Source organism: Chaetodon auriga, chromosome 8, assembly GCF_051107435.1.
Source record: "Chaetodon auriga isolate fChaAug3 chromosome 8, fChaAug3.hap1, whole genome shotgun sequence".
In the NCBI taxonomy this organism is placed as follows: domain Eukaryota; kingdom Metazoa; phylum Chordata; class Actinopteri; order Chaetodontiformes; family Chaetodontidae; genus Chaetodon; species Chaetodon auriga.
Genome location: NC_135081.1, coordinates 3,297,689 through 3,441,867, shown reverse-complemented (window position 1 = coordinate 3,441,867; position 144,179 = coordinate 3,297,689). Strand labels below are relative to the sequence as shown.

The following is a 144,179-nucleotide window of genomic DNA, read 5'->3' as shown; positions in this document are numbered from 1 at the left end:
TACACCAAATCTAAACAAATCACCTGTACATCACCTCACTGCAGCCTGGTCAATCCAGTCATCTATCACTCTACACTTTTCAAAATATGCAAAATCAATAAACATGCATGTCTCCATAGATCTTGCTGTAGTCTGAATTATATGGACAACATTTTCTGTCTCATCTCATTTTCAGACTAATTTCAAAGCCATGTGTTCCCGGTGGTAGCGATAAAGCGTTAAAATTAAAATCAAAATCTCTGCTTTTCCTGGCCCAGGATCTGTACGATGGCCTTGGAAAGGGCCTCAGGAAGCCACCTGCACCGGGGTAGATGTGCATAAGGTGTGTGCATCCTCCTGTGTCTGTCCATCTGTTGTGAACACTTGTGGTTTAAAAGTTGACATGTTACATCCTGTGCTACTTTGTCAGATTTCATACTCAGATTCCCAATCCCCAGTGACAAACCTCAAATATAGAACATGGGTAAAATAATAGAAAAAGTACATAATCAACTCAAAAAAACTCATTAGTGTAGAAATTACTGGACATGGGGTGCCTTCTAGATGTTGAGTGAAAATGAAAATATGAAATGAAATAAAAATTTGTTATAAATGTAGTACACGTTTTCATTGAAGGTCAGAATAAAAAAGAAACAAATGCTCATAATCGTCTTGGACCCTGGTCACTGCAGCTATACTGTATTGCTGTTTTCTTTCATGTTTCTCGGTCTTCAGGACCAGAATTTGTAGTTATCCTGTAATTTGCAATTATCCTATTGATGTAAATGACACTTAGCAACTTTCAGCTGTGCATTTAACCATTCCTGAACAGAGCTCCCCAACTTCTCCACTTACTTCATGCTGCTGATGAGGCTGTTTTATCGTCTGATATGGGCTTATTGCGAATGTGCTGGTGTATATGCTGGCTGTTAAGTGGTAAAGATGCCAAACATAATGTTGTGCTTGAAATAATTTTAGAGCCAATCTAAAAAAGTGTCACCATTGCATAGTTTGCTCACCAGAGAGCACAGATAAGTGCCATTTTCCACCAGGTGGAACATTTTGAGCTGTGTTAGTTTGAAGGAGACGTTCTTACAAACACAGTGTGCTTTCCAGCAGACTGAGATTCTTCTATCATCTGCGATAGCGCAAATTGTTTTTGTATCTATTTTATAGATATCTCTTCAGCATTCCTCCCAGTGAGAGGTTTTGGGTGATTCTTCAGCTTCCACCACTGTACTCCTTAATAGGAGGTAAGTCTACTCTCATAGATGAACTGAGCAGATTTCCAAATTAATTTATGTGGATAATCTATTGTTAAGTTGATCAGCAAGTTTCTCTTCCCACTGTAAGTCTCCTGCCATCTAGTACTGTATAGTTAATCCAGATTTACAACCTCATAAGCAAGAGCGTAACATTCCTCTGAAAAATCCAAAGACTTCATGAGTTCTTTCAGCGTTCTAATAAAAGTTTATTTCAACCTGCAACCGGGCCAGTTTCCATCTTACTGTGTTGTGTTCCGTGTTTGTCTTAAGGGATAAATCCATCAGATCCAGTTGAGCATCAACAGCTCATATGTTGCTGGGATAATGGCATATTCAATTCTGGTGTGTGTCAGTGGATAGTATGCTGCAGGCACACCCCACACTGAATGCTGCAGCACAATAAAAACATGGCAGGATGCATTCCCTCCTGACCTACTCAGAGGGGGAGGGCCTAATAAAAGAGATATAAGTAGCCTGTCATCAAACCCATGTGGAGATGACTGCAGTGGCTGTTATTTTTATTCTATCTGCAGCCGAGAAATGAAAGCTAGTGTTTGACTGTACAGAGGGTGAGGCTAGAGATTCCTCATTCTGTGGAAATTAAAGTCCACGCCGGTGGGTTCTGCTGGGTATAGTAGACTGTGGTTCTGCTGGATGTGGTTTTATTGCTTCTGTCTTTTCATTATCTCAGCTAGGTTGCTGTTGGAGCTGTGAAATTTCTGTTTGCCAATAATTTGACAACGTAAGATCATCCAGAACAGGCTGCTTATAATTCATATTTTCATGTAGCTGCGTTGGTTTAGCATCAATCAACCCACTCAAAAAGACAAAAAAAAAAAAAAAAAAAATCTAAAAAAGCCACAGAAACTACTATTACTATTATATTACTAATATAAACGAAATTTTAAGCCACTGTGTATTGAATTTGTATGTCTTTATGGTATGATCCAAATTATTCTGATGCCTCAAAATGTTTGAATTGTATTTATATGGTGAAATTGACAGTGTGTGTCCTGGCTCAGAAGGATCAGACTTGGTGTGAATTGGCCTTCACATCTTCTAAAGTGTCATCAAACTAACTCACTAATGGCATTTACACAGTTAAACAGTTGAACTGAGCAAAGTGTTTTATTTCTCATAGATTAAATGTTTCCTTTGGAAGAACAAGAAGTTACATATAAAGCTTTTCAGCGAGGCTGGTTGGGGTTGGTCCTCTGTATCAAGCTGTGATGACATGCGTTTCCTTTACAGCTGCCCTGCTGTGGTCCTGCTGAGCAGCAGGGCCGACCACAGCCAGCCCATGATGCCTCCTCCCTTTAGCTATGTCTGCGGTGGATAAACACATTTGTGTCTGTGCTGGAGACTACAGATGAGGAAGTCTCTCTGTGTTCAGTGCTTCTCTGTGGTTTAAAGCTTCGTTTCACTCCTGTGTTCCTGTGTTTGTACATTCAGACATCAGGCTTATTTCACTGTTCGCTCATCGCTTTCAGCCATATCAGAGCTGTGCTGTTACTGCTGCTGCAAACCAAAACCTTTCCTGCTGTGGCTGCTTCATAATAAAAGCTCACAGGCGAACTGGAGGGATGCTTTTATTGTGAAGCCATATGAAATAAATAATGTGTTTGTCACAGAGTTAGCGGGGCTTCATCAGCGGTGCTATGTAGAGACCATACCTGTCTTAACAGATGACATAATACAGAGTCTTTGGCATTCACCTAACGATCGTATCATAAATGATTTGTGATTGTAACAAAGCTTGTATTACGATTACGATTGTAAAGTTATCCACTCATGCTGTCAATTAAAAAGTCTTTCAGTGCAGTCAGTTAGCACTTTCAGAGCACTTCGCATTATTTACTACAGCTATTGTGTGTGTGTGCCCATTAATGGTCCAGGAGATGTACTTTCCAGTGACAACAGGGGAACAAATGTGCCCGAGCCCTGATCTATGTAAATATAATATAAGAGCAGGAAGCCACTCCCCTCACTCAGCCATTTTATAGCTGTACCAGACACTTTATATCCTATAATAAAGTCTCTCTTAAAGTAGCATGAAAATGACATTTCCATTACTGAGCTTCCACTGCTGCTATCAGGCCAAAGTGCTGGAAAAGCCCAGCCAATTAATCAGAGAGCATTACAAGGTTTGCACATTCAGACAGCTCTCTTTGTGAAAGAAGGCTGCAGAACAGTGAATGAAACAGCCTTTAAAAAGTGACAGAAAGAGCAGAGCGTCTCTATTAGTTCAACAAAGACTCCCGTCTGCTCTCTGTCACTCTCTGCTTTTAGTAAACAGAAAGTGTGTTTAAAGCTAGGAAACAAACAGGAACAGTGAAATGTCTGCAGTGACAGATTGTATTGTTTGCTGTGTGTGATGCAACATGACAACTAAATATGTATAATCATGTTCATCCTTGAAACGATAATCATCAAGTTGGATTGTTTTTCCCTCTCTGTGCTGCTAAGCACTCATTTCAGTGTTGTTTCTTTCTGCACTTTCAGCCAAACATTTCACCTGTGAATCAAACAGAAAGTTTCCTTGCAGCTGCTCTTATGTACAGTTTGAATTAACGCTGACCTGACCGAGCTGCCTCAAGTAAGCCACAGGGGAAAATGACCTGGGATTAATTGATGATAATTGATTCACAAAAGAATCATGATTCTTACTTTGTACAACTTTGAACTGATTCACAAATTCCAAAGAATTGTTTTTGTATGTTGTTAACAGAAGAGCATGGTGCAGCACCTGGATGATCCACAGCAGGCGCCAGAGTTGTCTTATAGTTCATCTTGGGCAAATCATTTGGGTGCATTTTGGATTCAATAATTTGGTAATTAGCTTAGCATGATGAAAGATAAGTATTTTGTGGATACTTTGTACTCCATCACGCAGGGACGAGCTAGCAGGAGTACAGTGGAGCACCAAACTCTAACCACCTAACACTGCAGCTTATTTGTTTATCTCTCCAATTAGCTTGTGATCATTTGATTAAACATAAATGTATTTGGAAAAAAGTGACCATTAAAGCGTGCCAGAACATACTATTTAACAGACGAAAATGTTACAACCTTTTTTTTGCCAACCAAACTCATTGATGGGAGACAGCAGGACACATATGCAAAACACTTAAAAGAACAGTAAGCAAATATAACGTTTGTGTGAAGGTAAGCGTATATTCAAATACTGCCAAGTGTCCCTTGGCTGAAACTGAAAGGAAAGAGAGATAATCACAATGTTTATTTACTCAAACCCTAATTCCAAAAAAAGTTGGAATGCTGCTTAAAATATAAGTAAAGAGGAATGGAATGATTTGCATATGAACTGTGTTCTATGGAGTGTTCCAGAGCTCATGGAGCAATGTCCTTTATATAAACATCACAGTCTGTTTTATTCATGTTTTACGGAACTTCTCATTTTTTTAAATTTGGTTTGTACTTGTACCTGATGAGAATGGAGAGAAGCAAGTTTTGACACAAGGTTCCTCCGTGAGAAACAGCCTCAGCCTGTCATGGGTGATGGTCATGAGAGCACAGACTGTGGCAATCTTGCCTTGTTGAAGCTGCTCACTGTTGACTTGAGATGCATCATTATGAGTCAATGCTGTGACTACATGAATGCGTCGCCAGTGATGATTTAATTGATCAGGGGTGCTATTAAATATCAGTTGGTGATGATAGAGTAGATGAGGACAGGCTCATTTATCTGATAATGATGTTAACATTAACCTTAAGTAGTAACAAATAGTCTTATATAAAGGACTTTATTGAAATGATGAGGGTGGTGTGTCTCTCCTTCATGCTGTGTCCACCTGGTGCGTGTTGGTGTGTGTGTGTGTGTGTGTGTGTGTGTGTGTGTGTGTGTATGTGTGTGTGTGTGTGTGACTGAGTGCATGCATGTGTGCGTCAGATACTGAATGAGAGTGAGGTCGATGAGTCTGCCGTCCAGTCCAAAAGGCCAATGATCCTCTCAGTAGGTGGATCTCCTGATTGTGGGATGGAGTTGTCATTAGTCATTGTCCTGGCTGCCACCCTCCCCACTAGCCCCTCATTTGTGTCCCATCTCCCCGGCAAATCATATGCCCATTAGTCTTCATTTCTCCTTTTATGGCCAGGACCCGCTCAGTCCAATCAGCCCCTGCTCTCATTTTCTTCACATTGGTTTTATCTATAGAATCGACAGAGCTGGCAGCCCTCCAGCCAGATACTTCCCCATCACTTACTGAATAGCACACACACACACACACACACACACACACACACACACACACACACACACACGCATTTGTATTTCTATACTTGTAAGGGCCCTCACTGACCACTGACGCATGCGTTCACCAGCCCCTCACCCTAAACTTCACCATCACTGCTAAACATCTAACCACAACCCATAAACATAAACCTCTAAACATAAACTACATAGAAACATGAAAAATGTGTCTTCTTTAATAATAGACCTTCGTTAGGGTCAAAATTCTCTCACTGACCAAGAAAGCAAAACTGTTTAGGAATAATCTCATGGTATGACAGGTTGGAGGTTTAGTTTCACATTTGACTGGTTGATTAAGGAGAACTTCCTTAGACAAAAATAACTCATTTAGTCACTTGTCTAGTTTACTGTCTGAAAACATCTTCCAATAACACAAGGGCCTACTTCTTGTTTTAGGTGTATGATAAGATCATTCTAATTCTTATCTATGACATATTTATGTGGTGGAACAGTAGAACGAATAGAGAAGTGTCACAATGTTAGTAACTAAGTGATGTCATCACAAAGTATTCCAGAGTTTACTAACATTAGCCAACATTTTCATAAAAATGGCGACACTTTTTATAATCTGTGCATAATGTACATATATATATATAGTTGATATATTTTTTTTTTATCCTGTATCCTTTTTATCTTGATCCTTCTATGACACAGCGTTTTTGCTTCTTTTAATACTCTGCTGGCTGGAACAACTTAATCTCCCCGGCCTGGGATCAATAAAGGTTTTTTGTTGTTGTTATATCATCATATCTTATTAGCAGCATAAGTTGTTGGTCATATCAGTCCAAACCCACAGTGTATTGAATTGACCAAGTATGTGTTTTATTGCTTATGATTGGACTTGTTGTGTGTGAGACAGATGGTGTTACTTCTCCTTTAAAGTGACTTAGTCTTAGTCTCGCTTTGAGCCATTTTACATATAAGGCTCAGAAGATTGTCAGCATTAAAGGGTGACAAAGGCCTGGAAATTTCAAAACCTTTACAAAATTTTGAACAGATATGCCACAGCTGTTTCTACATAATGGATTGTAATCCATCGTGGTGCCTGGTGGCCCAGCGGTAAAGGTGTTGATCATTAACCACAACAATCCCGGTTCATGCCCCCACCGCCTTTGATGTATGTCATTCCCCATCTCTCTGTCCTCATTCCTGCCACCTCTCCATCTACATCTCTCTAATAAAGGCATAAAATGACCCAAAAAGCTGTATACGAAAAACGAGGAGTAAGAAAATTAGGACATTTTCTGCTAAACCTCTGTTGCTTCAATATTTGTTATTCATTCATTTCATTCTTGAAGTAGTTAAAATTGTATGAGATCAATTTTAGCCACATAGAGGTAAAACTCTACAATGAGCTTAAAAACCAGAGGTTGGACATATTTTGACCTTGTAAAGGTGATATCGTTAATATGTTAGCAAACCTTTTCCTGTTCACACATCCAGCAGACACAGAGAACTAACTATTCATCTTTAGCCCTGTTTCTGGAATTCTGGTGAATGTTAAGTCAAACATTCATTCTCCTTGGGTTTGGTCTCGTTTGGTCTCCACCAACTCTTGAAAAATGTCTTTAGCTGCTGAATGCTCCACTGTGTTCACCAGCTCGTCTCTGACTGTGTCTGTCTGCTGTTTGGTGCTGAGCAGGCGGTGTTCAAGCCATCTGTCCGAGCTTTTTGACTGAAACAGAAATGAAGTTGATGGAAACCGTCCTGAACCACACAGTAAAGTTGTGGCCTTAAAAGATGCTAAAATGCTCTTTGGGGCTGAGGGGTGACAAGTCTCTGTGTTTTTTTCTACAAGTGACTCATTTTACATTACAAATACTGCCCGTTTGGTGCTTGGGTCACTCACATTCCCATCAATTTTAGTGCTGCATCACAAGGCGACTGTCTAGACTCAGAAAGCACACAGTTCTCTTACATATGGACCACCTGACTGGTCCCAACAGAAAAAATCCCCACTGACTGGGGCCCAGAACAAGTCAAAACTGAGTGAAAGTGCTCGTGAGAGGGAGAGGATGCAGAGTCCATCAAGGTTTTGTCCACAGAGACCAGGTACCCTTTCAGATTCATGATTGCCATGGTCATGGATGAATGAAGGAAGAAGTCATTGCTGTGTGTTATTGCTCTTCATATCTGACATTAAAGTTTGCCTCTTGATTTGACTTGATTCTTGTGTTTCTTTATATCTACAACCTCTGTGACAATTTTTTACTCTTGCTTTTATGTCCCCTTCAGAACAACTCTGAGATATATTTGCATAACTAAAAGCCTCTGTCCAACACAATGTTTTTGTTTCCCTAACTTAATTTCTCACGTCCGACACAACAACCATGGTGAAATGAGAAATGGATCCTAAATTGAAATTGTATTTTTCATTATGCCTTCATATACTCGGCGCAGATGAAGAGAGGTTACAGAAGCAAATGTCACTTATTGTTTCCACCGCATTCTTTTTTTTCCCTCTAACACTCTTCATTATGGTTTTATTTGTTTGAGAGATGCAATTGTTGCGTATGAGCTCTGTTTTCTCGGCCTATGGAATGGTTGCTCTGAGGGGACTCCGCCAGCCGCTCACAATAAATGAGATCTGGCATGGCAATCTGTGGTAAAAGGCTCAGGTCATAATAAGTGCCCTCATACATAAATTACCTTGTTAATGCACAGCTAATCATCCGTCCAAACCTGCTGGCAATGTGTATACGCAGTTACAATGCATGAAACAGGACTGACATCAGCAATCAGACTATAATGATAGAGGTCTGTATGTGCCTTTGCGGGCAACTCTGTGAACTACTGGCAGGGTGCATGCATTCACACAGGAAAACCATAATTGTGCTCAAAGTTTAGACTGTGCTGTTGCTGATTAAGTGATCACAGTTGACACCCCTTGAAGGAAACTACAATGTATGTAACTAACAAAAAATATACCCCCACAAAAAATAAAAATTAGATGTCCAAGCAATAAACATAATGCACCACATCTGGACCACTGAGCACTACAAGTAAGATCAGCAGAGGATCAGCAGGCTGAGGGAAAAGTGACAAATGGAGGAATACAAGAACAACCTGGTCCAACAATTAGATGATGGAGTTTTTCACACTGATCATTTTGCTTTCTCTTCTTCTCAGCGATCATTAGGTTAACAGTAGAATAACAGTGTTCTCATTACAAACTAATCTGTGAGGAGTGTGCATGTGGATGATGAGCTCTGCATTTGGACCACTATGGTGTGAGACATGGATGCTCTCAGCACAGAACTCCACCAAAACTGCCTCTACACAGGATCCATAATCATCACAGGCTTATTTAAATTCCTTTGGCATGCACTCAAATGGAAAATTAATTTAAACCACAGCTCCAAAAAAAGCCCAGCAAACTCAAAAAATGAAAAGTGACACAATAACTCTTCCCACACATGCAGTATCCAGTATATCACCATCTGACATTATCCATAACGGCCTGGGACTGCAGCCCTGACACTCGTACACACACAGCAGGCACGCCACATTGTGCTATCTGTCACGGGACAGGACATGGATATGCCAAACTGCAAGGTAAATGTGATAAAATTGTTTATCATACTGTATGGCATGTGTGTCCTCAAAGGATATGGTTCAACATATTCTTCATTCTTCCCATGTAACTGCTCAAAATCTGAATAGATTTACACATGACAGTGACATATTACTTTTTCCTGGTAACAAACTAATAACACGTTAACAGCAAGTTCTCAAAACAAAATCTTTAAAATATATACATAAAATACAGCTTTGTTCAAAAAAAAAAGAAAAGAAGAAAGCCACCTCACTAATGGTTTAAACTAGACACCAGTACAAAAATTACCAACATAAACCACCATTACCTGAACACACGACAAACACTAGTGTACAAACACTAACTTGGTCCATCTGGTGTGTGTGTGTTTACGTCTATCTCTGTCCAGCAGCAGTGCACTCTGCTCCACCTAGGTTGCAAAATGTAGATAAATGTATTTATTCAGTGACTTTTTATAGTGCAAAAGCCTTGTGCTTACGCGGGGAGAACACATCTGTTGCATGAGATGTGCAAGTGAACTAAAGGTCAGATAAAGCTTGGTTCTCTCCGGTCATAATGTCTGATGAAAATAATTCCCAAGTTAGATGTGAAAACACACTGTTTTCAATGCTTCCTCCATCACTCCTCTCAACCAATCCAGTCAGTGATGATAGTTGGAACAGTGAAAGACAAACCAAGAAGGTTTTGGTGAGTTTTATTTTGTTTTTGTGGAGTTTGAATTGTGTTTTATGATGATAAAATCACTGTGTCTGTGAAGGGAGTCTGGTGGCTTTGGTGAGAACGCTTTACCAGCTGTTTCTATTTAATCAAAAAGGATCTTATTCTTTAAGATCCTAAAAGGTCTCTCTCTGTAGGGATCCTTTCTTTAATGTTGTCAGACACTTAGAACAGCAATCTAAACCTGTCAAAGACAAAAACAAACTCTTTTAGTGGATGCACGGTACACAAACGTCCACAGGGATTACATTGCAGCCCATTTTTGCGGCTGCTGACTCGTGCTCTTGAAAAAATTTCAAAAAATCTTGTCTCCATTAGTCACAACATGAGAAAATAGGATCTATAATCAGGCAATATGTGATCAGAATACCTTCCATTTGTCTGGGCCATTGAAATCTTCCAGGACACATGAACTGACACCGACTGGAAACTCTGCACACAGCGTCACTTTCAGTGATTGAAAATGAAATGTAGCTCGAGCTGAAATGAGCACATAATTTAACAACATGGTATAGGACATTATTTTCTTTGTTTATTTTGTAATGTGTAGGTTTGTAGATGAGATTTTAACAGGCATGTTCGTGTTGAAATAATGTATGAGCAGTCTGCCTCTCGTATTAGTTGCCTATCTAGATGTTAAAACAGTTTGAACCTACATAGGAATAATCAAATTTGACAGTCCTGCTGCTGCATGTGTGACAACAGTTGTATAAAGCCTTTTGTGTCTCCAGGGGGAGCTGTGGGAAATCTGACAAATGACCTCAAGTGACATCACTTGAGTCAGTATTGGGGCTGAAGAGTAAAAATTAAACAAATCTGGGGGTTTACAGTTAGAGAGAAGTGAGTTTACCAGACCTCGGTAGCCTGCTCCTCATTTCTGCTTGAGCTACTAGATTAACAAATTTCCAACTGAACTGTCAGCAGTGAAATTGCATTGTGGGTGCTGTAGGCAAAGGCTTTGACAAGAGAGAAGAATGTGTGGAATAAAGACGGTTCTAAATCTGGTTCTGCTGCATCTGTCACATATTCCCATCTTTTTTTTAAAAGGTCCATCATAAGTCTGACAGTGTCATAGAAGTCCAATGCTAAATGTACTAAGCACTTGTTTCATTACCATACTGTACAAAACCAATTCCAAAAAGTCATTAAATTGAAGTGATGCAGATGACAGCTGGCCACAGCATCTAATTTAGCAACATTTTAGGAAAATCCAGTGGCAACCAGTGAAAAATGATTAACACTGATAATATATACTCAAAACTGTGTTATCACTGAAGTATTGTATTTTTTGGCCAACATGTGATAAGCTTGTACTGTGAGAATCTGTTAAGAAAAAAACTTGCTCAGTGACCTTTGACCTCTTCCCAGTTATTGGTTTTGGTCTTGTCTTCACAGATGATGTTGACTGTTTCTCGTGTTCATTCAGTCACTGGTCCAGGGTTTTTGCTGTTTTACTGAAATAGTGTTCCACACAGCTGTCACCTCTTGCTAGTGACTGAAATTGCATACTTGGGTTACATAAGTGTCTGAAGGTTTTAGAAAACTCCCAGTAAATGAGCCCTGTGCTGAGATTGCTTTGTATGGTATTGCTGATATCTCCAAGGTTAACAATGAACATTCTCATGTATGTACATGTTGTGCATGAATATGAGTGTTGTCATTTACAGACATATATGTGTGCATAAGGAAATTCCAGTCAGGTTCAATAAATGTGCAGTTCCCCAAGAGTATCTTAAAAAGTATACTGTAGATCACACATACTGTCTTATAATACAGTTCAGCCCTAAAGGTTTAACTTTTAGTATCTTCGCTCTCTCATCTTCCTTTCTTTCTGCCTCTGTGTTCATGTTCCTTGATAAATGCTTTTTTTCATCCTCAGCTTAGAGAAACAAATGGGCTGTCAAGCACTAAATCTTCAGCTCTAATACATATGATCAAAGCAGTGTGCTTCAAGGAGCTGAGCTCAGTCAGTCAGGGCTTTAAGCAGACAGACAGGTACGTCTCACACACACAGACAGGTGAGCAGTGTCATCTCGCAGGAGAGCAGAGCGTGTCAAATTTATTTCCAATTGTGAAAACCCCCCCCAAAAAATAGACATTCAATTGTGAAAAAAAAAAAAAAGCAGAGCCACTGTGGTATAACACGGGCACCACCAACTGAAACTCAGTCACTGCACAGAATCACGTCAGAGTCACGTTTCATTGATTGAAAATATAATGTAGGTCAAATTGAAACCAGCGAATAATTCAACACCACAGGAGAGACATCATATTTCATTTCTTTATCATTAAAATCTTTAGATCGTTAAAAAGGCATGTTTTTGTTGAAATAATGGGCATGTCTCTTGTATGGGTTTGACCTCTTAGGGATACTATGCACATACGTAGGTACTCGAATGGTTTGAACCTACCTGTTTTTACAAGGAATAATCAAATGTCTGCCCTACTGCGTACACACGGGAACACAAAAGTATTCCAACTGCTCAAACAGGTACATCAGGCCAGTAGGTGGCGACAAAGTCTACATCAACAATATGTCCAATACCAGAGAAGAACATTCTGAGCATGCGTAGTAAGCTTATAGTGGTTTATTTAGTGGTAATGAGTTAACAAAATCAATGGCAGCTAGTTATTTATTTAATTGGAGTTATTTAATACCTTTCGGGCACATGGTATCGCAGTGCTAATCAAATGTATGATAACCAGCAGTCTGCCATTGTCCTTTCAGATGCATGCTCGTGACACAAATCCATGATGGGCGTGTGCAAGTTGAGATGATGACATCACTGTTTCCCAAACTCTGTCTTACATGAACACATACATACACAGAAACTGGAGGTTTGAAATATTTGCAGGTTAGAAGCTGTTTTAAAAAATGTCATTTTATTTACCTAAAATGCTGTTTGTGTGTTAAGGAGAGGTCCAAACGCAGATGAAAATTGTCAGGAATGCTAAATATCCTTATACGTGTGGCTAAAGCCTTAGATTTGTTTTCAAACAGTTTTGTCTAGATCACTTAGTCATTCAGACCAAGCCAATAGTTTAACCTGCTACTGCAACAACAGAATTTCCCAAAGTCGTATCAATAAAGTCACGTCTCAGTCTAAGTCTAATAGCATGTTAAAGTTACAGTGCAGGTATGGCCAGAATGTTAGTTTAAAATGTTCAAAAAAAAAAAAAAAGAACATTGTCAGAACGTGAAGAAGTAACAGTTCTGATGATTTGTCAAAGGTGTCTATGTATTGCGTTGCAGAGATATCTACTGACGTTAGCATGCTAACCAGCTAGCCCGGTCCTGTCCTGTTGTAATACCACTTTCCTGAAGAGGTAATAGTTTGATATACCCCCCTGTAGTTTCAGCTGGGAGATGTATGCGAGTTTGCTACGTTTCACAACCGCTCTTAGCTTTTTTAGTCAAATAAATAAGCAAACCTGCAAATGCCCTGCACGCACGCACACACACACACACACACACACACACACACACACACACACACCCATTAACTGACACTGTCTCACACACTCAATTCTAAAGATGGAGTACCGTAGGAACACATTCACGTGGCAGTCTCATCATGTGCTGTGACATTAAACACTTTGGCTTCATTATTGGGGCTGACATGAGCTGCAGATTTAATGGGAGTCCATTTTGTGGGGGGAAAACACGGTGTAAATCGAGAGTGTGCGGGGTAATTTCAGAAGTGGCTATGGGAGCAGGCTGACACTGCAGTAAAGGGATGAGGTATAGAGTGAGCCCCGGGGTGCCTGGCAGCTTCTCAATAGAAGTGTCAGACTGACTTACAAGGGAGGTTTTACTGCCAGTCTGACTCAGTCAATGTCGACGCTCCATCGAGGAAGCACAAAAAGCACAGATGTACTTACGCCTGCCAAGTGTGACAATGAAATTCCTTCTTTCTCTCATACACACACAAACACACATACATACATCAACAAAATTCTACTGGTGTGAGGGCTTTTTATTGGCTATATCCATAACCACGACCCTGAAACTTAAACCCTAAATACACCTACTCATAAAGGACCATTTCACAGATTTTTTTTCTTATCTCTATGTATTGATCACTAACATGCATATCCACAAATCATTATGCTCGACAGTAGTCTCTGTATGTTGTTGGTGGTTCTCTTTACAGCCTACCTCAACACCATGCATAAGGACTTACCCTGACCTGTAAGTTTAAATCACTCTGGGAAAAATGCATATTTGAAGATAGCCCACAAAGCCTTCTCTACCTTAATAGCAGCAGTGGGTGTACATCTTGGCTGCACACAGATGGTGGGTGCGGGTGTGTACTGATGCCAGGTTACCCTCCACCTGCAGCCTTGTTATGTTAAAAACTGCGCTCACACAAGTTCAGCGGATGTAAAGGGGAGTAATACTATTGTGGCCCTGATAGAGAGGGATGGGAACTCTGTCCCTACAGACAGCCAAAAGTTTGCAAGCAAGACAGCACATTTTCTGTTGCATCTCTATATTTAGGATCAAATAGGGCCTCCTCCTCTTAGAGATTCAGTCCATCATAGGGCTCTGCTGGGAAGCTGAATGGATTTCAAACCCACTGATTCACCATGGTTTCCTCTCCAAAATAATTGCCAAACTGCTTGCGCAACCCCTTCAAATGCACAGTGGCCACCTGTTGGACAATGGCAACTGCCAGTTCTGCTTTCTACAAAACATTCTCCAAGGTTGGAAATATTTCCACCAAGCCCTGTTCGACATGAGCTCACCACGGGTCCAGCTTTTCCCAGACCACAAAGACTTTATTGTGTACCGGAAAGACATGGCACTCCTTTCACTGCAGAGAATCCTTTAATTAATTTTAATCATTTCAAAAATATCAGACTAATTGGCCAACCTTACCACCCAGGTCATGTCCAGCATGTGTTTCACCAACAGAGTGCTGATTCCAATGAGAAATAGGAGGACTTCTTCACACAGGTGGGTCAGACCTTGCCTGGGAGCAGACGTCACAATCCAGGACGATTTTAGATTTTGTTGCTTAATTTGATGTATTACATTTGTATTGGGTGGCACTTTTGATTTTTTTCTTTGTCTGTGCGCAATATTTGGAATTGAAGTGTGGGGCTCTTAACACATTTGTGGAGATCTGTAGTCTCCATCTTCTCTTTCCCCTTTTGTGCTCCTGTGTTTTCCCCACCTTTAGTCTCCTGTCTGTTTCTCCCCATCTGTTGAGTTTGAGGCTGTGTCACTGCAGGGCTTGGCCCAGCCTCCTCTCCCCCTGAGCATGGCTGCACTCAATTGAGCAATCAAGACTCACCTGCCTGACAGTACATAACCACCAGGGTTACAACCAGTATCCAATTACAATTAGTCATTTGGCAGACGCTTTTATCCAAAGCTACGCACATATGAATTCACACACCAAAGGCACAGCATTGGGGGCAGTTCTGGGGTTCAGTATCTTGCCCAAGGATACTTCTACATGTGGACTGCCAAGGCCAGGGATCAAACCATGGACCTCCTGATGGGAGACGACTGCTCTACCGCTTTTGTCGAATCGTCGTCTCCCTTGCTGCATGGTAATGACCATAAGGATGTTTTGGGTCCTAGAAACTCTGCTAAAACATAACAGAATGATTTGACCATCATGGACCCAGGCTGCTCAGACAGTGAGATTAAGGGCATACAGCAAGCCCTGCAACACCAAGGGTGGCTATTGGGACAACATGGACAGATGTTGGAAGCAATTCATGCCCAGCAACAGGCCATGTGAAACCACATTAATGCTCAATCCAATGTCTCTTCCCAGCCTGTTGTCAAAGAGTCCCACGCTACAGTCCCTGAGCCATTTTCAATGTTGTGGTTTTCTTCTCCAATGCAACATCACGTTCAGTCAGAAACCATTAACCTTTCGCTCTCATATCTCTAAGATTTGTTATGCAACTGGGTTAGTAAGGGGGTCAGCATTAGAATGAGCAGAGGTACGACATGCTAGAGAGCAACCAGGGAATTTGTCTTTTGAGGGTTTTTATCTCTGATGACAGAGACATGTTTGATCTCCTAGACTGTGTGAGAGATGTGGCTGGAAGACTATTGAGTCTAAAACAGGGGAATCTTCAGTCAGTTTAATTTCACCCTCACTTAGTGACTTGGGTCCAGAAACACTGAACCTGACAGTCTCTCCCAGCAACAAAGCGCCGATGAGAACACTCCTGAGTCCAAGCCGATCCAGCCCTCTTCTTGTGTGGTGGTGGCCATTACGTGGCAGATCGAGTCCATTGTCAAGAGGGCTCAACGCCACCAACCTGACCCAGATAATGGTCCTCCTAACTGTCTGTCTGTGCCTGATTATGTCTGTCCACAGGTATTGCAGTGGACTCACATCCCAGTTCACCTGCCACCCTGGGGTCAATAGAACCATGACAGTCCTGAAGAGACACTTCTGGTGGCTGAGGGTGTGGGACACCCTCAGCCTCTGCTGCCAGCTACCCGATGTGACACTTAGGGAAAGGCATCACATGAGACACCTGCTGGTCTCCTCAGACCGCTACCCATTCCAGTCTCATATTTCATTGGATTTCATCACTGGTTTACCCCTTTCCCAAGGTAACACAGTTACCATTGTTGATCAGTTTTCTAAGACTGCTCACTTCATTGCCCTGTCCACGCCCCCCTCCACCAGAGAAACTGCAGAGATGCTGGTCCAGCATGTGTTCCACCTGCATGGCATTCCGGCGGATATTTTCTCAGACAGAAGTCCACATTTCCAAATGACAAATCCCTCTCAGGTCTGGAGAGAGTTCTGCCGGGCACTAGAGGCATTAGTCACCCTGTCCTCTGGGTTCCATCCACAGTCCAATGGCCAGTCAGATAGGACCAATCAGGACTTGGAAGCAGCCTTAAGGTGCATGTCATCCTCAAATCCCACCTCCTGGTCTACCAATCTTCCTTGGGTAGAATACGTTCATAAATTTCTTGCTAGCTCTACCACAGGTTTAACTCCATTATCAATCCTATGACCATAAAATTGAGGCTGCTTCCCTCCTTGAAAGTTCATCCTGTCACTCCTAGCCATTTGTGAACCTGCCTCAACTCAGACTCACAAACTTTACTCTGTCTGGACACATCTCTTGCATATTCCCTTGATACGCATTAAAGTCTTAAACTTTCATTTGCCTCCTGTCTCCTCTGTTGAGCCTGGTATTATGGGTTCCTGAAAATCTGCTAAAAAATAACAACATTATTATTGATTTGATAACAGATTTGTGTGACTACGTCATTTCTACTTGTTTTTATTTGTGCAATACTTCTGAGCGCTGGATGTATTTCTCAGTTGCTTTAGTTTTTGTGCACAATAGTATTTTGTTTCGGTTATTTAAGAAATATAATGTTGATAAAATAATAAAGTAATAAAGGATAACATGTTTTCTAAAGCTTGGTGTTGTAGTTTCGTTTTTAGGAGGCAAATGAGGCATGGCTAAGGAATTAGGGGTGAAAACACAGATTGAATAAAAAGTATCACACACTAAGTATAGCATGCACCGAAAAGAGCACAGAAATGTGCTGAAATATCACAGGTTTTGTACTTGCTTAGGCATGCTTAGTACTGATTGCTCCTAGTGATCATTACAGATCCATGTGTTTAATTGTTGATTCAGTTATTTGTACGTTTGAAAATGGATTGTGCTAAGAGGGGAAGGGACCCATTGAGACTGCTCAATAAAGAGCAACACCCCAGTGCATTACATTTGCTGATGTGAAAATAATTGAGGTTAATAGCATACATTCTATTCCTCTATGTTGTTTGTCCTGTCAGGAGAAATTGGATGCAGCATTCAGACAACAATTAAACAATTAAAATTGTTCAGATCCAGGTGAAATGTTTCCCAGAGTCTCCAGGCAAAGAGCTTCACACATTGTAGAGGTACTGCAGCTTCTTTTTTTTCTTCATCTATATTCCTATTGTCCCCTTCCCTGTGCCACATCCATTACATTTCTGTGGAAATGTGATAATCGTGTGAAAAGGCTTGATATTTTATTCATAAAGTAAACAATATAAATACTAAAACCTGAACTGCTGTACATGCACAAAAAGATAGAGGTCACCTTAGTCTGGTGACATATTGCACCAGACTGGAGGATTATCAGTATTCACATGAAATCACATGAGCTGCTGTCAGACTACAGGTGCAGTGCAGTTACATTACAGGATGTGAATAGCCCCTGAATGGCTAATTGTATAATATGAAATTTACAACTGATAAACATTAAAAAATAGTAATCAGTGAAATCTATCATTATATACCGCCTGACCAAAAAAAAAAGTCGCCAAATAGGTATGAGCCTCCTATTGAATAATTACTGCATGGGTGATTATCTTAGTAGAGTAGCTTCTCATTTCTTCAACAACCATGTCGAAAGACACGTCCTGTGGTTGTGGAAAAGATGTCATCATTGGCATGCATCAAGCAGGGAAAACATCTAAGGAGATTGCAGAAACTACTAAAATTGAGTTAAGAACTGTCCAACGCATTATTAAAAACAGGAAGGACAGTGGGGAATCATCGTCTTCAAGGAAGTAATGTGGTCGTCATCGGCGATCACTTAAACATTTGGAGAGATCAAATCGTAGAACTCAGACTGGAAAATTGACAAAACTCATGGGATCCGTCCTCTAGAAACCACTAAAATGTGTGTCATTCTGACACTGACAGTGGTGTAATAAATAACTGCTCAGTCAGCAAGTCTAATGCAACCCGGACTCCACAAAAGCTACGACACTATGTAAAACATCCTTTATGACATGTATATTCAATTGAAAACAGTACAAAGATAACATAGTTAATTTTGGGTTCATCAACTTAATTGATTTTCGTAAATATATGTTTATTCTGAATTTGATGCAGCAAAACATTTCAAATGAGTTGGGACAGGAGCAATAAAAGACAGGGAAAGCTGTAGAATGCTCCAAAAACACCTGTTTGGAACATTCCACAGGTAAACAGGTTCATTGGTAACAAGTGTATCATGATTGGGTATGAAAGAGGCAGATAATAAGTGTGGTATAATACATAACAAAACTACATCAACATATAAACCAAAACATATAATTAGTCCAAAAGAGAGACAATGGTGAGGGAGAGTAGTGTGAGTGTGCCAGACACAGTTGTATTTTCTGATGGCGGCAGGCAAATGAGTGCCTGAAGCGTTCTGTTTTGCATGGAATAATCCAGTGGCCGAATGAGCTGCCTACAACCCAAAGCTCATCATAGAGAGGGTGAGAGGGGCTTTGAGTTTGTCCTTAACAGCTGGTTAAGTCTACTGGCCTCTCCAGCCCTGATGCCACCACCCAGCATTCCTAAGCAAAGACCAGAGAACTGACCACAGGACAAACAACCTGGTCTGTCCCTTCAAGAAGAGGCCATCACTGTTGTGAGACCAGTCCAATTTTTTTATCGACTTGAACCTCAAATTCCTTGTATGAGTCTACCCTCTCCACTTCTGCTCCCTGGATGAAAACTGTGACGGGGACCTCTTGTTCGAGTTTCAAGTGATTGAAGCTGATGAAGCTCTTGATCAGTCCTCTGTAGTCATCCTCATTATCTTTGTTGATACATACAACAATCGAGGAGTTATCAGAAAACATTTGACAGTTGTAGGATATGCCATGGGAGATATGGAGATGTCAGCCAAAGGAACTCCAGCTTGATGCTGCTAATCCAATCACTCATCATGGACATCAGAAATCATAGTCTGCAGGAAACTTGTACTCAACCAGTCATACCAGACATACAAAGTTGCAGTAGTGCAAACAAGTGTACATGAAGGGCTCATGATTCATGAGTGTAAAAGTAAACAAAGTCTGAATAAAAACAAGACGTGCCAAAGAACCCAGTTCCTGACTTGTTTCACTTATATTATGCTATCTTTCACTAATTAAAAAAAAAAAAGTATTACAGTTCAGCCGGGCTTTCCCAATGCAAATGCTTCCTATAAATGTGGCCTGTAAATGCAGCCATATTTTCTATTCATTTGGAATAACAGCATGTCCACCGCAGATTTCAGTGTTCCACAATCTATTGCATACTGTAAAAAAGGGAAAGTGTGCTACTCTAATAATGGTTGTGAGCAAAGACGGCTCCCTTGAGATGGATGCATTGCTCTCTCGTATTTCATGGGAGAATGCTTTTGGTAGCCACTCGTGATTTAGCTCTTTAGGTTTTTTTAATCCTTTCAGCTGTGTTTTTTGCAGTCATAGTCAATAATGGTGTTCAATGGTTTCTTATAAAATGTACAATCAAAGCTGAACATGTAAGACAAACAACCTAAGACAAAAAAAAAAAAAAACAGACTATAACATAATATTTGACAGCAATGCAACACAACCAGTTTCTATTGTCCAGGAATGACCTGTTTTGTTTTGTTTTGTTTTGTTTTAAGCAGTAAAATCTGTTGAAGTCTGCCATATTTAAATATTTCCTATCATAATATCCTGTGAAAAGAATTCCTGAGTTAGATATAGAATATTAAATATGCTCCATGCGCTGTTTCACCCTGTCTCTCGCTCTTCTCCTGAATGTGTGAATTAGGAGTTTATTTCAACCAAACCACAGTTGGAGATGATTGTTGGAATAGTGACAGACAAACCAAGAGGGTTTTGGTGAATATCGCGGTTGTTTCAGGTTAAACAAAAAGGATCTTACTCTTAAAAAAAAAAAAAAAAAAAAAAAAAAAAGAATCTCTGCAGGGATCCTTTCCATAATGACGATCTAAGCCTGTCAGTGGCAAAAATAAAGACTTTCAGTGGATGTATAATGATTGTACACAAATACCCAGAGGGATTAAATTGCAGCACATTTTATGGCTGCCGGCTGCTGCACTCTCAATCAATACTGAAAAAATGTCAAAAATTGTTGTAATATATACATATGTACAAGAGCAAAGGTGAAGGGTAGAGAGGCAGCTACCACTGAGAGCAGCTACCATTGAGAGCTTCGATGCCAATTATTCCTCAGATGTACAGTTCAAAACTGTCTCAATCCAATGAGAGGGGGTTCTGGGTCAGGGGCAATGTTCTTACCATAGACCCTAGAGAACCACTGAAATATTTCAAAACAATTGTGCAAATGAGGACAAAGCCAGAAAATTTGTTGGTCTGGTTTGGTCTAGTGGTACAATGTATGGATGCCTTTGTATTGAATCAGTTTGAACTAAAAGAGCAAGTTTGAATTCTAGACAAGCCTTCATTCCAAATGTCATTAGGCACCTCAAGATTCAGCTCAGTGATCAGGCTTCTTTCAGATGGTTAGTGGGCATGGAAGTTATGAATAGAAAACACAAAGCAAGATATCAGGTATTGGAGTCTGGAGGATGCTGCAGGTGTTCAAAGAATGGGCAAATCTTTGACATGGTTTCAAAATTTGGAATTTTATCTTTGACATAGTGCCTAATTTGGTGTCTAATTGGAGGTAGTGGAAAAAAAAAGTATGGATTGAGGATATTAAATTTAATTTTCAACTGATTAAATGATGCAATCTGTTTGTCTATAGAAAATTCACCAAACATCAAAAGTTCCCTGTCCCACCAGACAGAAATGCTGCATCCATCTGAAAAGGAACGGTTATGATATATTTTATATGGAAACATCTTGCAACATCAGTTTTTCTTGACAGTCAAATTATTTGGGCATTCTGTCTCTGAAAAAGCAAAGTTCTTACCTGGAAATCCCCATGGCCAATACATTAAAGCCCAAACATTAAAGCACAACATGTCCAATAATAGTTCCTATGTTTAGGAATGCCTAATCCCCCCTTATTTCTAAGCTTTTACGGATGTGCATTTACAGATGTGCTTTTGATTTGTGATAAGATTTATATTCCCAAACAAATGGAAGAACAATGGAGTCTTCAGTTTCTTACAGAAGGATGAAGTGAGGAAGATTTTGAAAGAAATTAAAAAAAAGAAAAGCTAGGAATGGTTGTCACCATCTTGAGAGCATTGCTATGTCCCATCATGTTCAGTTTCATCTTTGTGACCATATCAGCATAATATTTTAGTTTAAATAACAGTTTGGGACTGTTGGTATCTTGAAGCCTAAATATGTAAAATGATTCTTTACTAGTTTAAATGGTAGTGCAAAAAGGAAATCTGAGTCCATATTATCTGACAGAGGCTTCAACTCACTCTTACCTCTGTGATTATGTAGCCAGAGAGCTTTCTGAATTATTCACTAAGATCTAACACAGGAGGAAGAGAGGTTTCTGGATCAGAGAGGTACAATAATACAATAATACCATAATATCATCAGCATAAAGGCATACAGACTTTCTATGTGTCCTGTCACAATACCTCTGATATTGGGTGACTCCTGATTCCTTTTGCGAGGGTCTCCATAGTGCCCCCCTCCCCACAGGTCTGCTAACTAACCAGCCAATGAAAAAATATAACAAAGTATACCAGGCTAATCACTCCCTCTGGCATTTCAAATAATATATAGAAAATGTGAAATACTGTCTGAAAGTATTTGAAAGTTTGCTTCATCATCTCAGCTGTGTAATACCGGATTCCGACTGTTGGGTTTGTTTGGAAGTGAGACTCGCCAAGCAGTTTTGGGATAAGGGAGCTTATAAACTCTGTTGGTGTCTCCTATTCTTGTCTTTTTGGGTCACCCACAATGTTTTTTTTTCTGTTGTTGCAGTAAGACCAGCCCTAGTTCATTAACTTTGAATTGCAGGTGATTGTTTTCCACTTTTGGCTTGTTTATGGTTTTCTCCACTATTGTTAGACAGAATTCATGAAGGCCATGTCATCCATAAAATCCATGGAAGCGATTTGTCAAACCGGTCGAAGACGGTTTTCATCTGACAACTTTTGCTACATTACACCTGTGGGTTAGTCATTAGAGTCTGATTATCTACTGCAACGCAAGCTCAGCTGGTTTTGTTGGTACAGGAAAGTCCCCTGTACTGCATGCCACGTCAGTATGTGAGTCTGTTACTGCTGTATGTAAATATACATGATAGACATGCCTTGTGGTTTTAACGGGTATTACCAGGATCTATCAGTGCTAGCTGAACCCGGAAGTTCGGGAGTCTCTGTTCAGAGCAAGCACAGGCTTCAGGGGTGGTTTGGTTTGCAAACCAACAAACTGTTTCGCAGATGATCAGGTTTAGAGAGGGCAAGATTAAAGAGGTGGTCAGAGTCACAAAACAGAGTTATTTACCATGGGGTAGGAGAGCAGGTGAGGTCAAAGGCAGGCTGGGTCGATACCGAGAAATCCATCCGAGAATAATTGCATCAGAGCTAAGAACAATCTGGCAATGAGTGAGTGGATGAGAGCTGCTTAAGTATTGTGCTGATTAGCAATGAGTCCCAGGTGTGTGTCAGGTGATTGAGCAGATGGGCGTGGTGAACAGGTGAAGAGGTGCTGGCAGGGCAGGTGAGCAGATGAGGGACAGTGGCAGCAGGTAAGGAGTAGACGGGTGTGACAGTGGTACACTGACTGTTGTACTTACATAATTGGGTTTTCTGTCAAAGTATATTATGCCAGTATGTGTGTCTGTTAGTGTTGGTCACCAGCAGTGCTAAAAGCAGCATCATTGGTAGTTTAACTACATTTCTCTGTAGCGTGGTGGTAGTTGGTGTCTTCTGAATCAAATAGCTTTACAGTAGTTCAACTCTTTTATGTATCAAGTAGTGCGGTAGTGTGCATGCAAGCTCAAATGCAGCAGAGCTTTCTGCTGCAGTATGAAATAAAACTGCAAGGATGCCACTGCCATGCACAGATGTGTAATGAAATTTTGAGTTAATAGTTTGTCCAGCAGAGTCTAAATTCAGCATACCCACGCAAGCACAAGCACGTCCACACACACATAGATGAAAATACATGCACTCCAGACAGCTGATTTTGCTTAAGTGTGCAGCATAATAAAGCAGCCTTCTCAACATTGGTGTCTGTTGCTGCTGCGTGTGTGTGTGTGTGTGTGTGTGTGTGTGTGTGTGTGTGTATATATATATATATACACACACACACACACTTTGGTTTTTATCTCCAAATACATTATGTTGAGTTGCCTAATCTTAATTCTTGTCTAACTTTGAAAATTTATAACATCACATTTAATAATTAACATACATTATGGGGCAGGTAACTCCTTCAAAAGCATATGTAGGACTACACGCTTTGAGTAAAGTGTCCCTTTTATTTTTATGATACCGTGTTATAAATTTTAGGTCATATAGCCTACCCTTACTTTCTACCAATGATAGTGTGACACCTTAAAACAAATATCTTCACCTACATGAGCTCTGATCTTTGTGATAGATATTGCCCTGACATGAGGGGGTAGCTGCAGAGACCTAATAGGCAGCTGAGAGGAGAGACAAGACTGAAAAACATGGAACAAAAGATAGAGATTAGGAGCACAAGGGAAAGCAAGAGAGAAACACGGAGACAATAGATGACAGAGAGAACAGTAGCATGATAGAGATGGAGGATGGGAACCAGGACCCGACAACATACACATGTGAGAGAGCAGTAGAGAATGGAAATACCAGCCAGCTAGCAGAGAGAGAGAAAAACGTGAGAGTTATGACGTGGCAGAGGCAGGAGCTCTGGCTGGCCACATACGTAGCCTTAGAAATTAGTAACACTCTGGCACATGAGATGGGCGCTTATGGCTGCAGAGGTGTCCCTAGCAGTCATATGGATGCGCCCCCAGTGTCAGAGGAGATGCTCCTCATTCATTCTTATATAAGCTTTTATCTATTTTATACCACAGAAAATCCTCACAACTATTGTGTTTTTCTATAATTCTTGTGGGTTTAGTTGAATTGTGACTCTGTAGAAACAACTATATTGCTCTTGTATTCATCTTCTGAGAGCAACTGGAATGCTTCCTCTCTCTTCTATGTCTTATAGCATGGACTCCTGGAGTGCATCAAAGATGAGCTGGCAGCCTAAGATCTTCTTGCCGACTTGGATGCGTTTGTCATTCTGTCTATCTGCATAAACAGCCATTTTATGGGAACAGAAGAGTGAGAAAGCCCTGTCCGCCATACCACCAATGCCACTTCAACCATCTCAGTCTACTGGCTTTTTTTCTGAGCTTTTCTGACCCCATGCAAGAGCCCAAGTCCATATTGTATGTCCAATTATTCTTCACCACAGAAATGAGGGGAAATCTCCTTATATCTTAAAAATATATGTATATTAAAAAAAAATAACACAATTGGCTACAAGAATCAGGCATAATGTTGGTCTACTAGTGTCTCCCATTGTGGCCAACCTCTACGTTGAAGAAGAAGGCAGAGCCCTGAACTCCTTCAGAAAAACAGAAGTGAGCATCGGGTTTAGATATGAGGACAACACATTGGTCAAAAGTCTTTTTGACACAAGAAGAGGACAGCATCCTCCACTCTGTGTAAGACACTAAGTGTACAGGAAATCCACACACAGAGACTTTTACCCGATTAAGGTCTAGCACTGAAACACTGCAAAGCAAATAAATATATTAATGCAAGTTAGACAGTGTGCTGGAGCTTGTTTGCAACTTTTGATCCACTCGTCCTTCTCCTACACTCCTGTCTCATGAAAAAGATATGCAAAGTGTTCAGTTGTTCCAAGAAAACAGGAATTCTACACAGACTAATACTTACTCTTGGCCTGTCATCACCCACTGGAGCATAAGCTAGGAGTTATCAGAACCCTGCAACACAGGAGGGACAAGTGCTCCGGTCAGGTCTCAGCAATTTACCCTCACCTCAAATATAAGGGACACTCTTTTGAAGAAAGCAAATTACATATTTTGGACAGGGACACCAGGTGGTGCAAGAGAGGGGTAAAGGAGGCTATTGACATCAAAGAAGAGAAACCATCCTTCAACAGAGAAGGAAGTCTATGACACCACTTAATCTCCACATACAATGCTGCCCTTTCATCCCTTACCACCAGATTTAACAACCACAGTTGGCCTAATGTCACAACTCCAATGACTGTCGTTCATACTTGGCCTCAAGTCACTCCAGCGACTCTTAAGGACTTCTGTTACAACATGCAAGGGCACCACAAATCAGGTGGCATCAGTGACACAGATGTTAAGTACCTGGGACTTCCCACCAGTCACTTAGAACTGAAGAAGCCCCTTGGATGAAAGGTGAAACATTTTCAAGTATCTACAATGAAGTTCAGTTGTCTTAGTTTTAACCCTCCTTGAATAACCATGACCTGGATGACTTAATGAACACTCTGAGGGTAATGTCATTGTTCATGCTGTTGAGAATAATGGTAATAGTAAATATTGACAATTAGACCTGCAATAAGAAGTTCCAGCAACTACTGTAAGTCTGGGAAACATACTATTCAAACCATGACCTAAACAAACAGGTGTGATTCTGCAGTGTACTGTGGGCCATCACACATTGGCTTCCGTGTAAATGGGTTTTTCTGAAGGAAGTGCCATCTCATGATGACACCCTGCAATTGAATGAATGAGACACACCCCAGGAGGAGGACCAGACTCCCAGTGACTGGAAAATTGCAGGAATTTGGATCCCAGCCGGCTTGCAGCCAAGGAACCTTCGGCTGGGTGCAGCACTTCTGAGTGGCTGACACTGTCATGTTAAAGCTTCACTAATCACTATTTCTATATCAACAATGGATTAAATGAGTATGTGTAATCTGAAAGGTCACTGTGATAAACCCACACAGAGTTATCCCCAGCTCTGCAGGTCCCCTAAGCTCTGAAGCGTGTTTAGCATCCATCATCTCATTGCTTTGGTTTTATAGCCAGCAGCTTTACTTTTTCAATTCAGACTCTCATCGACTTCATTTCCAGCCACAGCAGGCAGCTGTTTTCAGTGAAAAAACTCTGATAAACCCTCTGTACACTACCTGCTCAGCGCCAAACAACAGAAAGACACAGTTAGAAATCTTGTGTTTATAGGTTGTTCTACCACGCACAAGTGGCCAAAATACTGAATAATTGTTGCTTTAATGTATCAAGTCGAGATCCAGTGTCCAGTTTCGACCTAGCTCCCTAATAGGAAATCAGATCAAAAAATCTGCTTGTATGAAATGCAGGGCTGCACCATTTGGAAGGTGTTTGTCACAGTATATTCAGTTCTTACCTGCTGCCATTGTTTCCTCATCTGCTGACCAGTGCCCTCAGTACTTTTCCACACTTAGCCACGCCCACCTGCCTGCTTACCTGATCACACACCTGAGACTCATAGCAATCAGTGCAGTATATAAGCTGCTCAGCCACACTTACTCTTGGCCAGCCTGTCATTGTTCTAAGGCAAGACTCTCATGGACTGATCTCCCATTGCTGACCATGCCTGTTCTCCTGTTCCCTGGTAACTGCCTTAGCCTTTTGTCCCTGACCACAAGTCTTGCTTTTCATTTCCTGGATATTGTTTGCCTGAGTGTTTGGTGTTTGCCACACCAAACTTTTACAGATACTCTAAGACTTTGTATTCTGCACGTCCCAAGTCTTTGCCTGCCTGTGACTGCTGGATGTTTTATTCCCTGCACAATACCAGAGACTGTACTTGTTGGTGCTAATCTGGTCCTGCCAATTTAAGATAAAAAGGTTGATAAGAGTTTTACCCATGTTGTGTTGGTTCTGCACTTGGGCCTGAAACCCACTTTGTGACATGTGTTGACTACTCTGCAAGCCTGTGAACGACAGTGATCCATTACAACCTTCTCTGTACAGATCCACAAATATATTTACATCTTTTTTGTATAAATATAATTCCTGCATTCATCAGATGAGGATTTTGACTACACCCAATGCCATAGATGATGTAGCATTAAAATAACTAGATACAGTTATTGACTGTTACTTTTCTTTTATGCTATTGCAGAACTGTTTTGCTGTTCTTCATCTCAGCAGATGTTATTCACAAGAGGGTGTGAAAGCAGAAGTAAAAATTTCACTATTCATGCTCACGACCACAAAATACTGTGAGCCTTCATTTGCCTTTCCCTCCTGTCACGATGCAAACATGTTGCCACAGTTGAAAACAACAAACAGAATTGACATTGATAAAAGTTTTTACTCATGCAGCTTGAGTTTGATACCTCTACACTGTAACTGTCACCATCACATTGATGTTCTTCCAAGCTGCGGCTTAACTCGTCTAAATTTAAACCAAGCTTTTTGCAGACCCCAGCTGTGCAGCAACCACAGCACTTCCTCTTTCATCGCAAATAGAATGTGAAAATAGCTTTACCTCTGGTCAAAATAACAAGTATGCTGCTTTCATCCTACACACACAAGACAGAGAGAAGTCAACCACAGGGCCCAGAAAGCTCTTTCATCCGCAGCAGAGAGTATAAACTTAAGCTGTAGGCACATTTGCAGACGGCTGCCACAGACAAATTTGCTTCTGTTATTACCAGCTGTGAGGTAAGTTGTGAAAGGATAAATCTTACACCTTCTTTATCTTGACCCTTTTGTGCCACTGTTTTTGCTTTTTGTAAAACATGCTAGCTGTAACAACGGAATTTCCCCAGTGTGGGATCAATAAAGTCCTATCTTATCTTATCTGTTATATATTCACTGCAGTTACACGCATGTAAAGCGGCATGTTTTCATCAAGATATTGCAATGGGTCTTTTTTCATAGATAACCTCGACATGGCATCCGGCAAAGAGATGCAGTTGTTGTTTCATTTTGCGTTGGTGTTGTCAGTCGTGCTGACCTCAGCCCTGACAACCCTAGATTCAGACCAAGAACTGCAGGACAGCGGGTTCGGTCAACCACCACCTCGCCACGGTCTCAAGTTGCTGGTGTGGTACGTCCAGAACTGCCTGGACAACAACATGGTGGCTCTGTGTGATCCCACTCAAGGAGAATACGGATTTCATGAATTTATGAACCGAGGTCCCAAGCACCTGCTTCCAGTGATAAAGGATAAAAAGCAATACGAGTATTACACCATCGGAAACCTCAACGCTCCTCATGCCAAAGACCTGCCCTATGAAGTCAGAAAGTACTACAACCGCAGCAACCCTGAAAGTAACAAGGACAGAGTTTTGGTGAGATACAACTCCAACAATAAACATGTCGACGAGATCTATGCATCTGCACATTATAAAGAAAAAGAGACGTACATAATTGGCCCCAAGCTTTTTGCTTCTCTGCGACATCCAGCAGCCCTCATTAACATAGAAATGTGATGTATTTCTGAGGCAAAATCTCTCTGTGACATCTTTAATAGCTCTGCGACTCTTCAAAAAATCCTGATGGAATTTCAAACTTTTTTTAATCAATCTTGATTGACATATTTGGCTGCTGCTTTTCTTTGTAGTCAGAATGGGAAAAAAAAAAGTGCCAGACTACTTTGCTACTGTTAAATTAAGGCTTGAGTATGAGTCAGGAGGGTTTGTGAAACTTTGCACAGCCCGTCTGCTTGTAGAATACACAGTATAGAATGCTTTGACCAATAAAATCAGTGTTCAAATGTGCAACCTAAGAATATGCTATATATTTTTCCAAAACTAAGACATGCTGTTTCTCAGTGTGTGAGCTGTTGGGTGGGGGGTCTTTAAAGAGAAAAAATCCTATTTGTTACAACTTGGTTGTCTTGTGTTTTAATCAAGATGACGTTGCATTCACTAAGGCTGATCTCATCGAATGGTTGACATCTGGGAACACAGTGACATCACTACAATTGCATCAGCAGTCAGACACGTTGTAAACAAGCCAACAGTTATACAGCTAAGATACCACTTCTCTTTAGGTAAAACTGAAAGTGAGCACATCCGAAATGTTTTTTTCTCATTGAACAGTAAAGCCTAGTACACACAACAACAGTAAGAATAGTAAGTCCAAGATAAACCGTCACTCTATAAACTATCGTACTGTAGATGGATGGTTTGGGTAGTCAGGAAAGGCTCATCATTTTCTAGTCGGCCTTTAAACAGTAGTCAGATGTCAATATGAACGTTGAAACAGGTTTTGCTTGCTGTAATGATTCCTCCTGTCCATACTGGCCATTAAGGAATCCCTTAATGATCCAAAACTGACAGTCCTCGTTCTGTGAAAAAATGGATCCTAATATTTATTTAACGTTGATATGAGGCCTCAACAGTCTGAATGAATTCAAGTGGATGTCTCCCAATTTTTCTCTGAAGTGTTTCCCACATTAGCTTCAGTGGAGGGACAGAAGCAAAAAGAATTTCATACTAAAAAGATTAATTTTGGAAGTGTATTAACGAGAAAACATTTTTGCTGTAGATTTTGCCCCTGAAATCTGTTAAGACAATGTAAGCCTATTAGGACATCTTATAGTTCTAATTCAATCACAATTGTAAATCAGTGATGATTGTGGCGAAAACAGTATTTTTTTCCTTTATCCAGACAACTCATTGTCACTTATTGCTTACTTATTAAAAGCCCCCTGGCCAGTCAGAAGCAAGGATAGCAATAGCAAAAATTGAAATAGGGCTACACCTAAAGTAAAGGAAGTCCCTGGGAGATAAGACAAATTAATTGAGGAGAAATAGAAATGGAAGAAAAATAGGAGTGTATTGTTTAAGTAATTTTTCTCAGGATTTTAGATACTGTTCCACTACTGTCAAGGTCAAAAAGTACCACCAAATTTTGAAAACTCTCAATATGAAAGAGCTTTAGAAATTTGTATGAACTCCAATATCAGCTTGAATAGCAGGCAGTCAATCAAAATGTTGACTCTAATGAGTTGTGAAACAAGGCAGCACACACCTTGAAAGCCAAAAGGCACAAACTCTTGCAAAAGTCCCTTTCAATATTATGATGACAAAGCACCCTCATGCCTGCAGTCCTCAAAACCCACAGAAAGGCCTCATTCATCTTCTGCTCTCCTCTGTTGCCAATGGGAGGACACCATTTGGGCCGCTATACGCTCACAGGTTGAACTCAGATTTGATTTGATACTCCCACTGAAAATATAACAGAACAAGAAGGACCAATCTGAGCAGATAAGAGAGATTTATAGCATCCTCGCTTTGCACAGAAATATGTGGAACATTAAAGATACACTGCTTGATTTTGTTATAGTGCCCACAGGTGCCTACGAACCCAAGATGTCCTCTCAGCTTACTGCTGATATGTTAAAACTCAGCTCTGAGGTGTTTGCACGCACAATTAACATTCAAATCCGCAAGATTTCAGTGCTGGTTAATTTAGCTACACGTGGCTATGGGTTGAAACAGCTGTATGTAACAATATCTGGTCCATTTCTGAGGTCCATACAAAATCACATGCGTGCCACGTGCCACGTGTCAACTGCAACCACAACTGGAGCAGCCTCGGCAATAAACATTCATAAAAAAGATGGTTCACAAATGCTTTTCTTTCAAAAGGGAATTGTATGTAGCCTATCAGGTGTCTGCTTCCATGCAATCACAGATGCAGAGATTTGAAGATATGACTTAATGTGATCACATGGCGTTACCTCTGTCCAGTCTGCAAAAATGAATTGGAACACAAGGAGGAAATGAAGCGCCCAGAGGTCAGCCTCAGTATGTCTGGTAGCTGTTCTTCACATGTAAGTAATCACTCTGTTGTCGTGAATTATTAAATATGTTTAAGGTATGAATGGTTGCTAAGTTAGTGAGTTGGCATTAGCTAAAAATTGCGTTTGAGGACAAATTTAGCAGTTGGTGCAGCACCTCTTATTTTTCTGTTTGACTGGTTTGTGATTTCATTAATGTTAGTTCAAGGTTATGGTCAGGTTTGGGATTAAACATGCATCAATTTTAGTTAAGTTTACAGTGAAATGAACGGAAGCCTATGAAATGTCCCCCAAAATGACATATGCAAATGTTTGTGGGCGTGGGCATGTCAGCTTATGACATGTGCACATGCATGGCTGTTTCCTCTATGACATGCTAGTTTCTTGCTCCATAAAAGCAGCCATATGCAGATAATAGCACAGATTTACACACTGCAGCCTTTTCCCTGTCCCTGTGTTTTGTTCATCTTAAATTGGCTTGAATGGAAATCAAATTGAAGGCGGCTCTTAGCGGAGGCTGACTCTGATGTTTCACTCTGCCTGGCCATGCTTAACGGAGGACAGGTTTTCTGTGAGTGGATGGTTGGGGGTGGGGGGAGTCCGAGCTCTTTGACAGAATTGTAAAGCGGCAGAATGAACAGATGTCTCCCAATGATTAATGTTCCTCCCTGCCTTGCCTCAGATCAGCTGCGTGCCCATGCATCTCTAACCCTACACCTTCTCCCCAGCACTCTATAAAGCTAATTTCTTTAACTCACAGCTTTCTCTGTCTTTTCTCCAAGTTCATCCTGTGTCTTAATCTTTCATATTTCTCCCCTCAGAAATATCATCTTCAATTTCTTGCATATTTTTGGAAAAAATTAGAGAGAAGCAGTACCTTTCCTGAACTTTCCTGATGAATTTCATGGGGACATTTTGGGTTCCAGTCAATGCATTAGACCTTAAGGACATCGCATACAGTCTAATATGTCCCTACTGTAGTGTAGGGGTTTAAATGGAAATCCCCCGTACTTAAATGTGTCAAGACAATAGACATCAAGGCTGTGTGTTGAAGGGATCAATCTTAGAGAGAGACAAATGGAAACAGTCAGGTGTTTTATAGTCTACTGTAATTTAAACACCTGATAAACCTTTGTAGAGCAGTGTGAGTCTGACCCCTGTTGGCTAAAGTTGGGATGAAATTCATTTTTGCTTTAAGATACATAAGATGAATTAACAGGAAAGTGGCTGATTTATGTTGTCAGTCACCTGCTTCTCCCTCAGTGTCTGGAGTTTTTCCCAGCATGCATTAAGTGGATGACATGAAAACAACTGGGCAGTTGCCACTCACATCACTCAGCTGATGCCCCATCTTACAATATCTCTCACTTTGTCACTCTGTAAGTATACAACTACAGAATTACCTCAACTCTGCACATGATGACCTATGGCCTGAAAGAGAATAAAAACATGCAGTAATTCACTGTAAAGAAAAAAGGTTTTGTTTTGTTTTTTATTTTATCGACACGTCTTTCAGTTAGTCTCACCTTTCCTTGAAAATCTATTTATTTTTGGATGAGCTCACCAAAGACATGCAGACCGACAGCGCCCCCTGCTGCAGCTTTGAGGGAAAGAGGGAACCCACACACAGTCTCAGGGGGAATTGGCCATTAAAATCCAGCTCTGCATGGTAATGAATACCAGGCCTATGGTAAAGGGCTGGCATTAAATATTTACACCCTCGGTTAATATTTCATACGGTAATTTTGTATTTAAATTGGATTTAATATTTAATATAAATACAGAGCTAAGTGGGATATGCTATTCTCAAACACCAATCCAGACACCTACCATATGACTGGGGTTGTAAATATGACACGGACAGCATACATATGTAGATTCTTGGAGCCGGAACACACACGAACAAACCAGGACACACAGACAGAATATCCCCCTGTCTGCAGCACTGGGTTTATCGCTCGGCTGTTTTCTCCTCTGGGATGAAATGGGCTGTCAGGGAGAGTGGGGTCAGAGCCAGCCCTGTCTCCTCAGAATTACTTTTACATACAATTCATTTGCATTCGTGATTAAGTTGTGCTGGCAAACGTAATCGCTGCCTGGATTATGGTGCCGTTTGTTTGAGTGAATCAAACAGCAGATTTATGTGCTGTACTGGAGTCGCACGGAGGTGGTTGGGCTGGATGGAGGGTGCGCAATGTGCAGGACTGTGACACCAGACTCCAGGGTTCACGTCCAGACTGTGGTCAGGTTTAAGCAACAGAAGCACTTCGGTTAAGGTTAGGTTCATTTACTGTTGACTTTTTCTGTATTAAAGGTTCCATATAATGAAAAACTCACTTTTTCTGGGATTTGAGGTGTTATTTTGGGTCTCTAGTGCTGTCACACGCATACAAAGTGTGAATTAAGACCATCCGCGCTTTTTTGAGTGAGATGCGGATTTCTGAAAGCACCCTGCCTGCAGCTTCTAATCAAGCCAATCGAAATCGGCCTCCTCCTACGTACTAATAATGCTACGTACTACATACTAATAATGCTAATAAACAACTAAATTTCTTTGTCAAGTAGGTTTGGAGGAAACATTGATGCTGGTTGTATTATGCTACTGAAGGCCTTGGTTAAGATTATGGACACAACATGGATGGTGTGTTTTAAACTTCTTCTGCTGAACCCAGGTGGTCCAAAAAGACCTTTAATATGTCCATTATTGTTCACGTTTAAGAATCCTGACTCCTTAACACAAATAATATACCAATATGAAACAAACTTTATAGTTTTGATGTAAAAGGTTTCATCCCACAGATGTTGTAAGTTTTGAGGCTTCTTCACCTGCAAGACCGTCAGAGACCAGTCAGCCAGACAGCTGATGCAACTGTTGGTTTGCACAACCAAACAATTTCTGTATAGCTACACTTCTGGCATATCAATATGCTGATTGAACAGCATGATTAGTACACAGAACAGCCTTCAGCTGGTCATAATAAAAGGACACTCCAAAATGTGTAGTTTTAGCTTGGAAAAAAGACACTTTGATGCAACTGTTGCATCAGCTGCAGTTGCACACTCTCTCAAAACTTGTGGCATTGTGTTGTTTGATGAAACTGCACAGGCCTCAATGACATGTATATGGATATTCTTTTGAAGATTTTTGGGGGATTATTTTTGCCTTCATTTGATAGTGCAGCTGGAGAAAGGGGAAGAGAGTGGGGATGACATGTGGTAAAGGTTGGAATAGAAGCCTGACTGCTGCAGTAAACAAATATTTCCAAAAAAAATCTGTCCATTTGACCTTCTTTTTGCAATATATCGGCATACACACGGAAATGCAAAACATTAAAATGCTCAAACAAGCACGCTCAGCTTATTTTCCTTTCCTTTCCTAATTAGACAAATCAATTGGGCATGCACAGCTTGAGGTGATGACGTTCATTATTTCCCACATGCTTGGTTTTACATGGAGACATGGATACACAGAAAGCAGAGTTTTGAAAAAAATCTCCATTTTAATGGCCTACAACTCTATTTGCATATTGAGGCCCAAAAACAGAGGAAAATATTTGTTTCGCAAAATATCCGTATATATATTTAGAGTGACCTTTTATCATGGCCAGCCCAAGGGACAATAATCATGCTGTTGAATCTGTATCTTGAAATATCACACCTGTTGCATTTATCATGACCGAATTTGTTTTAAGTTTTCTCGAAACAAGAGGAAAATGGTGCCACTTCTCCACCATCTTAAATCACCGCACCCTCCCATTGGAAAATAAAGCTAATCCCTCACCCATATGGCATTGGCAGGCATCAATATGAATTACAAATGGCAAGAGACAGTGAGAGAGAATTTTATCTACTTTTCAAATTCCAAAGTGTAATTTCTTGGATAATACACAACAGAGTACTTGACATGCAGCACAGACTGGTGAGAGTTACATGTAATAAACAATTGACATTTTTCGCATAGCTTTATCTGTGTGGACTGTGAGTGACAGCATCAGGAAGGTTTCTCAACATGACAACCAGGGCTGAGATAGCACACAGAGATATCTGAGGGTACGTCATCTTCCCTGGCCGTTGGGTAAGCTGTCACATCAAACTTCAGCCCAGAGGAGGAACAGGCAGCACAGGAGAGATGGGTCTCCATGAGAAGTGTTGAGCCTCCCCACAATCATCTTTTTTGCTTGAAGCAGACATTATGTGGTTTGCCAAAGAAGAAAGTGATGGAGAGGATTCACCAGGCTTGAGCTTTTCCAATAAAAGTGAATAGTGCAGACAGAACTAATCAATCACGGGAATGAGCTTGAGGTTGATGGGGTGCAGACAGATTGTTAGTTCTCCAGTGTGACACATTTTTTCCACTCATTTATCTCTTGATTGTTTCATTCATCTTAATTTTATCCTTCACCTCAAAGATCCATTTTTTCAGTATTGGTGTATGAGATGAAACAGCTAAGCCTAAACCTGAAACACAGGGAAGCATCTCGTCACTTCAGAAGTATTTTTTGTTACCTGTTCATTACTCTTTGTCACTGTCTCATGTCAAACTGATATGAGTGTCATTTTAGCTGCATCATCTCCATCAATAATACATCGTTCAGTTCAGTCACACAAAGATTTGTGAGAGCATGAACACTGAAACACAGATTGCAGCTGGACACAGCGGGGAAACAAAGTGTTCCTCCACCATCATCAAATGGTAATGTGTCAATATGAGGAATTTTTCCCCATTCATCATGTTAGAGAAAATCTGAAATCTGAGTCTCTCCATCCTTTCTTTAAAGGAAGACTACAGTATGTAAAGAAGAAATAACCCATTTAATCCTATTACAAATGAAAAGTTGAAATTATAAAAAATAAAACACAAATTTACTTTAAGGATTTGCTGCTACAGTCATATTTGGTCTAGTTTGTGCTTGCTTATTGTGGCTAATGTTAGTTAAACATTGGCAACTTTACTATGCCAATTCACTGACTTAGTGACTCTTCCCACTCGAGCTGCTATCACAATAGGTTTTGACATTTAGTGTTATCACACAAAAGTTAGCCTCACTTTAATCTAAATATTTAAGCATTTTTATAGTTACAGGTCAACAATTCTGATACCAGAGTACATTTTCATGCTTACATGGCCATGAAAAGAAATTTGTTTGCAGGTAGTTGGTCCAACAACAATGTCAGTGTCTGCTGCCGAGACAGTCAGTTCACCCTGATTGCAGCTCCCAGTTAGCTTCACTATAAAGCTTGCAACACTGTGACACTAAAATGACCTAATGCAATATATAAAGGAAATCCACAGTTTACGCCAACATACTCAAGTAATTGCAGACATCAGGGAATGGTGCAATATAAACAAAAACCCAATTTATCAAAACTTATTTGGAAAAGAATGAGAAGGTGAATGGAAAAAAGTTTGCCAGTTACAAACATCCACCGCCGCTTACAGATCCACTGCTTGATTCGACCTATCCTTGTCAGAGATGTGCATCCAGTTTCCTTGGACAATGATGAATTATCAGCAGCATTTCGGGTAAACTCACTTTCAGTGATTAGATTAGTGGAATATAATCTAGTTTAACCGCTGGCTTGATTACAACCTCTCCCATCAAGCAACTGCCTGTTGGGCCTATTTTAAGTGATGTTTGTTGATATCATGTGCATACATGTATAACATAGTCCTGTTTCATCACTTACTACAAGTCGTAGGGCGTCTCCTCTTTGCTAGTTTTGTATTCAGCCAGAGTAGTGTTGTTTAAAATTGGATAATGTGACATTGCCTTGATTGGAGCCTCCTCCCTGCTACATTTTCTCTCAGAGGTCAACATGTCTCAAGCATCACTTGAGTCTGCTGAACAAATTCAATGGGTTTGACTTCCCGACATGCTTCACAGCCACATTTTTGCCCCATTATCCCTTTATTTGTGGTTTTCAACTCCAGCTGTGCCATTTCAGTCTCTCTCTTTTTTTTTTTTTTTGTGTCCATTTAACATTGCATTTCGCACATGAATCACATTACTTGCATTTTGAAACATCATGTTTATTTCAATCTTGGGACACAATGTCCTTAGAGTCATCTTCTTGAAGTTGAAAAGTTCAAAGTTGAACAGATAACTTGTGCAGTGAGGTCCTCTTGCCATTGTTAACAGGGTATCTGGGCTAAAGCAGTATGTATCTACAAAACTGAAAAGGCTGGTCAAACATACAGCGTCCACTGTGCATTTTAACACCCTAAATCAAAAACAGGAAGTTGAAAGCTGCAGAAGGTGCACTTCACTCACGGTCACTCCAATTATCTATGAGGGAACTGCATCCTCATAAGCCACTTTTCTATAAGAAGTGTCTACAGATGAATATTAATCAAAATAAGGAGCTGGTGGGTGGGGGATGAAGGTAGCTGTCCAGTTTTCACAGTCGAGATGGTGATCCCAATGTCATTGTGACAGGAGAGGACGAAGCCTTCATTAGAGCAGGGAATTGGTACATTTACATCGGAGATGCACATGAAAAAGGCAGAGTGCTGACCAGCATTCCCATCTTAATCAGTCAACCAGTTATCATTGAGCAACACAACACTGATGGTCCTAACCTAAAATGCAAAGAAGACACTGCCATTCATTGAGCTGACTGGGGAAACGTTTATCATTACATTATTATTAATGATTGGCTGTAAGTCTATTTCTCCCACGTCTTCATTCATCTGTGTTTAAAGCAACAGAAATGACACAGTGAGTGAAGGAGATATTCACGTCTAACTGCTTCCAGGAAATGAAAGGTCACACATATTTTATCATCTTTGGTACGGTGGTGCTTTGAGCTAAATGCTAAGGTACACTGTGACAATGCTAACATGCAAAAAGGTTTAATGTTTACCATGTTCACCATCTTAGTTAAGCATGTTAGCATGCTAACATTTGCTACCGAAGCACGAACAGGCTGAGGCTGATGGCAATGTCATTAGTTTTGCAGGTGTAAATCAAAGAATAGGACGAATAATCATTTTGACTGGATGATGCTGGTAAATAAAAAAAATCAAAGAACGAGCAAAATTATTAAAATTAATCCTGACTGGAACATAAATGTCTGTGCAGAATTTCAGAGCAGTCCGTCCAGCAGTTTGAGAAACTTCACTCAAAATCATTTCAACCTTAGGGTGGTCACCAAAGTCTACAGGATTCATTGTTCATCAAACTTCATGGCAACCTTCCAAATAGTAGACGAGACATTTCACACTGGTTTCAAAGTGGTGAACCAACCAACCAGCCATCATTGTCATCAGTATAACCACTCCCTCCTCCTGCACTCCCTGAATTTGTTACAGCACCCAGCAGTACCACTAAAACACAAAATGTCATCTTAACTCAATTTTAGGGTGTTAGTGGATGGTAGAACTAAAAGGGAATTTAGTACCTTTACAAATGCAGTAACACCAAAGTATAAGAATACTCCATTAAAAGTCAAATATTGTATTAAAATTTACTGGGGAACTTAATGTGAGAAGCCCTTCTCAGTCTGTTAAAACATTTGTATTATGTCTTCTGTGGCTCTGAAGGAGCTTTGATAGTTCTCAGAAAATAATCTGGAGTTTAAAGACATGGCTTGGGGTATGGAGGGAATAATGAACGTATTCCACAGTTCTGCTTACATTATTAGTAAAGTAGAATCCAATGTTTTGGAGTTTTACTCATACCAAAAGTCAGGATACTGAATATTTGTCTCTGATGCTTTGATTTTGTTCATCCCCCGACTTTATGGAAGTGCAATAATCACAATAGTACTTTCAGTATAAGTATAAGCAGTAAGATGTATTCAAGTATCACTTGTTAAAGTATGCTAATCCTAAACAAATACTATCCTGCAAACTGCCATAGCCATCCATCATATTTTATGACTTTATGAAAATGTTCAAAATATAATGATAAAAAATGCCTGAATGATAACGTCTCCATTTTCAAACACAGAGCAGCAGTGTTTCTATTGGATGAATGAGAAAATCTGCTTAGTCAAAGCCGAACAAAGGTGAACTATGACCTCTGAGTCTGCAGAAGTCATCTGACGATCACACCGAAACATGAAGCACGTGCTCCAATTTATCTGTTGTAAAAGCTTCACTTGAAGTCCATGGAAAACGGAGCAAATATTCACATGATGGAAGTGTAAGGTGACCACACCTGAAGCAATGATGGTGTGTCAGGAAGTCAGTTTAGACAATACAAGGACCCTGAAACCTGAAGCAGCAACATCAAATTCAGCCATGATTCATTTTACTTACACCTGAGCTTTTCCTTGTGACGTGTCACAGTGTTCAAGTGAGAGAGGCCCTTTATCTAATTCCCCCACAAAATATTCAGCTCTTTGTCCTTTAACAAAGTTCAGGTCAGCATATATGTCAAACACACGATTGTGATGCATTTATTGATCTGTATATTTCTTAATGAGCTTCATTTCCAAAACATATAGTATAACCAGATATTGAATATGTGTGGCGGTAGAGCATTAATCCTACGTTTGCTGTGTTGATATCTGGCCATCAGAGGTTTAGGGCACATGAAACTGGAATGAGGCTGAAGGACATGTTAGCAAAAACAGAACAACCTATATGATGCCTTGTTCCTACCTTGTATCCTTGACACACAGTGTGAGTGTTGGTGAAGTGTGTGCAAGGTTACGAGGGACAGAGTCATATAGGGAGGCAGGTGAAAACAGAGTTTATATGGATCCGTTCTGACCTCTGAAAGAAAGAAAAGCAAGCAGGGCAGAGTTTATTAGATTACTACTGATCTCTGGTGACGGACTGTCCTTCCAGGTACACAGACGCAGGGAGGAGACAGGCTGATCTTCAGCTCAAGCTTGCCACCAAGTGGAGAAAATGTGACCTCTACCCATGCTTTTCAAATATTCCACTTCATGTCACTGAGCCTGAGTTACTGCAAAATGACAATGTTTAATACTTACTTACTTCCAGGGGAAGTAATCCATCTTTATTAGAGCTTCGGAGGGCTACAATGGAATGGCACATTCAGGAAACATTCTTTGATCCCTGTATTAATCAGTGTCAGAGTGACAGCAGTGTCCAACCTTATGTTTGGAATTGCAGCAGTGAGTTGGTTATTTGTTTTACATTTGGATTAAATGTGATGTGACATGAGTGTCTTAACCAGTTTAAAGAGAATTATCAAGTCTTTGCTTGCTGGCAACAATCTGCACAAAGGGTTTAAAAAGTACCTGTAAACTGCTGATTAGCTGTTAATTCTTCCTGTATTCTAGGCGGACACGTTGATGATGATGATGATGATGATGATGACCACAAGTGATTTTCTGCAGTAAAGGTGAAGATGTGAGCGCACTCATACATAGAAAATCTGTGATGACATTCCACACGTCACCATCAATACATTAGGCAATTGATAACATACATGTGAGGAACTATGCCTAATCATTCATTTATCACTGATCACACAATGAATGTAGAGCTGCAACTAACAATTATTGTCATTCTTGATTAATCCATCAGTTGTTTTCTTGAATAATCATGTGTTGTGTCAGAAGGTAATTTTAACATGCACATGGCAATTTTCAAAAACTCAAATGAAGTTGTTTTTTGTTTTAGCACTATCAAAAACCCAAATGCATTCACTTTACTGTCACTTAAGACAAGAGAAAAGCAGCAAATCCTCACATATGAAAAGCTGGACCTAGGTAATGTTGGGCATGTTTACTTTATAAATGGCTTAAATGATTCATCAATGATCAAAATTGTTGCTTATCAATTTCCTGTCGCCTAACTTACCAGTTAATCAACTAAACATTTCAGCTCTGTAGTGTCACATCAACTTTACAAGAATAGACACTAAAGATATTACAAAAACAAACAAACATATGTAAGAGCACAAATTTTGTGCACCCATTGCGGCAGTGCTCTGGGGCAGATTATATGCTTTAGTGGGCTTGTTCTATTCATATTTTACTTAGCATTCAAAATTTGGGTTGTAATGGTTAGTTAATCATTAAAATTGTAATAAAACTAAATAATATTTACGTGTTTCACATACTAGTGTCACAGTTTTAATATTACAGGGCTGTCCACATACTTATGACCATGAAGAGTTTATGTGTGCTTTTACCAATACATGCACACACCAAAGCACCGCCCACTCCATGTATCTTTCCGTCCGTTGGTTAACATTTCTGATGATACTTTCCGTCCAGCCAATCAGGTTGAGGTTTGTCACCATGGTGTTGTCGCGAGAACTACCACAGCTATTCAAGACAACAAACCAAGGAGTGGGACGTTTGAACAAGTGTTCAGTTGAGAGCTGCAAAAGTCGAATCTTTTGTGTAAGTTCTGTCAATACAAACCTGACAAATCTATGCTAATCACAGTGTGGTGCTTCAGTCTGTTGTAGCGGGAGAAGTTATCTTACTCTTCGTGCTAACGTTACTAACGCTAGCTAAGGAGATAAACGACTTAGTTTGCTGTGTCAATGTACCTGACAAACACCGGAAGTCAGGGAATATCTTTTTCAAAATAGAATTTTGGCTGGCAACTTGACGCGACTTCTGCGCCACATTAAGTGACATACTGCCATTTTTAAGGAAAACGCGCCATCAGTGTTTCGTATGATGTCGAATTCGTTGTAGTCAGTTATAGGTGATTATATTAGTTTGCAGAAGGAGAACAAAACAAATTTCCCGGTTTTATTGTCAAACGTGCAGTGACATTTGTTGAATTTAGTGAACATTGTGTCCTGTACGGCTTTATTGTGACAGTTGTGACCGGAAGTGGTAGTGTTCTATTTTGGTGACACTTGACTGACAGCATCCCGTTTTCTCTTGAACATATTTCAAATTTTAATCCATGTTTCCAAATTTGGCTATGCTGTGGTGCGCTGACTTTCGTTGTAGACTAATCGTTAGACTGACATAAAAGATTCGGCATAAGTAGCTTTACCTAGCGGCATTTTATTTCAGTTAAATGTCACATTTTAATGGTTGACAAAGCTCGCGGGCATCGTACAGGTGCCAAGCAGGATATGAATTTCATATCAATTTAAAGCCAATTATCAGTAAGCAGTAAAAGTCTTTTTTTCTTAGAACGTGTTTAAGCTTTCATTAAATTCACATCTGACTCAGTGAATCAGTTGACACTAACAAATCAAATGTGCTTGAACTGGCTACCACAAAGTGTTTAAAGAAACAGTGACAGACAGCTACCTTTTTGTTACAAACTAGCTCAACTGGCAGATTTTAACAAATCGAAATCTAATTAATTTCCCCTTTTACTTCTAATATAGCACTGCTTTGGAGTTCCACCTTTTCAGGTTTCATACAATATTTAATCTTAATTTGGGGTTGGTGATCTGAGAAGGAAAGTTAGCATGTGCACCTTGATTTAAGAGAATGTTTTTGCAGACTCATTTTTCCAACATCAATGATGAACTTTATCACATTTTGGAATTTTAATGCTAACCATATAATAGCATTTCTTTCAAAATCCACTCTACACATGAGGTCTGAGTTCTTATTTTTTTTTTGCACCAGTTGCTGGCTTTCCATTGGCTGATGGAGTGGATACTGTCACTATGTCTCACAGACTGACAAAGGAGGAGCTAGATGAGCAGTTTGAGCTGTTCTTGAAGGAGGTAATGTAACATTGTCTTCAGGCTTAAGTTATCCTTTAGGGTTGAGCCGATGGTCGGCGGTGCCAGCCAATGGATGACAGTCATCGACCACTGAGCTCTCTACCTTTGTAACACTGTGATTTAATAGCCCACTATCACACAGACTGTATCTGAAATTAACACTCAGCCAAGCTCGGAATGCTGGTGGATTTTATCTTTGCTGAGTGATCTCTTGTTACTGTGTGACATATATGTGGCACATGCTCTCAATTCCAAGGAATTGGCGGCCATATTGGTTCAGGGAAACTATGCCTCATAATGCATCTCAGTCTATTCAGGCAGGAGGTTTATCCACAATGAAAATCATCATGAATTTTGGACCAATTCTAAAATGATTTGGTTTGTTAGAAATGCAGACATGTTTTAAGGATACAGCATACGTGGTTAAATTCAAGATGTGGGTTTTCATACCAAAATACTAAATGCAGTATGATAAGAAAATGGCTGTAAATCTCAGGAAGTACAAGGAGCCCAATCAAGTATTTGCTATCTATTTCAAGTTGAATTTCAAAGATATTCACACATGCGGTGTAGTCACACATTCTGTACAAAAAACATCCAGTGTATCAGCAAGGCTGTGCGGAGTTAGATTAAGCACTGATAAGTCATTTATTAAAACATTTAGCACCATATAACTGACGAGTTTGTATTTTAATGAGTGTCAGGCAGAGAGTGCTGAAATGAAGAATGGGTTTATTGTAATTATTACAGCAACCTCTTGTGCCAGATTTACTAAAGGAAAAACAACATCAAAGTATTTAAATGAATGAAATGTATTTGGCTAAGGTGTGTGTGAAGTTCAGACTTCAGCTGTCCATCTGAAGGCTGGTCATCAGGAGCAATGCACTTGGTCAATGCGTCTGGGATTTTTCCCGCCCAACAATTCCTCTTGTTTCTCAAACGTTTGCTGCACAGCTGGTTGTTGCTGTTTCCAGCTGCTACCATTAGCACATTCCTTGAACTGTGTGTTGTGTTGGATATGTATGTGTTGCTTGTTAAAGGAGCAACTTTTCACCACTCCTCTTGACAATTTAGCAGAGCATAGCCATTATCACTTAGCCTAAAACATCTCCACACTGCTGACATTGCTTCTCCTCTGCCTACCCTCTAAACTGACAAGAGGTTAATGTCACATTGCAGTGAAGTGGAGTAGTTTTACGATTACAAGTACGTGAGTACAATATCAGACCCAATACCTAATAGTAGTATGGGGACATCAGTGTTTCCTGATATGTTCAGCTGATTTCTGTGTGCATAAGAGATGAGGAAATGTATGACAGTGATTTTAAAAGGCAGCATAAAACGTGAATTTAATCTGTCTGTATGTTTAACCTTGCTGTGCTTTTTGGTTTGATATGTACAGTCTTATCCTGAAGGCTTAAACCTGATTTCCTGTCAGTCCATCTCAGATGACTCTGTGGATTTGGGCGGCACTGACAAGCAGCCCAGTGCTAAAAGCAGTTGGAAGTCAGCACAGAAACCAACAGTGTCTTGGTGGGAAGATGATGACCACAGCGTTCGGGGAACACAGACAGGTAATAATGGGGGGGTTTCTCCATGATACCGTATACATCCGTCACACAGGACTTTGGAGGCTTTGGTAGCTTTGGTAGCTCGTCAGGATGAGAATGTGTAACATCAGTAGCTGCAGTTCTGCCGGTGTTTAAGCTTTGCAGTTTAGGGAGGAACTGAGAGAGGATTTGGGCATATGTTACTGCAGTTAACAGCTGGCAGCAATTAAACAGCCATAAAAGTAGTCTTTTGTGGAAGTAGCAAAGAGAGGTCAGTGGCTTGCTGGGGAATATTTTTAGAGAGAAGCTTTAGAATTCATCCTTTTTAGCTAGAAAGACATTTTGTAAAACTGGTATGCAGACAAGTCAGTGCTTTTGTTTTGTTAAGTACTATAGTGATAATTGAGGTTTAAATGCCCTGAAAATGTATTTTCTCAAACAATTGTTTACTATGAGGGCTGGGTCCTTTATGAGCATACTGTTTTCTGCCAAAATTAGGACACCTTTAGTCATTTCACATGAGCGAACTGAATTTTCAATGAGTGAAAAAGTAAAATGTCCTGTAAAGTCTTGTCTTGTCCTTGAAAAGGATTTCAGCATTCTTTTATTGTTCTTTAGCTGAGAATGAACAACTAGGCTGTCTATCAGAGGGAGAACATCACACGCACAGTCCCGATGAAGCAGGCTGGATACGTTTTGGAGTGTTAAACTCTTAATAACTTAAAATATTTAGAACCTTGACTGTTGCTTAGTCAGTCATGTGTATTCAATATCATGAAGAAATACAAAAAATTCAAGGCCAAATATTCAAGGACTTTAATACTAAAATGAGAAGGCTGTGCAATTTAAGCAGCCTGTTGAAAGTACTGACAGTCACATTGTAACTTCATAGAAACAAGCTGCAACATACAAGTTAGTTACAGCTGAGTTAAGATGGAACTTCAAATGTCTTCGTTCCATCACTAAGTGGAAGTCGTTTCTTATTTCCTGGTTAGACAGATTCTGGAGGGACTGATGGTAGAGCCGGAGGAAAAGCTTCCTTGATATTTAGGCTGTTCTCTAAGTGCGTTGTTAGTGATAAACTGCTGCAGTTTCTAAATGTTTCTAATGCCTGTGACATGCAGGTTTGAGATTGTGCTCTGCCATTATTTGGAATTGATGAGTAACCTCCTGCACCAGATGGTTTGTTACGCAGAACCATCTGGGAAGTCGTTCTTGGAACTGTTTGAAAAAGGGCGTGCACTTTCCAAAAAAACTTGGCAGATGATTGGATGAACCTTCTGTCCATCACCATCTATCACGGCCTAACCTAAACCAATCACTTTAACGAACCATATGTTGTTGCAGGACTCTTGCCAAGTCGGGAGAAAAGCAAAAACATGCTTTCTGTGGAGAAAAGCCTTCATCAGTCTGCTGCTTTGTCTTAGATTGATTTCCCTGAGGGGATCGATAAAGTACTTTATCTATCTAAATTGAATATCTTTGAATTTGGACTGTTGGTTGAACAAAACAAGCTATCAGAAGGAATGACCTTGAGCTAAAGGACTCATTTTTCCTGATTTTCTGATATTTTGTAGAGTAGGTTCAGTGTTGGTGAAGGTAATTCTGGCTGGTTAAACCTCTGCTGAGGCTGAAGTTTCCATAAAAAACCGAAGCGTAATCTTTGGATTTTATGATGGCTTTCTCACCTCTCCATCCTCCTCATCAAATGAAAGTACCTCTCTCCTCCTAACTTGTATTTTTCAGCTTCACGCCTCTGACTGATCTCTCCTTTGCTCATGTTCCTCCTCATCCATTTCCAACAGAAGCAGCACGACGGCTTCAAACTGCTGTTGATCTGTTTCATTCTGCTTTTCTCATTTGTCTGCCTGGCTTGTTGGATGTGAACTTTCTTTCCTTGAACTTTCTTTTTTCACAGCACTGTGAAAACCTGGCCCAGCCTGATTTTCTGAATTTTGCACATCTTTCAGTCACACGCTGTGGCTTAAAGTTCACTGAGCAGTGAAACACACATGCAGTACACAGCACACTTGTGTGTGGAACACGCATTAAAGTGTTTTTTGCCTGAAGTTGGTATTTAGTATGTAATTGGTCTTTAAAACCATCATTAGACTCATTTAGATTCTGAATTAGTCTTTGTGCTGAAAGTGCTGACCTTTGTGAGATATTATAATGTAGTCAATTTGTAATAATATCCAGTCAACAAATCTCTTTCAGTGCTTCTGTGAAGCATTAAATTCACTGCAAAAAATGTGCAAATCCGCAGAAAATTGGGTGTACATTCATAGCTCTCGATTTGACACTTCATTATCTCCTGATTTGAAAGACTGTCCCTTTCTGCTTTTCCACTCTCCTCAGCAGGGATGGCCAAAAGCAGATTTATCAAAACCAAGAAATCTCAGCCTGAGAACAACGATGGTGAGAACGAGTTGATAAAGTCCCACCACAGAGTTCACTTAGAGTTCTTTTCCGCTATGTCTGTGTTGAGCTACTTCATTTTTAAATCACTGTTTATGTGTGAAAATGTCCAGTGTGTCCGGTTAAAGCACTGTTCAGTCCCCTCCTGCTGTGTGATGAGCTGCGCTGTGCTTTACTGAAGCTGAACATACAAACCCCCCAATTAAATACAGGCAATTGACAACAGCTGTGCGAAGTGATTGGCTATATTCACATTTGAATTGAATGATCACACAAAGTCAGAAGAGACAAAAGGTTTAACTTTACCTGGACTCACCCTCTGATCATCAAGGCTTACATTATCGTAAAAGTACAGTTAATTCAGCGAGACAGCCTTTTCACATTAATGTGCTCTGGAGACTGTTTCGTTTCAGGTAAATGGGTTTAAATGGAGAGAAAAAGGTGTGTTTTTGTGTTCAGCTGGCTTAATGTGTACAGACTCTCAGGGCAGCAGTGTCCGTCTGTTTTTCAGCCTGTTCGCCTCGTTGGTCACATGGGGTGTACCTGTAGCTCACAGCATGGTGTTGAAAGAGTACTCCACTGATTTAGTAGTGCACACCTAGAAAATTGTCAGAATCACAACAGTTTAAAAAAAGATCAGAATTGGTTCGCCAGCATTTTTTAACTGTCTTCTTCCTTGTCAAAATGTGGCATCCACATTTGAAGATGTGCCAGAAAGCCCTACCTTACATACATGTTTGCTCTTCCGTTACTTTTCTTGGTGTTGTTCCTGTGCTTGCCAAGGTCATGTGGCACGCACACAATGTCAAGCTGGCAAGTTCACTCATCGTCCACTGAGGCGAGCTGTTGTGATGTGTAGTCGTGTGCACACGAGGGTCAGCTGGCCTTTGCTCTCTATGAGGGGGCAGCAGTCACCTCTTCCTGTTGTGAAGTTGACAGTGAAACTGATTAGTTTTTGACTATGATCTCTGTGAAACTGCTGCATATTTACTGTTCTGAAATGGCAGCACCTCATTGTTAAAGCATGCTTGATTGCTGGAAATTTTAAGACGTGATGGCCAGAAACCTGATGTCACGTTCAAACAGCCGTTCCAGATTTAACCGGACAGTGCCTCATCATCATTTCTTTCGTCTTGTCGTCTGAAGTTGTCAGTGCTGAGCCTTCTCATAAGCCGATCCCCAAACCTCGCAGCAAAGCTCTGGATAAACCACTTCAGTTGGACGAGAACCACAAAGATAGAGCTTCGGAGGTTCCGCAGACTGTGGAGAGACACAGAGCTCCACCTGATGACTCGCGCTCTGACAGCATGAGCAGTTCCACTCATGAAAACCTCCAGTGTGTGTCAGGAGAGACGAGCCATGATGAGACACACTCTAATGATTCTCCACCAGCCAGCACTGATAGTCAAGGCCAGGGGGACAGTGAAGATGGTAACTTCAGCTCAAACCCCCAAACCCTTTGGTAGTGTTAGCCCCTCAGTACAACAGCACCACTAGTTCTCTTCAGTTTTTGTCATGGTCTCTGTCAAAGTGTCAGTCTTCCTGCCACATAGATATTATTATCTGTAACAGCAGATGATTGTTGTGTCATTGTCATTCACTCCCTGATGGAGGTTCTTGCTTTTTGAAGCGACAGTGTTGTGAATATGTTGTTGTGAGTTGTTGAATCAGCTGTGTGATCCTGTTTGTTGTTATGTATTATGTTTGTCCTCGTGTATAACCTGTATTAGTAGTGGGTGCAGACATTCCTCAGTGTCACCTGCGTTGACTAACACAAGCTTCACGTATACTTTTCTATTACTATTCTTTCTTTCTTTTTCCAGGACTGCTGGGATCTGGGAAGACTTTCAGGAAGTCTTTTAGGAAGTCTCAGTCTATTCGGGAGGAGGAGGAGGATCCAGGAGATGCTGGTTTGAAGGAAGAAGAGCAGGAAGCAGCTGCTGTCATCAGAGACAGTGCTGAGATAGAGGGTGAGTCCTGGACAGCAGGAACGAACAGAGTGAGGCGAACATGCGGCGCCAAGATACTTTAACTACACGCGCAGTCGGCTGGATCACATTTTATAGTGCAGTTCATTCAACACTGGTTTTCTATGACAGGGTTTTTCAGAGTCTGACACTTAGACAAAACTATAACAGCTGCAGCCCCCTAACACCCCCCATAATATTTTGTAATAAGATTTTGTCATTATGTGTAACAAGATGCTCACTTCTGTTTGGAAGTTTTGGAACTGCAGTTCCCATAATGTTGGATCTTTAGAGGGTTAGGGAAGTTTAATGTTTTAGTTTGTTGGTGGCCACAACTTGAGCCCCACTGGCATATAGACACCATTGAAAGTATCCCAAATTAGCTATTAGCAGTTCCTGTTTGATATGATACTTTGATATGGAAGAGAACTTAAAAACAACGATGATTCTCAGGCAAGTTCTGGAGTCATAAGGAAGCTGAACTCACACCATATCTAAAAATATATGGATCGTGTCTGTGTGTTTAGGCTCCAAGGAGGAGTATGATTTTTTATTAAGTAAATTGTGTAATAATTGTGAGCTGAGCTGTGTGTCACAGCCACTTCTCCAGCAACTGCTGACAGTGTTGGTGAGTGCATCGAATTTGAATAACTGATTACGGGACATTGTACTCTCTTAATTCCTGTGCACAGACTCAGTGATGGTACCAGCCGCAAACACTACCAACATTGGTTTGGACACTCTGGAGGAAGAAGAGGAAAAAGCCAGATTCTTTGCCCAGCTCGAGGAAGGAGCCTCAGCAACTATAGATTACTCCAAGCTGAACAGGGAGCTGGACTCAACAAGTTCTACCATCGGAACAAGCCTCAGGTATGTAAACAGCCATGCTCAAATATTGCGCCCGCTAAGCACTAAGGCTATGTTCACACTGCTAGCCTTAGTGCTTTGGATTCATTGGCTGTTCACATTAACAGTCCTGCTAGGAACAGTAACACACCACATGAAGTCACATGCAGCGCGCTGTCTTACAGAAGTAAACAAGGACGCCACTGAAGTGTGTTTACAGCTTCACTGATACGGTGAAGTTTGGAGATTCATGAGCAGATAATAATGAGGACAAGGATGAGTGGAAAGAGAGTCAAATTTGTATTTTGGGCTTTTTATGGTACAATGGCTGCTACTTTTGTACAAAGGCTGAGTCGGGCAGTTTTTCCTGCTTTCGTTTCCTCCACAGACTGTGACAGCATGAAGGGAGATTGCTAATATAATGCACTTTTCATCAAAATCTAATTCTCAATGATCACAAAATGGTTTTTTTTTGTTTGCTTTTGGTGCAAACAATAAACATCAGTGAGCCAGTCAAGCGAAAACCACAGCATGTAACCAGCAGGCACTTCATTCGCTGCCTCTCTTTGGAAAGCAGCAGCACTTCTGTGTTTCAGTCTGGATGCTCTTAGTTAACTAGCATAACCTTGTTATTGTAAAGTTGTTCTCTTGGAATCCCACTACTGATGAAGGTCGTATGATTTCATCACAAAATATCTCCAAACCCCTCCTGTAATTTGATGATAACTAAAATGCTGTTACGAATCCTGACTGAAGTTAATGAGGTTCATGGTGAGTGTTTTTCTACCCTCTGTGATGTATTAAAGCTGTCCAGATGGGGCTCAGAGATAACTTTTTAAAAGTCCATCAGCACTTGAGATGTGGACTGGCAGGCTCACACACTCCAGGCTTGCTTATGCGGTCTGGTGCAGTGTATTTGCTGCTGATCTACCTCTGAAGATGAGGGTTATGACTGTGATGTAATGAGGATGGATATCCTCCCTCCAGGAAAGCTGAGGAAGCAGTGGAACAGAGTGATGATGATCAGAGAAAGGCCAGAGTCACAGAGCCTGTCAGAGAGTCTCCAGGTAAGAGTAATGAACACTCTGCAAACTTGTTTTTCTCTGTCTCCGTCTGTCTCAAGCAGCTCTTGTCTCTCTCAGCTTATACAGGCTCTCCACACTACAGTGAAGATTTTGAGGAAGAGGAGAATGGAAAAGAGCCACGGGAGGAGGTTTGTAGTTGGAATTTATAATGATTAAGTCAAACTAAAGCTTAGGACTCAAACTTAGGACCTCAGTCAGGCAAACAATTATCCACATTTAAGTTCATTTGTAACCTTGTGACAAAATGCTTTCAACCCACTTACTAACTTTTTTTAGCCACGTCCTCATTTGACCTAAGTGTGGATTTTCATTTACATGATGGGTTGCCGTGTATTTAGGGGAAGTCTTGACCCCTACTACAATATGTTTATGTTTTGGGTGTTTGACATTAGATATGAAAGCTAATTAGTGGATCTTGATTTGAGATTGTTCTGTCACATTATCAGGTATATTTTAGATACCAAAATAAACCCTCCTTGGTTTTAAAAGAAGAGCTCCCTCAGTGTTGCTGTTACAGAGCACTTATGAAGTCTGTGCAGTTTCACTGATTTGCAAGGTGCATGGAAAAGGGAAAGGAGTCTTACCGTCCAAACTTCAGGAAAATATTTAGCATTGAGAACACAACAGTCAGACCAATCCATTTTCACCTGTGCTCTTCATCAGGGTTGCCATACTTTATTGAGGACATCTGGAAGAAACAAGTATAAAAACATGAAAGTTAAAAAACAATCACATACACACACAGCAGCTAATGTGGTACACAAACATGGCACACAGTGTAAAGGCTACAGAGGAATCCCACAGCCATAAAATGTATGTTTCAAGTGAATGAGCCCCAGTGAGCAGTTGGTGGCCAACGTAGACAGAGTATCTATATGCTACATGGTATGGACTGAGACCCCAACCCGTTGTTTGTGTACATGAGGCGTAGAGAGAAGGGCACATTCATTTAGCAATACCAACAAGCTGTTTGACACGATTCATCTACTCAAAGCTACGACTCTAACAGTGAAATATGTGAAGGAAACAATGTGTCACTGCTAGTTCACAGTCAGGGAAAGGCTCAGCTAACAGAGCTGTTTTATTGCTTTCTGAAGTAAATTCATTACCAGTTCAGTTTGTTTTTTACCCAGTTCTGCTGAACTCTCAGAGCTGCATCAAAGTCAATATATTTTTGATGACATTAGTGAGGCTTCATGCTCTAAGCTTCATCTTTTTTATGCTGAATATCGCAAACTGACATCTTGATACGTGATTCAATAATTCATGCTATTATGTGTTTTTCAGAAGTCTAAAATGTCTCCAGTTCTTGCCAAAGGTAAGAGAAAAAGAGCTGATATTTCAGTGAAGTCATGGGTGGTGGGAGGAATAAAATCTTTCCAGGTGTTAAATGGAGTTTGATCGATGATACAGTTTCAACAGCATTTAAACCACTGAATAACAAAGCACTGCAGTAGAAACCATGTTGTTCATACCAATGATCTCACAACCATCAACATACATGACTGCACAAATGTTTGGGGTCACCAAGAACATTTCATGTTTTCCATGGAAAGAACTCACATTTTTCCCAATCCACAAGCTGGATTGGCTTGATGGACACTTCTTAGGCACCATACAGTCAAGCTCTCCCCATTACAGCTCAATAGCTCAGCTGACCACTCCATTACAGACAGAATTACCAGCTGACTCTTTCTTCCCTAAATAGTGCTTGAATAGTTTGGAGCTCTGCATTGGGAAATTTGAAACAGTTTTCCCCTGTTTATTTATCTTAGAGCTGCGTTTTTGCAGTGCAAATGTTCTTTGTCTGTCCATAACACCTTTTTCCAGTTCTCCTCTGTCTAACATCTGTGCTCTTTTGCTCATCTTAATCTTTTCCATTTATTGGCTGGTCTCAGGTAGATGCCTAGAAGGCCATCGTCCTGGAGTAGCCTCTTCACTGTTGATGCTGACACAGGTGTTTTATGGGTACCATTTAATGAATCTGCCAGTTGAGGACCTGTGAGGCATCCGTTTTTCAAACTAAAGACTCTAATGTACTTGTCCTCTTGTACAGTTGTGCACCAGGGCCTTCCACTTCTCTGTCCTGTTAAAGCCAGTGTATGCCGTTCTGTGAAAGGAGTTGTTCTCTCATACACGCCATATTGTATGAGATTCTTGCATTGATTAGCCTTCATTTCTCAGAACAAGAATAGACTAAGAAGTTTCCAAAGAAAGTTTTTTTTTTCTGGACATTTTGAGACTATCATCAAACCCACAAATGCTGACGCTTAAGATACTCAACTAGCCTAAGGAAGGCCAATTTTATTGCTTCTTTAATCAGCAGACAGTTTTCTGATTTGCTATCATAATTGCACAAGGGTTTCTAAGGATTGATTGGCCATTTAACATGATGGACTTGGATTAGCTAACACAATGTGCCGATGGTATACAGAAGTGATGCTTGCTGAAAATGGGCCTCTAAGCATGAATGCAGATATTCCATTAAAGATGTGTCGTTTCCAGAGTGCCCCGACAGTTCGCCTGGAGAGTGTGTCCCATGTACCAAGACTGTGTCTATACTGCAGTACTCCAGGCTTGATTCCAACCCAGAACCCTTTGCTGCATGTCATCCCCCTCTCTCTTCCCTCTTTCCTGTCTCTCTCAAGCTGTTCAATCAAACAAAGGCAAAACAAAATAGAAAAATCAGCTGCTTGCACCTATAATAGACATTTACCACATTAACAGTGTCTAGACTGCATTAATGTTATTTTAATTGAAAAAAGGTGTTTTCTTTTGAAAATAAGCAAATTTCCAAGTGACCCCAACCTTTTTAGTGGTAGTGTATATTTGTGCGTAAGCTTACTCAAATGTCTCTTTTTTAGTTCATAGAGCCTGCCTACGGTGTTAATGAACATTATATTCATTAGTTTTTACTGCTGTACTTCCATAATGTTATATGCATCCACAGCTAATCATACATTGTTCACCCTAACTTACCTTTTGTGTCAGTTTCCCTCTATGATTCCCTGGATGACAACAGTGGAGACAACAGAAGGAAGGACACAGCAGGATCACTGGACAGAGGTAACACACAGGGTCAAGGAACAGAAGACTGTTAACCAGTAACCCAGTGGAACCAGTGGAACAAAACCAACACCAGATACTACAGTGCAGTCTTTGAGTAAAACAGGTCATTTGTTACGCCCATACAATCAATTATTTCAGGCCAAAGGAAAAGATTGGGTGGCCTACCTGCCTGTCTACCTGTATACCTGCCTACATGCATCAGACAAGAAGTAGTTTTGGCACAGTTGGTGATAACAATGATGTGCTGCATTTGTCAATTTATTATCTTGTCCTCCAGCAGTAGTCAGGCTCTGTACATTCATGTGTTTTTCAGGGAGTGTCATTGGAGGGAGGCATGAAGGGAGAGGATGGGTTTTTTTTCAGTTAGGTACTCACAAAATCAAGCTTACTCTTGGTAGTTTCTTCATTCATATCACAACAGTCCCACACCCAGTCCACAACAAAGCTTCCCAAAATACCAAATCTGAATCAACAACTCACAAACAGTCACATTTTGTATGGCCATCCATCCTTTGGAAGATGCAGCACACTGAGTAGATTCTCAGCAAACTTTTCTTTGGGCAAGATGTGTTTTCTCACAGTAAATCATTGAGCTTCCACTTGTTTCTTATCAGACAAATCCAGTGATTAATGATTCATTACAGTTTCCCCTCAGGATCATTGAAGTGTTACCCTGCTTTGGTACAGAGTGCACTGAACTTGTTTTCTGTACAGGCCAGTCATATGTGCAGAGTGGGGGCTCAGAGATGGATGCTCTTCATGAGGCCTACAGACAGATCCACGCTGTGGAAGATTCAGATGACCATCATCACCATTATTTATCTCTGGAAGGGAGGGGGGCGATCAACAGACCTGTGTCTCCATCATCCCCCCCTCAGCATGCCAGACTGTCTCTTCAACCTGCTTCTACCAATGAGTCAGGTCCGACACTACCATAGTGTAAACAGTGCTGTGGGCTCCCTCTGTCTGTAATAATTCACTGCTCTGACTGGAGGAATGATGCGTTGACTAAAGCTGCATCCCCATTAAGTGTCTGACTCCTCTGAAGTCTGTATTTAAAGACTGAACTGTCATAAGAATTCAACATAACTGTTTTCTCTAGAAACATCCAACAAATGCAGCCAAGTTTTTCTTAGTCTGGCTGTGTCCTTTACGGCTGTCAGCATCCCACAATCCATCATGCTCTTTATTGATTCATGGAGGCAGCAGTCCCCATGGCCTCCTCACTTCATCAGTCATGGTAAACACTGAACACCTCATGAACTGAACCTCTTCAAAAGGCCTTGCATCTACTCTTTGTCCTTGTGGTTGTGATGGTTCAGCAAAACCACCTATTTGAGGTTTTTCTGATCCGTGTTGGTTTCCCTACAACATCAGAATTCATGTTGCTCCAGGACCATCGTTGCAAATGAGCAAAGGGTGACAGAGTCCACATAGGGAGCGGTGGATGGATGGGTCGAGCACAGGACCTTCAGCCTGGAGACTGTCGTTTGTGTCCCGTGTGGAACTCAGCGTTATGTTGTTGACTTTTTATTTTTTAACATATCTCTCTTATTATTTTCAGTTTCTTTCTCTTTTATTTTCAGTTTTCGGTCGCAGTTTAGATTCATATAGGCAAAAGAAAGTTAAGTTTGGTTACCTTCAGGCAAAAGATCATGATATGGGTTAAAATAGACCCTGATGATTTCAGGATTCACTGCTTGTAGCCTTGTGTAAATGTAAGGTGCATGTGGACACTGATGAGGGCGGTAGGACAGCCCAGGGCGGGGTGCTGGAAGATTTTCCTTATTTTGAATTCCCTATGTTGACAGTTATGCAGATTTTTAGAACTGATGATGAATAGTTATTTTGTGTGTGTGTCTAGAGCTCCCCACAGCAGAAGAGTTAATGAGACCCATCCGGCCAGAGGAGGACCATATGAGAGGCTTCACTCTCCAGCCTGTCAGGTCAGGACACCAGAGGCTTGTAGAGATCATCCAAAATGATGATCACAAAACATCAATATACTGCCAGTTGTTCTTTCATTATTTGACCGTTCACTGGTTCATCTGACACGGATTCTGACATGTGTGTAACCACAGAGATCTGACATCATCACGTCATTATTTAAGCTTTGATTTCTACGCTGTCATTCAATTGGTGGTGAGAATTCTTTTACATGGGCACCCTATAAAGCTGACATCAAACAAAACTGAGAATACAAACTCAATTTCAACTACAAAACTGCAGTTGAATTAAAAATATTAAAAGTATAAATGGCAAAAGAATAAATAAGGCACTTAAGTACAATACAATACAACAATATGGAGGACAGGCCTAGTTATGAGCCATATTAGACTCTTATGTAATGACAGAAGTATTGACAGTAGAACATAGAAATATCACCGTAGTCCCCTACAGACAGGATTGTCATGTGAACTAATGTGCCTGCCTGAACAAGAGCTAAGTGCTTTTGTGTGTGTACTGAAAGCCAGAGTTTTCGAGAGTTACTCTGCACTTAACAAGAACCAACACTGCACCATAAGACACAGGTCTACTTTGTCTGTCAGATTTTTTTTGTATTTCATTTGAGTTTAAAACTACTTGGAACCAGTTGTAGGAGGTGAAAACACACGTTCCAGTTAGAATTTTTAAATGACATATGCAGAAATTTGGAGAACATGTTCTGTTGTCTGCAAACCACAGATTGCATATCAGTGCACACATGTTGAATTTTCCCTTTTTTTCCATCAAACCCACAGTCACATCAGCATCATCTTCTTCTCTTCGCTTTCAGGTCAAGGATTAGTTTCAGTTTAATACTTCAAGGAAGCCTAGTCTACCATTGTCAATGGTGAAAACGTCTGCCTCCTTCAAATTCCAAACCTGGATTTTAGTCACAGCAAGACACAAGGGACACATAATGTTTTCAAAGTTTAATGTGGTTTTCTCTTTTTTCTGGTTGCAGTGCTGTAGTTGACCAAGAAAAGAAACCCCACTTATTGGAAAGGACTTTCCCAGATGTGACATCTCCAGAGTCACAACTGAAGCCACCAGGAGAGGCTGACCCCATTGCAGGGATAAAGGGAGCCAGGAGATTAAGGTCCCCAGACTCTCCCAACCTCAACCTGACATGGAGCATCAGACAGGAAGTAGAGAGGCTGATGCAGGATCAGGACAAATACTCGCCTTCCACATCCTCTCAGGCTGGCAAAGTTAAGAAACAACTGGTGAGGCAAGCTTCAATTTTTTCTCCCGTTCAGCAGTGATTGGATTTTTAGTTGCATCAGACAGACCTCATAAAGCAGCAGTTCTCCCAAAGAGAACATTAATAATTTAGCATTGGTAAGGTAAGTGGTGGGATCAAGCAGAGGCTAAGCTGCAGTGCTCTGTTGTTACTGAAACAAAGTGTTTTTCTCCTGACATGAATTCAGTGTGTCAGCACAGCCTATTAAGACATATTTGAAACAATTCTGACAATTGTGTGTCAGTTGTGCTATACTGTATGCTGTTCTCTGCAAAATGCAATTTAGATTCAGATGATACAAAACCTAATATTTAGCAAAAACAGCAAATGCTAGTGACAGCCTATTTAAAGCAGAAAACACTCTTTTGCCACTTGATTTGTAATGCTAGTATTCTATTTTTTTCCCCCAGGCCTCCCATGGCTCCACTGTTTCTCATCACTCTACATCTTCAGTGAGGAAACCCACTGTGGCTCCTGTGAGAGGCAGGAGAGGAGTGGAGGGGGGGACAGCAGTGATCAGCAGGTCAGCAGGACTCAGCAGAGCGACTGCAACCACCAGAGCCCAGCCTTCGATCTCCCGTCCTCTGCAGCATCCACAGAAAAGAAACAAATCCACAAAGAGCCAAGAAAAGGATGACAACACAGGTTATAAGAGGCACTCTCACACAAAACAGCAAGTCATTCAACTATTAAGATTATTTAAGACGTGTGTGTGTGTGGGTGTGTGGGTGTGTGTGTGTGTGTGTATGTATGTATATGATACGAACAGATTCAGAAGCGGAGGTGTTGAATCCGGGTCATGTTTGGAGCTGTGTGTTTGATGTGTCTCTTCTGTTTGTTGATTAGCAGATCCAGGTCTAAAGGTGAGCAGTGAGCTGGTGGCATCTGTTCAGTCCTTAGTTACTGTCCTTCAACAGCAGATGATCACCAGCAGTCCTCAAGATGCTACAGACACACAAGAAGCCAGACTGACGCATGATCTTCCAAAGGACAATGTAATAACATACTTCATCCACAGCTGACTGTTTTGTGTTTACAACTGACTTGTTGCCTTCAGTATGCATTTAGTGGCTGCATACATGATATAATGTTAGCAACTTAATGGTAAAAAGACTAAAGCTTGCAGATCCCAAAGAGAAAGTAATCATGCTGGGGATCCATGTCGAAGGTGATGAAGGACGAGCATGGTTCCTGTGTTTCAGGATGGAGATGTTACAGTGCTGATTTATGTGCACAAATGGGAGTGAAAATAGACTGTTAGCTGGTTGCACATCACAGGATTCCAAAACTTGACAGACCTGCAGTGTCTAAGTACTGTTTCTAAGGTACTGCATGATCGCTGTTTGGAGAAGCATTTTAGGAGCAGTCAGTTGTCAGTGTTTGCAGATGGGATGCAGTGAGGGACCGTGTCAGTGTTGCTGTGCTAGTTAATGGTTGGGTCGCCTGTGCAGATGGATTGTGAAGAGGGGAGTGTGAACCTCTGTGCTTGTTAACTTCTCCTCTGACTCCTCTGACTTGCAGACAGTGGAGGACAGCTCTCTGGTGAAGGCGCTGAGAGTCCAGCTGGATCACAAAGAGAGGGAGCTGCAGGTGATGAAGGAAGGAGCAGAAGAGCTCCAGTCACTCAGACAACAAAACTACGTACTGCAGAGCAAGGTGCACAAACACAGTACAGGACAAAACGAAGCTGAGTTGGTACATCGTTACACTTAGAAACACGGCATATTTGTTGATGGTGGGTAAGAACAGCTGAAAGAAGGAGAAATGGTTAAGGTGAGAAGGTTGAAGGTTTGGGGACAGGTTTGTGTGATCATGTTAGTGTGGGAGAGATAATGTCCAGCCTTAGGTTTGCAATAAAAGAGCATTTAAATCCATTATATGACATTACAACAGGGTTGTAAAAATGCAGAGCTTAAAGGTTGAGAAATAAGAAAAGCAACAAAAAGCAGGTTGCCAATATGTTGGTAATACTGATTAACAGCCAGAACAACCAACATAACAGAGCTGCGATTGGCTGAAAACTGCAGTTGAACAGTGCTTTGTTCATGCTGAAGATGAGGACAGTGTTTCTAAATACTGATTTACAGCAGCATCCTCTCTCTGTGGATCTCATACAAAGCACTGTAGGACAAAAGAGAAAAATAAATGAAAGCTCAGTTTGAGGAAAGACAAGTCTAAACTGCTGTAGTGATTTGTTTTATTTCATGCACATTAGTGAAAGATCTTTTAAAAATCACAAATGAGAAGTGACCGTGAGGTCAAGCAGAAAAGCTGTTTGTAATTATTTCCCAAATTTTCCGAGTTGTGTTGCAGTGAATATTGAAATACTGAGTTATTGAAGTGACCTAATGCAGAACAGGGTTTGCACTCTTTGTTAGTAGTAATCAGACATTCATCAAGATTATCAACCAGAGTTAACACCACAGCTTCGTGGTCTTCATACACAGCTGATGACACCGTGGCCTAGAAAACAAGGTGCACCTTTGAACTCAGTAAAAACTGATTCAACATAATAACCTGCATTAGGATAAGCAATTGCTATATCGTGTTGCACAATGTATCAAATAGACTGTTTAACAAAAGAGATACTCCACCATCTGGTCTATCTTTTCCATGGCTGAAAAGATGAGACTGTGTTATTAGTGTCCATAGCAAGGGAAGCTGAAACAGAGTGAGATACTGCAAGTGGAGGAGGAGGGTGTAAGGTCACTCGTGACAGGTCAGGTGTGAGATCTCAAGGTGGCTGACAGTTTTAATGTATGCTTAATTTAGGTTTAGTGTATACTATGTGTTTGTGTTGTATGTAGATAAAATATGTTGTTAGGAAATCTGTAGTACTAACATTGATACATCAACATGTGCTAACAAACTCTTTTTTACCCTCCTCAGCTGCGAAGTGCAGAAGAAGCCAGTGAGAAGAAGAGATGGGCTGAGGCCACTGACTCTGCTCGAGAGGAAAGACTTCAGCAGATGGATAAAGAAATCAGAGAGCAGGAGGTGCTCCTGAAGGGTTACCAGCAGGTTTGTTTCTCTCAAAACTTCTCTTCACCGCTGCCGTTCATCTCTGTCCTTAATTTGTATTCTGTCTTTCCATTTGAAGAAGTGCCCTGAGACGACCTCTGTTATGATTAGTTTTGATCTTCATTTCATCAAATCTGTTTTTGGATATCTACTGTAAGCTCTGACACTGTGCAGCTGTTGTGTTACAAAGTGAGGGTTCGGAGAAATGGACCTCGGATGCTGAGATGCAGACAGACATTTGCATCACGGCTGTGATTCAGGTCGTGCTCCCAGCTGCATCTTCTGGGTTTGATTGGCACGTTATCAAACTGAGTTGGCAATGGGATGTTGAAGAGAAATCACGCTCTTGTTGCTGTATCAGCAGTTTTATTATTTGCGTGTTTTTAATATTTAATGCGCAGGAACTCTAATGTCATTTTGCAGGAGAATGAGAAGCTGTATTTGCAAATGAAGGCTCAGCAGGCCAAGAGTAAGGCCAATGAGGAGGTCATGTTTAATGAAAACCAGAGGCTGCTGAATGAGCTGGCTTTCACCAGGTGGGTTCAGTAAAGTAAATGTACTTGTCCATCCATTTATAATGAATGCTGGTCTACTTATGAAACTTCATTATGTTTTGAAATGTATTTTTTCACAAATGTGGAGTTCAGTGTCTGGATGGCATTTTTTCATCTTCACCAGGGAGAAGTTGAATAAAACCTCTAAGCCTGTGGGGAATGTCTGCTTAATGGATCACACTCAACGTATAACAGACTTGTTAGCTCAAATAAATACATTTCAGGTAAGTAGCACAATGTACTGACATACTGTGAGACTTCAGTTCTGTTTCAGGCCCTTTGCTTCCCATAGATATCTGTTTCTGTGTACAGAGCAATGAGGCCACGCTGTCTGAGGACATTCGCAGACTGAAGCAAGAAAAGCAGGCTCTGGACGTAGACCTGCAGCTAATGAAGAAAGAGAGAGACCTAGCTAAAGCTCAGGCCATGTCTGCCTCAGGTAAAACTGCATACTGATCCAAAGACCACGAAAACTAGTCAAAGTTTAGAAGGTGCCCCCAGTTTCTACAAGACCTTTATACTGCAAATGCAGAAGTGGTCTTTGGTCTTACTAACAGCATGTATCCATGCTAAATGTGTCAGGTGACAAGACTTTTGAGATGCGGGTATTAGAGGACAAGCACAGAGAGGAAGTGACAGCGCTGAAAAAGAAGCTGCAGTGGTTTGCTGAGAACCAGGAGCTGCTGGACAGAGACGCAGGCAGACTGAAGGCTGCTACAGCTGAGATACAGCAGCTCAAAGAGCAGGTGAGGCTCCGCTGTCACACTCTGTTTATACATTAACCTTCATTTCATGAACCTTTAGTATCTCTGTGGTAATCTATATAAAGTCAGTGGGTCACCTTTTACAGTTACTCCTACAGCAGATCCACAAATGCTCCTCCAGATCTTGACATTTGCAATAATATCTGAACAAACTGAATCTTAAACTGAATTATTTCATAGTAGTGTGTGTCCAATAACTGGACATGGACTGTTTTTACCATGGAGATGAATCGTGACATTAATCAAAAACATCATGGATTTAAACAGCAACTTAACTTCCACAAATATAGTATGTTGCTCCAGCGTCTCTGTCAGCCATGTTTCACAGTCATCTGTCTGCACTGGTACCTCTACAACATCCCTCTGACTCAGACATTCCTGTAGCCCTGCTGTCGACTGCCAACCTTCAGTCGCTCCGTGTCCACAGTTGATTGCAGGAGCATTATTATTGAGATATACAGTATCACAGTGTGTCCTGGATTCCACTTGATTTATTTGTTTGGTTTGTTTTTAGTATGGCTTTTTAAATCTTCCATGATACAGATCCAGAGTTCCACAGCTACAGATGTAGCCAAAACAGAATTTACAACTTCAGTTCCTAATGTTATGCATCCCTCCTGGATATTTAACAAGTACTACAGAAACACAGGTCTTTTTGTGAGAGCTCATCACTACTCTATAGGGTGCTTGTGGTGTTTCGGTATTCATTTGTGAGACTGCAGCTGCTATAGGGGCAGAGAGCTTGTAGTATCTGCTCTGATATGGAGTGGAAAGTGCACTGGAAGCCACTTAAAGTTGAATGTTGCCTACTGTGTTGGAAATAACAGGTTGTCTGCATCACAGGTCGAGAAGCTGAAAATGGATGTGGGCAAAAGAAGCAGTGAGCAGCAAAGAAAGGCCAAAGAGAGAACAGTGGACACTAAAAAGATGCAGGACCTGGAGCGACAGGTCTCTCACACAAACAAACAAGCTAACTCATCAGAATTGTTGCACTCCCTCTCTTCTCCCTTGAGCTCATGCCTCTTCATTATTTAAGGGTCATTCTTTCTTTACCAGGTCAAGGAGCTGGAGCAGGTACTAAGACATAGAAACCCAAACTCCCTGCCTGCTCTGATCTACGCTGCAGCCACAGCTGGCAGTCCAGAGGATATGGACGCTGCCAAGACGTCCCCACCCAGCAGGATCAATGCCCTGCTGGAGCGCAGGATTCAGCGTCTGGAGGCCGAGCTGGAGAGTCACGATGAGGAGGCCAAGCGCAGCCTGCGGGCCATGGAACAGCAGTTCCACCGGATCAAGGTATAACTGTAATAACTGCTGTGTGATGTAGTAACCTGTCGCTTTAATGTACTGCAGTCATCTAAAATTGACCCCAAATCTGCTCTAACCAACAGAGCTCTGGAGCTCTCTTAAATCTAAGGCAATCTGAATCTGGCCTCCTATAGTTTGTACTGAAGTCATACATGACTGGAAAGCCAAGATTCTTGTGAATTGAGTGATTTTATGCAAATTTTGCAGGAATGGTAGACCAAAACAGAACATATTACAGCTGAAAAGTGTTATCCATTTTCCTTTATGGTAAAATGAGATCAAAAAAATGTTTTTATTGTGATCAGATTGATGTACAACAAGAACAAACACATTGATTTACCGTAACATGAATGTAAAAGAGGATGCTTTAAAAATGCATTATGGAATGAACTAGCAGAAATACTTAGGAAAGTGACATTTCAACCCATGTGTTCACTGTTTAGCTCCGTTACGAGCATCAGATCTCACAGCTGGAGCAGCAGCTGGAAGCAGCAAATTCAGCACCTGGGACCGAGCCGTGGATGTCACAGGTTCGATCGCTGGAGGAAGAGCTGCAGCGTGTGAAGGAAACCCAGCAGGAGAAAGAGAAAGTCCACCAGGACCAGATCGAGTCTCTCCAGCAGCAGCTCAAACAAAAGGTTGGTAGAGGAGCTACACATGCCATGAAGACCTTTTTTAACTTTAGCCTCACTGTTAGCTCTAGCGTGCTGATCAGTGTCAGTGAAAGGTGAATCGATTCAACTTTGAGACAGGGGTCTCGAGGCAGGGTGTCCATTAATTCCTGATAACGGGTGTCTGTTAAGTGATCCACTGAAACTGCTCACTGAGTGACCATAGGAACCAGGATGCAGCATCCGTTCACAATTTATTGCGACATGTTAACAAGCCAACATTGAATTGCGACAATAAGTGACTTCCACATTTCTTTAAACCTATTTGAAGAATATGACAACTTGATGATGTGGATGCAGCTGAAGAAGGAGAAATTGAAAAGAAAAGGGAGTTAACGCCTGGAAAATTCAATCAAATTGACACAAATAAAAAGTGAAACGGGCAGTTCATTTGGCAAGTGAACATGGTATAAGTGGGATGATTCCCTTTGAGATGTCATGATCAGACATGAATGAAGCAGTGGTTGTCCCATCTGTAAACACAGGCCCACCCAAGTCCAGGTCGACACCAGCGTCAGGCCGAGGCCGCATTTGGCGTCCGAATCGAGCGGCTGAACCAAGAGCTCAGTGCCAAGACACGAAGCATTCAGGAGCTGAACCGCACTGTGGAGAGACTGCAGAAGGAGAGGAGGAACATGCTGTCTGTCCCCAACATAAGACCAGAAACCCGTTCTGCAGAGACCAGAGTGCAGCCAGGCCCAGCCAAAGCACTGGCTTCTGTTACTGCAGGAGAAACGTGTGGAGAGAAAGGAACGTTTCCAGCTGCTCATTACGAGAAGACCTACCAGCCCACTGTCTTCACAGGTGAGGACGTGGATATTCTGTTATGGTCGACTTTGCTCTGCATGCTGCTAAATGTTGAACAGTATGAGACCTGATATCTAAAAACAAAAAAAAACATGACCGGCTTTGTATACGATCCCTGCATTAACCCCCTCAGCGTCAGCACAGTGGCTTTTTAGCTGCTGACGTTCTTTAGTACGCCATGCAGAGGTTGAATTGGACTTTCTCATGTTCCAGTTTCCAGTTTTTCATTTTCATTTTTTAGTGATAATGAAAAATTGCCTCTTTAATAACATTTTATAAATAACTCGATCACAGCAACATTTAATCTACAGAACAAGTTTGTGCATTTACAAGGACATCGAGAGAAAAGACCTTTTTTTCATCTTGTTCATCAACCACACCACAATTATTGGACTTTCTAAAGACACTGCGGACATTCACCTGCCTGGACATTTCGTGATAGTTAGGCTATGTAGCGATATAGCTTACCAATGCCATGGCTTAATTCAGCTGACGACGAAGTCATGCATGTGAGATGAAAGACTTGACAACAACTAATTAACACACACACTCACCTCCAACTGGACAAAGGTGTGTACTACAGGTGGTCTACACGTGGTGTGTGCATAGACCACCTTCAGTGCTCTGATGTGTCAAAATGACAGACAGCCATCATTGTTACCAAAATTCAGTCAATGACAGAACATGTTTGGTTAATGCTGCTGCTGGTTTCCAGTCAGGCTTCAGTTTTTGTGTATGTGTGAGCCATTTTCCAGCTTTCTCTTTAAAATTCTAGCATTAGGTTTTTTTGTAGGATGCAAGTTGACTTGTGTCTTTTTCAGGAAACTGACTGACAGCAGAGCTCCAGCCTGCTAAAAAGGAAGCTGCTGATGGTCAGCAGTTAAAGCAAAAATAAAAAGCCAACTGGACTCCAAACAATTTAATATGTGAGAGTGACAGTCAAGACTGAGACAAGCTGTCAGAGTCCAAACACCCTCGACACCAAGACAAGTCCAAGATAATACAAGAAGGGTCCAAAGACCAGATTGGCATAGCCATCGTTACAGTCCTCATTATGATGACCAGTGCATTGACTATAATTTTTATGTGATTGGAGAAACAGATCAAATATTACACTGTATTACACTGTACGTGTATTATCTTTTTAGAGCTGTGTCAGGAGAGTGAGTGGTAGTGAACCTACCAAGTAGTTTTCAGATGATCTCAGTTATGAAAAAGCAGTGCTTTACTTAAGGATGAGCTCAGTTCCAAAGTCCCCTCTCAGTGTTTCCTCAGTGTTTCTTTGCTGAGCTGCCGTAGAGGGACAGTAACACAAAGAGTGCAGTATGCACCAAACAGATGAACTCAATTCAACAGTTAATGATGACGTTTAGTCTCAGTCACTTCAGCTCAACTCAAGAATGCATTAAACTAAACAGGGAGGGGAGGTTTTGTTCCCCAGCTGTTACTCTGGAGTCATGTTAGGACAGGATCTCTTCATGGTCAGCATGGACAGCAGGAACAGTCAGAGTGACCAAAAACGTCTTCAATGATCATATGTGCATGAGAGTAGTAGTAGTAGTTTGTTTTTCAGAAAATATACAATGTTGTTAGTATGAGCAACATATTTTGCATTTTTTCCTCACAACATAGCATTTACAATACACAACTTCCAACATCATCGACTTCTGTTTGGTCACTGCACAGTCTACTGTGTGTTTAATGCCTACGCACTGTCTGCCATGCCCGAAGAAGAATGCCATTGCTTAAGCTGAAGGCATCGACGAGCATCTGAATATTCCATTTTATTTTTGCAACTTGTTGACAGGCAGTCATATCTCAGAGGTTCTGCAGGAGAACGAGGCTCTGAAGCAGCACGTGGAGCTGCTGGAGCTGCAGAGTCAGCAGGACAAGGAGGCATTAAAGGCTGATGCAGTACACGCCAAGGAGGAGCTGTGCAGGTATGTGTATCAGTGTGAACGCCTTCATCGATGTTTGCTGCACAGCGTGGATGTGATCAAATAACCAAATTTGATGTAATCTGTCAGGCTACAGGAGCAGTCCGCAGAGCAGCTGTCTGCTATAAAAGCAGAACACTTCAGGGTGTTAGACCAGCTGCGTGCCACCCATGCCCTGGAACACTCGTCCTCAAAGGTTGCTGAACTAGCCAATAAACTCAACACTCAGGAGGTACTGGCTCACTAACCAACCAGGCTCATGTCAACAGGAAGTCCTGAAAATGCTTTAACCTTCACATTCACCTGCAGGTCGTGGTGAAGCATTTGAAAGACCAGCTGAAAGAGCTGCAGGGAGCTAAAGAGGCTCTGACAATATCCAGGACCCGAGAGGACGCGCTGCAAAAGCAGGTGGTGGTTAAATTCCCGTTGTTTTCTTAGTCCTTTCCTTTGTAATGCAAGAAACATTTCATAATATTATAATGAGCACATAAAAAACTTACCCCATCCCCACCAGGGTGAGGACCAAATCCTCCCCATACCTGCCACAAGGCCTCGTAATAGTCAACATTGTCACAGTGACATAATAACCAGACTCACTTAGGTCATACAGCATTTCTACAATGCACAGAAAGCATGTTCTACTAAAATGAAATGTATACATACTAAAATTAGATTAAGGGGAAAAAAAATAGTGAATAGGGAGCTTGTCATTGTATAATAGCATCTTTTTAGCAACTGTGACAGCAGCTAGCAATATTCTTTTCTGCCAAGTTGGAAATCTAAAGAAGAATGATTATTCAGAACCATTAGCATTTGGAAGTGAATGAACTTTCATTGTCTGAAAAGCTGATATATGTTCCTGGAGCTCCCTGTTTCTGTGTGGGATCGATTAAGTCACTACTTCCACTGTGTGTTTAGCTGACCAGACTGCTGAAAGAGCTGAAGGAAGCTAAAGAAGCTCAGAGCCCAGAGGTGAAACTCCTGTGTAGCCTGGAGAGGAAGATCCTCAGCATGGAGCTCAGACACCAGGACCGAGAGAAAGAGCTGCAGCAGGTACAAATGATGGCCCACATCATTGTTAATGGAAAGCTTTTCACGGCCCCAGCCACCAGCCTTTCACTCTTTAACCCTGGGATACTGGAGCTGTTCCCTCACACAGAGGACCCAAAACCTGAACCTGGAGGAACCCATTAGAACCAGGTTCTAGGTTCTGCCTTGAATGACATTAAAAAGGGGACACCAGGACCAATGTTGTCATTTTCATGAGCTGTGTGCTGCACAGTGTGCTGAGTACAGTGTAGTTGTGGGACAAACAAAAAGTTAGTATCGTATTAGTGGTATCATCAGTATCGTAGTTAGTATCTGAATTTTAATTTAGTACCACCTGGCAAGGCAGCTTTATTTATGTAGCACATTTCATACACGAGGGCAATACAATGTGTTATACAGGGTTAGAAACATACAGCAAAGATGAGAGATTTACAATTTAAACAGTGCAAAAATACATGCAAGAGAATCCAAATTTGAAAGTAAGCTAGAGCGGTTTAAATCAAGTGAGACGAAAAGATGAAAGAACACAGCCAATACACCCACATTTAGATGTAAAGTTCATTAAAGACAAAAAAAAAACCATCTCTGTGCTCCTCCTGAACAGAGCTGAAATTTAGGTTCACGAGCTCTCCTCCAAAGAGGGGAAGTACAGAGAGAACTGAGGCATAACCTGTGACGGTGGCTCCCATACTAACTACCACCTTTGAAGAGACTGAAGAATGTACCTCAGTAACGCTCCATTCCCTCTGTTCCAACAGGTGATTGGGGGGTCATGGCAGGCATTAGATGCTGATCAGCAGTCTAACAGACACAGAGCAGAGGTGGAGCACTGGAAGCGTCTGGCTCAGGACAAGAGCAGAGAGCTGGAGGCTTTCCGTCTGGAGCTGGACTCCATCCTGGACATCCTGAGACATCTCCAAAGACAGGGAGTGGTCCTGCCCATCACAGCCCCGCCTACCCAGAGACGTTATGATGTGTGTCAGTGAAAGCTGATGTTGATAAGTGTGTATTGAGGCCAGCGAAAGACAACATGAAGAATAATCTGTCTCTGGATTACAATTAGTTCAGCTGAAGGGTTTCTCATTGGCAGCAGTCAATGTCCCACATGTCAGAGATGGACAGCGCTTCCTGGTCCACATCACTTATACTGACTGTTAACACAAATACACAGAAATAAAGCTGCAATATACTCAGAGTCTTAGTTTTGATTCAGAGACAAACATTTAAAGCCACAAGTCTGTAAACAAAAAAACCTCAGTGAATGTCTTTCTACACACACACACACACACACACACACACAGCATTGTAACTGTTTCTTATTTCTGTTTATCTTTTATAGATAGTTTCTATTCTTTATTTAAGTTATTGTAACTTATTTAATAAATGTGTTTTTTTCCAGTCTTAACTGTGATTCTGTGTATTCAGTTCCTCCTTTCATACAGTGTACACTGGAACTCTGATTTGATTTGCACCTGATTGATCGTTGCTGAGTGCAGCAGAGGACATACGGAAAAACTCTCCAACTCTGAAGGCTCCTTTAATATAGTCACTGATGTTTTTGTTGAACTGTTAAACTAATATTTTCTCACATGCACGATATTGCAGTTCCAAAAGTGTCTTCTCCTCTGCAGTATGCCAAGGCCAACAGGATGGAACACTTTCTTATGCCAACTACTGCTTTCATGAGCAAAATGACTCTTAAACAGCCCAAATTAGATCCTAACAAGTGACCTTTGATTCAGAACAGCACATCTGAGCCTTAATAAATATCCAAAAGTCTGAAGTCCTGCTAACAGCCGTAACAGCTGCAGCTAATGAGCTCTGCATCCATCTAATACATGATGGACAGCAAAAACAGCATCCTGGTGATTGATCCTTACCAGGAGCTGGGCTAAGACTGAGAAAAGGCTTTGTGGTCATTAAAATCAATAAGGTTTATGTGCTTGGGAGCATGAAGAAGCTCCAAATTCAAGGGAATATGCCTGTTAATATTTTGACCTGTAGTTAGAGAAAAGCTCTTGAGGTTTGAGGTTGTTGCTCAGAAAATTTCCCAATCACTTTTACTGAAGGGTCATGGGGTCACAACAGTCATTCAGAACTTTGCTCTGGGACCAAGCTCCATTCTTAGGACCAGATCCATTTCTTGAAACTTAAAAAGTAACCTCAGACCTCAAACCTCATGTCAGCCTCATGTCGTATGTTCAGTGAATGATGGTAAATGGAGGGGTTTTGTGTGCTTGCTGCTGACGTGGTTCAGTCGTGGTGAGTCCAGCTTTCCTCACTCAGTAGCTGCTGTTTGAAAGACACTGGAACACAACCAGTGTTCCAACTGAGCAGCGCAGTGTCACTTGGGCACATATAACCCTGTGCAGGCTTTAGTATTACCGTCAGTGACTCATGCATCGTTGAGGGTGAACTACACAGAGGATTAACACAATCAGACCATCGTCCGCAGCAGCAGCATAATTTAACATGAGAATAAATGAAATAATTAGTCTCCATCGAGAAGCTGGGCACTTGCAGCAGAAAAGCCAAACAAGAGCAGCAGACTAAAACCACTCCACAGGAACTGTGGGATTACATCAATACAGTTCCTCTCAAGGGGAACATGCAATTCTAATAAATACATGAGCAATACATGGTGTAACAATCAAATTAACACTGCTGCTCCAAAGGCTGCAGAGGGCTGTGTGGTGAGCTGTAGATAGTGCAAAATACTGCCAGTAGTTCACACACATTTCAAGTAAAAACACTCCGAGTACAGGTAAACTCAGCGTGCACACACACATGTGCACATATAGTTGTAATGTCATTCTGTGGGAAACACTGCCATGTAAACTGAAACAATGGAAGTAACTGAGAATAGTGGTAGAATAGCTGCTAATGCTGCTGCTTTCTTGTAAGATGTTATCTCTAAATGCATATTTGCTATGTGAATGTGGCCATGTACCATTTAAATGCTCCTCTCATTCACTGGCAGGAGGAGGTTGCTCAGAAATGTCTCTTTCTTCATTTAGTGAAGCACTTTGGTATTTCATAGCTGGCTTTTTCGATCATTCTTACGTGTAATTCATAGAAGTCTGTTAAATACAGGCCAAATACAGACATGTACGTGGCCAGAGAGGCTTTAAGTACTGGAGTAAAATGTTCAAATTGGTGTCTGTTTAAAGTCAAAGTCAGTTGTTTCTGCATTTGTGTGTTAGTTCATGTTCCTCTCTCACTGTAATTAACAACACCCAGTACCAGCATTAAGTATTATTTTAAATGCATAATATTTCAAATGTGGACTGTACAGGTGAGAGTTACTACCTGCTGAACATTTCTGCTTGTCTCACCTCCAACAGCACCATACAGCAGACACAGAATCACCTTTCAGACTTGGTAGTCGACAGGAAGAAAGATGGAAAAGAAACATCTCTAATTGGCAAACTTTCCAGCATTGCTATCAGTTGTATTTTTAGTCTTAAGTTGAAATAAAAAAATAACTACAGTTAGTGCTTATCAAGAAACATCTGTTAAGAATCAAACACAACCTTGTATTTCTAAAACCCCAGTTTAGATCTCACAGTAGAATAAAGAAAACCAGCTGCTATAAAAGCAGTTTTCTGCTTCCTTCTAAACCTGCTGCTGAGGGTCACAACTAAACATTTACCATATTTACTAATACAGAGATGCATTCTATGGAAAAAAAAATGATCAATATCTTTGCTCCACATATTCAGCCTTTTGGTGCTCAGTTACATTTTATAAATGATGTACGACATTTGTGTCATGATGGGCTTCCAGTCTGCAGCTCTTCAGTCCAACCAAAGTCCAACCAACAGCTGATTTCACACCAGTAAAGACGTTGAATTTACACACATTATGGGAAGTGACGCCCTTTTCTAAGTGCTGAATATTTGAATGTGTGGAAACATAAACGCATCCATCAACATTTTGTCACAGTCACACCAGTGGCGTCTTCAGATATCCACTGAGTTATCACGTAGGCTCTCCAGGCCAATGTTGAAATCACTGTGGTCATTACAGTTCCTGCTGCTGTGATCCCGCCCCTCCAGAATGATTGGCAGATCTGGGTCTCCCAGCAGCAGGTTGTCCTCCCCTACAGACGAGCTCTGGTCCGAGTTCACACAGTTCGGGATGCTGACGTGGGCCAGCAGGATGGCTTCTTTGTCCGTCCAGTGAGCTGTCACTGCTAGCTCCTGCAGCAGTGTGCCGTCCCCCGCCTCCAGACTGCTGCTGGGCGTCCCGTGGCAGCCTCCTGACGCTCCTCCACCCACACCACCGGCTGTGGTCCACAGTGCCCTGGAGCTCACCTGACTTTCCTTGGACACATAGCGTTGGAAAAGAGAGCAGGACGAGTCCAGGACACTAGGGTGGGGAGGAGAGGCTCCATTGTTGAGATTGGTGTCTGTGCAGCCAATCAGACGGGGCCGCCTCTCATATGGCTGACCAGTGCTGCTGCATGGAAAGGAAAAGAAAAAGAGACACAGTGTGCCTTCACTTGAGAATTCATTGTGCGCATGGGTCGACCTAAATAAGACATCATTTACTCCTCTATGGCATGAATTTTTATTTTTTAGGGACGAAGCATTTCACCCCAGTTTTATGAAGCTTTGGGGTCTTTGATAAAGTTTCCGTCATAAAGCCAGATGCTGGTTTGAAACACAAAGGTTTTATTTTGCACTATGATACATGGAATCAGGAATAGAAGCAATATAAGAAGCACATAGCAGTGCATTAGAAAAGGGTTTGACAAGCATCAATCACAAATACTTCTAACCAATCACAATTAGAAGCTTTGAAGTCAAAACATCAAACAAGCAAATAAACAAACTAATAAAAAAAAAAAATTAATAATAATAAAAAAATAAAAACACTAATTACAACTGAATGTGGGTGGGCGGGTTTGAATTGTGTTTCTCTTTTTGACAAAGCAACCTCAGGAAACAGCTGGTGGTGGATGTGAAACAAAGGTTGACATCAAGGAATATGTCATATGCCCTTCTTCATCCACTGACACACACACACACACACACACACACACACACACACACACACACACACACACACATTACTCTGCTGACTGACCCCTGACCTCCAGGCTGTCATTCAAACCTATCCACTCTTTCTGACTCTCCTTAAGATCGCTGTCCTCACTGTCAGAGGGAATGAGCCTAACTGCTCCATCAAGGTTCTTCTGCTAAACGTTCTTATGTCCATTTCCTCTAAGTATGTAGATACTTAGCACAGATAGGTTTTGTATTTTTTTCTAAAAGATTACAGGGTGAGGTCCAAACAGGTAGTTTGTTGCCTAAAGGCAGCACCATGCCATAGAGGATATTACATAAATGTAATGTTATTCACATCTCATAGTCAATTTGACTATTGTCAGTTATAATTATAGATCTTTTAACAGCTGGCCATGAGAAAGTGAACTATATAAAGAGGTAATAATTGATGACAAACTGTCATGGAAGCATCACATTGCTTTTGCTGCTAAAAACAATGACATCTCTTGGTATTATTACAAAACACACTGAACAAATCAATCTTGCTGGCTTGGCATGTATTATAGTCTCATGTAACCTTTAAATGTCTGTAACATTGCATGAGCACATTCCTCATATCTTAACAAACTGATTAGAATACAAAAGAAATCTGTTAGATTCACCATCTCCTCTCATGTCATGAACCACCACCTCCTCTTTTCCGTCATCTTAATAATTTCAACAACTCACAGACTTATTTATTGATACTGTACGTATATGTATGCCATTAATTCATATATTATTCTACCAGACTAGTATTTATCTTCCTATATGTTCCAGTAATGTGCTTCAATTCTCAGTTAGATACAGAGGAGCTGTTTAGAGGAATTCAAACATACATACTGTTCATCATTTATTTCGTCTTTTATTCTCTGCAGTAGCTTTTCTATCCTATAGAATTTTTCTTTAATGTTCTTCTGTTTATCTTGCTTTGAATGGGTCTGTGCATAAGCTGTAGCTTCCTACTGCAGCTGCACAGCCCTGTTTCATATCATTGAAATTCATGTATATCGTTGTATATGTTGGTAAAAGTATATATTTGTGCATACTACATATTTCAATTTTGTGCTAACATTACTGTATCTTTGGAAATACTAACTTGACTTGCTTAATTCAGAATACTGAAGCCGCATATTATCAGCGCTGCCATTGTGTATTTTTGCACAGACTGAAGACTGGATTTTTGGACATCGGGATTGGTTGTTACAAAAAAATCTCCCCAAGGCCAGTATGGACAGGATAAATGTTTACAGCCACCAAAATCTCTTTTATCAGAAAATATATTCTGAACCAAACAATGTTTGCACAGTTAAATCTTTACATTCTGTTATTCTAATTTTCATGTTGACAAAATATATTCTAAAGTTACCAGGGGTTATTTAAATTTTAATAACAGCCTTCACTGGCCGTTCTACAATGCCAGGGGTGGAACTGCTTCTCATCAGTGAGGAGTCTGATGTCAGATGGCGGTGATGATGATGCTACTCCCAGCAGGTTCTCCAGGTTTAGCTCAGTCAGTCCTGAGCAGAAGTGAGTCTTTGCAACAGTTGGTTTTGAAAAGAACTGCTCACAGTATATCACAACAGAGACGCCAACTTCAGTTCATGTTTCCTCAGAATGGAAACATCCTCAGGACGTACATACGGTTTATAGAACTCCAGCAGAGGGAAGGTTGTTTTATAGCTTTGGGCTCGTCATCGCTTTGCAGCTCAATGATTTCCTGTTGTAGGTCGTCAGGCACATCAGCTGTCTTCACATTAAATGGCGTATCCAAGCAGATTTGTCCTTGCAATTTATCCAGTTTTGTGAGTTTTAAACTGTAATAAGACTCAAGATGGGCCTTTTTCATGACTGAGAGCACGCCCCCCAACTACTTCTCCATTACCTCACGCTCAGGTCCAGAGAGGTTGTAGGGCTGGAGGTCTATGGCACAGTCATTAGGCAGTGAGGTGGTGTGATATTTGTAATGTTTGCTAATGACTAAAGAAAGAAGAAGGTTATGATCAACCTTGCACAGGTACAGAGAAGTAAGGAGAGGCCAACAGGTTATCTTACCCAGGGTCCAGTGAATGTGTAGGTTGGTTCTTGAACCAGGAATAAATGAGCACCAGTGGAGTGCATGGTTTTGTGATAGTGTCTTATTGATGTAAGCCTGATTTAAAAAGGCTGACAGAACAGAGTCATATTCAGGGCATGAGACTAATGGCTTCCTGTCATTCTGGGCATGATAGAAAATGTGTTTGGGACAGAGATATTCCCTGGGACACCAAGATGACACTTTGGTGAGAAAAGCTAGTCTGTAGGCCTGGTAATAATTGATGTCACACTGTGGTGGTGGCTCTGACATTTTTGGAGACAAGAAGACTGAGAAAATGGATTTTGTCACACACACCACCATGAACTGCATATATACACCTTTCAAACTGTACATCCACATCCAAGAGCAAGCTGGCTGATTGGATCAACGGTGCGTCTCCTAAAGAGGGTTGAGAGAAGTCGAGTGAGCCAGTCGCACAGTTGGAACTGTGACCTGGCAGTGGGATAACCACACACACCACCTCAGACAGGAAAAGACACGTTCACTCAGAGAAGTTTAGCTCACTTTTTCACGACTAATGCAACACGCAGGAGGAGGCACTAGATTACGGGCTCGCTAGCCTTATACTTAAGTTTTATCACAAGCCTCGGTTAGTGTAGCATAACACATGGGCTCAGACTCAGAGCTGCTCGTGGTCTCAGCGAGGCTCAAGACAACTCAAAGGGAGACCACAGGGAGTAGCCAATGGGAAAGAGGAAGACAGTTCTGTCTTGGAGGACCACTCCCTACACAGCTCTCAGAGACAATTAGCTATCCAGATGGCTAATTCGTCTTTAATGGTGTCATTTATGGAGTTTTGGGAGACTCCTCATTCCACCTGCTAACTTCAGACATGTCTGGCAAGAGTAATATACAGGAATAGAAACAATAAAATGGAAAAAAAAAAGTTTGAATGAAAAAACATTTAACAACAAACTGCTAAGCCAGAAGGATATACAACAACAACGACAGCAATAAAATGTCCGTGGATTCACCAAAGCAGGAACACTGCACAACAACCAAGTCATCCAGCCGACACTTAAAATGATCTACTGACACAAACCTGTCTAATTTCAGTACATCTTACAATTTTTTCCATTAATTAGGCATAAGCGTATTAGGTTTAGTAGGTATTTATGACATATTCCTGATTTCTAAAACAAAATCACAAATATATGCAACTTTCTAAATCCGACAGAGAGATTGCTCTGCATATTTCTGTCTTTGTGCATGCACAGTGTTAGTCATGAATCTACAGAGATTCATGCATCGGGCCCCTGAAGATGGATGTTTTTTTCCCTTGTCGGTTGTCTTTTCAGTTGATCAACTGGGAAGTGGTTGAAGTGATAATAATTTGTCAGATTGCCTATGTTTATATGACTTGGAATTTAATCCAAAGTGTGTCTTTCACCTATTCTCTCACACACACAGACTGATGGCAGCAAGCCACCATGTTTGTTCTGTCATTTTTAGAAACTAAGCTGTAGATGTGTGCACGTTCACAGCCTGAGGCGGCCGTGGCTCAGGAGGTAGAGCAGTCATCCATTTATCAGAGGGTTGGTCGTGGCAGTCTACATGTGGAAGTATCCTTGGGCAAGATACTGAAACCCAAACTGCCGCTGTGCCATTGGTGTGTGAGTAAAGCTACTAATGAATGTGTGTGTAAGTGGGTGAATGCTCACTTGTGTAATAAAAGTGCTTTGAGTGGTCGTCGGACTAGAAAAGCGCAGTATAAATATAGTTCATTTACTATACAGTCAATTCCATTTATACCAGAGCTAAGTTAACAATTAATGACTACATTAACAAAAATGTCATCATTTCCATTTTCAGTTTTTTAATAATTCAGAGATTCTAAATCTTACAGTTAAACTGTTTGTGTTTTTCTTGATAAGGTGTAGGTGGTTGTACCAAACAAAGTCTCCTGTAAGTCTTCATCTTATTCATCGATGAATCAGAGATTGTTGTAGTCATATATCTTTATACACACTGCATCAACCTCCCCACAAGAAGTGATTACGTGGAAGACTGAGAAGATACAGAAAAGGTGGTTGGGATGGATGATTCCAGGACCGGCTGGAGAGCGGTGGTCTCCTGTTTTTCAGTGGGCTACGTAAGTAATCCCTTCACTATGACCATGAAAGCAGCAGTGGTGACATAAAGTGTTGATAAGATCAAGTCAGTTTCACCTATAGGTATTATATTTATTATAGGAACCTTTTGTATATTATGCCATTGTTTATATCGTCTATTGGAAAAGGCTAAAAGTATTTAGTTTGTCACATTCTATACAGTACAGTATATGACAAACTCTTTAAATAATAATAAAATCATTCATGTTTAATTCAGAAATATGGAAATGTACATAATTTTAAATCAAATAAATATTGTGTAAATTATGATTTAGTGAATTTTGATTTTCATTTGCCTCAAAGACAGATTTTTATTTGTAATATCCCAATAAGCATATATTGCTACAGTCTACATACTGTAAATATCAGTCAAATACCTCAGCTTTTATAATAACAATAATAATAATAAACTAATTAAGCTTTTCTCTTGCATGCTACAATACATTGAAGTATATACTGAATAAAGCCAGACACAATGCCTGTTGGCTGCTCTAAATTATGATGAGGTGTGCATGAAACTGATGTGATGCAGCCCTGACACGTCTGCTTTGGAGGCCTGCTATTGGTTGGTTCAGTGCTTGTGGGAGGGCACTGTGGGTAGTCACAATCTCAACTAAGATACAGTGTAGCCACTCGTGTTCCCATGTTGGGAAAAAACCCTGCCAAAGTGTCTGCCATTGTCAGCATATCTGAGGGATGTACTATTATCCTAAGGGACAGCACGCTGCTTCACAGAGGTGAACAGTGCAGCCTTTAAAGGGTCAGTTCAACAACAACAACAAAAAAGCTAAATGCTGATGTCTGCATCTTACACATGCTGATGGCAATGCTAACATGCTAAAGTGCTAATGCACTTGTGAGGCTCATGGAAAGGCCATTAGTGTGGCAGGTTTTTTGGTGATAAACTTCCATAATGGACAGAGTGAAAATTTGCTAGCCACCAAATACAAACAAAGAAACAAAAAGTTAGCATTTTCATCAAAGTCAGCCTATAAAATCATAAAGAACAAGCCATCAGTTGGGTCAGACCACAGATTGCAGATAAAGACATGCATATCATACACACACGGCCTAGACCCAAAGAAGTAAAATTACAATTACAGTTGTGAAGAAGGCAGTATAGTGTACCAAACTGAAATGAAACGATTGCGGGTGCCTTTCCCCTCCTTCCTTTTATAATGCGTAGCATTGATCTGATTCTTAAAATTAAACTACATCTTCTCCATGAGTGGACAACATTGAGTTTTACCAAAGGACAGTGTTGGTGACACACAGTCTGCACACACAGTAACTTCTCTCAGCCCTGTATTCATGGTCAGTGCTGGTTCAGTTACTGTGGTATCTTCCCTCCTCCAGTGGATTCAGTTTTTTCAGATATGCTGTCACCATCCAACAGGCAGAGTAAGTACTGACTCCTTCCTTTTGGTTGACAACCAGAGCTCCTGATAAGCCAGTAGGACAATGCCCTCATCTGCCTCAGCTGCCAGAGAAGCCCAGTAAACTGCAATTTTCTACAGTTACAGAACCGAACAGCAGCTAGAGCACTTCATACAGACTGACTGTATGAGCTCAGTCAGAGGACATAGAACACTCTTTACTGTGCCACACTGATACAGCCAGCAGTTTTGCTGAATATAGCTATAGCCTTGCATGAAAACTGATAGTTCTCCACCCGTAGAATTGCTCCATCCTCACTACAGTTGGATGAGCTATCAGCAAAACTATTAACATCTGAAGGAACATAAGGTAAAAGTCTGTGTATTTATGCCTGTGCATTCACGCAGAGAATAAATTTCCTAACAAATACCACACTGGTTAACGAGCTGAAATGGAGCATGATCTTATTTAAGTCTTGCTGGCAAAATTGTGTTTTATCATGTAACTACTGCATATTACATACTTGAATATCACCATAAACAGGACACTCACAAGCAGCTCTGGTTCCCCCAAACACAGGGCTGTAAAAGAGAGCTGCTCTCAGTTCTTATTGTCAACACCTCATGAGAAGACCAAAATAAAGTGTTGAGTACAGTAAGTCTCTCAATCGCTCCCCCTGTCTGTGGCACAGCTCTTAGGCCATTGGTTCCCACTGAAGACGTAAAGCTTTAAAAACAGCTAATGAAGGAGCATGTTATCCAGTGCTCACTGATGTGTTTTTACCAGTTTTGGGACAACAGTGAAGCACCATGGCACAGAAAAATACAAAATATCAGGCTTTAATACACACACAAACCATAGTGGTTGAGAAACACTTCACATTCTAACGGCTCCTCCTTTGAGGTTCACAGTTTCCCCACCAGACACTTGCATATGCTGCATTCAGTCAGTCAACTCAGAGAAATTACTTATGATGATTCTGTCTGAACATGACTTTCTGTTGATTTAACAGTTTCTGCTGACCATCCATGTCTTTATGAAGACTTTCTTTGAGTTTGAATTGTATTGATTTATTTCAGTGTTTGGTAATACTTTTCATCTAACGGTGGTGCTGAGCTGAATTGCTCGGACTCACTCAGGATGTGGAGCTCCAGTCTTGGTCAGGAGAGTGAGCAGGAAAAACATAAAGATGACAAAGACAGCCAGTCCAACCCAGAAGCCGATCACTATAGAGTCTAAAGAATAAAACAAAAAAGACAAGATACAGGATATGATGAGTGATGATAAATCCACTCAGGAGTCTGGCGACACAAAACTCATTGCAAAACCCATTGCCTTAGTAATCATAATACTATAGTTTGAGAGACATGATGTACAAATATTAAATGAAATTATATTTAATATCCTACTGAGTGGAGTGGAGACAGGTGTGCTGGAGCCCACGCACAGCCTCTCCAGCTCTATCCTATCCTGTAATCAAGACTCCTACAGAGGCTCAGCTCTGCCACATCGACCCTACTAGATCATATCAATCTGCGTTTCCAGCCCTTTCTCCAGTTTACATTTACTTGTTGCCTGTTACCAACCTATCTCTCGTCTCCCTGCAGTTCTGTCTGTTCTGATCATGTCTATTGTGCCTTCGTCTCATCTGCCCTGCTCCCTGTCTCGGACTGTTCAGCCCGGCGACTTCCCTCATTCCACTCTGGACCTGCTCGGCTGTTACCCACTCCTTGGTCTCTGTGCTTCACTTGGCCCCAGCTCATATCCCATTCCTTTTGCCATGCAATAAATTACCTTAAATCTCACAATATTTACTGCTACTCAGTGTGGCATGAACACTGTCCCCCTGGATTCCCCCATCAAAGCCAGTGCCCCCAGTCGCCATCTCCTTGCCAGGTTGTACGTTGTGTGTTGTGCCCTGGCTCCTGTTTTGTCTGTGCCTCAGTCCACCCCTCTCTCTGCAGTTCCTCTTGTGTACCATGCCTTGGCTCCTGTGTTCGGCAAAGACCACGCCCTGTCGCTGCCACCCCACCAGCCAAACAACTGCAGCACTGACCTGCAGCTTGGAGCTCCTATTCCTAGCAGCTGGTTGTACAATCTCTCTTGTCCTTGAAGCTACGGAGGAGTACAATCAAGACTCTCTAGCTGCAGCTATTATTAGACCTACTTCTTCAATGGGTACTGTTTTTTTCCTTGTTTTGCAGAAAGATGGAACTTTGAGACCATACATTGATGATGGTGAAAAATTTCCCTTTCCACTTCTCAGTTCTGGCTTTGCCCCTTGCCATGGAGGCAAAATCTTCACCAAACGGACCTCCAGAACACCCATCATCTCATTCTGATCAGGGAGGGGGATGAGTGGAAAACGGCATTCAACATTCACCATTAGGCCACTTTGAGTATCTGGTAATGCCATTTGGTTTTAGTCATGCCAACACTGTGTTCCAAGGTCTGATGAATGATGTGTTTAAGGAGTAGTGTGAAGATATGGCCAGAATTTCAGTTTAAACTTAAAAAAAAAAAAAAAAAAAAAACTGACATCATAAACACATTGAGGCAAGTTAACCATCTTGTTTTTCCAATGTTACAGTCACCAACTCTGGTCTGGTTCTCTGAGTCCTGTCCAGGCCTGCCATGTCTACATCATCCCCTGAGTCAGAGTGCTGGTTGGGGCCTCGGTAAATCACCTCGGCACCATTTTGCCTGTCATTAAACTGACCTCTCTCTGGTCATGTTTACAGGGAGACTGCTGAAGTTCTGCTGCCCGTGGTGCAAACACCAACAATCCCCTGGTGCTCTCGGTCAGGGCAGACTCCAGTCAGCATAGGGGCAACTAGCTGCATTGTTAACTGAGCTTACTAAGAAACAGGTGCTAGTATCTCCAGCTAAAGATGGCTACAGCAAAGAGTGCGGGCAGCAGCAATTAGCAGTTGCTCTGGTGATATGATGCCCCCTATTTGTATGGAGCAACTTTTAACAGGTGGCCAATTCTTAAACAATCTTCCTTTTAAGGGACATGATTTTGATTGTCTATTTGCACTCTCTTTATTGTGCGGACAGATGACAAAAACCTCTCCTACATCCAGACTGACAAATGTCTGAACTCCCAGAAAGCCAGATGGACCTTGTTTTTTGGTCAGTTCAATTTTACACTCACCTACCCTCCAAGTTCTATGAATATCAAGCCGACGCTCTTACCAGACACTTCACTACTGCTGATAACTGCACTTCTGAGCTAAATCAAATCCTGCCATCCACCTGCATTGTTGCTGTTTCCTAAGAGATTGAGTCCAGTGTCTGCCAAGCCCTGCAGAACCAGCCTGACCCAGGTAACGGTCCCATTACCGCATTGTTTGTCCCTGACTGTGTGTTCTGGTGTTCTCCAGTGGGCCCACCCATTTCATCTGTCAGCCTAGTAGGAGATTTGCCTTCCTGCATCGACGCTTTTGGTGGCCCTCAATGGAGAAGGATGTTTAGGAGTCTCAGCCTGCTCAGTCTGTGCCCAAAACAAAGCCTCAAGTAAAACCCAGGTCTGGTTCACCCTCTTCCTACACTCAACCATCCCTGGTCACACGTAGCTCTGCACTGGTCACTTCCTCCATCTAATGGTAACACAGTCATCCTCACCATCATTAATAGATATTCCAAGACAGAATATGTTCAAAACACCCTCATCGGCACTCAGGTATGTCACCTTTTGAGCTTTTCAGTTCTCACTTAGTTATCTAAACCGCCCCCCTCCACTCCCTTCTCAGGAGGTAGAGGTTGTCAGTCCATCTGTCCAGGATCATCTGTGTTGCTGCCTGACTTGGAAGAAGTGTTCGGACAGATGGACTGCCACAGAAGCAAGGCAAAGCACTGCTAACATGGAAAGTAATAGGGTCATGAATAAATGAGTCTACAAAATACTTGTGATATTACCTGTTAAATTGTTGTCCTACATTTCACATGTGAAAGTTCTTTTTGTGAATTGAGTTATATTGTGTTCCACATAAAAAAAACTTTGTGTCTTAGTGTCTTTATCTCAGGGGAGCAAACTGTAACTACACTGTTGAATAGTTTACAGTGCATGATATTTTGTAAGCTTGTATGTTTTAGATGTAAAATCATACTCTGTAAAGTAGCAAGTAACTAATATTTGTAATGGTGTTGAATAAATGTTATGGAGTAGAAGTAAAGTTGGTTATTAAACCACTGGGCAGGGTTGGACCTTAAAATGAGATTGTTTGTCAGCTATTATACTGCAGATTGACCAAAATACATGATAGTGATATATGTTCCACATGCAAGGGAGTGATTAACTCCAAGTCTTTATTATTAGTTTAATAATGTTAATATTAACATTAATATTGCTTAGGTGAGGAATCAAACTTCCCGCTGAAATCCACAGACACTGTTGCAGCATGCCTGTCAGATAACAGATGCTGACAAACTTCACTTTTGCAGTGAGGCGCAGTTTACAGTAACAAAGGGCTACTCACAGCGGTGCGCCTTGAGTCCCTCAAATGACACCGGGTCGTCCTCGTCATAGTACTCATATCTCCATTCATAGTCCGGGACTGGAGACGCACGGGTGCCGTTTGGACCGTCAGCGCCTGGCATCTCGAAAAGAGCTGTGAACCAGACTGAGCTCCGGACCGTTTCCTCCGAAGCTCGAATGATCCGACTCACACCGCGCCAACCCTGCGCGCTGGCACACAACGGCTAGAAGCCCCCTCTCTCCTTCCCCTCCTCTCTCCTCTCTCTTCCTCCCCCCAACCCTTCCACCTCCTCTTCCCTTGTTGTTAAACTTAGTGACGGGGAGCTGACAGCTTTATGAGTAGAGAAAAATGGATTTCACTCTCTGTACATATTTCTTTTATTTCTTCTCCGTCTGTCTTCAGATCTCAGATGAGTGGGTCAACTACTTCTCATTGCTTTCATGCAATATTCTTATAAAGAATAACCAACAATTGCATGTAGCAAAGGAATGGTAACAATGGCAACAACAAAAGGAAGGATTTGTCGTGAATTATACCCAATTACTGTAGAAAACAACTCTTTTTGTATAAGTTGTAATTTACTCTGCATGTCTTTTTGATTGTAGAGAGCAGTCGATCTGGAATCAGACACAAAATGTTTGTTCTATGATGATTGATGTGGATGAGGCAGCATTCAGTGTCTTCAAAGTTAGGAGACATGGGGATGTGCACTCCTCAACGCCTTGCATGGTCCTGGTTCTGCCATCAGAGAGACGCCTATTCAGGGCAGACATGTCCCACTTTGGGATCATTTGGGACAATGTGGCTTTCATTCAGCAGTAGAGAATGACTGGTTCATTTCCCACCCATGTATAATGATTCTGTTTTTCTCCTGCTGGTGTTGGAAAGTGCAGACATGATCACAGATCATATGGCTTTTTGTACATTATTTCTATGATGCATTGCTTTGGAAGAGGTCAACTAAGGCATGAGATCATGTGTCCTAATCATCAGCACTGCATGAGTTAGGTTTGAAAATGAATATTGGCAGTTTTTGTTTGTTTTTATGGACTTTTGAGCTTGAGATTTGACCTATTCACTGTATATTGATCCCTGTCATTTTATGTACATGTAATATGGAAAAAGAACTTCAACACATATTTAATTGCGTTTGCCATTTTTTACACAGAACAAATGTAAATCAGGGGTGTTGATGGACCATTGTTTACAATATTCTTTGCAGTTCTATTCAGCAATACAAATCAGAACTACAGAGTCTTAATGTTCACAGATTTTGTTGAGATTTCAGTCCCTTTCTGGCAGGATATCCTCTAAGAGTGCTCTGTACAAAATCCAATGTGTACTGTGGTTGTCAGTGGTAAAACAGCGTCAACACCGTGAGGGTGCTGCACAAAGGTGTTGGTTGAAGAGCAGGAAGTTGTTTGTAATAGCTGTACTTTCAATCTAGTCGTCTATTGTTACAGTTATTCACAGTTGTTTACATGCATTTTCTGAATCTGGCTCGTTCTTTCAAAACTCTAAACACAGAACTCTACAAATCTAGCTAAAGCAAGCAGCGCATTCAAAACTGTTGCCCTCTCCAGAATGTTTATTGAATCAAAATGACCCTCGCTGTATATGAATGGGTCTTTCTACCAAACAACACACTGATGCGCTCAACACAAAACACTAATACGAATCTATCAGGAGGTTTATTCCTTTTGCATTTCTGTGTTACAGTGAGGCCGGTTGAATAAGATTTACTATGATGTTCAAATAAACAGAGTATTTTGGAGCCCGTGTATTTCACTTCACATTAACACGTGTCCTCCATCTCCTGGACAAGAGTCAAGTGGACAGTGGTCATACCTTCCATCGCCATGCTGAAACAAACTCAACTTCAATGGGGTTTAGGGATGGGGAATATAGTGGGAGGTATAGAACAATAAATTGTGGTTATCAGTGAATCAGTTGCCAACCAGAGAGCCCCTGTGGAAACTCATGTCGTCCCTGATGACAGCATACCTGGGCCGCTCTGGTCGTGCACAGGATTGTAATGAGAAGGGAGGTGTTGTAGGGAGGTGTTCGAGGATGCCTGTTGTGCACATGGTGATATTCACTCCACGCTGTCAGGGACATTCACAGTGGTGTGGTGGCCAATGATGTTGCGTCCCCGTGCTTATCTTTGGCTTGGTTAAAGCCAGCCTTGTCAATAGAAATATAGATGAGCTGAATTGCTGCAGCATCCAGCTGCAAGACAACAGGCAAATAGATCCAGAGCAGTCGATATGGTGTAGCATGATGAACAAGATTACAGTACTGTAATGTGTCGAAACAGTGCTGATATGATATGCATGTAATGTACATGTAAGTATAGTACTTACATGTACACATTCATAGTGCTGTTCTTAGACCTGCTCTGAGCTTCCCTCATGGCACCTTGCAGACGAGGATTTGGTTGTGCTGTAATACATTGTCCACTGTAGACAAACCCACCTGATGAATGTTACTGAATATTGTGTTGTCTCATGATGTGGCTCTGCATCTCTTGTAGTCTTGTGGTATTGTTTGTACAACCATGTTCACAATAGCGGTCAGCCGATGTGTTAAACCGTTTCCACCAATTATGCAACATGTGTTTGCCCATATGAGGAGTCAGAGTGGACAGAGGGAAATGTATTTTGAATGGTGGAGTGTCCCTTGTGAACATAAGATTTTTTATTAATGAAGATTGTGCCATATGTAGAAAACTGTGCTCAGTGAAAAGGTGTGGTTTAGGACTGCAGTCGGAGTTTAAAGCAGGAAATGTGTTTGCATTTTAGCAGAATTGGTTAGGCAGGTTGGTACATGAGTTACAGGTTGTGGCCAGTCTCAAATACCAGTATTCATGTGTAACGAACTGAGGAAAAACTCTAATGGGTTGTGGTCAATGTAATAAACCACCACAGTCAAAGAAGAGGGATGATCAAGGGCAGCAATGAGAGCTAATGTCTGAGTGCCTTAAAATGTCTTGTAGCATCCTTTCTGCATTCACCTCCACATTATAACTTGAAATAAATACACAACATTTTCTTTAAGGGCTGAACATGACAGGACTTCATGAAACTCCATCAAACAGGAGGAGAGTGCATTATGGTGCTAGATGTATAGTTCAAAATGAATAATGAAATAGTAAATTAAAAAACAAAAAGCAGGATAATTGAGAGCTAAAATCTACAATACAGTGGATGTGTAAAGTGAAAAAGTATTTATAGTGGTCTGTCCCCCTGACGCTGAGTAGCGGCTGCTGTTGAGATGTTTATTCTTCCTCAGTAACTAATGCACAGGAGCAGATGGGTTCATCTAATTGAGTGCCTTAGGAAAACACAGGTGCATTACAACAACACCCTCTGAGATGTTACACCTACTGCATCCAGCTGTGAGGAACATTCAACAAGCCACTCACAATAGCTGCTGTTACTCATCCTTCTGTTGTTCATTAACAAGCCTAAAAAACATTTTGGGTTCAGCCTCAGAATGAAAGTGATCTCTTTTCTGCTGCATGATTAAAATGTGTATGACAGGCAATAAAATAAAAATAAAAAGTCCTTGAACACTGAAAACATCAGAACCAGTTTAACAGGCTCAGTTTGAGCATATCTTTGAGTGGCCTGCACATCCACTTTCGCTCAAGGCTTTATTAATCACGTTGGTGGTGAATCACCAATGAAAGGAATGCACTACAATCCTACCAGCAGAGTTGGAAAGTAACTTGTGCTTATTTCCATTTTGTACTGCTTTCTACTTTTACTCCACTACATTTATTTTACAGCTTTTATGCCACTTCATTATTTGAATGTGTTCTCCAGCCCTGCCTATGAGCATGTCATCAGATCGAAATGCTTTCCCTTTTATTATAATTCCAATTTAGAGTCACAGTCCAAAACAAGCCTGGCATGAGGGGGAAGGTCGTGTTAACCTGACATATAGCAGTTAAGTTTCAGAGCATATGTTGCCATAGTAACAAAAGCATCTTTCTGGGAAAGTTCCAAGAACATAAACTCTCAGATTTCACTAAGTTTGGTTAAATTGCTAGTTCATAGTAGTTGCCAAGTGGAGTGAGCACATCTTTTTTTTATTATTGGTGCAAAAATAAAACAGTGGTGACTTTACCAGATACAATAATGACAGAAATGAGGATAAAAATGTATTAAAATTTAATGTGGATGGGAGGCATGCAAAAGGAGGGAAAGACAGACTGAACTGATGCAGAAATGAAGAGTTGCGGGTGTGGGTGTTTGTCAGGGTGATACCTGTGCTCATGCTTTCAGCTCTGCTCTGTTTTGAGGTTTCAGTTTTCAAGGTTTCATTAAAGACTGATTGGTTATTCTCTCTGTTGAAATGTGTTCAGGAAGTACAGCAGGTTGATCCAATTGATGACATGACAAGATGTTTCTTCTTCCTCTAGTTTTGAAAGATCATTTTCTCAGCAAAGGTTGGAGTACTGTGTGTCCGTGTTGAGTTGGGAGGGCGACTTGTGTAATATCTCCCAGCAAACAAAGTGATGACGACAGGGGGATTCTGCAGCCGAAGATACTGAAGTGAAGGTTTGCTAATGAGGTGGTTTTACATCGATTTTGCCCTGATTGTAATCTTGTGTTAATAAAATTTTGTTTTTGGGTTCATTTGGATAAATATAGTAGTTGATTTGACAAGAAATAGTGTAGAACGATTAGTTCCTCTAGTCCCCCTTGTGATTTTCCATTTTGTAACATTGAACCTAAACTGTTGTTCTGAGTCATTATTGTTCACTTTAACTGTATGAGAGTGAGTGATAAAATATCCCAGAAGCGTTCCTAGAATTCAGCCGGAAGTTCATCTGGTCCAGGTGATTTAGCATTTGACTTTTCATTCAGGGCTTAATTGAGTTCTTCGGAGCATCTAAAATGCTTGCTTGCTCTCTCGTGGTGTTGGGAGGTTCAGGTCATTTAGAAAGTTATCCACCTCTGATTGGTTGGGTGTGTGATATGAGGAGTATTAGTTGCTGTAAATTTGTCGAAGGCATTATTTATATCTTGTGGAGTGTGAATAATAAACCTTCTAGAATTAAGTTTGGTTGCTTTCTCTTTGTATTATAGTAGATTTGCCAGGTATTCACTTCATTTGTTAATGTACTCAAAGTTTTCATATTTGAGTTGTTGGATAAACAGCTGTGGGGGTTTGTGTGTGTGTTTGTGTGTGTGTGTGTGTGTGTGTGTGTGTGTGTGTGTGTGTGTGTGTGTGTGTGTGTGTGTGGCTTAATTCCCTCCGTTAACTGGGATTATTTTTATATTGGCTCATGAGATGTTCAGACTGAAATCAGTTTTTTGTTAAAACTGAGATAATAATGAGGCAAAAATGTGATGAGAACCCAAGCTGAGATACCCCTTGATGACGTGATTCCAGTAGTAAGTCAAAGGAAGCCTAGTTGCCTAAACCTGTCACTCAAAGCAGCCACACCCATAATATGCGTAACTTTAAGCCTTAATCTAATTTAAATGAGTTGGTATATCAAGATTCACTCCTGTACAGTTATCATGAACGAAACTTGGTGCCATCACCAACTTGGTTGGTGATGGCACAGTGTGAAGTCTCACCAAGACTGTTTAGTGACTTTTATTTAGTTGCTGTCGAGTTTGAATGAAGTGTACTTTATGGTGAGTGAATAGAATCAGTTAAGCTCATCTTACAGTTCAGATGTTTTAATGTCATTGCATTAGCTACCAGCTCCTCTTACTGTTTTTCTTCTTTTTTTTTTTAGAATTCCGTCAATGCATTTTCTTTGGAAAGCTCTTAGTGATCTATGCTTAGCAAGATATATGTAAATAAAATGTACCATTATTATCATTGACCTGATTCCCTTTTTCTGCCTGAACACCAATAACACAAATAGTATCCCACAAGTTTGCCTACTGACAAATCTAGCCTGAACTTTCCATCCCGAAATGCGCAACTGAAAGTTAGTGGAAAGTGTCACTTTGCCCGCTGTGCTCAGATTCTGAAAATAATTATTAGAGATCCTAGATTTAAAAAGCATGTTACCTCACAAAAATACAACAAATGCTAACAGCAGGCGAGCCAAATCAAACTTATTGCGAGCCACCTTTGAGGAGCCCTGAGATCAATATTTACAAGGTGTTCTGTCAGGGGCAGTTGCTGAAGTGGTGATGTGTCTCTACCACAGACAATCACAGCTCCTATTATTTTGAAATATATCAAAAGCTTTTATGGAGAGTTGATTGGCAGTTCTATTTTTCATGCAATGGCAGAGTCTTCTCCAGTTTAAGTTCTCAGTTTAACATCCTGCAGCTGAATGTAAAATTCAAACTGAAAGAAAAAATACAAAAATAAGGTCCATTCCATGTACAGCCCAAGAGCACTGCAACTAGTCCACTTTCTGAACTCTTTTTTTCATGAGCAAAATGAATAGTCACTTTTAGCTCTATGACATGGGGAGGCTACAACACACCTGTGTCTCCTATGGCCATCTGCAGCTGACCCGTTCAATTCTCTCTTTTTTGGGAAAGTAGAGGAGCTCACACTTTCTGCTGTGTAACCAACAATGCAGTGTTTTAAAATTTAACTCATACACTAAAATAAACACTTAATAGCTCTGAGTGATGCATTTACTGTCATGTGTAGAGAATCCATGTCTCCTTTGTCAACAGGGTCCACACTAGATATGGCTGTTAAAACTTAGGACCTTACATACCTCTAAAGGTGCACAAAAAGCAAAAAAAGCACTCAGTGAGAAGTTTATTCATGATTGTCTTCAGTGTGTGCACCTGATCAATCCTGTGAAATATGACAGGAGCTTTTCGAAACAGTGTCCAGCTGTCACACTCGTGGAAATAGCAGACACAAGGCACAAACAGAAGGAAACAGACTCCCCAATCCATAGGAGGGCTTCTTTAATCACTTTCTGAGAAAAGAAATAGCACTAACTAGTACTGGGTTTAGTTCAAATGTAATTTTTAATGTTTTTATGAAACAAAACTGCCAGAATAGTGTGCCAGTATTCAGAATAAATAATCATTTCTAAATTCTGTCCTGCCAAGAATGTATTCAGTAATTCCCCCAGGACTGATTTCTGGTCATGGTGGGAAAGCTTTTCAAACAGCACTTAGACCATGGAACACTCTTTCTGAACCGCATCATATCTTCCTCAGAGAGGTGGGCTGTAGTGTCTGGAACATCTTTCATGAAAGGCAAATAACTGTCCCCTATACTGACATACTGGATATCAGTCAAGCCTTGTAAGAGCAACATTGTGAAATTGGTGTCTATTCATGAAATAAGAAAGTCCCAAAGTCAAAAATGGAGATGCAACATGTAGCATATACAATACATAAATTACACTATTCCTAATGAATATCCAACCACAAAGCAATAGTAACTCCAGTAATCCAGTTTGCTCTCAGCCTGTGGTGTCTACAGTGACACAGCTGTTCTCCTTCCAGTCGACCTTTCCTGTTTTCTTCCTTGTGTCTGTTTTAAAGGTCCAGTGTGGAAGATTTCGGGGGATTTATTGGCAAAAATGCAACATAAAACTCATAGTTATGTATTCATTCGTGTATGATGACCTGAAATTAATAATTGTGTTTTCATTCTTCTCAGAATGAGTTTTTATACCTATTGAGGCAGCGGTCCATCTTCCATGGTTTCCACCATGATTCTACAGTAGCCCAGAACAGACAAACAAAACTCTGGCTCTAGAGAGTCTTTCAGGTTTTTCATGAGTTTTATGGTCATCATACATTTTCCTACACCCTTGGAAAGGTAGAGGTGAGACAAAGGGTATTCAGTTGGTTACAGTCTGCAACCTCACCACTAGATCCTACACACTGGTCCTTTCAACTGTGTTGATCAGTGAAAGGAGCTGCGGTCTTGTTTGGTCTGTTCATGGCACAGGACTGGACAAACGTGGCGTCAATAAACTGGATGGAACCTGAGAGCAAATGCTGGACCTGATGTTGGGTTTACTTTGTGTGTGATTCAGCATCTCTGGCAGAAACTGGATTTGTGTTTGGGCAAAGCACCAAAAACAGGTTCAAGAACCTTTGTGCAACATTTTCATATGAGGGAATATCTGTTTGACTACTCTTTATGTCTACATGCAGTGTCCGGTGGGTGTTTACCAGGTGAAATCCTTGTGTGATTTGTTTGGTATAAAAGTAACAACTGAGCCACACCAGAACACAGAAGAATCCCACCTTTAGAAATTCAAGCAGAGAGCACAATTTTCATCTGGTTCATTAAGAAAATTAAAAACCTCAAACAAACCATCCCTTTAAAAACATAATGGTATGTCATCATTGCAAGCACAGGTGTTAAACTAATGGGCTCCAAAGCTAGACAGACGTTTGCACAATGTCTTCATGCCTGTTTGTATTTGCTACAGTAATTCTGGGGGAACACTGTTGAAAAGATCCATTTGAAAGACCTGATCTTCAAATTAATGTTGTGCTGTGAGAAAGCTTTCCACTCATTCCACATAGTTTGTGAATGCCTTGTTTTTCTCATTCGTTTACAGTGATGGAGTGACCTTTTAGTCAATACGGACTTCAGTCTTCATCAAGAGAATAAAGTTATACACATTTCTGCAAAGTGCAGAAACACATCACAGCACTTAGGATCTCAAGGGTGAACACTTTAAGAGTAACTACACACTTGCACGGACATCTATGGGTTCAAACCAAGTGAAGCACTTCTGACCACACAGAACAGTGGGGGCAGGACTGTCAAGGTTTATGATACCAATCTGTATTTCTGCCACAAACAGAGGCTGTGTTAAGCAGCCCAATCTCTTCTAACCCAAACCTTTCTTGGTGGTGATCTGGATGGATGAACTGGGAAGAAGTGGAGAATACAACAGGCAATGAAAGTCACTGACTCTCAGCTGAGGTACAGGCCTCTGATTGGTGATGGCAACAATAGGCAGCTTCCCTACCACTTGCTACAAGGCCCAGGGCAGGGACAGAAGGAGGTCAAGGAGGAGGTGCTGGCACCATCAGGATGGTACAACACCAATTCTAAAAAAGTGGGATACTTTGTAAAAACAAGAATGCAACCATTTGCAAATGGGCTATGTTGACTGATAACAGCTTTAAGAAGTGTTCCTGAGCCCATGTATAAATCTCCTTTATCCAATCATGTGTTCACAAAGTGGTGAACCTCTCTCCATCCTTGCTTGTGAATGACTGAGCCTTTTAAAGATGCCCCTTTCATACCCAATCATAATACCATCACCTGTTACCAATCAACCTGATTACCTGTGGATTGTTCCAAACAGGTGTTTCTGGAGCATTCCACATCCTTCCCAGTCTTTAGTTGCTCCTGTCCCAACTTGTTGGAAACATGGTGCTATATCAAATTCAGAATAAACATGTATTTACAAAAATAAATTAGCTAAAACATTACACAAATTGAAAAAGTCTGTCTATGTTTGATACAGCATCCCAGCGTTTTTGGAATTGGGGTTGTACGTTAGTATGTGGCAGCAAAGAGCATGGACTGGATGGCAGAACGTGCAGGAAAGGGAGTTTTCTTGTTCTGACATTTGGTCTGACAACCCCAGCACATCAAGTTCATGATCCAGGCTGTGTGGGACATGCTTTGATACATCTGTCTAACACCAATGCACTGGGAAAGAGTGAGGCACCGGCATCCACAGGAGCCTTTGAGTATAACCATGAGCAGCTGCCAGAAGCATCATTTGACCACAGGTGACATCACTGATGGTGTATCCCTGTGCACTGTAAGGTGCATCTCAGTATCAATGCAACATTTTGCTAGGCTCTTGTGAAACAGGCCAGGAGGAGCTCAGGTGTTCATTTGTTATTAAGTTGGGGATGATGTCTATGCATAAAGAGCATCTTATGTGCTGAAGAACAGTGTAGCACCACACTGTAGAACAGTGTTACGTCACAGTGTTTCCTTTCTGTTGCAGCAATGTGACTGATTTCAATGACTATAAGGCAGCAAAAGCAGGGTTTAGCCTGTATGTAGGTTATCTTTAAAAATCAACTTCTATAAAGTCCAACTTTATGAGTCAATAGTCTAATTACAAATAATAATGAAAATGACCCCAGTCTTAGCGATTGGGAGACGAAGCTCCACAGATTTCACTATAATGCCTTTTATTTCACTGCAATGGTTTGAACTCTCCTGCAACTGCATTCATGTAACTGGAAGATTGTCTGCAGAAGATCCTCTGCAACACACTACAAAGCTCAGGTGACTTCTTTTTAGATTGCATATACCTTATCATTTTACATCATGTTCAACCTCTGTCTCAATATATTTTACTCCCCTTCACAATTTTTACATCCTTGTTTTCATGAACTCTATTAACTTTGTTCCAGACACTGACCAAACTGTTCAACATTACATGAATCATGCTGCACTGCACTTTCTTTTACAGCCCATCATAGCCTGGAGAGTGTTGTCTGCTCTAAGCATCATCAGGTCCTTGGTGCATAGAAATACAATGTTCCCTTCATTTCTCACAAACACAGAAATGAAAATTGACAGTCTCTCTCACTGACAGGCACACAGTCTTTGCAGAGTGGAGCTGGGTTGAGGCAGAGCTCATCAGCCTTGGAAGGCATGGAGCCCCTCATCACTGAAGCCCTGCTGCTTCAACAACCTGGAAGATGGACAAACAGAAAAGAAGCTGAAGGCTAGAAACCACTGAGCACAAAGAAAGTGACAGAGAACAAGACAAAGCTGATCCATTCGAGGTGAGCGTGGAGTGTCACTGCACTGAGGTCCAGTGCTTCAAATAGAGGCTCATCTCCTATGAACATGAATCTATAACTACTTATACAATCACATCATGGCTCATAATTCTCATGTGGGAATGATAAGATGAACTAACTCATGACAACATGGGATTAAAAAGAGAGGCGAACTTTCTATTTTTTTTTTTTTTTTTTTGAGGTTTACCACAATTTGAGTGGTATTTTTCCATTTGGGATTTGTGCAGACTTTTTCTGTTCTGTGGGTTTATCATGAGAGCTGGATAGCAGACTCTGCCCAATCACCCGAATGAAAGCTGCTTCCTGAACACAGAAGGACATGGTGTCCTTCTGTGCTGTGAAGCCCTCTGCTTGTGCACATTAGTGTTTCTCCCCCGGCTCTGCCCTTACACCTTGGGATGATATCAGGCGTTCTGGAAAACTTTTAACAAATATTACATTTTGAAAAATACAAGGATTAATAAAAAATGTACAAACATTTTGTTTTATATTTTAAGAGTTCTTCACAAACATCTCTTCATTAATGATGGTCTAAATGGGGATTGTTTTCATTGCAGTACAACGGGGTTGCCAGTTTGGTGATCCTGAATCCAACTCCAATCATATTCATGGTGTGTACCCTGTAAGCTACTTCCATAGGATTGAATGGGGGCCATCTTGGAAGGCGGTATGTAGTTTTCTTCCTGGTTTGATTGACCGTACCGCAAGTCACATGGTTCTCCTGTGCAATGAGGGATTACTAGCAACATTTCAGACCTGCTCACTTTTGCGTTTGCCCCCAAATAAAGCTATCTGATCACCTGTCTGTTGTAATCTCACTCGTGTTTCTTATCCTGTCTGACTTTGTTGTGGTAATGTCACTATGTTCCCAAATCTGGTGCGTGCAGAGTTATCATAACTGATAGAAGGTGGTGCCAAAGCTATGACCTGAACAGTAGTAAATGGAAATATCCTTTAAGATGCAGTATTTTGTCAGAACACTAAGACAGTGAGGTGATGGTTATATATTAAATGTTATATTACACACCCTATTGTCAGCTCTGTAAAGGCAGTGGGGCCACACACACACACATAGCATTTGGACCCATCTGGTCTATCGAGGAAATCCTTGAGCATGGACTCATCCACCCGACCCTTCCTGCCGGTCCAGCTGTCACAGGGCTCAGAGAGGACGTACTCCACCTGAAACCTGACACACAAACACAACACACACATACACACACTGAAGATGTGCGGAGATGCTGAGGTCTACGTGTAGCTGAAAATCAGCAGCATTTGACTGCCTCATTACAAATGTGTCAAGCCTAAATCACAGTGTGCATTCACACTACAACTCGTGTCCCTTCAGTGTCACATTTTACGGCTTTGCACACATCTCATGTCCTCTCTTAAATTTGAAAAAGCTACATAAAGCTACATATTGTCAATTCTGTGTGTGTACAAATTCTGGTCTACAGTCAGTTGCGGATTTGGTTATTATTAAGAACATGAGCATAAAAAAAGACAGTCTGGGTACATGTCAAAACTCAGCAGACATTACAAAACCAGCAGAGAATGAGAGGCACAGTTGACAGAAAGCTAAAGTGAGTCACTTAAACGTGACACACGAGAAGTCTTTGTTTAATCACAGACTGTTGGGGGCAGGGCTACCCAAAGTTTGCTCCAAACTTCACGTGATCCATCTCTTCAAAGTAAAATATTAAATTTTCACCAGTATTGTAGCTGATTCCGACATCATGTAACACACTGTTTAGCTTAATGTCCTTCAACATTGCCTATTCAGATGTATTCTGATGTACTATAAATCCCCAAAAATCTGTCATTCAGTCCTCCGCGATGTTCAGGGAGCCACCACCAGCATATGGAGTCCAGGGGATGTGACTGCAGCTGCGAAATCTGACCATCTTATATGATGCTGCATTTGCTGCAGGCGATCACAAAGGGCCTCAGAAAAGACCCAGAATCAGCTAAAGCCCCATACAGAACAATTAGAAAGATGTTTATAGACGGCCACGTACAATTCCAACATGCTTAAAGGATGGACTGCTGACAACTCATCCTCTCTCACCTCTGCACATCTCTGCCTGTGAGCTCTACCTCTGCGAATCCCTCAGTCCACACAGAGCTTTCCTCACATGCACTTACCTTACACACTCCACAATGTGTTTTGTTCAATTTACAAAAAAAACATCTGCAGGCCGGGCTGTGACAGGGACAAACAGCGTAAGGCCTTAAGCACAAACACACAGCTTCGTACCTCTCATTATCAGCAGCCAGTTCGTCCAGTTCACAGCGCCACAGTATGTCCTCCTCTTGTCGGTTAAAAAAGAGCAGCTTGGTTTGTCTGAGGACACACACACACACACACACACACACACACACACACACACACACAATGGAACATATTATGACTGTTTTCTGTGTTGTGGATGGGAAAGGCTGATGATGAAGACAAGGAATCTTTTTTCCAAAACAAGAATAAGTGCTGGATACAGAACAGACACTTTGGGCTCCATTAATGTGTTGTAGGTACAGCTGTCATTAAATGTTATTTGACATCTTTACATGTCACTGTTTTACAACAAAAACATTCCATCTCACAGTTCTACAACACTTGCAGTGGTAAAATCTCTCATTTAAAACCAGAGTAATAATACTAAAACTTGATCATAATAATAAGCATTTAGATTAGGGATGTGCTAATGAAGTGTTCTGCCTCTCTTTTAATCGACAATATCTTAAGTGTGACACGTTCAACGGAGACGACAAGCGACTAACAAGATAAACTCGGATAAGTATGTGTAAATTATCCATGCAGGAGGGAAATAAGACACAGGAGACAAGACAAGAACAGAAAAGAAGACAGAGAGAGAGAGACAGACAGAAAGCAGTGAGTTAGAGAAAAGCATCTGTGATTGATGAGGAGTGTTTTCTTTGCTCCTGCAGGCTACATCACTTCTGGATTTTAAAACTTATTTTGCCATTGTAGCCTTAATTAATGACTATCATGAGTGGGAGGCATACCGGCCCCCCCTTCCCACTGACACATACTTGTACCAGTTTCATTATTTAATGTTATGAGAGAGTGAATTATACTGCATGTACCATAATGTTGGACAGCAAATAAGCATTGAATGACAGGAAGAGCTACTCTTGTTTCAGTCCTATGAGCCAACATGTTGCTTGTAAAGAGTTTCGCTGGATATTTATTTTATTCCATCCACACAGTTGGAATGAAAATTGAAATTTTGGGAGAGACTGTTAGATAACTGCTATGGATGACAAGGCTGCACTGTTAGGGGTACCTGTGTGAAAGGGGCTTAAGTGTGTAAGGATAGAGGGGATATACTGTGATGAAACAGAATAAAACACAATAACTACATCATGAAGTCACAAAAGAGACATAATAAAATATAAGGATGAGATGAATTAAAAAAAGAACTCTGCAGAGCAGAGTCAGGCCTCCAGGCAACAAAGTGTTCTGCCTCCTGATTTGAGTGTTAAAAGAGTTCCCACCTGATGGTGTCAAAGTCCTGTAGGGCCAGCCGGATGAGGCGAGCCATGGGCGTGAACCCTGTGCCTGCTGCTAAAAGGTAAAGGTGTGTAACATCGCGAAGGGGGCGGAGACTGAAGTTACCCTCTGGACCACTAATGGCTATATGGTCACCTATGGAGTAAAAAGTAAAAACAGATAAGTGAGCAAAAATATAATTAATACAATGGATCACATAAGGCTGTCAGAATAAAACATCTGGAGTAGAGAAAAAACATCACATAAAGTTCAAGGGCGTCGAACAGAAGGGACTGCACACATGTCTGGATAGGCAACATTCTGTCATGATAATCAGTTACTAATTTACTGGGGGCCACTCATTGTATGTCAGGTAGAGTACATGCAGTAAGAAATGACATCATAACCACATAACGTTTAACTCCTAAAACAAACCCACAACAGCTCCTGGTGGAGAGCATGTCACGGTACAGCAGGAGATTAGTACTGGCAAATACAAGTCATTAGATCTCATAGAACACTGGGTTCTGAAAGAGGTTAAGCAGAGCAGATCAGTGTGATTATCAGAAATTCTGTCAGACTGGTAACTGAGAGTCAACAGGGAACCTAATACTTTAGTTCTACTTGTCAAATAATTAACACTCCCCGCCTTACCTCATTCACTATTCATGACTCCTCCATAATTTCACCTACATTCCACATTTCCACATTCACCTGAATTAGAGGTCGCTGAGGGCAGACAAGCCAAAACATGTGCAGATACGATAAGGGGAAACTTTGAATTTATCTTTATTCTACAGAAATATCATTGACAGCAAACAAAAACTGAGGGCGCCACAAAAGCATGGAGGAAGCTGTACTGACCAGTCCATTAAAATCAACATGTGACTACAAAAGATCATTTGAAACGAGGTTCCTTGTAAGAAAAACAGAGCCAACATAGGATGGATAGGGATAGGGGAGAGTTCTGTGATAAACAGCCAAATCATTTTTAAAGCAGGCGAGCAACTGCAGTGTTTTTATAAAACAGTTAACCTTCAGCTACATCCACCTCAGGGAGTCAGTCGCCTTATCACACTGTACATTTAATATTTCTTTAAAGGCTTTATTAAGTTTATCTGTCTTACGTCATTCCATCTCTTATTCATTTCCTCTGAGTCATACAGTTTAGGCTGGAATGAGTAAGAGTTTCTTCTCTGATGGAGTTTATCTGGTCCACACTAAATGGGTTTTAATCTCATACTTTATTAAATATTTCTATGCAGCAAAAAAATACTGAATTTCAGACCCTGGTAATATCAGACATCATCTAATTATCAACTGAGCTTCAGAGTTCAGCTCAAAAAAAAAAAAAGGTTCATAACTGCATAATGCTGCCTTACTAAGCTAACCACAGTAATTATACACAGATTGTGTGGGCATGAGGATGATGATGATGAAGGCATAATGCTAATCTGCGCTTTCATTCACAAACAGATGACCCTCCGTCCCTCTCGCCCATTTCTTGCTCGTGACTTACCGACGTGCAGGCTGTTGAGATGTTGTGTGAGCACCCCGTCAGGGTAAACCTTGATCATGAGGTAGAGGTCTGACTCCTGTGAGGAGTGTTGGGAGGCTGCTGCCAGCTTCTGGTCTACTGCAGTGTATGGCCTCACTACCTCAGTGTCTGGATATGAACAAAACCAATAATGACGTCAAATTTCTTACAATCATATCAAGTATCCTAAATCAGTTCTCTTCCTTCAGACCTCCACTGTCACTACATTAATAATTCTCTGAGGGAGCCTCAGTGAAGAGCTCCTCTCTGCATCTGTAGTAATATGGTATATCATGTTTATGTATGGAGGAATACACCTCCATCCACAATGCTCTCCACATAAAGACTTGCTTTACACCATTCAGTGTCACCTAATGAACATCATAATATAACAAACATGATAGCAGAAATCAGGAATTCATCATTTTTGTGTTAAAGCCATCATGTTTATCATTGCATGAAAAGCTGCTGATTGACACGAATGGTTGAACTAATTAGTATCAAAGTGTCGTCTGGATCAAAGAACATTTCAGAATCCGACCACTTCTGTCGAAGACTAAGTGTGGAAGTGGAGTATATATTTAATTAATATTCATTTGACTGTATTAAATATATTTTTTTCTGTTTGATTTCAACTGAACATATTTAAATTCAATTTCAGCTTAGACAAATATGAACCACATTGTCTCTACATGAGAATTCTGTCCCACTCCAAAACTGAGATAATTAAAGAGAACATACAATCGTATGCTACCACAATGCAATAGTGCATGGATGTTTTTGTAAAAACAGTTGAAATTTAGAGCCCAACTTGATGTTGTGGTCAAAGGTTGGCTCACAGTGGCCAGGAACGGTCAAGCTCATATGCTTCATAAAGCATAATAGTTACATATTCTGTGATGGCCTGATTCGCTAAATGACAAAGACGTGAAGGCAGATCTAAACCAGAGAGATGGGGAAATTAGGTATCAACAGATGGACCTTGAAGCAGCCATAAGATCTAATGTACTTAGTGGCAGTGGATGATGTGCAAGCATGCTCAGTAGGTAGCCTAACAATGGCCATTTTCTACTGACTCAGTATGTCATACTGAAGCCGGGCGTGCTGGAATCATGTGTACTGCACCTTCACCGCTGAATGTAGAAGGATCAGTGTTTTCCTTATTTCAAGTATGCACAAGTTTTTCTGAATGGGTTAGTGAAGAATGCTTCAAAACATCTGTTTTTGCTTGAACATAAAGGACAGCACTCACTGGATTCAGTACAGTCTAGCTGTCCTTCTGCTTGGTGCTTACCTTGAATGAGGGCTTTGAGGTAGACATGTTTTCCAACAGGCACATGCATGACAGTCCCACGTGGAAGTTGCAATCTGAACACATGGGTGTTATGGTTCACCTTGGTCTTAGACACCAACGCACAATCCCGATAGTAGAGAGCTGTAAAAAAAAAAGAAAAAAAAAAGAGATTGTTGATGTAGAATCACTGGTTATTATCTGGTACTTATTGGTGATCCTGCAAACTTTAATGGGATGGCAACATATGATGTGCATGTATTCATTGGAAATCTAGACATTATTAAGTGACTGATTGGTATGATACAAGGTATGTTATTAACATTCAAATAACAGGCTACCAATATGTGGAAGGCAGTGGAGTGGATTCTTTGATCTGGGATCTCACCTCTGTCTTTTTTCAGTACAAATGTATTGTGAAATTCCAGCGGTTGACCAAGACTTGTCCATTTTCCTTTAGCCTGTTTACGTATGCTGATCTGGATCTTTCCCACTGAGAAGGCAGTGTGGACTGTTGAAGACATGACAGTTTCAGAATAAGAGCAGGACAATAACAAAGATTTTCTTTTTCAATTGAACAAAGATCTTATCATACCAGCAACGTTTGCTTCTACTTCATCAGCTAGACCTGAAAGAGCATGAAAGCGACACTGATTTTACAACCAAATAACAAGAACAATAAGTAATCTTGGCACCAACAAGGAAGCCAGCAAGTGTTTTGTTGGACTAATCAAAGCAGACATTACAACGGCTTCACAGGAGAAAGAGGGAATACCTCAGTGTCTCTTCTGTTTCTGCAGCAAAATAAAATAAAGAGAGCCAAATCTCTACTCACGTAAATGTATCATGTAGGACATTTTTCCCAGCAGCACTTCTAGTCGAAGAACACCCGCCTGGAGGTCAGCAGTGGTACAGCCTGTGCTGGGGATCTGACAGAAAAAATAACATGCAAAAATCAGTCACCTCCAACCACTGATGCAGGCACCTCTCTGGCCTTCAAACTTTGATTAAAATAGACTAGTTGAGTAGCTGGCGCACATTCTAAAGCTTTTAACAGTAATTCTGACCAAAATGATGTTTGATGAATAGAACAGACAGACAAAATGAGCCCAGCCACCATCCCATCAACCATCCCAACCCTCACATGTTCAGACAAAAGGTGTGACTGAAGCAGCAGATAGAGGGTGCAGCAGTGTGAAGAGTGAGTCCTGGGTTCTTCTGCTGTGCTTGGTCTGTCATGGAGGAAAAACTCTCCAAACACAACAATGGATGTGTGTGTGATCGGTGAGTGATTACCTTCCTTTTAGCATAAATGACCAGATGAACAGTCGCATCAGTTTGGAACCAGTCGTACCTACACACACACACACAAACACACACACACACACACACACACACACACACACACACACAAACACACACACACACACACACACACACGCAGTCAGCAGTTATAACGTCATTGATTATATAGAAATTTCTTCAATCTTGACATGCCTGTATCGTATCTGTTTCTATATGTGCTGTCTTTCATACCGAGGCCGAGAGTCTTTGAGTGGGGGAGGAGCTGCAGAGGTAGGTGGTGCGAGGCCAGTTGGTGGTGGAGGAGGGACGACAGCTGAGGACAGAAACAGAGAGGAAAAAAACATCACTACAATAAAGATGTGAGTTCAGAATCAGGTTCAAATCACAAAGGCTGTACATTAAAGGCAACCACTGCTGAGGCCTTTATTCTTCAGGTAGATTTGGAAGAAGCCATTAGTTTCTGCTCTTTTTAATACTACATCAAAATCCAGCTGCAGAGACTTTGCTTGAGATAAGCAATCATGTGCTCATACAACTGTTGTGTCTGTTTCACGTCAAAGTTGTTCTCCTTCTTCGGATATCAAATTTTGAAATCTCTCCTTTCATTGTCTTTAAGTGTTTCTAAGAAACTCTGACATCAAAGACATAAGTCAGCTTGGAGCTGCTGTTTGGGACTTTGCCCTTTTTTTATTCATTTTCACATTTTTGTGTTTTAAAGGTTCTCAAAGCAGCATCAGGGCCCATATTTATCAAACATCAGGAAGTAGGAAATCAACTTGCCGATATTAGTTAAGTATGTAAGTAAAGTAAAAGCGTTTATCAACATGGGTCACCGATGAAACTCCTCATATCTCTACTGAAAGTCAGGAGAGCTTCAGGTGAGCTGAAGCTGTCAGGAGATGATGTGCATGCAGAAGCATCCTGTGGGAGAAGAGATGTTTTGGGAATGCTTGATGACAATATGATATATGATAATGAAATCACTCTAGGACTGACTGCAACTGAGCCACAATGATGATTTAGATCCACCAAATCCAGCCATTTTTGTGCGTACATTTATTTTCAAGTCACACAAGTGGCTTTACTAACAGCCTCTGATACAAATGGCCTGTGAGTTTGCAGAAAAGATTGATATTAACTTCAGCCCAGCTGATATGGGCAGTTTGCAGCTAATGCCAGTGGTGACAGTTTAAAGACTCCTGTGTCAACATATCAGCTGATGTTTTTTCTCTTGTTTATGTTTTGTTTGTTATAAATTAATTTTTGATAAGGATCCCTTTGTCTATTTAAAGGAACATGATCTAGACACACAGTTCACTGATCTGCCTCTACTATCAATGCTGACATCATATTTTTGCATACATAGGTAAATTAGTTACCTCTATGACTTGGCTACACATGCAGTATATATATGGTAAGTGGTACTATTTATTGCATTTCAACGCTTCCTTTGTCTAATACTTTCCACTGCAACAGTCAGGAAAATGTCATCATCATTTGTATTTTGCAGCTGAAAGTGACATTCCACTCTCTCCTGGAAGTCGTCCTTCTGCTGCTCAGAGTGAGTATGTGAATCTTCATAAATGACACTTGACAAACACAGGTCATGCACATATGTGTATTTTGTTAAGGACAGAGAACCTACAGTGATTGCAGACTGGGAATGGCACACTGAGCTGCCACTACTGCACCTCAGGTGAAGTACAGTTCTCAGGCCTCTGTGCTGTGTGCTACTGAATATCAAAGACTGCAAAAGTACATGACAGTCTGGTTAAACGCTGAGGTAAGGCTGCAGAAGTGAGACAGCATGTGGGCACACTGATGGAGAAACACCAGGTTCTGTGTGTGTACCTTTAATAGCTGTGGCCATCCTGCCCACCAGGCACTCTTTTAACATGGACTCATAGTTCACCCAGCGATGTACCTGCATACAAACACACACGTGTCACCATAGTAACACATATATACCCAAGTCACCTAGGGCCACATTAAAGAGCTTACAGAACAATATCAAACCTTGCACAAAGCAGCCAGAACACAACAAGCACCAGTCCTCCCAAGGTCCTGGGGCTTGTTCTCACTCTGGCTGAGCTTTTTCAGGGCATGTTGCATTCAATGTTTGGGCACACAGCCTTTAGTTTAGCTCCAATGAGCTACAAAGAGGAAGCAGTCACCCTCTGCCAAACAACACATTTCACAAATGCAAACTAATTCCTGTCAGGGTCGCGGGGAGTAGGGGTGCTGCGGCTGACCCCCTGCTGGAAAAGCGCCAAGCTGTACCAAAACTATCAACTGTCTACTGTCTCAATGCATCCATGAGAAAAAGTCATTTTATTGTTATTAATACATAAAAATGCAACACTGCACCTTTTTCCATTTGTACCTTTAGATTGAGCTGTTATGATCATGAACTGTCATACAAATAATTACAATTAATGATTGAATTGTCCTTTTCTATTCATTTTATTCCAATAATATGGTATGATAGTTGAATAACACACATACACCTAATGAAGAAGAAGCACCATCTTCAGTAATGAATGTATTAAACATTGGAACATTTCTGTTTGCCTCTTGGGCTTTGTAGGCAAATGTTGCATAGGGAAGATATGACATACAGTAAATAACAGCTTAAATATACAAAGCCTGTTACTGAACCATACAACTAAATTACTGACAAGGTACCAACAATCAAAATAAACAATGTACTATGGAGAAAACAGACCATATTCTTGTCACCCCTTACCACAGTCAGTCATGCTCTTCACTGGCCGGGCGGACTGAATTTTCAGAAATCACTTGTTTGCAGAAGACTCGACTTTGTTTTAGTGCATCATCAGCTTTACAGGTCATGGGTATATGACACATCAGCGGAGCACTGCTCACCTGGAAGTACCAGGTCCACAGACTAATTGCAGATGCTACTGTTTCATGCAGCTTCATGAGTAAAGTCGGTTCTCTTGCTTTCTCATATTTCTGTTCTTTGTTTTTTTGTTGACACTATGCAACCTCTATCATTGTCTTTTTGTTGTTCTTCTTTTGTATTGACCATAAGTAGACTAGAGACCACTTTGTGGAAGCTAATGAGGATCCAAACAAAGAATAGATTCCAGGCATGCTAATTCTCACTCAGATGTCATAGCAGAAGAAAGGGGTGCAATAAGATGATGGCATTACAAGTTTTATCCAGCTGTTTTTATACATGTGAATGGAAATAATTCTGACAATTATGCAAAAGGAACACAGTCAGCTTAAATAATTGCAATCAGACAAACATTTAATACCAGTGACAGGCCTACCTCAGCTTTAAAAAGCAATATGAAAAGAAAGGAGCTTTAATTCCTCCATCACCTTCCATACCTGGTCAAACAAGTCAGTGCCATCTATCCCAGCTGCCTTCATCAGCTCCTCTTCTCCACCGGGGTGGTAGTCCATGTAGGGGGTCACATTGTAAACCATACCTGAAAAAAGAGGAAAAAAAGAGCTTCATGTACATCATGTTCCATTGTCCTCTGCTAACAAAGAGTGATACCAGCACAGACACTAATATCAGATGATGGAATTAAGACTATTTACAATCTGAAGAGGGAGTCTGTGGCAATCAAATGATTATTTATCAGAGCAGAAACCCCACATAACTGTCAACTAAGGGTGTTTCATTTCCATTTAACTTATTTTGACAGTGCCAGTAAACAGGCCATCATACAGACAAAACACTACTGTACGTGTTTCAGAGTAAGCAGTTGGTACACTGTTAAGACCTCACACACACTGGGTTTTCTCAGCAAACTGGTGGACCACATAAGAGCATTACTGCAAATGCATTAACCTCATGGTAAATTTTGATTTCTGAAAGTGCTGCACCTTTCCTCCAAATGCGTTTTGATCTCTTGTACCTGCATTCACTCACTTCTCACACACAGGGGATGTGAATTTAAGTCTGTGAGGGGTTTACTTTGGTCTAGTGTCTATATTCAAGACAAAGTGGGATCAAGTACCATCAAGCTGACATCAACTACTCCCCAACTGGCTAAATACTGCAGCTCCAGTGCAGGTTATTGATCTGCTTCTGTGCCACAGCAGACCAGCACACAGGCTCACCTCGTATGCAGGTCCAGCAGTCATCTCTTGTGTTGTGTTTCTGCAGCTCTGCCTGGGTGACTTCAATCAGACGCCCTCTGAGCCCGGTCAGATCTTTTCCACTCTTGGAGAACCGAATCCAGTCCATCAGACTGTGCCCGGGCTTCAAGGCCACCTAATGAGGAGAGTCATGTAACAGTTCTTAATCCCTTCCTGTGTGAAGGGGTGTTATCACCAAACAGAAGTGTTATCTAGAGTCCCTGTGGCTACAGACTACTGCAAACACACCAGTTATTAATGGTGCTATTATTTAGAATGAACACACACTATAACGTTGATTAAGTTATGTGTATACCGAAATGTAGACGGGCTGTAACGGGTTTAACTAGACAGGAACCTCACTATTATCATTGGGTAGTTGTGTGCTTCTGTCTCTCTAGAACAGCTATAAAGCACCAGTTTTTAAGAAAAGTTGGGTGTACTCTGTACAGAGAGGAAAACAGAGTGGTATCTGTCCTTGCTAGTGTTACCTTGTTCCTCCCGGACTGGCCGGACGGAGCGACCCGCTGCTGGGAACTCGGTGCCGGGAACGACTGGGTCGGAACGTTCAACATGTTGTGAACGCTTCGGAGGCAGCCCCAGTTTCGAAGAAAACCTACTTCACCAACAGCAGTTTACCACAATAACATATGAGCAACAGTCTTGTAGTCACACTGGCTGCTAGGCGTAACTGGAACAAGTTCCTTCCTCGTTGAGACACATCTCTGTTAAGCTGTGTACGGCAATGCTGCTCAGGTACGGCTAAGCTAGGCTAACGAGACATTAACGCTGTGTGCTGACTACCTCCTACCTACCTAACTGACAACTATATAACGTCACATTAAATTCTGTTCAAAGTTTGTACCTGCTAATCAAATAATTATAAAGCAAACTGATTGGATTCTCACGATTTAGTGGTGAATTACGAGCTAACCACAGCCTATGTTGTTACGCTACCATGTAAAAACTACAATAATTGTCGCACACTTTGACAACGTCGTCAACAAATGACGTCACCGAGTTGCGACCATACTCCGTTTCCCTCTGCTGTTCGTTTTATATATTGCCAATAATGTCAGTATTTGTAAAAGCATAAAGAAACGATTAAAGTAATGTGAGTTGCTCTAGGAACGTGGTGTGTTGTTATCCCGCAGATATTCTGACATAACACACCAGGAGAAGCACGTATAATTAATAACAAGGATAGCGTTCAGGTGTGCCACAGTTTCTGCGCTAGGGGACGATTGTACATGCTGGCTCGCATGGTTGACATGCTTTTGAAAGCCATTGTTAATAGTATTCATTACACCTGTGCTTTCAAATCAAACTGACATGAAAAATGCCGATAACCCACCTGATATTAAATTGTTGAGAAAAGTGGTGAAAGATGAACCACTTCGTCCTCCGCTTGATACACTCTCACTGTCATCGCTGTCATCGTCTTGTGAATCTTTATCCGACATTGTGAAAACATAGTATCACACACAGCTCTGATGTTTTCATTTACAGTTGTAGCACAGTGTACTTCTGACTTCCATCAGAGCAACTGGGTTTGCTTTTGAAAGGCTAATCTGCTAAGAGGATTCCAGAACAAGAGTTCTGACTTCAAAATAAAGGTCCATGTGCACTTCATGAGGACTTGGCAGAAAGGAGCTTTGTCCGGAGGCATGAATATCTATCTGACTGAGCCCAGGCTTCAGGGAAAGTTCAGTCTATACCCTTCTTGTGGGAAAGCCAAAATGAACAGATAGCATCACCTAGAGTTCATATGGCTACAGACTACTGACTAACATTCATCAGATATTTTGAGTTCATTGTAGGAAAAGTACAGGTGGGAATAAAACATTAATGATGGCTCTGTTTCATTTAGTGTCCCAGTAAGTCATGACAGGCCCTGAGCCCTGCAAGTGGCTCACCTAAACAGATTACAAGTCATTAATGACAACTGTGATATTCCTGCAGTGAGAAAGGTTCATGCATAATGTCACAGACAGAAATGGAAGTCTCTGCTGTCTCATTGCTTTGCTTGGACAAAACAATGCAAACATTCAAACAAAAAAACAAAAGTCAACATTAATTATGGTAGAGAGAGCTTATTTGATTTCTTGTGATTGCTCTATGGCAGCAGTAGTTGCAGCCAGTCTTGGAGAGGCTGCCATGTGAGCTATGAACTCCATAGCTCCTGTGGGACACAACGGGGTCATTGAACTCCCACATCACGAGGTGTCTTTCCTGAGGTCTTGGAAGGGCTGGAGGCATTGGATTTGATTGTACCATGTTAACTATTCCTGAGGCAGCTGCTTGGAGTTAAGACCAGAAGGCTGGCAGTACCAGAGAACCCACAGGTGGACACCAGAACCGTCAAGCTGACGAGGAAGGCCTTTTAAAGTCTGTGCAAGCAGGGAACTCTTAAATCAGCCAGCAGGTATCGGCAGGTGAGAGAGACTGCGGGTTCAGCGCCTGTCATGGCCTTTCAGTTGAACTCAAAGAGGTTCTGGTAAACCATGGTGGAGAGTTTCATTCATTTATTCATTCTGAGTAAAATTACCTTTTCTAGACAGCAGAGCAACATCAGATATTTGAATTTCAACACACTGTTTTATGTTCATTTATTTAAACTGTCAGCAGTAATTTCTGTTAGATGATAAATAAAATATATATTTTTTTAATCAGAAACTGGGAAAAATGTATGACTTCATGAGTTTATTTAGATGTGTGGTTTTACAGGATTTCATAGGATCACATTTTATCCAGTAGGAATTTATCAGTGCACCAGGAATTGTCATCGTTCACATCATCACTTCACTCCTGCTTTTGCTTCATTTTTTCAGTCTTCATAATTTCACAGTTTTTTTTTTTTTTTGGTTATTGTAACTTTTTTTGTACCAACAGTCTGCTTGTTTTCTGCTGTACTGAAATTGCTGCTACAATCAACGAGAACTCTGTGTGGATCAAACAGGATTACGTCTAACAACAGCGTGCTTTGCCACATGTTTGTCTGTGCAGCTCCCTGCAGATGGCAGCAAAGATCAACAATACTGATCCAATGCCGCGCGTAACATTTCTCTCAGTTTAGTTGGTTTTGATCCATGTTTTGTTGTCTTTGGTAACATGGTGATATATGAGCACAGATGAGCGAGCTCTGGGTTGTGTCCAGTTACAATACACACATAGACAGTTATATTTTAAGGTAGGTGCATGGGAGCTAAATGCCTCTTCAGTGAAGGGACTAATAAATCTAAAAGCATCATGTTTGTTAGTGCCTACAGTGCTGCATTCTACCACTATCCTCCTCATGCCACTGCCTGCTTCCTCTTGTATTCTGCCTCTTTTTCTCTCTGTTTTTTGTTACTCAACACATCTTTTCCTCTCCCCCTGTAGATTCAGCACAGGGACACATAATTATTATTTCAAAACCATTTGCCAGATCATTACCAGCTAATCCCATGTTTGGTCTGATGAGTCACGCGCCTCATTTGCCATGGTGAGGGGCAGCTTGGGGCCCTTTCACAAACACTGGCCAAGGACCACCGGCCTGTCCTGTGGGGCCACCAGACTGCTGGGACTGGGGTTGGGGGTGGGGTGTTCATTTGGGACAAGCAGGGATCACAAGACACAGAGTGGAAATTAGAGGATACAGTGTTAAGTGTGAATCTATACAAGTTTGGAACTATTATTTAGATTTGTGTTTGCCTGAAAAGCCTGTTTCCACTATGAACTGTCATCATTATCTTGAATGAAGCATTGCACTTAAGCAGTCATGAGGTGGTGATAAAAGCCCTTTCATTCTTGTTTCCTCTTGCATGCCCTCTCTTCATACAAGACACACTAGTTTACCCTATTCACCAGATATACACTACAGAATGGCTTATTTTCCCTCCACTCTATCCCTCTTGAGCAATAAAAAGGGGACAGATAGGATGTGTAGAAGATGTGTGTTGCAGGTTGTGCTACATTGTAAAAGGTCTTCATCCTAGTTTATTGAATCCTGAACTCATAATTTCTGAAAACAAGTTTAAAAAAATCAGGCAGTGATTTCCCTTTTTTAAAAAGTGTGTGAGTATAACTGATAGAGGAAAGGCAGAAGAGAGACCAAAATAAAATACATGAATAAATGGCTAAATGGAGGAATTATGTTATAACAGCACTGGAGTTGGCACTATCCATGGCATAACTCTGATATGACACGTTCTCATACCTAAACGACTGAAAAGGTCCATTGCCGGTGATTCCCAAAATGACATATTTGACCGTTCTGAAAGCAGCATATGTGAAAGTTTGCAGTATCAGTGACAGGCATACTGGACCTTCATCATCAGATGGTTAGTGATGTGAAAGGGTTGCAGTTTGCTCAGGTTTAGGCACCAAAACTACTTGGGTAGGTTTAGAAAAAATCATGGTTTTGGTTAAAAACATAAGTGTTATATACGTTAGGTAACTTAAGCGTGTTATGCAAGTTGAAATAAGACAAGCTGATTTTTGGTTTCACACAGACACAAGCAGTTTCCTGGTTGAAAGTCCTCTGTCTGTTTGACCTTTCCACCCACCACACCTTCGTGCAGACTTTCTTGCCTTTTATACTACATCACTGGACTTCCTACTTGGCTCCCATCATAGTTAGTATGACCACTAGAAGATGCAGTTTAACAATAAAGGTAAATAGGGGTCATAATAACCTACTTGCACAGACAATGCATAAGGGCGTGTTTCTGCAGATGACAGGCTGGTGATGCCACCATGTTTACTTCTCATCTGATTGCCTCAGATGCAGGGATGAGACTAATTTCTCCTAAATCTTTGACCACATCCATCTCTATCTACTGTATAGTGTTGAGTAGATAAGAGGTAGCTCATCTAGGCTCAGCTTTCACATTCATTTCAACAACAAATTACTACAAATGTTGTAGTATTAGAGGCCAGTGCTGTCATTGGATTTTTGTATGCAGGTATATACAGTACATTGTATACCTGGATTAAAGCTGCGTTAGTATATACAAAAGATTGAGTTTAGGTTTGTCCTGACTTTAATTTCCAATTAAAAGCATGTTGAACATATCATTTTGTATGGTATCCTAGTAAATTAACAATGGCTTCCTTTGACTTCCTGCAGGACTCTCCATCTGTGCCAGGACTTTCCATTGTGGCTGTGAAGACAGGCAACACGAGAAACACTTGGTTCTTAGCAAAAGCAATCCATTAAACGTTAATGTCCATCTGTTTCTTCCTCTATGTGTTCAAGTCTTATTGCCAGTGCCTTCTCATAAACATTCTCACCCAGTGGACTGTTTATTGTGGTTGCTGGCAGTTATTTCCCAGCGGCACACTGGTTGTCAATGCATGTGCGCTGCCATATGGTTGTATGTGTGGTGTACCAGCCTGTGTTTCCTTCACTGGGTCAGTTGACCAGACAGTGCGTGATGCCACAGCACAAGGAGTTTCCATGGCAACACATGAGGCATTTTGATCAACAAATGGCTTTGGCAACCATTTTCTTTGATGCTCTGCACACCTTTTGTGTCACTCCATCACTCTTAATAATTGCCAAACACATCAGTTGTTATGGTTTGTGTGCACAAATGTTCATCTTTCTTGTCAAAATCTCACTGATTCCTGAATAAAGACAGATATTTTGTCATCTACATATATGCCATCCTGGTTTCATACTACCATTACAGCTATTGATGGTAGGTTTGGAATGAGGTACCAATTCTTGGATACATCAGGATGGAGATACTGTTGGCTTACAACCGAAGTGATGGGTTGAAAAAAATGCCCTAAATATCAATATGTAGACATGAAGATTTGAGTTTGAAGAATTTAATACTGTGTCACATCAGTCCTAGAAGAACACTTAATCAAATCAAGAATTAAGATTAAGCAAAAAGATGATGATTTGCAATGAACTCTGATACAGTTTGGTGTGACTGTGTGTCTAGTCCAATCTCATTTGATGTTTATGAAATATTATCTGACGTAATGCACTGCATATTTTTTTCATGATTTTTTGGGGTACTCTGTGGCTGTTACATTTGGTAACGGTTACTAAGATAATCTCTCTGCTGTTTGGTGCAGGACAGGTAGCTTAAAATGGGTTTATATGACTTTTTGACTAAAATCAGCTGTCTGTTGCTCTGTCCAGTGAGCTGTAGAGCTGAGGGAACTGTGTAGCTGATTGATAATTATCTGTGGGTTCATCACAATTTTCACGTTACACATAGTCATTTAATCCACTGTTCATACAATAATATTCATTAGAACAGCTTTAAATATCTGATCAGAGACTTCCTTTCAGGGTAATTTCAGAGGACTCCTGAACAATATGTAAAGGTCTTGGAAGAAGCACTGCTTCCCAGCTTTTACTGGCTGTCCTACTGACCCTTCACCTCTGACCCCAGCTCAGGGGCTCACTCAACATTGAACCAATCCATTCTGCCTCAAAGGTTTGAGGTGATTCAGCTCAGCCCGATTGGCTGTGTCTAATTCAGATCCATGTTCAAAGCAGGTCAGCAAGCAATAAATCACTCAGACAACTCATTTTGAGTTTTTCATTCATTGTCCAATTTTATTTGGCCATCATTTGCTGAATGTGTTATGTAATTATCCGACAAAAAAAATGAGAATGTTTTGCAGTGACCCTTTAATGACATTAAGCTAATCTTGCTAAGTGCTGCTTTGTCCATTTGTGAATATGTAAATACCAATCCTGTCTTGTAGTTTAAAAAAACACGGAATGTTGTGTGTCTCTTGCTTCATCAGTCAAATAGCATCTAAAGGCCAAGAATTTGTCTGCATATGTCTCCTGAGACCGTACAACACAACTGCCGTGGCAATTTCCCATTCACCATGGTGGGTCAGCAGGGAGGGGAGGAAGAGCAGGAATGGTACTGTCTGTGTGAGGGCTATATGATCGACCCTGTAGAGAAACTCTCAGCAGGACAAAACTAACTGACAGCCCATTAGACCTGTAGCAGGGCACAGCCTGCCTGTCAAAGCAGGCTTCAGTTTCAAGAATGTCCTCAGGGTGAGAAGCTTAGCGGTGGCTGAAACTGTAAAAATATCCAGAGGTGAAAGTGTTTGACTGTAGCTCTTCTACTTGCAAGAGCTTAAAAATTCTATTAATAATGAATTTATTTGTACGGCACTTCTCAAAACAGGCCACACAGAGGAAAAAAAAAGGAAGGAAGAAAGAGGAAGAAATACAACAAGCAATGTTTAACTTGAAGAATGTTACAATGCAGTACAATAAGACAAACCAAAAGGAGCAAAACAAGATAAATATCTATATCTATAGATAGATAGATAGATAGATCGATATAGTTCTTCAGGTGCAGTAGATGAAATAAAAATAAATAATAATAATAAAAAAAAAGCTCTTTAATCCATGCATGCATGCATATGTCAAAACTGTGCTTGGATCCTGCTTACAGTTGCACTTGCAGTTTGACCACAGGTGCCCTTTGAGGTCCAGCCTCCTTATAAATAGATTAAGATTAGTATTCATTCGTCTTGACAATGACAATGAGCAGAAGACAATGCAGTTGACACTAAATACTGTCCTCCATAATGAGTCCGACCTTTGATAGCTTCTTAAATGTTCAGCACTTTGTGATAATTAATGGAAGTAGCATGCTCGTACTAATTGCTTCGTGCCTTGTTGCTGACAGTCCTAATAAAGTAGAACAGGGTTTATTAATTACTGCTGATTGGGTGCTAATGATATCACATGCAGCCCTGGGAGGTCAGGCCAGACAGTCTAATCTTCATTGGACAGGTAAAGGTCTACTTTTGGCAGAGTCCACTTTCACATTTAACAACTTTACTCGGTGGAGGTTTCAGGAAAAAGAAAAGTTTTAACGTGGATGATGAGAGCTTTTCTTTATAATTTTCCCAGCACTGATCAACCTACTTGTTTAATGATATCATATGCTGACATTAAGCTGAAGGGCAAGCTCAAGCCTTTTGATGGCCATAGACAGATTTTGGAAGCCCACTTCTGTCTAGTCTTTTATTAAAAAAGTAACACAGAATACATAAATGGACACAGAAATGCATGTATTTAACCACAGCCAACTAGATGTTGTTCAATGTAATAATGAAAAATCTGCATTGTTGTGTCTCTTACATGATCAAAACTGAAAAATAAGAGGAAGTTTAAAATAAAAAAAAAAAAGCAAAAAAAAAAAACAACAGATTAATGGATCTATCTCTGTAACTTTGCTGAGACAGAGCTCCATCAAATCTGGAGAATTGTCTTTCAGCTCATGGTTTTGGTCATACAGCCCACTGCTTAACTGTTTTAGTTCTGTCTCATCACTCTCATCGACCTCTTCTCCAGCAGCAGACAACTGTGTTCAGCCCTGATAAACCCACTGTGCACAACCTGATCAGCACCAAACAGCAGACAGCCACAGTTAACAACTAGCTGGTGAACACAGTGAAGCATTTAGCAGCTAAAGAGCCAAATATTTCCCTCAGTTGGTGGAGACCAAAACAGAGCTAAACTGGAGAGAAATTCATCAGGTGGGGATAAACACCGCTCCAAATGTATGCTAGTGTTGCTGTGTCTGCTGGATGTCTAAATAGGCAACTGTTTGCTAACAAGTTCATCATATTCACTATACACTTCTAGAACTGCACTTGAAGTATAAACCCATGTGCAATTCTTTATTCCCTGTACAATTAAAAAAAAATAAATCATTAGACATAATGTTTTATATACTGTTACATATTACAACACTGTACTCCCCTGTATAGAATGTATATATACAGAGTTTTTTTATTTTTATTATCTGTTTTGTATTTTGTTCCTTTTTATGTCTTGTTAAACTTTTTGATGCTACTGCTGCTGCCTGTAACACCCAAATTTCCCATATGGGGGGCATTAATAAAGTATTATCTTATCTTATCTTATCTATCTTATATAAGGTGTTTACTTCTTGTACTGCTGCCCCCAAAAGACCTTTTATTTGTAAAGACTGAGTAATACAGAAAGAAAGACTTTTCAATAAGACCGAGTTGTGTGATTTTTGCACCCGAAAAAAGGTTTAATCAAACCCACTGGCCTCCAACAGAATTTAAACTGACCCTGATGTCTTACAAATCCATTTCAGAGATATAAGCTGATCCCTGGTCACACCAAATCAAAATTATTCTCCACTGATGCTTCAAAAAACTGCAACAAAACATAAAACACCTGAGGCACAGCGATATATTTTCCTCAGGTTTGGAATGATGGCATTTCAGAACCATGAGCCGCTGCAACAAGGAGAAGTTCACTCTGAAATGCTGCGAAGATGCATACTTTACTTTGACATGTCTTAATGTCACGATAAACAGTTGTTCCACGTTTTCTACCACTCTTACACGGGATGTAAACTACATGCTCTGGAAGCTTTAGAATAACAATTACAACACACGTTTCTCTTATATCATTATGAGGCCATTAGAGAAAGTTCTGTTTACTTAACTCCATGCATCCAACCTAACACATTGTATGACCTTTTGCATGTGTTTATTGTATTATGCTGTAACCATCATAAACTAACAATGGCCTCATAGTGATCTGAAGGCATAAAGGGACATATTAAGTGTTGCTAAATTACTGTCATCATAGAGGAGTTGGAGTTGTAACTGTGCTGAGAATAGCTCGCCTAGATTCTGAGTAATTCCCAACTTTTTCTCCAGATGTAGCACATTATTTCTTTCCCTTTTGTTACGGATGCCTCATAGTGCAGTTTCTGTGAGTAATAAATTCTGTTTGACTCTGATAACAGCGAGGCCCATGTTTACCAACAAGTGATGGTGAAATTTCCCACCTTTCAAAGGTAAATATGTACTCTCCCACACACTCACTATCACAGAGGGAGATAAAGAGGGGTAAAGAGAGACTGATAATGACTTAGAGACAGAGAGGCCAGATTTGGGGTGTAAACAGTGGTTGAATAAGCTGACAGTGTGAGCACAGCTGATAGTGTTTAAGTCACACTGTCTACCCTGTCGTATGGTTCTACATTGTTCTCGGCTGCCTCTGGCTGTGTTTTACGCCATAATTAAGTTTATTTCACTTAAAACACCCACGTTCTATGCATTCCTATCTGCTTGGTTCTCACATTCTCCCTTATCCAAAACTGCAAGAGATGTGGTTGTTCTCATGCAATTGTACTTCCTGAAATCAATTGCCCTGTATGCTCATATTCTGTTTTGTTTCTCTGTGTGACTGACCTTGTTGCCTATAGCTGTTGCAAGACACCTTGTGAATGTGCAGGTCGTAACATCCAGTGGCTCTTTCAGGGTAAAACTCTTCCAGCCCACGCATTCAATTTACACATCTGCTTTTATGTGGAGGTTAGCATGATAAGTGATCCAAGGGAAGTGTGGAGCAAAAACATCATAGCAAAGGCTGTCAACATTTTCCTCAGTTGATTCCCTCAGATGGCACAAAACCAAATCAACCCATCCTCTCCAGAAAAACGGTCACGTAGGTCAACTGAGCAAACAGGTTATTCCGGCTCACTTTCTGTAGTATAAAGAGCAAGAAAGCCCACGTATGGAGGATGGTGGGGTGGGTTGATGGATCAAACAAACGTAAGACTTCCTCAAAGGAGACCACTGCTTGTGTCCCATGTGAAACCTTAAGTCAGCACTTGTGCACTGTACTTTAGTTACATCACGTGCTTATTTTTAACCAGGATCTTTTCATAAACCTAACCAAGTACTTTTGGTGCCTAATATACTGTATATAGTTCATTCTGGGAGTCCCTTGCATTCAACCTATTCAGTTTCGTAGGTATGAGGATGTTTTGAGCAAAACATGTAATAAAAATCTGACCATAAAGACCTTAGACCTTTGTGGTACACAACAAGTCTAAATGACAAAATCGATTGTTTGCCATTGACATCCCAAAAGACTGAGCTGACACTTTCATCATCAGGAGTGTGTTGTCAGGACATTCAAAAAAAAAAATAATAATAATAAATGGCCATGACAAAAATTATACATATGACAATTTCCTGATCTGATCCTGATTAGCCACCACAGTCCTCAAGGTTTGGATGGGTTTCAGCAGCTAAAAACATTTGGTTAAGGTTAGAGAAAGATCACAATTAAAAGAAACCATGTTGACTGTTGGACAGGAAAATGAATAATGGTTCAACACGTCCAAGTCACACACTTGGTTGACTCTATCCATCTATTTCTTCCATATTAAAGAACTTAAAAAACATGTTGTTTTTCGGCATCTGACGCGTGACAAATGTTGACATTTTTCTTTTGTGGCCAGTCTGACGAGAACACTAGAAAACATACCTTTACATACCATTAGCAGTCATTATATCTAAAACTAAAGCTGGAAGAAAGCACGTCTCAGAATGTCATAAATTCCTAATCCTTTTTGACATCAGTCAATTGAAAACAGTACAAAGAGAATCTATTTAGTGTTTTTCCTCATCAGCTTCATCAATTTTTTGTAAATATATGCTTATTCAGAACTTGATGCAGAAACACATTTCCAACAAGTTGGGACAGGAGCAACTAAAGACTGGGAAAGTTGTGGAATGCTCCACAGGTAAACAGGTTGATTGGTAACAGGTGATAGTATCATGATTGGGTATGAAAGGGGCATCTTGGAAAGGCTCAGTGCAAGCAAGCAAGGATGGAGAGAGGTTCATCACTTTATGAACACATGATGGGATGAAGGATAATAATACAGGGACTCAGGAAGATTTCAGAAAACAGCGTCCCATTTTTTTGGAATTACAGTTGTAAAAAAAAATCCTACCACATTGATTTACACTGACTACCAAACTGTTGGAAGTCTCATAATCACAACTCAAACATGGCCTCAGAGGTCAGCAAATTGGATGATGTGACTTAAATCAACTTGTCAGAGCCATGTCCTCATTGAAGTGCCGTGGATGAGTTGAGACTATCATCCCTTGATAAAAGTGTGTACTCAAAACATTAAAACATCATCATCACAGCATCCGCAGTCTTCTCAAAGGAATGCAGTGAGAAGATTTGAGCAAACATAGAAATCACTTGTCTTATTATGCATTTGCAAGTTTCACTGAACAAAAAAATTGGGTTTCCAGTAAGTACACAAATAGTAATACAGCCTATAGTTGCTGGTTGCTGGATTTCATCTGTGCCACTTTTTGCATTCACCCGAGAAATTTCAAAATCAGGGATGAAAAAGACTATTTTAACTTGGACATTCTGTTTCCTCAACAATAAATCACCCGTCATCGTGACAGCTGCAAGACCACAAAAGTAGATGTGATATCACCTCAAGAGAGAAGTACAGAACTTGCTGAGCTAGGGTCAGAGAAAATGTTGCCGTGTTGACCTCAAATAGGACTTTATGAGGCATCCACCTATGCCGTTGCCTTGCCACTGCTTGTGTGTTGGTTTAGAAAACAATGTCTTAACGCACAGTCTAGTGTGAATGTACTGTTTAGACTCAGATTAAGAATTGTCAAAGATTTTGTTTTGGATGGAGTTCCTTCAGACTAATGTCACTCTATATTCACGGCAGGTTTTCTGTGTGTTTGGAAAAGCAACCATTCCCAAACTTAACACCATTGAATTGATTAATTCTGGAATTTGGGAAGGAATTATGACCCTTGTTTGTTGGGAGCATGAGGAAATAGTGTGATGCTGTTATAGAGTGATGTAATTCACAGTGGGAGGATGTCGGATGGACAGATGGGTCAACAAAATGTTGGATTTCAACATTAGAGACTGCTGGTCATTTCCTGTTTCATACCCACAGTCAATGTTGGTTTCTTGGTTAAGGTCCCCTAGTCTAACCACAACGTTATTTGGCACATTTTTTATTCCAATTCAAGTACTGCATTGTTAAGGGAGAACGTTCAAATTAAAAAATGTAGAGTATTGGCAGTTTCAGTCCCAAACATATTTTACCTGGGATTGGTACTAATGGAGACATACCGGTTGATCCCTAGTTGATCAGCACCTGTATCTGAGTATTTAAGGCTGGTCTGGAAACAATGTTCTGGTGTGGCAGAGTGCCAACATGCCAAATGAACCATCTGGCATCGTTCAGAGAAAGACATCCCCCTGGCTGCATCGTCCTTCCTTTTTCCCCATTATCTTCAGCTGTAAATGTCAATATCAAGGAGGGTGGACAGATGATTTCATTTACCCCCCCCCATACACACACACATAGACACACACACATACACACATGCACACACATCCCCCCAACCACCCCAACACACACTTAGATACACATCAATAACAAACCCATGCTTTACTAATCAGCTTAGCATTCTTTTGCTCTGCCTCTCACCCCACTCGTAGTGTAGGGCTGATATCTGATTATGTCAGGTCACTCATCCAGATGGACCCACATTCAGACACCCATCCGCCCCACCCTACACCACACCTGACCTGTGACCTCCTATGATGTTGCCTTGGAAACCTGTTCTGTGGAGATGAGTAGGGTAGGGATGGAGAAGTGGGGAGAACCCATGAGGAAGCGGAAGGGGTGGAGGAGGTTGGGGGAGGTATCTGCGTTTGGTATTCCGGGCCAATCTCATGGCTGGTTCAGCTCCATGAATAGAGAGTGAGCTGGCTGTGAACGTCTCAACCCCCCTCCTCTCTCATCCCTCACTGTCTCTTCTCTGTTTCTTTTCTTGCGTACTCCACCTCTTTCATACTCCTCTGTCTGGTCTCTTTCTCTCTCCTTCTTTTCTCGGCTCTGGTGTCAGACAGATGGTTCACAACACAAACATTTGCTTGAAGTTCAGACGGCACCCCTTGACACCCTAATAAATAAACTGGAGGAAGCAGGAGATTTTGTAAATAAGAGCCATTCTTTGAGAGTACAGATGCACTTATAAATTGCATGTATACATAATGATACTGGCTCCTTGCCAGTTTGACACTGGTGCGCTCTCACACTCTTAACAAAATATTTACACACATTACATTATTGGGCATTTTGAGAATGTTAAATGAAAATACTGATATCACAACTTTAGTCTTGTTTTTGTGCTTCTGACGATCATTTCTATTGATTTGAATAACCTTGCACTGACTTACGTAATTAGTCAGCTCTGGGAAAACAGCAAAATCCAGCCTCAAGTCTGACAGGGCAAAAACTGTGATGATCACATGGGATACAAACAAGCCAGCAGTTTACCCAGATTGTCTAAACTGGTGATCCCATCTAGGGATAGTGTAGCTCAAGGTGTACAAACTTGTGAATTTAGGGAGGTCAGCTAATTAAAAAAAAAAAAAAAAAAACAACTCAGATTATGTTTTGGTAGAGAGATAATGATGAATCCACATTGTTATTGTGAGCATGCTATACTGATGCTAACAAGGTATAATGCTAACCATGTTCACCATCTGAGTTTCACATATTAACATGTTAATATTTGATAATTAGTGCTAAACACAAAGAAAAACTGAGGCTGATGGGAATGTGAGTTGAAGGTATTTGGTTATAAACCAAAGTATTGGAGAAAGTTTGATAGCACTCAAAGGAAATTGAAGGGCTCACCTAAATTACTATAATATATCCTAAGGGAACCAACTGAGAAACACAGGAATTGTATTTAACATTATTTTAACTGTGTGTTTTCCATCAAATTGGCAGATACTACAGTACCTGTTAACTTTGGTCACTGTGGCTATGGTGAAAAATCCAGTGAGAGGCAGAAATCAAAATGCTTTGTTGTTACGACTGGGAACCAAACACAAGACGATAGTTGTCAAAGTTATGCAAAAGTGATCCTAGGTGCTAACTGATCCTTGTTGCTACAAGGGTTTCCTGTCCATCCAAGCCTTGAAGTGCACAGTCACCTAACAACGGCTATGCAGAAAATGAATGGAATCCATACTTTCAGCAACACGAGTACCTGAAATAGCTCCATTACTGATAGGAATGATGGCTGTAACTATGAAAAGAAGAGCCAAGTTGTATGAAACTAAAGTTCCCCCTCAAGGGGCATGAAACAAAGGTATTCTGTTGCACCATACAGAAGTGGCATCAATTGACATGTGATGTGAGGAGAATTAAAATATTTAGAGAACCACAATGGCTCAATTACTGTGATTTCCCAATGTTTTGTTGTTGTTGTTGTTGTTGTTGTTGTTTGTACGTTAACATGCCACTCCACTAATCAAAGCACTCTTGAGGAACCCTCCTCCCCTGTGTGTAATCTATGCAGAAGACTGATGACTTTCACATGTGTGGGTGATCTATTCCAAAACTCTCTGAAACTAATGAGGTTTACTGACAAATGGTGTGCTCTTATGGAACACAGCAACGCAGTCAAGTATTAAAGGCCAGTAACTGCTTATCATGTGTAATCAATTACACCCCCACCCCACTGCCTCAACTCCAAACACACATACACAAACACACACACGCACATCTCCAAATTTAGCTACAGAATAAAGTTTTTGTGAATGTGAAGTTTTGCAAAAACTCATCTGTGAATTTAAGGTGAAAAAAAAACAGCACAAAGGAAAATTCACCCAAAAACATCCAACATATTCAGAGTTTCACATAGACATTCTATTTTCTCCCATGCAGAGCACACATACACACACAGAGGCTAACAGTAACAGAGAAGTGTTGACAGCAGCCTCCTCTGTAAATATTGAATTTAGCCAAGCAGGCTCAGTATAATCTCCCAGCATGCACTGGGCTGACGCTCACTTATCCAGATGGACAGCTATGCTGGGAGTTATTTGGTAAACAGCTCTCATATGTTCTGCTATGTTGCAATCCAGACAAATACATGAATACCTCAGCCAACAAGTGGAGCCAACAACATCATCTTTCTCCAGACCTTTGAAAAATATCGGTTTATTTGTAATAATACAGGATGGTCAATTACAGTACACTGATGTTTAGCTTTTACATTGGAACTTATGGAGCAGATTCTATCCTTCAAAGGAACACAGCAGACTAAAAAGACGATGACTGTCTGAGTGCTCATTCTGTCCAGGCAGGCAATGCTTCATTCCACCAACACACAGCACTGTGCATACAGAGGCAGAGGTGGCTGCTATGACTTGGGGGCTGCATTGGAAAGGTAAAATCTTTTGATCACCTCAGGAGAAGATAGTTTTGATCTAACTGTCAGTCGTTCCTTTCTGCCATCACTTTGCTATCTTGCCATGGCAGTCTGTCACTCTCAACTGCCTGTATGTATGTCTTTCATTGTGGCCTTGTTATTGTTTTGCCAGAGTGGCTTATGTTTGTTTTTTAATGCTTGTTTTCAAGTTTTTGTGTTATACATTTAAATTAGTATCCGATAATGTAGCACAATGTTTTTTGTGAGACTGCACATTAAGGATCAGAATCTATGGCACAAATCTGGGTCATAAAGGATATGGAGTGGGTGGTCAAGGTGTTCCCTACAAAAGAACAAAAAAAAGAAAGAAAGAAAATATATTTATATATTATATATAACTAATATCAACCACAGCATCTGTGTGATTTAAGTTCTCATTTCATGAAGCTTCATGTTTATTCATAAACCTTTAGTCTACTAGAAAAGAAACCCTGTGAAAACAATTTCCAGTGTCTCACATTAACCATTTAACCATGTGTTAAGCATTTGACAAAGTATCATTAACACTAAGACTATATTTGTTCAACTACTTTTGGTCACACAAATATTTTCTGTAGCTCTTTCAGTGACCTGGAAAAAACAGCATGTTTCATTTCTACTATTTCTTGAAGTGACTCGAGGAAAGAGATGTTTGCTGCGTGAGTAACAATCTGGATGAAGTAAAACAGTAATTATGGTTGAGGTTTTCTCACATCGTCTTACACAAGTTTTCACAACGCTGCTTGTTCAGAACTGAGAGAAAAGCAGATTTGTGCAGAGGCAGAAGCATTATGTACTGCCTCATGGACATTCCTGCCAAGGTTGAAATTTCCATTGCTAATATGAACTTTGCATAAGTGCTTATAATGGTAGCGTCGATTCAGCCTGGTTATTGTTTTTCCACTAAAGTAAAGCAAAGCTGAGAAAATTCCTGTGTAAATATAAACTTTGCTTAAGTACTTATATGGCTGTTTTCTCTCTCCCATATGGCGGCCAAAGGCACAAAGCCTCGGGGGGAATACCAAGCAGCTCTGCTAAGCCCCTGTCCCCATCCACAAGACAAAGACACAGCTCTTCAAAGCAGCGCTGGGCCTTTAAACAGTTAACAGCAGCGAGCACTTTTAAACATGACAGTGTTTGAGAATACTTTGCACCACTAAACCCTTGAAGATCTCCCACACTCCTGCTCACTGCCGTCAAAAGAGAAAATTGACGAGATGAACTCATGGCCGTATCCTAAGCTTAGATTAATTTTCTTCCCTCTTTTCCTACTTATGCAAACTCTCTGTTTTTGTTTGTTTTATTTGTTGTCTCTGATTTGTTGTATTTCATACTTCCTTCGTTCTTTTCCTGACCATGACTTTCAGTAACTCAGCTCAGTATTGCACAGATTAATTGGGAATGAGATTATTATGATTATATGTGTAACATAAAAAAAATATAAGTTATATGATACATGAATGTCTACAAACACACAATCACATTGTATTTTTAAAGGTCAAGTGTGTAGGATTTAGTGGTGTCTAGCAGTGAGGTTATAGATTGCAACCAACTGAACACTCCTTGCTTCCCCTTTGGTGGCAGTGAAAAACATGAAAAACTCTCTGGAGTCAGTGTTTGCTTTGTCTTCTCTGAGCTACTGTAGAAACATGCCAATGTAACATGGCACCTGCTCCCTCTATAGATCTAAAGAGTTCCTTCTAAGGTAACAAAGACACAGTGATTGTTATTTCCAGGTGATGAACACCAATGAAAACATAACTTTGAATATTATATTCCATTTCTGCCGACAGATTCCTCCACACTGGACTTTTTACCATGCCAGTATATAATACAAAATCCTCTCGAATTCCAAAATGGTCAATATTACACACTGGTCAAGTGTACATAAGATCATTATGATAACATGTATAGATTCCAAGTTGCAGAATGCATTAAAGTCTACAGAGTCCCTCATTCCAATTGTATTTAGACCTCAGCACCTGTACACAGTCATTCAAAGTTTAAAATACTCAACGTCATACTTTGAAGTGTAAATAAGCTAATGTTGACAACACGTACATTGTATATTGGGATATCATGAGTTACATATTGTACTAAATTCTATGGAAATTCATTGACTCCACATGTATTTTTAACTGAGCACCACTGTACTGTACTAACTGCATTCAAGTTTCAAAATGCTCAGCATTACACAATGGATAATTTTGATTTAGCCCCAAATGAGAATGTGCAGATTTTAGGACATATTATTAGTACAGCTAGAAAGTCCTGGGTTCGATTCCCGCCTGGGGTGCTGTGGGCACTGGGGGTGTGTCCTCCACCATGCCTTTGGTGCCTGCTGCTAAAAACATGCAAGAAGGTCACCACCTGACCAATGCTGGCAAGAAGGAACTGGGTCCCCGGGCGCCGCTGTCAGCTGGCAGCCCACCGCTCCTGGTCTGCCGCGGAGGAAGGACTTCCAGGATGGGTTAAACGCAGAAAAAGCAATTTCACCAAAAAGCATGGCATGTGCATGTAGTGTTGTTGTGTTCACTGAAGCATAGCATATGCATGTTGTGTTGTGTCAGGTGATTAATAAAGGAAGTCTTAATCTTAAAATGTAAGCAGCCCCATTTATTCCCATTAGCCTCTGTATACAGTACAACAGTGAAAATGCTGTACCAGAATCCACTCCACTCCATTGTGTGTGTGTGTATAACTCATTCAATACATTAAGGTCAGTGAGATTTCTTATGTAACCTAACCCTAAAGTTCCCCAGAAAATCATGGCAAACAACACCAGTGCATACAGCATCCACAGCATTTTATTTAAGGAATTCTCGAGTTAGCTTTAAAAATTAGCACAGTAACTGCATTTGATGTTAAACCTAGAACTGCTGGAACGTCAATAGCACAAAAGACGCCTTATATCTGGTGTGTGTGTGTGTGTGTGTGTGTGTGTGTGCGCAGTGGAGAAACATGCAGCCTCAGCCAGACATCAGACATCAGTGTGTACATATGAGAATAATTGCAGTGAGCTGCAGGGAGATTTAAGAGTCCGGGCGCTGCTGCTGCATGACTTTATGGCGGGAGTGTGAAGTGTTATCATTAGTAATGTGATTAACACCTTCTCCACAGGGGCAGCAGGGGGCAGCGCTTTGTGAGCGTGTGTGTTTTGTGTGTAAGACAGAAAAGAGACAATTATGTGGCCGGTTTGGATGGGGGGGGGGGTATCTTTTGTCATTCTCACTCAAGCCTGTAATATCTAAGAATGATTGTGTGTTGCATTTGTTACAGCGGGGCTACCTCTTCCACAGTGCTATAATTACCTTGTTAATATATTAGCGACCAGCATTGATTGCTTGGCTAATCCGATCACAGAGCCTGCAATTGATCCTTCTGCAAGCAGCCCCACAATAAGCACTTTGAGCAAAGAGAAGCTCAATAGCACATGCACAATTGGCTCTCTCACAGCTTAATTAGCTAAAATAAGCCAAACATTTTGGTTTCCCACTCAACGGTCAGATCAATGAAGGGAATGAGGCCTGAATTCAGATGGCTTTCTTAACAAGCTCAGCTGAGTTTTTTCCCTTCCTCTCCACCTCCAGTGCCTCTCCCCTATGTCTTTTCTTATTCATTTTTCAAAGATTAGCTTTTGTGCATTTCTGCTTCACAGCAAAAAGAGACACGAAGGATATGAGTGTAGGTCATAGGTCCCACAAAATGTTCTGACACAGGTAGAAACTCTGAAGCACAGGTAATGTTTTCTGGACATGGATTACCATCTTCTACATACATGTTTCTCCTGCACATAAGTTCAGATTCACTAATACTTAGACATGGTAAGAAAATTAGTGAGGAAAAGGTTCTTACATCTGAAAGGTTTAATGGACAAAACAAGAACACGCTGAAGTAGTAATACGTGGTGAGAGGTGGTAATAACCATGATCTTACACATAACAACATTTGAAATTGAGAAGTTAAAGTTCACTTATACAGCTTTTCATCATGTTTACTATACATGGACATAATTCACACATTCCAATTCGGCCTATTTTCAGTTTTAAGATTGAAGACAACTTGTTTTTCCTGGGATCTTACGATGCGTATGCATATGAAGATCAGTTTACTCACCACAAAGAGTACCACTCAGCCCGTGAGAACAACTTCTGTGACACTGAAGGATGTTTGCTGAAGTCTGACAAGATGATCCTGATGACATCATCAGGGTTATTTGGGATTAGATCTGAGATTAAATATCTCAACATAAACCTTGTGTTACATGGAGTTTAAAAGACATGAGTGTTAAAAAGGGAGAGATGGTCTAACGCGGGGGTCTGCAACCTTCAACATCAAAAGAGCCATTTTGGCCCCTTTCCCAACAAACAAAATTCACGTGGAGCCACAAAATCTATTTGGCCCCCTAAAATGAAGATAACACAGCATATAAAGTTTTAGATACAGTTATGCTATGTATAAAAGAACTATAGTTTGTTGCATTTATGAAATCATAGAACTACATAAAGAAAACAATTAACATTTTATTACTGTTTGTAACAAACATATTTCAGTCCATTTCAGTGTGCCATCATCCTTTTTTTTTTTTTTTTCTCAGTCACATATAGCAATCAAGCCTGAACATGAAACACAGCTACATCAGTTTAGGTTTCTCACTGGATTGATGTGATTTCTGTTCCTGAACATCACTGCAGCGCTGACACATGTGGGATGTGACGCATATTTTGATAGACAAAATATTAAAACATTTTTTTTATTTTAATATTACAAGAGCACCTCAGTTTTCGAAATAAGAGGTGTTCCACTGAAAAAAATTAAATGACATAAAATACAATGAAATAAAATAGCATTATTTGTTCACATTGTTTTTTTTCAAAGCTACAGGGAGCCACAGCAGAGGGATCGACCCTTGGTCTAATGAAAGACACTATCATGTTGCGTTATGGAAAAGCGTAGGATTGCAAGTTTTTGAAGCTTGAAAGGATAAGGATCAGGATATTTGTGCCTGTACTGCTTCAATTTTGCACTTTTTTTTAATCTGTCAAATTTAGTATGGTCATTGCTACATTTTATGTGGTTATCCATGCAAGCAGCTCTGCTGCTGAATATTGAAACAGCTGACACATCAGGGTCCGACATTACTTGCTATATTAAAGGGAAACTCCACCGACTTTACAAATCAAATTCTGTGTTGGTGAGAACTATTGTATATGTGAGGAATGTTGTATGAAGCATTGCATGTCTCCAGAGGGAGCTGTGTGAAGTCTGATAAATGTCTTTAAGTGACATCACGTGGATAAGCCCACAGTGGCATACTTAAATGACTTGGTATTGTAGGTTGTTGGGCATATCAGCAATTTCGACATTCAAATATGTGCAGCTCCTTTTTCCCCTTTTCATGTCCTGAAACCTCTCACCAAATGCCTGAAGGAGTTTTTACTCTCACCAGCATATTCAGATGTTATGGCAGACTTTTGTTGTTGCAGAGTACGACAATGCACAGTGTTACCTTCTTTCAGTTGCACTTGCCACAGCTTTCATTTTGCTTCAAATTATTTCACATTAATGATACAATAATTCACAGGAATGTCCACCATGAAGGCCAAATCTAACAGACAGTTACTATCACTGAGTTGCTACAACAGGTTTTCCTTCATCTCTATGAATTCTTTCAGAAAAACTGACAATTTGACACAATGTTACTCTGTCCAGTGCTAGCAGCTCTGCAGCAGCAACAAGGCGCTCCTTCACAAATTCTCCTTCTGAATAAGGATTCAGCTTCTTAACTCTCTGTCAGAATGTGCTCTTGTCAAAGCTGCTTGTTGGGGACCCAAACTCCACTGAAGAGCAATAATTTCATCCAAATGCATCTGTCCTTGAATCTCATCAAGTTTAGCATGTTTCGAGCTGTAAGGACTCTTGAGATTGACCTTTTTCATTACTGCAAGCATGTCCCAACAAACAAATATAGGCACAGTGGTTTACCTGTTTCAACAAAGAAGTTATCCCTTGTCTATTTTTCTTGGAAAGTACGACACTCTGCATCTACTTTTGCTTGGTTGAAAGAGTTGTTTTATTGTATTTTTGAACTTGCCAGCTCTAACAGTCTCGTTGGCCAAGAGGCTCCAGGTTCCATAGCATAACACAGCTGAATCTCCACATTAACTGTCGCAGTCAGGTGGCATTGTGCAGATTGTAGACACCAAGTTTTGAAAAGGAAGAAGACTGAATAGAATAAAAAAAACACATTGTCTGTGCTTCTTCTGCATCAGTTCTCATCCTTTTTATTCATGATTGTGATAATGTTATAGTGTAGGAGAGATTTAATTGTTTCTATTTCCAGACATTGTTTTCATGTTGTGTTTTTGTTGTAACCAGACTACATAGGAACATTTATTAATATGTAGCTGATTCAAGTAAGCCACCAACATACCTCATTTCCTCTCATTTTTATTTCTTTATTTTTCATAGTGCACCTCGCATACCCAACTTGTGTGTCTCCTTCTTTCCATCTGGCTGTCTGTGTGTGTGTATGTGTCTGCTTCCCTCTGAGGCCCATCTAAAGGCCAGCTGGTGGCTGAGAGCAGCTGACGACCATAAATCAGATGTGGAGGCAGAATTCCTTACGCCGCGTTGGCATTCACTTTGTCAGCCATGAAATAAAGATGTAGCGGAGCAGGAGGTCAAAGCATACAGAATGCCCCCCCCCCCAATAACAACCCAACATCCACCTCCATAATCTTTATCCTTCCTTTGTGACTTTTTCTCCACAGGTAGCTGCTCTCATCACCTCTTCATTTGTGTGGTCTGGCTTGTCTGTCCATAATTTACAATTACATTTGACTGTTATGGGTTTCCGAAGGTGAATAGCAGTGTCTCCAGAAGCCCAGCGAACATGGTTGTGAAGAATTCTTTGTAGGTGTGCTGAGATCACAACTTTTTCATAAATATTTTATCCTCTCAAAATAACAAATTGTATTTTTTCAGTGCTCACATTTTTGTTCTTCATCTTCATTTTCTTGTCGTGTCAAGATGTCAAACCTTTATCTCAGGCCAGTATAAGATAATGATGCATTTAAGTCGTCATCACGACAAACAGTCTTAGGTGTCTTTTCTAAAATCTAAATGAACACCAGTTGTGTCAACATAATGATAATATCTTTACAAGAAAGAAAATAAATTAAATTAAAGGTTTTATGTTTTGGCATCACTCTGCATCTTATATGGTTTGTTCATGCTTTTTTGCTGAGCGTTAGGGTTAGGGTTAGGTAATTTTTGAGTTGCACATGATAAGTTATGGTGTATCAGCTTTTTTGCTTTCCATTCCATTTTGTTTACATTGTTGGTGGGACAAGGTACACTTTGATATGCACATCCAAGAAGTTATGTTGAAAAAAATAACAAGTATTTATTAAATACTTCCAACAAATACAATTAGGGCAACTCAAAGAATGCCAAACAGTCTTTTGCTTTGTCAGTTTCGAGAAAAAAAAAAAAAAAGCATCAAACAGATAAATTAGGATTCAAAACTAATGTGGTTCAAAGAAAATGTATGCCCTCTCCTAGTTCCTCACCAAACATTTTTTCTCCCCACCCATTTCCTGTCTGTCTTCCCGTCTATCTAACCTGACACACCTGAACATAGCCAGAACATAGATAGATAGATAAATGAATACAAATGTATCATTAAGCAATCCAAAGTAGCTATAGTAGAATAATACAATAAAGAGAATAAAGAGAATATTCCAAAGACATAATGACTGCGACATAATGGCTCCAACATATGGATAATAAAATATGGTGGTGTTTACTATTGCACAGTAGAAAATATATAATACAATAGAAAAAAATATGTAAGCATAGTCTGAAAATATATAATATTGCACAAGATATTTGTACAGATGTAGTGGATATTAGCAAATGTTACATATAAAAAACGCGGTGGGTTTGTGATGCTCTGATGTAAAACAACATCAGCAGAGTATAACATTATATGATGCTGGACTGCTGTTGGAATGAAGGACCTGCGGTAGTGTGGATGCAGCAGTCTGTTGCTGAAGGAGCTGCCTAAGGCTTGTCTGATGCAGGGGGTGAGCGGGATTGCCTATGACTGCTTCCCTTATATTTATACATAGCTTGTGGAAAGGAAGGCAAAATAGTGAACAAGTGAGTAAGCAATGTGGCTTGGTCCTAGCCAATTAAGGGCTTTGTACACATTACGTTTTGTACATGTTATGGGAAGCCAATGCAGAGCACCTTTCTAAGGTGAAACATGAAGTTTTGGTCACCTTGTTGATGTAGGACTTGAAGTTTAGATCTGAATTAAGTTAATAATTAAGTTAATTAAGTTAATTTTCCCAGATTGTTAAAAATCAATTGTATTTTGTATTAGGATCAACCACTAGGATTTCAGTTATGACCTTATAAAACCTCTCGCAAATACAACAACAATAAACTCAGGTAAATTCAAGCAACTTATCCAGGGTAAGAAGGTGGCCTACAGAAGTGGGGACAGAGTCCTGCATAACCAAGGCAAATGCAATACAAGCCACATACTGACAAAGGAAATGAAAGTAGCAAAGAGGTGCTACACCAAAAATCTTAATAAAAGCTTTTTAGCTAACAAGTCTTCATCAGGACATTACCAACTACAGGAGACCATCCCCTGACACAACCGAGAACCACCAAATGGCCAACAACATGAATACAATCTACGTTAGGTTTGATAGGCCCACATCAACACTCATCACCCACCCCGGCTTGGACATCGAACAATCAGTCACACCCCCTGCACTGCTCTCCCGACTGATCCCCCTCCAGCACTCAGGATCTGTGAACAAGATGTGTGTCACCTCTTCAAGAGACAGATGAGCAGGAGGTGGCCCAGACCATGTGTTCCCCTCCTGTCTGTGTCTGACTAGCTGACGCCCGTCTTTACACAGATCTTCGACAAATCGCTAAAACGTTATGAAGTTCCCTCATGCTTCAAGCACTCCACAATAACTCCAGTGCCAAACAATGCTCAATCTCAGGATTAAATAACTACAGGCTAGTCCCCATGATGTCGATGGTCATGAAATCCTTTCAGAGACTGGTGTTGACTGACCTGAAAGACATCACAGGCCCCCTGCTGGACCCCTTGCAATTTGCCTACCATGCAAACGTGTCAGTGAAGGATGTATTCAACATGGGAATGAACTACACCCTGCGACATCTCAACCACCTACGGACATATGCAACAATCCTGTTTGTGGATTGCAGCTTGGCATTCAACACTATCTTCCCAGAAATCCTCCACTCAAAACTCAACCAGCTTCCTGTGCCAGCCTCCACCTGTCAGTGGATTGCAAACTTCCTGACAGACAGGAAGCTGAAGGTGAAGCTGGGGAAATCACATTCAGCACACGGACCATCAGTACTGGAGCCCCCCTGGGATGTGAGTTCTCCCCCCTGCTCTTCTTCCTCGACACTACAACTGCAGCTCAGGAGACCCTCCTGAAGTTTGCAGACAGCACAACAGACATTGACCTCATCAGAGACAGAGAATAGGCTGCATACAGACAGGAGGTGGAACAGCTGGTGCAGTCAGAACAACCTGGAGCTGAACACACGCAAAACTGTGGAGATGTACTTCAGGGTACTTCAACACCAACACCAATTACCATCCTCAACAACACTGTTTCCACTGTAGAAACCTTCCGGATTTCTGGGATCCACTGTCTTCCAGGACCTAAGGAGGACTTTAAACATAGCCTCAATCATCAAAAAAGTGCAACAGAAGGTTTTATTTCCTACGTCAGATCAGGAAGTTCATCTTGCCTCAACAGTGGCTTTTCCAGTTCTACATAGGAATAATCCAGTCTGTTCTATGCACATCCAGCATTGTCTGGTTTGGGTCCGCCACCAAACAGGGCAAGAACAGACTACAACCAACTATAAGGACTACTGAGAAAATCATTGGTGCCAACATGCCCTCCATTCAGGACTTACACACCTCCAGACTGAGGAAATATTGGATGCCCAACAACCAACAAGACCACATTGTGACAAAGACAATGTCATTGAGGCAAGTTTTGTAATGAGCAAGCTAATAGCTAAGAAGCTGAAACTTCATGCAGATGGAGAATTTGTGAAAGAATGCGTTGATGCTGCTGTGGAGCTGCAAGCACCGGACAACCTTATAGAATTGGTGGCCCTCCAAAGTGAGTCTGTTTAATGAACAGGCTTTTCTCAGTGGCCTTGCTGATAGTAATATACATCACAAGTGTAAAATTCTATCAAATGTGGAATGTTTCACAAATTCATTACTTGCCATCATTGACAGACATGCAGCTTTTAAAAAGCTTAGGGTTGAAAATGGATCAAGCTCCTGGTTCTCAGTGATGTTCAAGACAATGGACACAACCTGGGCTCTAGCGAGGAGTACCGGTGAAGCAGCCCACTAGTTGACTTTTAGACAACTCAATTGCTGGAAAGCAACTGGGATGACTAAATCCACGGTTGTTGCTGCTCTGTGCCCCATTCACTGCTGAAAAGTTACATGTCTATGTAATATCTACTCAGTTTCTACTTGAGTTATCCTTCAGGTCAGGAAATCTGCACATGTAGTCCCACCACAAGGTGGGGGCAAAAAAAGATCTTAACAACTAATGGCCAATTTGTTAACTGTCATTTTTGTTAAGGTTCTGGAGTCATTGGTTAATAATTCAGCTCAACTCATTCCTACCAGAAAAAAATCTGCATTCATCAATCCGATTTCAGAGCTAAAAATAGTAGTAGTAGTAGTAGTAGTAGTAGTAGTAGTAACACTGCTATAACTTTGGAAATATTGCTCTGCCCTTTCTGTACACTCTAGACAAAAGCATTTGGTATTTTTGATCGTGCTATGCTCTATGCTTCCACAGAGGCTTTGTGATATTGGTCTTGTTTCTAAGTAAATGGTTCAGGACTACCTGTCTCATAGATGACAGTCAAAGGGGGTTCCATCCAATAATGAGTCCTGTCTTGTTCACAATTTATATTAACAATATCATATTTTCTAGAACAAACTGAAACGGCCATCTTTATGCAGATGATGCGGTGTTGTATTGCTTTGCTAATGCTGTACTTTTTAATTTGATATTAGTACTGAATGTAAACAACACTAAATATAGGCTATATAGGCACTTGTGATCTTTGTACAGCAACAGAGCTAATTTTCAAGCACACAGCAGGAAGCAGATAATTAAGGCTGTCTTCTTGTCTGTCTTGGATTATGCTGATGTTATCTATAGAACGCCCCTGCCTCCACTCTTAAACCCACACACACAGTTTATCAGTCCACCCTTAGATTTATCACTGCTGACAGTTATTCTACTCATCGTTGCATCTTGTCTGTAAAGGCTTCGTGTACCTCTAACAGTAAGACATGACAGGCATTAGTTTCTACTTATTTATTAGGCCCTCATGGCAATATGCTATCATACTATTAAACTGGTTTCATCGTCATTATTTGACCTGTTCAAGTGTTTGGCTACTGTCCCATGTGCCACGCTAAATTTGGGAAAACAGCTTTTAGTGGATGTGCTGCACACACAAACTTTTTACAACACACGTGAAAACTTAACACAATTGTACTTAAAGGTCAATTTAAAACCATGATTGCCAATTACTCTGCTCTTGAACATAACTGTTTTAACTGTGTTCATACATACATAGCAATGATTTTATTTAGTATTAAATTTACTGCTTAAATTTAAAGTCAATTTAAAATAAATTAGAATAGTAACAGTAAATTTACAGTAGCTAGCATTAGCCACCATAAACTACAGGCTATATTATGTAAGACAGGCAGTCATTAGCGTGGGGGGGGGGGGGGGTGTTGTTTGTTTGTTTGTTTGTTTTTGTTATGTTTTGTTTTTGTTTTTTTAAAGTAGCATAGTCTCAGTTTTAACTTCAATCCAAATTGAATGTTGTAGAGGTTCATCCCAAACAAACTGCTCTCACTTATAAACCGTTTCCCTAATCTTTTGGCTCTCATGAGGATATTTGGTGACCCATACGCACAAATACCAACATACATACACACATATGTACCCACACACATCGCTCCCACTTCCACATTTGAAAGGGCTCATTGTTGCAGCACACCTGCCTGGTCTCCATCATGGCTGCAGAAACATAATGGAATCCCATGTAGGATTTTTGCTTAATCCATGTCCTGCTTGTTCCTGCATTAGTCAGCGTGTCATGGTGACATGTAGCCCTGCTTTTGCCAGGCCAACCAGGGGGATTGTGTTCACACGGTATGTATGTCAACGTATATAACACATGGAGAGCATACATCCAGCAGCAGGAATGAATAAACGAACAAGGGAGAGGTGACAATACTGGTTGATGGGTGAGGATGCAGGGGTCAAAGGTCTACTGTGTCCAGTTACATTTATTTTGTGTGTTCAGGCCTTATCTTATATTCTTGGACTACAGTTGATTTATAAATTTAAGCACCAATATTAATTGCAGAAAGTACAGTGTAAAAAAATACAATTATGATGTTTTTCCACATTTGTCTGCAAATAGGATTTAAATGCTGCCAAAAACAAAATAATGCTACTGTGGATGTAACAATAGTATTACTAATACTTCTAATGATAATGTTTTATATATATGTAATAATGACAATATTAAGAAGATGAACGGGAAAAACAGTTAAAATAAATCTTACTGATTTATTTTGTCAGTAAAAACAAGTTGAATATTATTACTGTAAATACTGAAAATTATTAAAGTTACATCAATGTTGGTTGGAATGAAATGTTATAATAATTACATTATCTGAAGAAATTATGCCAAACATTTGCAAAATGGAAAGCTTATTTTAAAACTGTTCACTTTTGGTGGGACAATTTGAAAATTATTAAGTGGTTACCTTGCTTAAAAACCTATTTTTGGTTTTTACTCTGGGTCCAAAAGAGGAATGGCCCAAAGTGACCCCTTTAACAGTATAGAAAGTCATATGGCCCACTGTTAAAATAAAAATATGATTAGTGCAGTTTAAGATTAAAATTCACAAGAATTCATTTTGATTAGATTACATTTGAATTAGGTTTCCAGGAATTAATATGATCAGTGGATCAAGTGGCTCTGCTTATGAATGGATGTCTGCGTGTATGCATGTGCATAAAGAATAAAAGGTTTTGAAAATTGTATGTCTAGCGAAACTTAACATCTGAAGGCTTCCTATCTGCAAGTTTTCTTTCAAACTTTTATTCAAATTCTTTTTTTATCTTTATCCTGACAGTGTATTTTCAATAAATAAATCAGACTTGTCCATGTTACACAAAGTAATTACCTTCTTATCTCACCAAGGTTGAATGTTAATGAGTTGCTCTTATGCAACTTTTCAGAGGTACTATTTTGTTCCGACATTCATTGTTTTTACATCACCATGTCAGTTAGCCCCATTTGACCTTGTTACCATGTGGCAGTAAATTTAACATTAACACACATGAATTTGTATTAACTCTCAGATCAGGATGTTTTGATTTCCTCACAGCAACTCTCATTCCTAATTCCTTCTGTCCTCCTTTCATCCTTCTTGTTTTGTTGGTGTCAGTGGTCAGGGTTGGGCAGCTGGGGGCACAGCCAAAGGCTGATCTGACCTCCACTGTGTTGTGTTCAGACAAGGGCACAGGGTGAAAATATCCCTCATGCATGCACTTGTGTATGTGCGTATGTGTGTGTGTGTGTGTGTGTGTGTGTGTGTGTATGTGTATGAGTTTACGTACACACAAATGGAGCCACATAAATGTCTGAGTCATGCAAAGACATCAAAAACACAAGCAGAAAGAAAAAACCCAAAACATAAGTGAAGCCGTCATCCGGCCATTGAGCGTCTTTAATGGACAGTGGATACTGGTCTCTGGTGAGGGGACTTGGTTCTGTCTGCGGGGTTAACTCTGGTTGTAAAACCTTAGGTTGATATTTCCCTTTCAAAGATCCTTTGAAGAGGAACAAAGGGCTGAGCCTGTCTTGGAGATTATCCTGTTAATTCATGGCTGGCCTCGCCCACCCAGGATGGCTGCAAATTCTACAAAGCTGTCATATCAGTGGCAACATCCACTCCGTGCTGGCCTGCAGACTGGGGAAACTGGGGTATTTACACAGCACCCCAGCACATGGCCTGGATCACCCTCAGATTATCCATTTTCTAGGTATCATGTCACCACAGGTAATTTCCCATTGTGGGAACAGTCTGAGACAGCATTGGAGGATGACCCACAGGTCTAAAGCTAATGGCACCTGGACACTACAACAGTCATTACACACTAACAGTGTTATACAGGAGCACTGAAGTAGTGGAGATGAAAATTTAAATTGTGCCCTAAAGAGCCTGTTGGCTCTTGAAAGCATGTCATCCTCTAGCAACCTTGTATATTCAGTATTGTGGAAATCCAGCAGTCATTTCTGATATATCTTGTCATTAGTCAAAGTAGTGAGTCCTCAAAACTAAAGGCAGAAAATATGATTTATCAGTTCATTTGGATAGGGTTTGGTCTAAGCACAAAGACTATTTGGTTCATGTGTTAAGGAATGATAAATGTCAGCAAGACATGGGAAACAAACCAGCCCATTGAGCGTATGAGTTACTACTTTGAGATTTTGTAGAATGTTCCAGTATGGAAGTTTTTGTGATAAGATATTTGTGTATTGGCAGTGAATGCTGGCACTGGACAGAAATCTTGAAGTGTAGAATCATCTATGTTTAAGTCACTTGCTTTGTTGACCCATCCATTCATCATGACCTCCATCATGGGAGGTTTTTTTGGTGGTAAGAGCAAATTGCACTACTTATGCCTACACTCTCACTTGCCACTCTGCTGACCCAATCTGGCTTCACTCCTCATTGCTGTGCAAATGTAATATCAACTATTATCATGGTTATTGATATGTATATAATAGTGATGACAACGTCTCTATGTTATTATACCATTGTTTCATTATATTGTTCTTATTATTATTGTAAGTATATTGCTATTACATCATATATGCATTATCATTATGACAATATACTTTTTTTTTCTACACAAGCCACATTCTTTGCACACTAACCCATTCAGAATAACTAAACACAGATACCTATCATTGCCTCTCACACAAAAATCCAAGAATTTATACACACACACACACACACACACACACACACACACACACACACACACACATTATTCACACATACCCTACTGTATGTAATGTAGTAGTGTACTCTACTCCTGAGCTCTTAAAATATTGTCACATTCTTTATTGTAACTGCTGTAATTCTTTGTATGTCTGTCCATTATGTCTGTTATTTATCTTCTATCTCATATTTTCAGCTTTTGATTTTGTTTCACCAATTAAAAATGAATGATTTTTTTTGCCATTAACAGAAATAATGAAAGTCCAGAGGAGAGTGAAATATGTGTGAGTGGATGAACCGTATGGAAGTCTGCAAGATGAGAATGTGTCCATCTTGCTGCTCATCTCATGGAAATTTAAGATGTGTGGAAATGTCCTGAGAGGGGAATGCAGATGATTAAATGTCTGTGACAGTTTTATTGTGATCCAGGAGCGTCCTTCGCCAAGACATCAGTCAGCCCGACTCTCCAGGCTCTCACAGCTGCTGTTATTTAGACGACAATTCACGACCACCGCACCACCAAGGAGATTTGATCTGACTGGCTGGGTGACTGTGTGGGGTTTAGATGAACATAAATAACTGAGTTTAATGAGGCCTATGATTTTAATATCTCCAGGCTTTAAACTTAACATCTGTGGTGCCGTAGTGTGCCTGAAACAACACAGCTTGGTTTACTGGCAACATGCTGAAACACTGTATGGTCTGAATGAAGTTGCAGTAGGCACCCTGTTGGACAACATTGTACTTGCCAAATTTCTGGTGACAACTTGAGAGGCTGGCTATGAGTCAGAGCCTGCTTAAGGTCTTATTCATGTTAATCTGTTTTCCTGCAGATGACTCTTGTTTCTATGAATGAATCATTTACAGAGATTTCTCTCCCTCTCCCCATTTGATTGACATTAACATTAGCTTCAGCTTGTTTTGTTTAATAAGTAGTGCCAGACTTTTTCCCTCCAACCATGTCTTAGCTCAGAACTGCTATCACTACTGGAGAAAATTGTGCAGATACATTGGAGTTTGACACTTTAAACCAACATTAATCAATACTTTTGAAACTAAATGATAACTCCACCAATTTTACACATCAAAGACTGTATACAGATATTGGGATGTCCTCAAGTTATGTCACGTGAGTCAGCATCGGTGAGGGTTGAAGACTACAACTTTGAAGATGTAAAAAATTGGTGGATGTGGAGTTAGAAAGAAGTGAACTTACCAGACCTTTGTAGACCTTTGTAGGTACGATCAAGTTCCAGGTTGGAACTCATGTAACTCATGTCCTCTACACATACAATAGGGTGCTCACCATAAGTTCATGCAAAGAGTACAATGACTAGAAATGTTAAAAAAAAAAAAAAAAAAAAAAAAAAAAAAAACCTTAGTAAGGACAGTTTATGATTTATTTATTGAAGATGTCACTGACAAGTGACAGCAGTGAAGAAAGGTTTTTGTATTCATCCATCATGAGTTGCATCCAGGTTACCTCACACACAACTCTCTTCTCATTAGTTGAACAATTAAATGTCACAGTTGAAGCTGATTGAACACTGAGTGCAGCGGTGAGATGTGGCACTCGATGCTGAAGGTAGCACTGCTGCAAGGTTTGGTGTCTTCACTTTCTTCATAAAAATATAATTAATCATGCAAGCAATGAGATTTTGCCACTGATCATAGCATAGTGGGCATAAGCTACTCTCATCAACCCCTGTTGGCAGCCTTTTACAACAAAAAACACCCTAAGAAAGCCACTGTATAATGTATTTAATAAAAAAAAGTTTTGATTCTTAAATGTGTTTCTTCTACCATCCTAAAACCATAATGAAAGCATGTCTGATTCCTATGTCACAGTCATCATTTGGAAGAAGGCCAGGCATCAAGACCAGGCCTCTGATGAGTTTAACCAAAACGAGTCATGTTAAGAAGAGAATAGTCTGTGCATGTAAACACAGCGTTGATACAAAGACAGATGGCTGAGAGTCTGACAGCGTAGGAGAAATGCAACCTCAACAGGCCTAGAATAGACACTCAGTGGCACTAAATTAGTGCTTCCTTTCTCCACCTGACCATCGACACACCACATGTGTCAATCCCCTCACCCTCCGGCATCTCCTGCCCTCTGGTAACCTAAGGCCAGAGAGAAATAACCAGGCTCTAAAGTGAAATATCAACTTACACTTCCCGTTCCAATAGGACAAATATGAAAACTAGACCTGTATTTGCCTCACCAGAATGCCAATCAATCAGAAACTGAAGCTCAAAGAAGAGCTTCAGTTTCGTTTGAGAAAACTAAAGCAGGCTGAGGTTGAGAAATGGTGAAAGGAATAATGTGTGCACCCAGTGAAGGGCTGTGATTGATTTTGTTGGACCAAAGCCTGAATTAGACTAATATGTCTCGGTCTAAGAGAAGAAATACTGCTAGCTGGGTCAGCAACTTAGTATATTTTAGGTATCATATATGTTTGTTTAATGTTCAATATTCAGTATAGTAAAATTACTTGTATAACAATGGTTGGCATGTGAAAGTAATGGGAGTGAATAGAAGTGAGTCCTAAGGACTTTCAGAATTTTCCGAGTTAAAAAAATCACTTATCATAACACCATCATACTGAGCTTGAATATGGTTCAATAAGATAATATAAAATTTTATTGATCCCACACAGGGGAAATTAAATTGTTACAGCCAGCAAAGTTTTTATGAATAATCTACCAGTGCCATACGGGAAACAACATCAGCACAGTGCTACATTACATGATGCTGGAATTAAACAGTCTGTTGCAATGGATGCAGCGGTTTGTTGCTGAAGGAGCTGCTTACCATCTCATGCAGGGTGTGGGATGGGTTGTCCATGATCGATGTCAGCTTGGCTAACATCCTCCTCTCACCCAACTCCTTGATGGTGTACTCCAAAGGACCTCAGTCTTCTTAGCAGGTGGAGATGACTTTGGCCCTTCCTGTACAGGACATCTGTGTTGTTTCTATGTTGTTCATTGAACATTTTGCAATTTGAATGGAGTTTGTGCTGAGTATAATGCCTTAGGATACAGTGGAAGTGAACGGGGCTTGACAAGAGTTATTAATACATCTTGTAAATCGTATTAACTGATGGACTGTATGTCATCATAATGTATTAGCAGAGAGTTGGTCATTGTGCAATAGTCAAAGTGTTAAATGATGACTGGAGTGGCCTGACTGACCTAACTGTGTAACTGGTATGCAAGTGCTGAGTTCAGGTTAAAAGATAATGGCCGTGAATGTGTGACCATAGACATTCATGCATTTTACAGTATAACTCATAATATCTCATGTACAAATCATCTTAATAGACGTTTAAACAACAGATCGGTGCACAAAATATTGTGGTTTTGTTTTTAGTTATTGTGCTGTATACAAGTGCTACAAGTTATAAATATGTGGGCGTGAAGGGATCTCCCTATACTCAGTAGTCTTTCTCAGCAGGACCAAGTCTAAGTATTACCTCACTATGTGGAAATTGTTGTTTTTTTTATTGTGTTTGTTTGTTTAGCCATTTTTCACATTTTAATTTGCATTGATATAATATGTAAGTTGTGTGATTATATGATAATAAGCAGATTTTGAGAATTTCCATTTTACTATAATTAATACTTGTACTTCAAGACAGGACACTTTTACTTCCTTTAGAATAGGGTTTGAATAATTTATACATTGATAAATATACTGTGTAAGGATAGGGTATTTTCAATTAGCAGAAGTGATTTTTGATGTGCCATAGTCAGAGATAAAAAAAAAAAAAAAAAAAGTTAACTATACTAAAGCATTTTTTTAACAATCTGTACTTTACTCATATATTTATATTTGTAATGGGTGATATTTACTTTCATTTAACACATCCTCCTGCAGAGCATCTTAATTTTAATAGAATAGCAATAGCAATAACATTTTCTAGCACTGATCATTGGCCTTTGATCAGTGGCAACTCTCCTTTATGTTTCTCCATATCACTGACTTAAACACAGTAAAACATTAGCACCCGCCTCTCTGAGTGCAAATAGACAAGATATTGACGGTGACAGGAGCAGTAGCAATGTCAAAGAGCTGAGGAGAGGCAGTTATGAGAGTGTGAGAACCGTTGTTGATTGTTGAAGGGCAGAAGACGCCATGACGCCCCGTTCAGATATTCCGTGAGCAGTAGATAAGTGGGGTGTCAATGACAGCGTGATGTCTCTATCCACAGCAAAGAATGTGTCAAGCTCGTCACCCAAAACAGGAACGTGGAGTAGCTTGCATTTTAATGTCACTCACACAGCTATAGTCATGTATGCCGAGCTAGCAGAGAGGGCAAAGAACCGAGAGTGTGAATGTGATTTTCCATTCATTATTTTATTTACATTCAGAGTTATTATTTTCAAATATTTCTTTCGCACACCAACTGCATGCTTGCCATGCTTGTCCAGTGTCACCACATGTTCATGTATGCATATGTGGAAATGTTTGTTATTTTAAAATGCAACAGGTGTATAAGTGTTCACTTTCTTATGCATGTGTGTGTGTGTGTGTGTGTGTGTGTGTGTGTGTGTGTGTGTTTGTGGGTCAATCCAAATGACTCCTGGCTCCTAACCCCTCCACTGTCCCAGTAATGCAGACAGGCAGTCTTAAGGCGGCCCTCTGTCCCATGTCAAGGGGCCAGCTCTCCCAAATGACCTTTTTAACACCTCCAGGACCTCTGCAAGCATCTGGTCAAAAGTCACTTTTTACAGCGTGCAGGAGCATGATCCTTCTGAGCAAGTGATGGAAGCAATCTTAGGGACGGCAATGCCCGTCTGTCATTTTGGTCACACATTTCTCTACAATTACCATCATTACCAGAGTGCCATGAATTTGAGAAAATGTCTTTAGTTCCGAAAATGTTTTGGGTATATATTATGATTTCATATGTCTTTGTTCAGACATACATGAGCATGACATAACTTTTTCTGTACCTGTGTATCAGTACACAACAGTAAACTAAGTAAACTATGACTCCTTCATTTTTAAGAAGATTTTAGTCAAGTACACAAATGAAGAAAAGAAACATGAAGGCAGAATATAAATTAGAATAGATTGATGTCCACTAATTATTTATAAATATTTTACAAATAATTAAAAATGATTTGTTGATGAGTAATTCATTATTAACAATTATCTTATAAATTTCTTAGAACTGACAACCAGCAAGCACTCCAGATCCAGATCTCTGAACAGAACTTTGAGCTAGCTCTTGAGATGCAAAGTTACACACTTCAGATAGTGACCAATGGCTGCACAGCCTCCACCAGTCATGTTAGGACATACATCACTATTTTACATGGAAGTCAAGGTAATGTCATTGTGTCTGAGCTCATTTATATTTAAATGAAAGCTAAATTTAGAAAAGACTGTTTTATACATAAATTGTGAGCGTGATAAGGTTGTTAGTCATCATATGGTATTATGAATGTATGTATGTAAGACTACATTGAAAGGTGAGAATAGGCAAGCATCTTAGCAGTTCTTGACTTGGTGAACTATGATAAGATAAGATAATAAGACATTAGTCCCACAGTGGGGAAATTTCCAGTATTACAGCAGCAAAGTAGATAGCAAAAAATAGAGGGCATCAGTAAAAAAGACATTAAATAGCAAACAGCAATATAAACCATATAAACAAGGAATATTACAAAACATGAATTTAAACAAGGGGAAATACAGAAACTAGCAACCTAGTATGGGGAAATGTAAAATAGGGGAGTGGTAACAATATATGGTGTTTTCAAGTTTTCACCACGGCACAGAGGAAATACCAATATTGCACATTGGAAATTAGAGATTTTGGATGATAATACTCCTGACTGGAGTATTGATATTGCTCATAGGAGTTATAATACACCTGATTGAAAGATATATTGCACCTTAAGTTGATGGCAAGTCCACTTTGAGGCTGTAGCACCCAGAACAACATGTAAACAACTTTAACATGTGACCGTCCCCTCGCAAATATTTCGGTTTAACGAGTGACCGTTGACTGGCTACCTTCAGCCTGTGGTTACTGTAGTTAGGATGTTGCCATTCCAGTCTCTCTGCCAAACTCAATCTGTTCTGCTCAGCTTGATGCAGATTCTTCTGCACCTTTTACAGTTCATGAAAGAGTAGCAGAGTGACAGCTAGCAGAGTGCTGTTTGATTCTGCATATTTAGCCTCCTTGTTTCCCGTAAAAATTATGAAGCTAGGCAGGGACTTGTTGAGGAGGTTGGGTTTAGGTAGCAAAGGTACTCGGTCAAGTTTAACATACTACGATGGGTTAAAATAAGTAAGTTACTGTTTTTTATTTTATTTTTTTTTTTTTTTATTTAACCTTTATTTAACCAGATAAAAACCCATTGAGATCAGGATCTCTGTCACAAGGGTGACCTGGCCAAGAGGTCTGTAGCACATGTCATAAGAGCAGTTACAAGGAAGTGATGGTATAGAATAAGACATACAAGTTTAGAGATGCAGTAGTGTTTTCAAGTGCAGGAGCTTTGACAACAACAACAAACAACATTTTACGATTTAAAACACAAGCACTGTTCAGTGGTCTCTCGCTGTCTATCCCTCAGGATAGAACAGAAGGCTGCAAGTGGAATAAGTTCAGAAAGCTTCAGTTCGGCCTGTAGAGTATTCCACGCAGAGGGGGCAGCAAAGCTAAAAGCTCTTTTTCCAAATTCTGTCCATACCCTAGGAACAGAAAAAACTAATGAAGTACTGTTAAGTACAAGACACAGCGTAAGTACGTTATGTAACTTAAAATGGGTCAGCATTGCCTTTTGGTTTCTCACTCAACATGAACAGCCTCTTGGGTGATGGTCCTGTGTTTCTATGACCCATCAATCCACACCTACCTTCTATACTACGCCACCTGACTTCCTCATTTGCTCCTGTGATAATTTCTACAGACACTAGTCACCACCTAACAATAAATGAAAATAAGGGTCACAATAACCTACTTCCCCATACGGTTGTTTTTCTGGTGGGGACAGAATATATATTGGTATATAACAATAAAGTATTTGGACCTTGGTGAGGACTCACAGAATCATCCAATATTGATGTAAAATTGTTTGGTAAATCCTAAACCATATGGAACCAGTGAATAAGTGGAGAATAACTGCCAAATAACTACCCAGGCACAGTTTTGTAGCTTAGCTTATAGCTCTACAGCAGTGGATGCAGCAACAGCCAACAACAACATCCTTACATTTACCTTTAGCCTGTGAGTGAAGCTGCTGTAGTGCTGAATCAGAACCTGCAGACTCTTTAGCGCTAGGTTTACAACAGAAAACTGTCTGTTTTGCTTGAGGTTTTGGTCTCATGAACATGCAACATTTGCACTGTGAACTGAGTTTAGTTGGGTTCACTCGCTGCTTTTACTTAGTGGGTGCATGAAGATGTATAAAGCTCAAAAAAGCAAGTCTTCAAGGTGGGAGAAAAGAAGATCAGCAGTGTGTGTGTGTGTGTGTGTGTGTGTGTGTATGTGCACGTGTGTGTGTGCACATGTGTGTGTGACATGCTCCCTGCTGTGTGTGGTTTTGCAGGTCATGGAGAGGCTGTGTCCAGGGAGCTGCTGCAGGTCTTGTTAGCACAATGAGCAGCAGTCAGGGACAGTGTTTGTGCAGGTGGAAGCCCCTGCTGTCAGAGCACACATAAATCTGCCAGGGAAAGGAGTCCATGTGTAACCTGCACCTCAGCCAGGACAGACATCTTTACTGCCACAGGACAGCACAGCTCGTGACCACACAGTGTCTGAGGCCTGACTTTGATTAAACTGTGTGCATGAACTTCTGATTAACCTGTCACTTTCTCAGCAGATTAATTAGTCACCAGATAAATCTCCCTCCTTCATTTACTGTGCCACTGTATCTTACTTCTAATACAACAGGATGAAGCATACCAGCTTAAACTTTCAAAAGGCCAACCTCTGACAGTATATATCCACTGTACACAGCTGCATTTATGGTTGAATAAGTGATGCTATGGCTACAGCTGTACTGTGACCACTCTGTCCGCCCATATGAACATTAACCAAGAAAGCATTGTTAAGATACACAGAATATGAACACGGCATTCTTCTATCAGGTATG

The 144,179-nt window shown here is 40.6% G+C and overlaps 4 protein-coding genes across 12 annotated transcripts; 2 read left to right on the top strand and 2 right to left on the bottom strand.

Annotated features, from left to right (window-relative positions):
* The first annotated feature begins 28,042 nt into the window (after nucleotides 1–28,042).
* On the top strand, nucleotides 28,043–30,760 carry LOC143325133 (uncharacterized). The gene is made up of 2 exons (XM_076738044.1): nucleotides 28,043–28,180; nucleotides 28,400–30,760. Exon 2 carries the CDS (start codon nucleotides 28,411–28,413, stop codon nucleotides 28,951–28,953), a length of 543 nt encoding a protein of 180 aa, XP_076594159.1. The 5' UTR covers nucleotides 28,043–28,180; nucleotides 28,400–28,410; the 3' UTR covers nucleotides 28,954–30,760.
* Nucleotides 30,761–41,503: 10,743 nt separating this feature from the next.
* On the top strand, nucleotides 41,504–68,587 carry cep162 (centrosomal protein 162). Of its 9 annotated transcripts, none has more exons than XM_076737636.1 (31): nucleotides 41,521–41,600; nucleotides 42,804–42,904; nucleotides 44,343–44,478; nucleotides 46,816–46,872; nucleotides 48,019–48,303; nucleotides 48,696–48,842; nucleotides 49,532–49,709; nucleotides 50,673–50,752; nucleotides 50,828–50,898; nucleotides 52,058–52,088; nucleotides 53,762–53,836; nucleotides 54,554–54,760; nucleotides 55,704–55,785; nucleotides 56,787–57,048; nucleotides 57,476–57,710; nucleotides 57,912–58,060; nucleotides 58,587–58,721; nucleotides 59,955–60,086; nucleotides 60,510–60,622; nucleotides 60,765–60,864; nucleotides 60,953–61,079; nucleotides 61,223–61,386; nucleotides 62,248–62,352; nucleotides 62,461–62,700; nucleotides 63,156–63,350; nucleotides 63,869–64,187; nucleotides 65,998–66,130; nucleotides 66,218–66,359; nucleotides 66,437–66,535; nucleotides 67,046–67,180; nucleotides 67,936–68,587. In XM_076737636.1, the coding sequence occupies exons 2-31, from the start codon at nucleotides 42,845–42,847 to the stop codon at nucleotides 68,161–68,163; spliced, it is 4,422 nt and encodes a 1,473-aa protein (XP_076593751.1). In that variant the 5' UTR covers nucleotides 41,521–41,600; nucleotides 42,804–42,844; the 3' UTR covers nucleotides 68,164–68,587. The 9 variants fall into 9 exon arrangements, with proteins under 9 accessions (XP_076593758.1, XP_076593753.1, XP_076593752.1 ...); XM_076737635.1 differs by having other exon boundaries at nucleotides 46,813–46,872; nucleotides 57,915–58,060; XM_076737634.1 differs by having other exon boundaries at nucleotides 46,813–46,872.
* LOC143324865 (melanocortin-2 receptor accessory protein 2A-like) lies at nucleotides 67,499–82,447 on the bottom strand. Its single transcript, XM_076737644.1, has 3 exons — nucleotides 82,296–82,447; nucleotides 78,950–79,049; nucleotides 67,499–71,638 (listed from the first exon to the last, which is right to left on the bottom strand). Exons 1-3 carry the CDS (start codon nucleotides 82,414–82,416, stop codon nucleotides 71,140–71,142), a joined length of 720 nt encoding a protein of 239 aa, XP_076593759.1. The 5' UTR covers nucleotides 82,417–82,447; the 3' UTR covers nucleotides 67,499–71,139.
* A 9,967-nt stretch (nucleotides 82,448–92,414) lies between these two features.
* cyb5r4 (cytochrome b5 reductase 4) lies at nucleotides 92,415–106,347 on the bottom strand. The gene is made up of 16 exons (XM_076737721.1): nucleotides 106,170–106,347; nucleotides 105,307–105,431; nucleotides 104,798–104,951; nucleotides 104,057–104,157; nucleotides 102,548–102,620; nucleotides 100,928–101,009; nucleotides 100,688–100,745; nucleotides 100,227–100,320; nucleotides 99,987–100,019; nucleotides 99,780–99,902; nucleotides 99,395–99,535; nucleotides 98,083–98,229; nucleotides 96,569–96,719; nucleotides 95,310–95,396; nucleotides 94,080–94,241; nucleotides 92,415–92,940 (listed from the first exon to the last, which is right to left on the bottom strand). The coding sequence occupies exons 1-16, from the start codon at nucleotides 106,276–106,278 to the stop codon at nucleotides 92,886–92,888; spliced, it is 1,695 nt and encodes a 564-aa protein (XP_076593836.1). The 5' UTR covers nucleotides 106,279–106,347; the 3' UTR covers nucleotides 92,415–92,885.
* Nucleotides 106,348–144,179: the final 37,832 nt, after the last annotated feature.

Coding starts and splice junctions, on each gene's coding strand:
- LOC143325133 (XM_076738044.1), top strand. CDS start 28,411: ATGGCATCCGGCAAAGAGATGCAGTTGTTGTTTCATTTTGCGTTGGTG.
- cep162 (XM_076737634.1), top strand. CDS start 42,845: ATGTCTCACAGACTGACAAAGGAGGAGCTAGATGAGCAGTTTGAGCTG. Junction 61,080..61,222: donor TCAGGCCATGTCTGCCTCAG/GTAAAACTGCAT, acceptor TAAATGTGTCAG/GTGACAAGACTTTTGAGATG. Junction 62,701..63,155: donor AGCAGTTCCACCGGATCAAG/GTATAACTGTAA, acceptor TTCACTGTTTAG/CTCCGTTACGAGCATCAGAT.
- LOC143324865 (XM_076737644.1), bottom strand. CDS start 82,416: ATGCCAGGCGCTGACGGTCCAAACGGCACCCGTGCGTCTCCAGTCCCG. Junction 79,050..82,295: donor GGGACTCAAGGCGCACCGCT/GTGAGTAGCCCT, acceptor TTTATTCTTTAG/ACTCTATAGTGATCGGCTTC. Junction 71,639..78,949: donor ACTGGAGCTCCACATCCTGA/GTGAGTCCGAGC, acceptor CTTTCCATGCAG/CAGCACTGGTCAGCCATATG.
- cyb5r4 (XM_076737721.1), bottom strand. CDS start 106,278: ATGTCGGATAAAGATTCACAAGACGATGACAGCGATGACAGTGAGAGT. Junction 102,621..104,056: donor GCACTGACTTGTTTGACCAG/GTATGGAAGGTG, acceptor GTTTGTATGCAG/GTACATCGCTGGGTGAACTA. Junction 98,230..99,394: donor CCTCAAAGCCCTCATTCAAG/GTAAGCACCAAG, acceptor GTTCATATCCAG/ACACTGAGGTAGTGAGGCCA.